The sequence below is a fragment of the Benincasa hispida genome, chromosome 8, assembly GCF_027475165.1.
Source record: "Benincasa hispida cultivar pf3 chromosome 8, pf3_genome.v1.1, whole genome shotgun sequence".
Taxonomy (NCBI): Eukaryota; Viridiplantae; Streptophyta; class Magnoliopsida; order Cucurbitales; family Cucurbitaceae; genus Benincasa; species Benincasa hispida.
The window spans coordinates 4,672,536-4,816,714 of NC_143485.1; the positions used below are offsets into that span (position 1 = coordinate 4,672,536).

Here is a 144,179-nt window from a genome sequence, read left to right on the forward strand (position 1 = left end):
CCATCTTAAGGGAGGAGTGCCCTATAATCCCTACTCAAGATGCATCACGATCAATTATAAATGCTCATGACCGCTGGACAAAGGCCAATGACAAGACTCGAGTCTACATCTTGGCAAATCTATCTGACGTTCTTAGCAAGAAGCACGAGGCCATGATCACTACACGTCAGATCATGGAGTCCCTCTATGAGATGTTTAGACAACCATCCTCTCAGATCCAGCATGAGGCCCTCAAGTACGTTTATAATGTGCGAATCAAGGAAGGCCAATAAGTGAGAGAACATGTTCTTGACCTGACGGTCCATTTCCATGTCGTCGAGATGAACAGCGTGGTCATCGATGAGCAAAGTTAGGTGTCCTTTATTCTGGAATCTCTTCCGAAGGGTTTCCTCCAATTCTGCAGCAATGCGTTTATGAATAAAATAGAGTACACCATAACTACCCTCCTGAATGAGTTACAGACTTATCAGTCTCTTATGAAAAGTAAAGGATCGGTAGAAGAAGAGGTAAATGTTGCCCATTCCAAAAAGTTACATAAGGGTCCATCCTCTAGAACTAAGCTTGTTCTCTCATTGTCTAGTTCTAAGAAGATCCAGAAGAAGAAATCAGGGAAAGGGCAAGGCCAAGGTGGCCAATAAGGGCAGGTGCTTTCACTGCAATGTGGATGGTCACTGGAAATGTAATTGTCTCAAGTACCTTGTTGAGAAAAAGAAAAGAAGAAAAGAAGGTAAACATGATTTACTGATTCTAGAAACTTGTTTAGTGGAAAATGACCATAATTCATGGATACTTGACTCGGGAGCCGCTGATCATGTATGTTCTTCTTTACAGAAAATTAGTTCCTTCTAGCAACTTGAGGAGGGTGAAATGACGCTCAAGGTTGGAATAGAAGACACCATTTCAGCTCTTTCACTAGGAGCTACGAAGTTGTTTTTTGGAAATAGGTATTCATTTTTAGAAAAATTATATATAGTTTCTAAAAATAAAAGGAACCTTGTATCTATTTCATGTCTAATTAAACAAATGTACTCAGTGTCTTTTTTCAATAATGAAGCGTTCATTATGAAAAATGGTGTACTTATTTATTCAGCTAAATTGGAAAACAACTTATATGTATTAAAATCAACTTAAGCAAGAACACTATTAAATCTTTAGGTGTTTAGAATTGTTAACACTCAAACAAAAAGGCAACAAATTTCTCCATGTAACAATAATAACTATCTTTTCATTTGAGAATACGTCACATAAATCTCGATAGGATCGAGAGATTGTAAAGAATGAACTTTCTTTGGTGCTAAAAATAGATGTCGTTAGTTCTATCTAATCCAAACAAATGAAATTTATAAAACTCAAACTACTATGTAGCAATAGTGGAATAAGAGCTCGATCCCAAGGGAATCTCTTTAAATTGGCCAAAAAAATGAACTTTAAATTCGAAAAGATAACAATTGGGGGGTTTGTTAGTAAATAAACTAACAGAAATCAAGGTAAAGTACAAGAATCGATAGGAAAATTTTTAGTAATGAAAGAAATGAGAGAGATTATATAATAAATTTCAATGGAAAAATGAATCTTGGGGATTTTATGTAGATTTAGCAATTTCTATCATGAACTTAATAAAATTCATGCAATTAAGTTGTTCCATAGTTCATTAAGGAAGTACCCTAATGCCCTAATTAGCCAATTAAACACTTAACTCTAATTTAGTTCTTAATTGCTTCCTAAAGACATTCCACAATTAGTCCCTAAATTGCATTAAACTCATGGGTTTTCTTAACCATGACAATTCTTGGAATCAAAAGACTGAAAATTCAAGATTGATTGTACGAATGTTCTAAATTAGTAGGTTCTTTCAAGAAAATAGGAAAAGAAGTCCAAGTTTTCTATCAAGATTACTAATTCTTACAACCTAATTACAATTTTGTTATAGAACCATGTGATTTTGCATACAAAAATTGATTAAATTTGACTTGTCAATTCACTTTTAATCAATTTTATTCAAAATCTCATAAAAAACATTCAAGAACAAGTAATTACATGAAGAAATTAAAAGAAAAATCTCAAGAAAATACTAATCTACATAATTCCCCAAGTTAAAGACTTACCTACTCATGGAGATATAAATTTTTGAAGAATTCCATTGAGAATTGCATGATTGGTACAATAAATGAAGTAATTTTGACAGAATCTCTCTAAACTTTACAAAAAATACGACTTTGCATACAAAAATATGAATGAAGCAACGTTGAAACCCTACGAATTTGGAGGTCCGACGTTGGCTTGTGCAAGCGAGCATGCATATTTTTATTTTTTCGTCATTCTCAAAAGCATTTCAATGCTGCGTAATGTGTTGCAATGCTGCATAGAGCATTATGACGTTGCCCTATTTTGCAGCAAAATGATGCATTCTGTCTTGTAGCGTTGGAGTAGCGTTGGAGAAGCATTGGGTTGTGTTGTTTTGGGAGCATTGCGACGCTCTAAACATTGTTGAAGTATGCTAATTTGCTTTAGCTGAGGGGTTAAATTGGTAATTTGGCTTTGATTTTCTTCTTAGGTGATTCTTTTGGTCTATTTTGGCTTGATTTAGCTCCAAATTCTTTGTGATGATTCCATTGATGTCGGGATTGGAATTTACCAATAAAATATACATTTTAAGCAAAGAATTGAAGTAGAATTGAGAGAATTAACATAGAAATCATGGTTCTTTTTAAGACCTAACAAAATACCCCCAACTTAGCTCTTGATTGTCCCGAGCAAGTTAAAAAGTAGAAATATGCATTCATTCAAGGAAAATATGGATTAGTTTATTGTGACTTTTCAAATTTTCATTCATTTATTTTCATTCACTCATTCTAATGGTTTATTCATTCAATTGATTCACACATTCATTTGACTCTCATCTCTTTTCTTAACAGACAAGAAAGTAACGATACAAATATCTAATTAGAAGTTTAAAATTTTGCTAACAAAGAGTTGAAACTTATTTGTGAAAAGAAAAGGTCTTTTTCTTGAAAAGTTATAAAAGAAAAGACTACTAAGTTTTAGTTTATTTAAAGGCCAAAACTAGTGGAAAGGTGACATCTATCTCTCAATTCCTTTTCGCCTTACAGTGGCTCGGTTATCGGTCTAAGATATACCTAAATTGCATTAGAGAAAGACAATTCTAAGACAAGGGTTCCCTTTTAAACTCACGCACACAAAACTTAATTGGCATTTATTCTAGATGGATAGCTTTCACACTCATACTATCGTGAACCTATCACTCTGTTCTCGTGGGTCCTAACAGAAACACGATAGAGTAGCTCTCTTTTCATCTCTATCCATGCACACACACACGTTAGTGAAAGTTATGTTATTTTGCAAGCTTGCTTAATTAACCCCTTTTTTTAGAAGGCACTATTTTATCTTCTTTGTCTAGACTTGCTACTCTAACAAGATGGTTGTTCTTAGACCAAAAGTTGTCCTATTCGGTTGACAAAGAAAATCGAGTAGATTGACATTTTTAAAAGTTTTAAGATTCTAAATAAATCTAAAAGTTAAGTATTCAATTTTTTTTTATGAAATTAAAAGGAAAGTAATTTTTCTTTTGAAAAAATGGTTTCAAAATTTTGTTTGAAAATTTTTAGAAGTCTAAAATTTTGTTTGTATCTTTACTTGAAAGAGTGCATCATCAAATTTTCATTGATAAGAATCAAGAGATTGTGTAAATCAAATGATACATAAAACAAAATGAATGAGATTCTTTTACTACGTTTTCATACATTCAATCATTCGTGCATTCAAAGCAAAATGGTCTTTTGGAGCATAAAAAAATCATGATTCAAAATCTCAAAGTCATTATCATAGAGCTGCAAACATATAGTCAAGATATCAAAATATCAAAATGACAAAATCTAAATCTAACCCGAGCTCAGATGCTTAAGGGTTTCAGACATGCATTTATATATGATTCTACATAGATCATCATAGAGCAAAAATTTTAGTAAGGCTCATTTTTTTAGAAAGTAAATCAAAGAATGCCAAAAACATGCAAAGTTTTCCACCCCCAACTTAAAGATTGAATATTGTCCTCAATGTTTAAAATATGCAAATGAGATCAAGAATAAAAAGAAAGGGATGTAGAGAGAAACTTCCTTGGTTTTTTGGGATTGATTATACTTTTATTGAGAGAATGAGAATTCCTTGTTTTTGTTTGAGCTTTCCTTTTTCTTCTTGGGATTACTACAAAGAAAAGAAAAAGAATCAATTGTTCTTTTTATTTGTCATCAGAATATGCAAGGAAATGCAAAAATAAGAAAGCAAGAAAGAAAAAAATGAAAAAGAAAAGAAAAAAAATTGTCATGTTTTTGCAAATTTTTAGCGTCGTTTGCTCGATGTTGGAGAAGAGGGGTATCAAGTGTATAAGGGATTAGTCAAACACAAGCCCAATTAGACTTGGTTTACATGCCCTTCATTGTAGATTTTAAGTCTATGCCCATTTACCTTGAGAGTCTTTCATGTTTCAAAACTTTTTATTTCAACTGCACTATAAGAGAAAACATTAATAATTTCGAAAGGACCTAGCCATTTGAACTTAAGTTTTCCAGGCATCAATTGTAATCTAGAATTGTAAAGCAAATTTTTTGTCCTATTTTGAAGTCGTTTCTTATCAAGCCTTTCTCATGAAGAATTTTGGTTTTTGAATTTTCATAAGTATCTTGTCTTAATTCTTTTAATTGTTGCAATTCTAAGAGTCTTTCCTTTCCGACTTAGGCTAGATTCAAGTTACATTATTTTACTGCCTAATACACTTTGTGTTCAACCTCTACTGGAAGATGGCATGCTTTGCCATATACAATTATGTACGGGGTTGTTCCTATGGATGTCTTAAAAGCGGTTCTATAAGCCCATAGTGTGTCATTAAGTTTGGAACTCCAATCTTTTCTCTTTAAGTTGATCGTCTTTTCTAGAATGTTTTTCACTTATTGGAAATTTCCGCTTGGCCATTTATTTGAGGATGATACAGGGGTGCAACATAGTGGTGTACTCCGTATTTCCTCAATAATGTCTCTATGGTCCTATTGCAAAAATGTGTTCGTTGGTCGGTTATAATGGCTCTAGGAATTCCAAATCCACAAAAGATGTGATTTTTGAGAAATTTTGAAACAATAGAAGAATCATTTGTTTTAGTGGGGATTGTCTCAACCCCTTGGAAACATAATCTACTCCAAGTAAAATGTACAGATTGCCAAACGAAGAAGGGAATGGACCCACAAAATCTAAGTCTCATACGTCAAATATTTCACAAACAAGAATGGAATTAAGTGGCATATTATTTCTTTTTTACAAAGATCCAGATTTTTGACATTTTTCACAAGACTTTCAATACGCATACAAATCGGCAAAAAGAGAATTCCAAAATAGTCTTGAGTCTAAAATTTTTATAGTAGTTTGTTTTGGACTAAAATGACCTCCACGTGCATGCTCATGACAAAAGACAAAACAAACTCAACTCTTTGTTAGGGACACATCCCCTAATTATTTGATATGAGAAAATTTTCTATAGATAAGGAGGATCCCATACAAAGTATTTAAAGTCACTTTTGAGTTAAGACCTTCTAGATGAAGACATGTCAAAGGGAAACTTACCAATCACAAGGTAATTTACCATGTTGGCGTACCATGGTAGGAAAGCAAATACCTTAAAAAGGTGTTCATCAGGAAAGTCTTCTCTAATTGGAATTAACTCTTCGTCTTACATGATTTGGCTTGGGTGGTCGGCCACTGCATTCTAAGATCCTTTTCTGTCTTTGATGGTTAAGTTGAACTCTTGCAAAAGAAGGATCCATCTTACAAGTCTGGGCTTGGATTTTTACTTCATCATGAGGTACCTAAGAGTGGCGTGGTTAATGTAAACAATTATTGGAAAATCGAGAATGTAAGATCTAAATTTATCTAAAACAAAAATAATGGAAACAAATTCCTTTTCTGTGGTTGAATAATTAATTTCAGATGAAATGAGAGTTCTAGATGCGAAAAAAATCACATGGCACTTCTTGTCAACTCTTTGTCCTAATATTGCCCCAACTACTAGGTTACTAGCATCGCACATGATCTCGAAAGGCAAGTCCCATCAGGGTGGTTGAAGGTTAGAGTTGAATTCAACTTCTCTTTAAGCTTGTCTAAAGCTTCCTTGCATTCATCATTGAAATAAAATGTGGCATCTTTTTGAAGTAGGCTAGACAAAGGAAGTGCAGTTTTTGAAAACTCTTTAATGAACCTCCTGTAGAATCCTGCATTACCAAGAAACGAGCGCACTTCGCTAATGTTTTTAGGATAGAGAAGGTTAGCAATGAAATTTATTTTTCCTTTATCTACTTCTATGCCTCTAGAAGATACAATGTGTCCTAAAACAATTCTATGAGAAGCCATGAAGTGACATTTTTCATAATTCAAAACTAAATTTGTTTCTATGCATCTTTTTAAAATAAAACTCAAATTGTGTAAACAATCTTCAAAAGAATTACCATACACAGTGAAGTCATCCTTGAAAATTTGTATGCACTTTTCTACATAGTCGGAAAAAATACTCATCATATATCGTTGAAACGTACCCGGGGTGTTACATAGCCCAAATGACATTTTTCTAAATGCATATGTACCGTAAGTGCATGTAAGAGTAGTCGTTTCTTTATCTTCCTATGCTATTGGTATTTGATAAAATCCAAAGAAACCATAAAAAAAAAAAAAAAAAAATATGGTTTCCCGGTGAGCCGTTCAACCATTTGGTCAATGAAAGGTATAGGAAAGTGATATTTTTTGTTACCTTGTTAAGTTTTCTAAAATCTATACACATTCTCCAACCATTTTGTACTCTCATTGGAATCATCTCACCTTCTTCATTTTTTACAATGGTTATTCCAGTTTTCTTCAGTACCACATGTATCGAACTTACCCATTGGCTATCTGGGACTGGGTATATTATTCCGGCTTCAAGGAGCTTGAGGATTTCCTTGTGAACAATTTATTTCATCGTTGGATTTAGTCTTCTTTGAGGTTGAACGGTTGCCTTGGCTCCATCCTCTAGAAAAATTTTGTGCATGCAAAGGGAATGGCTTATTCCTTTGTTATTATCCAAAATCCAACCAATTGTTTTCTTGTATTTCTTCAATGTTTCCACTTTTGTGCATTCTTGAGAAGTCGTGAGTTCTATAGATATGATCACTGGAAAGGTTTTCTCTTATCCTAGGAAAACATACTTGAGGTGTGAAGGGAGAGCCTTAAGCTCGATCCCTTGTACCTGAGATGCAATAACATCATTATTAGAAGAATTATCATTCAAATCAAAATCATTAGAATTAAACAAAGAGTCAATTGAAGAGTCGTCATCATCAAGATCAATGGAGAGGGTAACCAAACAATCCAAATTTTCATCAATAGAAAACAACAATTCATCAAACATATCACATGTATCTATGGTGCAAAGAGACAAATACTCCTATGAAAATTTCATGGCATCATATATATTGAACGACTTTACCTCACCATCAAATTCTACTGATAAAGACCTCTTTTCTACATCAATTCTAGTTTTTGTTATTTTCATGAAAGGTCTACCAAGTAAAATATTAGAAAAAGAAGTAAAGTATGGTTCATCCATTTTCAAAATATAAAAATCAATCGGAAAGATTAATTCACCAACTCTTAACAACTACTATGCCTAGGGGTTGAATATAAGACCTATCGGCTAGTTGTACGCAAACATTCATTTTTTGTAGGCCATTCTGATTTAGGTCTTAATAAACATGAAAAGGCATGACATTTATTGAAGTACTAGATCTAGCGTAGCATAAGTAATAATCCTTTCTCTTATCTTGCAAGGTAAAGTAAACATTCCAGGGTCTCTACAATTTTAAGCATGTCCTTTTTCAATAAAGCAGACACATTGTTACTCACAGTGACTCTTTCTTCCTGTTTCCCTTTTCTTTTCTTTGTACACAAATCTTTAAAGAATTTTGCATATCTAGGAATTTGTTGTATGGCATTCAGTAAAGGGATATTGATACCTTCTTAAACATTTGAATTAGTTCTAAATCGACATCTTCTCCTTTAGGTTTAACTAGTCTACTGGGGAAGGGGCCTTAGGTACCTATGGTTCTACCTTAGGGGGAGAATAGTTACATACCTCTGGAAAGATGGAAATTTTCTCTGATTCATTTAACTTGTTTTCATGCTCATTTACCTTTTCTGGCTTCTTGAGAGGAGATTGAACTGGGTTAGCACCTTAAGAGGAGGAAGGAATTTCCTTACCGCTTCTAAAAGGGATTTTACTTACATTTGCATGCTTTGGTTGAGCGGGGAACTTGTCGGATGATTTACTCTCAAGTTTGCTTACCACAGTTGCAAGTTGCATGATTTGTGTGCCCAAGTTTGAGAAGCATTATCTAGTCTCCTGTTGAAAGGATTTGGTGTCTTGTTGAAGTTGGATATTGTCCTTTTGCAAATTGTGGAGTTTATGTTGAAACTTTAAGGAGTGGTCAGCAAGGGATTTCACTACGTCCTCTAGAGACATACCTGAGGAGCTTGAAGAAGATTGGTTCTGGTTCTCGTATTTCCCTTGAGATCCCTATTTGAAATTGGAATGATCTCACCACCCTTGGTTATAAGTTTGCCCGTAGGGATCATACTTCCTCTGAAATCCTCCAATGGCATTGACTTGGGCTTGCCTCAGATGTATGTCTGGCTAATCCACATGCTCTAGATGCTTTGACTTAAGGAAGGCTTCCTTGGGCAACATGAGTAAAAACGGAAACTAGATTAGATACTTGCGTCCTTAGCTCACTTACTTCACTAGATTGAGAAACGGTGTTATCAAGAATCCTTGTCCCAAAATTCTGAAAGTTCTTCGCCATGGTTGATATGAGTTGGCTTGCTTCGGTCGGTGTTTTGTCCGCCAAAGCTCCACCGGTGGCCGCATCACTATTGCTCCTGAGTGAAAATATTGGATTAAATATTATTCAGATATTTGGTGATGTGGAAAAGAAGCACACAATTGTTTGTATCTTTTCCAGTATTCATACAAATATTCCCCTACACTTTGCTTAATTCCATATATTTCTTTTCTTATGTTATGAGCTTTAGCTGCCGGGAGGAATTTTTCTAAAAGTTTCTTCTTCAAACTGCTTCAAGTAGTGATGGATCCCGCTGGCAAGTAGTACAACCAATATTTGGCCACATCCTTCAAGGAGAAGGGAAAGGCCCTAAGATTAAGTTGTTCTTGGGTTACCCCATGTGGGTGTATTCCATCACATACTAGATGAAACTCCTTCATATGTTTGTGTGGGTCTTCGCGGATTGCCCTCTGGAAGTAGGTAGGAGATGAACAATCCCTGGTTTGAGCTTAAATAGGATGGTCATCTCCGGATACACGATGCACAAAGGTTGTTGATAATAGTTCAGCTCTGCTAGTTCTCGCAAGGTTTGTTCCCTTGCTTCGCCCAAGTTGTTTGGTTGAGGTTGTTCTTCTTCTTGATGTTGGTTCAACTCATCAAGTTCTTCGCATTCTCTTGTTGCTCTTTCCCTTCATAATCTCCTCTCCTCAAGGTTTATATCTACAAAAAAAATCACAAAGAAGACTCCCAGAGGAGCGGGTCATGCACAAAAAGGAAATAAAATCACACAAACTACTTTTGAGTCTATATTTCTTATTCTTTTAATTATTATTATTTTTCTTAAAAGGACTTCAAGATTCTAAAAGGCCAATTGCACGGTTCCCCGACAGCAGCACCAATTTTTTTGGTGCTAAAAATAGGTCTTGTTAGTTCTATCTAACCCAAACAAATGAAATTTATAAGACTCAAACTACGACTAAAACTACTATGTAACAATAGTGGAATAAGAGGTCGATCCCAAGGAAACCTCTTTAAATTGGCCAAAAATGAACTTTGAATTCGAAAAGATAACAATTGAGGGATTTGTTTATAAAGAAACTAACAAAAATCAAGATAAAGTACAAGAATTGATAGGAAAATTTTTAGTAATGAGAGAAATGAGAGAGATTATATAATAAATTTCAATGGAAAAATGAATCTAGGGGATTTTATGTAGATTTAACAATTTCTATCATGGACCTTAATAAAATTCATGCAATTAAGTTGTTTCGTAGTTCATTAAGGAAGTAGCCTAATGCCCTAATTAGCCAATTAAACAATTAACGTCAATTTAGTTCTTAATTGCTTCCTAAAGACATTCCACAATTAGTCGATAAATTGCATTAAACTCATGGGTTTTCTTAACTATGACAATTCTTAAATTAAAAGATTGAAAATTCAAGATTGTATGAATGTTCTAAATTAGTAGGTTCTTTCAAGAAAATAGGAAAAGAAGTATAGCATTCTTCTGTGTCGTCTCATATACCACCATAATGTAAGAATATATACTTCTCTATCTTTCAAGAAGAACAATATAGAAAGTGAGCAATTAGGAAAATAAGTAACTGTTAAATATTCGCTATACTCACTACTCGATGCTCGATGCTCGTCACTCGATACTCAGTATTCTCAACTTGATGTTTACTGTTTCATAGCTCTCTCCCCTCATCCTCGCTCCACTAGAAGCTACTTGCATGTATCAGTGCACACTCACAAACTCACACTCACTCATTCTCTTTACTACGTTTGTATGTCTCACACATCATCAGAAAAGTAAAAAAACTGAGCAGGAAAAAAAGCATATTTACTTACTTGAGATATGAGACAATATAGTGAAATGATCTCAATGCCTTTATAACTTAATCTTCGTCGAGAAAAACAAGTTTTGTGAGGTGGATTTTTTAAGGGAAAGTGATCCAGATTTTCTCTTTTGTGTTTCAGTTCTGTTTGTTCTTAGTTAATAAAAAAGAATTACTTCACATTTCAAGAAATTGATTTGAAAGAATCATATATATTGTCAGAAAATTCCCCAATCTGTGTATGTTCGTACATGACCATTAACTACAGAGTAGGGAGTATGACGTGGATATAATCGAGTATACACGTGTTGATTGCAGCCGTATCAAGTGACCATGAAGTCGATTATCGAGTGACCGTGAATCGAGGAACATGTGACGAGCCATCGGGTATCGAGTGACAAGCCATCGAGGATCGAATAAATTCACATGCTTATGATGTAAGCAGAATGCCACTTTCCATTACTTTATCTACATGTGGCCAGTTTTCATTTGGGTCTCCCAAATGAGATCATCCGTACAAAAACCACAGTTTAATGAATATGAAGGAACACGTGTCATGGCAATCTAGTGATCCCAAAGGAACATCAATCATAGCAATAGTGGTGATCCATTAGACACGTCAAATCAATCATAAATTGTGAACCTGAGGGTTCATAAACATAAAATGTATATTGCCGATAGGAATGCTAACAATCACTATCAATCCAACATGCAACATACAACATCCAAATTTTTCATAAACCATAAACATGTTATCATGATATTATTAGCATAATTCATAGGTTTCCAGAACACCCTCAAAAGATCATCCATTAGCAAATCAGCCCATCACCATAATATCAAGTTTTCATGAGTATACACAATCTTCACATCAACTTAGTTAGGGTACTTGGTTTGAGGGCGAACAAGTAGTACACCACTTACCTTGAATTAAATCCAGACAACGTATTGAAGCAAAACAACCTCTAACTATAATTCAAAGTTAAAACCTACACATAAATCAAATTTTTAGCCTAAATCTCTAGGACTAACTCCATTCCCAGATTTATCCAAAGACTCAAATTAACTTTGCCTAAAATGTTGTCTGATAAGAAATCGCTTCCAATCTTTCCCACAACACGATTCTAAGGCAGACATTAAAATTTGAGAGTTAGAACCAAAAATTAAATCATCATAAATGAATTCAGGCATCCTTGAAAACTTTATAATCTTAAATATTTACCAAAACCTCAAAAATTGACTTTTGACTCCGTTGGACGACACGCTTCCGATTACAAAACCCCTCTAAAACTTGAATCTAACACCGCAAGCCTATAAACAAAAATAAATTAAACCATGAGTTAGTGGGTTTTCAAGCCCATATAAAACCCACGTAAAAGCAACGATATCTTACCCTAAAATACGTCAAAATCGCCAAGCTAGATAGCACCTCAACTCCCTTAAAAACCACATTCTACCATTCAAATTCAATGGATAACAACCAATTAGTGCAAAAAAAAAAAAAAAAATTAATGGGTATTCAAGATATTTCAAGAGAACCCACAAAATACCCATTGTCTTACCCAAAACCTCAACATTCCAGTGGCGGTGCATGACGGAGGCGGTAGCGACGAACGGAATAGCGAGCGATGCAGAGGTCGTCGACGGTCGACGACGGACATCAGTGGCGGAACTCAGACCGACGATGATGGCATTCTGAATAGCCTAGCGGCGAATGCCTTTCGGAACAGAAGCAATCGGCTGCTGGTGGTGACTGACGGCGGATGTGAGGTGACAGACGGAACACAGCCGGCGATGCTAAGAAGGTGAGTGTGAGAGGGAGAGATATGAAGAGAGGTTCAACCTACTGCAACCCACGAAGAGGAAAGGCTTCTTCTTCTTTTTTCTTTTATGCACACATCCCAAAGCTTAAAAATATATATGTATGTATACATACATATATATAAATTCAACTGTCTTCATCACTTAATTAACTGTCTTAACCCAATAAGTAAATTTTAGCCTAAAAATTCAAATCAACTCCCAAATAATTTAAAATAATTAAATTAAAATTATCTAAAAAAATTCGGAATATTAAAAAAAATCATTAAAATATTTCAAAAAAGAAATAAGAAAAATTTGTCAATTGAAAATTTTGGTAAGATGCTCAAAGATAGATGTTACCTACTCAAGTATTTATCTTTTTTTTTTTGGAGCCATGGCCAGATGAAAAAAACTTCCCTCTCTTTGTAAAAAATCCTATTCCTTGGCACCAACACCATTTTGTACCTACGTACCATAGTTATAAATGAAGGAAAGTGCAACACCCTCCCGCTATCTAGTCTTTAATCATCCTTCAGTGTTATTTTTTTCTTTCTTTTATATGTACACACTTTTTAAATAGATGGAAAACTGTTTCCTTAATCTGTTTTTTTGTTATTCCAGATGAAGATTCGAATTAACACATCTATTTTGGTGATAAAAAATTTAAAAAGATAGGTAGTAAAAAGTTATTTCTTTTTCACCCACCCAACTTTGGAAGCTCTTGTGCAAGTATTTATATATATACCCATTTGCCAAGCCTAAATCTTTCAATGTGGGACAACTTCTACCTTTTTTCTCTCAAAACTACTTTTTCCTTTTGTTATGGGTCAAAAGCTCAAAGTCATTCTCAACAATCCCCACAAATAAATTGTATAGCAAACAAAGCAAAACAGCAAAAAGATTTTGAAAACCAATTTCTGAGCTAAGAAAGAAGAATAAACTTAAACATCAATATCTTACTATTTGAATTGATGCATAGTGAAGTAGGACAACAACCTTATTAGAGAAAGTGAGTTTACCTCTTGTACTTTCACTAATTATGGTTGAGACCCTACAACACGTTTTTACTCCTTAAATCTTTCTTGATTCTACAATATAAAGTGTGTTATATAAGGCCATGCACATGGGTTCACCATGAAAGTTCTAGAAAGAGACTCTTAAACTCCTTCATAGAAGGTGGCCACATCTTCACATTCACGTTTATTGCTTCATCAAGTCTACCACAAGAGACTACTCAAAATTGAGCCATGAAGAATTCACATTTAATCCATACCTTGATCAACTTCATTAAGTTTGTCAAAAGACAACCCATTCAAAACAAAGCTATGAAGATTTTTGCAATTATCCATCAAGTCCATACCAAAACCACTCAAAGAAAGGGCTATGGATCTTTAAGGTTTGAGTTATCTCTATCAAGTTTATATTAGAACCCCCCAAAGCAAGGGCTATGGAGTTTTTATGGGTTTAAGTCTCATGCACAATGAAAATTCCTAAATTATTCTCCTTGTTAGGCCTTTGATTAGAGGATGCGCTAAGTTTCTCTCCAACCTCACAAAATCCAAGGAGATAATTCCTCCTTTTAACAACTATTTTCCAGCACCTTGTCTGAGACATATATGCCTCCTTTTACCAATTCCTATGACAGCCTGTGAGCCAAGTATAAAGAGACCGGTACTGATGCCCTCACAATGGTACATCTCTCAAATAAGCTACTCAACCTCTTGTCTTGCTAATTCTAAAGCAATAAACTCTAACTCCATAGTGGACCTAGCTATACAAGTCTGTTTTGCGGATTTCTATGATATGGCTCCCCCTCCTAGTAAGAACACATATCCACTAGTGGAGATTACTTTATTGTTGTCTATTATCCAGTTTGCATCACGATACCCTTCTAATATAACAGGAAATTTATTAAAATGCAAACAATAATCTATAGTGCCCTTAAGGTACCTTAACAAACGATGAAGCACAATCTAGTAATCTTTATCAAGATTATGCTTATATCTACTCAATCTACTCACAGCATATGCAATATCAGGTCTAGTGTAGTTCATTAAAAATATAACACTTCCTATAATCTTCACATATTCAAATTGAGAAACACTATCTCCTTATTTTTCTTAAGACTCATAATAGTATCATAAGGTGTTCTTACAGAAGTGTCACCAAACTATCAAATCCCTTTAACAATTTTCAATGTATGATCGACATAAAGACAATCCATTTTTAGTAACACTAAACATCATATTAGCCTCACATAAATCTTTCATTTCAAATTGTGAGGACATAAATAACTTAGTATCATTACTTACAACTATATTTGTACCAGAGATTAGTATGTCATTAACATACAAAAAAAATGGTCACATAGCCAAATCAAACAAATTTGAGTAAACACATGTATCAAAAGATATTTACTAATATATTGTTAAAGTTCTCACACCATTATTTGGTAGTTTATCCACTTAAAGTATTATTCAAATGCTATCTAAAGTATTATAGTAGTTATTTCAAATATTTAGTCATATGAGAATATGCATCAAAATATTTGAAGATCCATTAAAACCTAAATTGATTTATTTCATTTAAAAATTCTATTAAATTCATAAAGATCAATTTTCAATATCCTCAATAAAATAAGGACTTTATATTTTCAATAAATTGAAATTATATATATACACACACATGTGTAACCATTGCCATATCCTTATTTAACCAATGTGAGAATTTGGTCGCATACCCAACAATCCTCTCCTCGAACAAAGGACCAATTGAACATCCCTTAAAGTAGCCACTATTCGATAGAGCTTAGTCATGGATCACACTATGACTACTTACGAGGTTCCACTACATCTTTGTTCAATACCTGAAAATTATATCATGGCTAAAGTAGGGACACGACTCTAATACCACTAATTAGGGACAACAACTCTTCAAATATCTTCACAATAGTATGCTATTGTATCTACTTTCGACATAAGCCCTCATGCCTTATAAAAATATCACATATTTTATAGATTAGGCAATATCTCAAATTACTAACACATTCTGCAAGCTTCCTAACTAATAAATTTGCATGTTTTCGTGCTACCAAAAAATAATGTTACATGGCCAAACTAAATTAAAAGTAATTACAATACTTTTCAACTTCAAGAAAATTAATGGTCAAGCATAATATTCTTTTTAATCATGAATCATGCATAAACTTTGTAAAAATAACACATAAAACATTATTTAGACTTGATCACAATAGCATTTCATTTAAGGTATTAAAAGCAATACAATGACTATAAACTAATATGCTTGCCAACTAAATATTCAAATATATATTGAATATCATTCTCAAATATAGAATGAAATAGAATTACTAAATTCATATGTCATATTTGTAAAGATTTGAGATATCATTAAGCTTAAAAAGAAAATAAAATGTCTCTCTATTACAGACACATATGACAATCACCATAATCAGTCCACTAATTTACTCATCACAAAGTGGAAATTCAATATGTTGAATTATCTCCAAAATTCTCAAATCATGCCTTCAATTGGATGACTTAGTCAACACACCATAAAGAAAATGTTCAATATAAAATTCATTCGTGATGATTAATGTAATTATTATCACATTCTAAAAATTCATGAGGTTTTAAGAGATTCATTCTAAAAATCTCCTGTTCAAGCAATTCTGAAGACAAAATCATCTAGAGAAAGCTTAATAGTTTTATGTATATTTATGTAACAAATTACCAATCAAAATATTTTCTTTGAAATTTTGGATTTTGATTTAAATTTGAATCAAATGAAGAAAACCAAAGTACCCTCAGTCACTAGCATACATAACAATTAATTTGGGTCATTATTCCCTTAATTTATTATACCAAAAATATCTTTCCTAAACATAACTAAATTTAAAAACAATAATCTTCAAATGCATAGAAAATTCACAGACAAACATTGTATAAATTATTTTCAAATCAATACCAACAAAAATCCAAAGTAACTCGCCTCTGGACATGTTATTTAGTTGATTCCCATAATTATTTGTGTAAATGAATTCTGCTCAATTATGTTTTCAAGCTATATGTATATTAATAAATTGTATTAAGAAAATAAAATTAGTACCTTGTCAACACCAGTACGCATGGTGAGAAGTCTAGAAAGAAACCATCTCAAGTACCTTTGGTCAATCATGGAATGCAAAGATGTAATGGTCAACCCCATTTATTTTATTCTAAAGATTCATCAAGGTTTAAGTATGCCTTCACTAAATCTTCAATACTCAATTCTCCAATGTTCTTTTCCATTTGCCCTCTTTCTCAACAAGGTATAAATTGGAAATCAAATTTCCAATGGCAATTATTAAAATGAACTTATTTTTCATAACAGAACAAGTCCACAAATGATAAACTAAGTAGACTTACAACAGATTTGAAAGGAAAAGCAGATATGAGCAAACCCACTGATGGAGTTGAAGTACAAACCCACTGATGGCGAGTACACCCTAAGTGTCGGTGTTAAACCATGAGACCAGGTGGTGAATCACAAACGACAAATCTTGAACTAAAGCACATCTAAGTTGAGCTCGAAGCTCAAAAATTGGAACATATCTAAGCAAAGATTGGCCTTGAAGAATAGCGGAAGGACTAACAGATTGTTGTTGGTTGACATCTAAAACGTAGGATGAGTAAAAGAAGTTTCTTGTATTGTAATTAACACATTTATTTTATAAAAGTTTTAAAAAGATAGGTAGTAAAAAGTTGGTTTTTTTTGCAAGTTACCCGAATCCATCTGTCCGACCGACGGTGCGAGTGTGTGGTGAAAAGGTATTCAAAGTGGAATAAGTGGGTTTATCCACTTTCATAAACTTCCAATTTCTCAATTCAAAAAATTGAATTATTTGAAATATGTAAAACTAAATTTCAAATTAAATTTAAATTAAATAAATTTCATAAATCTAATTTTATATTTATGAATTAATAAATCCAAAAAATAATAATAATAATTCAACTTTGAATTACATAAATTCAAAAATTAATGATTACTAAATTGGAAAAATAATTAAACTAATTTAATTAATTTAGTATCAAATATTAAATTAATATAACATCTCATTAAATATTTAAATCATACTTAAATATTGTCAATACTCTAAAATCGTAATGTTTAATTCGATAATTAAACATCAATTATATCAAATATAATAATCCAAACCCTAAACCGAGTTTGAACATTTTAAGTTCTCTCAACACGCTATTCTAAGGTTTAATCCTTTTACGAGCTAATAGAGGGACCTAATGGACCTACAGATCATGAGCTCCAACGATTTGAGATTAATTAGCTAAACTCTTTAAACCGAATTAATCAATATTCGTTAACTACTGAGACATACCACTATAGCTCAGTAGTTACACTCTCCTCACTATAGATACATTTCTATCCATTTGATTTAACCATAATCAGTAAGTCAATCCTTCAAAGGTCATACGTATTAACAGCTAGGTCAAAAATACCATTTTACCCTTGTAATACATCTTGCTCCTTAAGTCTCCACCGATCCTCTAATGTGTTGGGAATGTCCTAAAACTCGTAGTTTGTAAACATTAAACATATTATATTCATTCAATAAAGGTGTTATTGAATTGCATTCATTCATAAATCCAATAAAAGAACCCATGGCTATAACATGAATACTTAAACTTTATGTAGAGACATAAAAGAAAATCAAGTTTTAGTATATAGCCAAAAAGGTCTACAAGTATATAGATGATGTTGGGTACCTTATCTTGGAGACACTATAGATGTGACTCACTTTGTATATTGATATAAATGATGTGATCCCAAAGTCGTTCATGTGGAGATATGCGAGTGAGGGCATCCTATGCAAAAGACGCTTGCATAAGACCGGACCACAAAATAGTCATTTTTCTTTATAACAATCATTTACTATTAAAATTGACTATTTCAAATTGATGACCTAAGGTAACTTGATCTTAATCCTGAGCTAATTGTAAACTCCTATTTATTCGGGATTATCCTTTAATCTGCATAGATGAGAGTGGTTCAACATCACCACTCAATAAACCTCTCATTTTAGGGGTAAGATCAGATAGATAGCTGAGTGAAGGAGTAATATAACACGCAACAGAAGAATTCATAATCAATAAGCACTTAAACTATATTTAATTTGAGTTTTAAATATGCTACTCATGAAGTTTTCAAAAAGAGGGTTTGAATATGACAATACCTTTGTAGTTCTCTTCACGATTTCAGTAGAATCTCAACAAGTTTGAGCTGAATTCTTCAGATAGACCACTAACAAGATCTTTTCAACTATGCTCAAGAAGAAATGTGTGGTGGAAACACTCTAATCAAGCTTAATTGAAGATGAACTAGTGAGGGTGTAGTAGGGTTTCGGTTTTACAACAGTTTGGATAAAGAACTCTGTTTTCTTCTCAATTTCCATGCATGAAGCTTTATTATATAGCCTTAATTCATGCATTAGAAGATGGTTGCATGTAGGACAGCTCTTACTTTGTATTAATTGAAGAACTCATGGTGGGTTTTGCTGATAAAACACCATAAATGATGTTAGTGGATTTTTCCAATTTTTTGAAAAAATCCACTAACTCAAAAACAATTTCAATTTTTTTTTTCATTTAAATAAAACTATTTATTTAAATTTTAGTTTTATATAATTAATTTAAATAAAACTAATTTAATTAATTTAATATCTTAATATTAAATTAATAAAACATCAATTCCACCATTATGATTCAAAATTCAATATGTAAATCATAATTTAAATATTAATTGATTCTCTAATCTCGTTTTAATTTCGATTAAATTAAATGTTTTTAATTGCATCGTATACAATCAATTGAAAAACCCTAAAACTGAATTTGAACATTTCAAATTCATAACCCTAAATTCAAAATTCATCCAATCATTTACTTAATTCATTGTTCCAATTTATGAGCTAGTAGAGGGACCTATTGGACCTACAGATCATGAGCTCTAATGATTTGTAATTAATTGGTTAAATTCTTTAAACCGATTTTTTTACTTTTCGTTAAGTATCAAGACATACCACTATAGCTCGATAGTTGCACTCTCCTCACTGTAGATGTATTTCTGTCCATGTAAATCATAATTAGTAAGTCGATCCTTCACAGGTCGTTTGTATTTACAACTGGGTCAAAATTACTGTTTTACCTCTACAAATACATCTTGTTCCTTAAGCTCCCATTGACCCTCTAATGAACAACTGATTCATAATACCACTTATGAATCATGTTCCTCTCTATCATAGAAGGCGGGGCCCCGATTGTTCAAGACCTGAAATCAATACTTAAGAGAACAACCTATCTGTTAACCCTAATACGGGTAAGAGTGAATTCCATCTCGCAAGACTATGTCCCTAGCTATCTATCCGGTCTTATCCCTAAAATGGAAGGCTTATTGAGCAGTGTTGTTGGACTACTCTCACCCATGCGGATCAAAGGACAATCTCGAATAAACAGGAGTTCATAGCTAGCTCATGATTAAGATCGAGTTATCTTAGGTTACTTTAGTATGAAATAGTCAGTTTTAATAGTAAATGGTTGTTATAAAGAAAAGTGACTATTTCGTGGTCTAGTCTTTATGCAAACTCATTGCATAGTATACCCCCACTCGCATGTCTCTACATGAATGATCTATGGATCACATCATTTGTATTACCTATATAAAATGGGTCGCATCTAATAGTGTTACTAGGAGGAGATACCCAATTTCATCCATATATTTATAGACCATTTTAGGCTATATACTATTAACTTTATCTTGTTTATGTCACTACATAAAGTTAAAGTATTCATACTATAGCCATGGATATGTTTATTGGATTTTCATAATGGAATGCAATATCAACAACTTTATCGAATAAGATACTCAATAATATTTTATTGATAAATAGAATGTTTAACACGAATTTTACGAACTTCAAGTTCTAGGACATTCCAACACTGAGAACATAGTCTTGCAAGATAAAACTCACTTCTACCTGTCTTAGGGTTAGCAGATAAGTTGTTTCCTTAAGTACTGACTCCTGGTCTTGAACAAAGAGCCCCCACCCTCTTGTGACAAAGAGGGATCGGTTTATTGGTTAGACCATAAATCAATTGTTCAATAGAGAATCAATGGAGACTTAAGAAGCAAGATGTATTACATGGGTAAAACGGTATTTTTGACCTAGCTATAAATATGAACGGCCTATGAAGGATCGACTTACTGATTATGGTTAAATCAAGTGGACAAAAATAGATCTACAGTAGGGAGAGTGCAACTATTGAGCTATAGTGTTGTGTCTTGGTGGTTAACAAATAATGATTAATTTGGTTTAAAGAATTTAGCCAATTAATCTCAGATTGTTGGAGCTCATGATCCGTAACTTCATTAAGTCCCTCTACTAGCTCGTAAAAGGATTAAACCTTAGACTAGAATATTGAGTGAATTTGAAATGTTCAAATTCAAATTAGGGTTTGTATAATTATATTCGATATAATTAACCTTTAAATTTATTTAAATTAAACGTATTTGGAGAGTTCAATATATTTAAATATTGATTACATGAATAAGGATTCATGTTTTAATTAGATGTTTTATTAATTTAATATTTGATATTAAATCATTATTATTTAATTAATTAAATTTGTTTAATTAATTATTGAATGAATCAATAAAACAATTTCAATTTTAAAATTCAATTTCAGAAATTGAATTTAGAAATCAAATTGAAATAGTTAGTTTTAACGGTAAACGATTATTACAAAGAAAAGTGACTATTTTGTGGTCCGGTCTTATGCAAACATCTTTTACATAGGATGCCCCTACTCATATGTTTCCATATTAACATCTTTGAGATCACATCATTTGTATCAATATACAAAGCAGACCACATCCATAGTATCTCCAGGATAAGGTACCCAACCTTATCCATATACATATAGACCTTTTTGGCTTTATACTAAAACTTGATCCTCTGTTATGTCTCTACATAATAACATCTTTATTGAAAGAAATTTCAATAATATCTTTATTGTGAATAAAATATGTTTAATGTTTACAAACTGCGAATTTTAGGACATTCCTAACATAAAATAATTTTGTTGAATATGTACAACAATATTCGGTGCAATATAATTTACAAGATTTAGGTTCAATGTGTGAGCGACGTGTTATAAGTGTAAAAGATGGCGTTCAACAGACAAGTAGACTTGATGCTATTGGCACTGATAGAAGACGTGTTCGTCATAGACGCCAACGACACCAGGCTAAGAATATTCCAAAGCAACATGTTAACCTAGAACCTGATATACCTAATGATCTGATTCTACCTTCTCCTAAACACTTACTATGAGATCAAAGAGACAATGCACGATGTTCGGGTCGTCAACACGAATAATATGCACCTGATGAGTTCCTTCTATTGTTACACAACAAGATATTGATGATATAATTCATCATCAACAACACTTTGAGGTTCCTATATCTCGTCGTGGCACGCATGAGAGAAGATGGTCACCGTGTGGCACATGAGTTTTTGTTGGCTTATAATTGATAGTTTTGACTTTATATGTATTTTCTGAAATATAATTTGATTAATCAATTTTCTTATTGTTGTATCAAACTACATATTTTCAATGTTTTATAAACATACAAAAAAAAAAAAAAAATTGAACTCTATAAGCAACATTATAAAATTTAAATTTTTTTAAAAAAGCTTAATCGTGGATCGGGTCCACGAGTATGTGTTGTGGCACATGATTGGATGATGACATGGTTGAATAGTTTGACCAAATTTCAATTGAAGAAAGTTAATGTAATCATGGACCTTGTATACAATTTTTTTACCTATTTTTGTTAATACTTTTCATCTAACCCTAAATGGAATATTTGTTTTCATTACCACATTACTTTTAGAAATAATTTTCACACGACTCTGCTTTTGCCATTTTTTTTAGAAAGCTATTTTATTTGTGAAATTAACTCAACAATATGTTCAAAGCTATGAAACGATACAATTAGAGTTGGATTTTTTTGTGTGGATGACCCAGAATTTATGCCCCAAAACAAATCTGTCCCGCTTTTTAAAACTACGTTTTTTTTGACATTTTGTTTACATCATATCATCGTGAAATTACCACAACGTCCATTGTGCACGTGGCTTGAGATCTCATATCGCTACCTTGGTTCCTTAAAGTTTAGATTCTTCTCACTTTTATCTCTCTCTTTTTTTATTACTAAATGTTACGATCTGAATGCAACTCGTTCTCACTCTTGCTCTTTGTTCTTTGCTATTGTTCTTGGCTCTTCCAACATGCGTGCACAATAAAGTTGTTTTAGTACTTTCTATCAATGATGATACAAAACAAAAGGTAAAAAACGTAAAGTAACTTTTATTTTGGCCTCAAATTTGGGTCAAGAGTACAATTATAGTGGAGATATACAAAATTTAAAATGTCGATGTCGATGGAAAGATCGAGGTCTTTATTTTATGAAAATTTCAACGGAAATATCGATAAATGGATATTTATGAAAAAATTAGAAAAACCAAAAATTCAAAAAAAAATATTTAACTTAGTAAATAGATATCTTATGATTTTCAAATAAATTGATACGTCTGTTATTTATATTATATCTATATCAATAATATTTGAGGTTTATTTTTTTTGTATTTCGTAAATTTTTGTATGATATAATAAAGTTATTGATGATGTCGATTTCAAATACATTAAAAGGTAAAATATTGGTGGAAATACCGATTTAATATTACGGAGATATGTTCACTTACTATGTACTAGCAAAAGTATGGACCAAATTAAGTCTTAGAGTACCATTTTGTATATTAAGCTTTGGTATTATTACAAGAATGGTAACTCGAGGCCGTCGGTCGCCGACTGTCGCCGCTGAAATCAGTCAAGATTCGAGAGTTCCCTAAAGTCTACGAAACAGCAGATAAATCAGACGAACATTTCTGGTTCGAAACAGATTGATTGTAGTTTTGATCTCTGTAGATTCAACAGATCGAATTTCGTTGGGAGTGTCATCGCATCAAATGTGCGGCACAGGGTGGTATGAACTTGTGAACCTGATGTGAAATGCAGCCAAACCTGTTTCCATTTGGTAGTGTTCTCGGAAACCCTTTGGCGTTCGATGGTGATTTGAGCGAAGGATTCGAGACTTCCAGGTTTCTCTTCTTTGTTCCGTTTCTTCTGCTGCAAGGAGGTGGAATGGACTTGTCCAAGGTTGGGGAGAAGATTTTGAGCTCCGTGAGGTCAGCTAGATCGCTTGGACTTCTTCCTACCACTTCTGATCGGCCGGAGGTAACCGATGGCACTATTGGCGTAGTTTTGGATGATTTTTGGTAGCTGTTGTGTAGTTGGATTAGATTAAGTTGATGCTTACTGGTTCTGAGAAGTGCTTTTAAATTCAATTGAAGCATCCTTTAGCTACATTATTTTACCTTGGCTAATTAATGGCATTGATTTTGTTATAGAGATAATCAATAGTTTATGTATGACATTTGATGAATTGGGTTCCTGAGGATGAAGGCTTTTACAATTGAATTAGGTAGCCTGTAATTGAGATGTGTACATGGGATTAGAGAGACAGATAATTTCACGAATCCAGAAGAGCTGGCTACAAAAGAGAGGGTAAGAGATGGATATCTCTCTTTGGAACCCCTGGTCAAAGGGGATTGTAGAATATATCCCCAATTTATTTAGTTAAGAATAGAAGTTACAGAAACCACAATGAAAAGCTCTCCAAGGGGAACTAGTTTGTTTTGTAACATTAAAAAACTGTGATCCTAAAGATACCTGCATTTGCTTGATTGAAGGAAAAGAAGGTGCGGGTCAATGATTTTAGAGCTATTAGCTTGGTGAATGTGACTAAAAATTATTGCAAAAGTTATTGAGGAAAGGACAAAAAGATTATTATGTTTTGAGTATGTTGCTTCCAATATCCTTGATTGGATATCAACAAATTATGGATTATATTCTTACTGCAAATGAAATTTTGGAAGACTTGAGGGAAGAAATAGGCAAATGGGTGGGGTTTTGAAACAGATCTTGAAAGCACATGTTTTTTTTTTTTTTTTTTTTGGGATAAGAAAAAACATATGATATAGTGAGATTTTGGCAAGAGGTGGATACGTCCTGTTTAATCTCTTACTTTGCGGTTAGTCTTTCTTTTTTCCTGAGTGGTATACACCATGACATATTAGGGCAAATAAAGTGAGGGGGCTGTTTTCAAATATAGGAAAATGAACCAAAATATTTACAAATGATAGCAAAATATCACAGTCTACCTGTGATAGATTGCGATGGACAGCGATAGACTACTATCTGTCTATCATGACACAGATAGACACGTCTATCGCGGTCTATCACAGATAGATTATGAGATTTTGCTATTAGTTGTAAATATTTTTAGCAGTTTTGTCATTTAAACAAAAATTGTTATGGAAAATTCTGGTGGTTAATCTTGTTTTTTTGATCTTATACCCACAATGGTGCATTCTTGTAAAAAAAGATTGAATCTCAAGCATATCTTCTCTGCTTGCCCTTTTGATTAGGATTTTCTTTTGAAAGATATAGCTTCCTCTTTCAATTGGTCTGTTAGTAAAAAATGCTCCTTTCATATTCTTTTTAGAGACACCCTCTCAAGAAATGAAGGAACTCTTATGGATGCATATGCATTTGATGTAGGCCTTCTTTTGGTCTATGCAAATGTAAAACAACCAAGTTCCAGATAAAGCTAAGAACCCTACTCGATGACCACTTATAAGGATGAGGATCGAATTTGCTAAGAATGATCCTATGCCAAAGAGAGTTGGATTCAAGGGGAAAACGCCAAGACCATTTAGCTAACAACTCCTTGTTGCGAGCCTTTAAGTTCCCAACTTCTAACCCCCCAAGGCCTCTCAATAATCTCCCAGCTAACGAGATGTGCTCCTTTTCCTCTCCTCTCATCCATCTCCTCCCATAAGAGTCTGGTACATTAAATGCTCCGTTAGCAATCTCTGAGAAACTATTTAATCATAATGCCATTGAAGAAAGATGTTCTCACCTCTTGAGTTTCTTGATGCAGGACCTAATTGGTTGGATTCTCAACTTTCTTCAGTGAAAATTATTCTCAACTAGTCATGGTTTCGACACATTCTTCACTGAATAATAGTTCGTCACAAAGTAATGCAAAACAATAGCAAGTAGACAGGTTGACTTGAAGCTATTAATGATGAATAGTTTAAAGATGTGCTCAATACCTTCTTTTTCATTAATTTTTAAGAGGAAACCTAATGCCATATATTCACAAAAATGGAGAAGAAAAACACATCCAAGTTCGTAAGCCTGATTTGAAGGATTAACAACAAAAGACCTCTGAGCTAATTTAATCCGATAAAGCTGTATATTACAAAAAGAATTGTGCAGAGCACTTCACGAAGAAGCTGATAATTGGACATTTTCATAAAAAGTCGCAAGAGGAGGATTTACCATATTTCTCACAAAAGTGGGAAGGAAAAGATTGTATCACGTACTATAGTTATATTTGTAAGACTGAGGGGAAATGTTCTCATCCTGTAAGGTGGGAAATGTTGTCTAAGCTAGGTTTTAGGTGGGGTCAGGCTTGGGTAACGTAATTGTGGGGAATAAAACCCTTATGGCTAAATGGCTTTAGTGATTCTGTCATGATTCTGGCACTTTATGGCATAAGGTTATTGTAGCAAGCATGAACCTCATCCTTTTGAATGGGTGGTTGGTGGGGTTAAAGGCAATTCTAAAAAACCAGTGGAAAGATATGATTGGATAGGTACTTACTTTTAGGATGATAAGTGGTTAGGATATAGACCTTTATGCTCCTTATAATCCCAGTTATATTAGTTGTCCTTGTTGAAGTACTAGCAACTTCAACTGTTTCTCTTTCTGAGAACTTGTCTTCTCCTTTAGATAGTGTTTGAGACGCTGAGTTGAGTTTATGAAGTTTGGAGTTAGGAAATTTGTGTTTGTGGTGTAGAGTTGTGAAGATGGAGTTCATCGATAAATGTACAAAAGAGAGAAAAAGGGGAAAATGGAGTTTCTTGATAAATGTGCAAATTTCAATAGTGAACACTCTGCCAAAGCGAGCATAGCTCAACTGACATCGGAGATGTGTTAGCGACCAAAAGGTCCATAGTTCAGATCCATCTACCAATTGACTAAAAAAAAATAAAACTATTGAAGTTTGTGGAGTTGAGTAATTTAACACTGACTTATATAGAACTTCTTTTAATTAACAAAAGAACTCTTAAGAGAATTTGGTTCTTTTCAGGAAATGGAGAAGAAAAATGCTCTCTCCTCTCTCCTCCCTTTTCAAGCCCTTCGGTGATCACCCTCCCTTCCCGACTACCCTCTCCTAGTCCCAGTCCCCTCCCCTCCCCTCCGGCCGGTCCCTCCTCCTTTCTTTCCCTCCTCTTCCCCTCGTATCCCCTCCTTTGCCTCTAGAACCCTTCACCTCCGTTTTAGCTAAACCCCTCCTCTGCATTAGAGCCGACCTCTGTTTTTGCAACACTATGGAACTAAAAAGCTGTTGTATTTCAGATCATTATTTTTGTATGTGGAAGGAAAAGAATGGTTTCTGGCTGGAAAATTTGAAGTGCAGTAAAAAATCCTTCCTCTCTTCAGATGCAACACGTTGGTTGAATGTTAGCCCAGGAAGACTTTTGAATGGGCCAACCTTCGAATTCTTCCTCCTTAAGGAAAGAGTTGATTAGGGCTTCATCCGGCTAGCAAAGTTTCGAAGCAAGAATCAATGGTTCATTGAATGTGTAGTCTGGCCTTCTTCAGGAGGCAGAACAAACGTCCATATTCCTTATGGTGATGGTGTGACAGGGTGGCATGAGTTTAAGGAAATGGTGAGTCACTCTACTTCAGACCATTCATCTTCTGGTATCATCTCTGTTAACCTTCAAGCATCTTCAACAAAAAGTTTCTCATATGTGGTGAAAGGTAAAAATCCCTCCATCGATTCACTACCAGACCATTCTATTCAAACATCCTTCAGACCGCTTCTCCAGCCCTCTGCTCCAAGTAAGAAGAATCAGAGTAAGCCCTGCTTCTGGGTAAAAAAGGACTATGATGTCTTCCAAGAAGACTTCCATAACCTATGGTTAGTATCAAGGCTTTTTGTTCACAATGAATGGAAGGAAATAGCAAGTGTTTTGAGAGGCTCCTTCAACTCCAAAGTTACTCTAAATCCCCTGCATGTAGATATGGCTTTAATCAGAATTGAACAAGGGGACCTCGGTGAATTTTTTTTTTTTGAAAAGGAAACAACCTTTATTAATCAATATAATTAGTACAAGAGATGAGTACTTTGATAATAAAGGCAAATACAAGGAAATCAATCAGGAAACCGAAGGATTAGTAGGTGCACCTGGGCATCTCAACTAGGTTGACACCCCCATAGCACCCTCATCATATCCAACAAATTGAGAATGCCAACAAAGGCTAAAATAAGAGTAGTTTAATGAAGCAATACAATCTGAATGTTGCAACCGAACAAAATATAGAACTAGGCTATAGAAATCTAAATTACATCAAGAAGCTAAGACAAATAAGAGTACTAAAGAAAGCGAAGCTGCTGTCTCTATTTCTGATGCTTCGATTAATCTTCCAATTGACAAAAAGATTGCCAATTTAAACTTATGTCTTGCAAGGAGTAGGCTTCAAAGCAATTAGAAATGGAGCACCAAAGCGAGGCATTGAGCTTTGCTGCCTCAAAGCGATTATACCAAGGAGTTTCAATCCCATTGAACATTCTTTGATTTCTTTCAAACCAGATTTCAACCAGCATTGCTTTTACTCTATTAGTCCATAGTAAATTGGAGTATTTCTTCAGAATAGGACCTGAAAGTAGCTGCTGAACATTGCATCTAAAGGAAAAATCAAAAACCCAAGAAGTGTTGAAGCACTTAAGGAATTTCTTCCAGCAGTTGAAGGCAAAACAACAGTCAAAAAATAAATGTTGGAGGTCTTCTTCGGCTGATTTACAAAGGACACACCAATTGGGGGAAATAGAAAAGCAAGGCAGTTTTTTTTGCAGCACCGATAAACAATTTAGGGTTCCAAACAGCATTATCCAAACAGTTATATTAACCCTTCGAGGGCTGTTAGACTTCCATAGACCCTTGTGAAGGCTGGTTGATAATGGGGTGGTCTCGGAAAGATGGTTAAACAGGGATTTTACTGAGAAAGAGCCATGTTTTTTCAAGGGACCAAATGCGAATGTCTTCCTTATTGGATAATCTTTGCTCAGCCAATAATGCTAGTAAGGCTTGGAACTCTAAAATCTCATCATCTTTTAGGTCTCTTCTGAAGTTTAGAGTCCATGTGATAGTCCCAATACTGTGATAATGAACCATTTGGAAGCAATGTTAGACTGAAAAGAGAAGGAAATCTGTCTTTTAATTGAAAAGAGTCCAGCCAAGGGTCATGCCAAAATGCAATTCTGGTTCCATTCCCTACTTTAAAGACTGCCAACTTCTCAATAATCAACCAAGATCTTGAAATACTTATCCAAGGGCTTCGAAGGCTACAATGAACCTTGCCGGAAGTATGCCAACCAAAAAGACTGCTACCATGTATACTCAAAATAACTTGGCTCCAAAGGGAAGGTTGCTCTTTTAGGAATCTCCAATCCCATTTGGCTAATAAGGCCACATTTTTAGCTTTTAAACCTCCAATTTCGAGTCCCCCATCAACTTGATTCTTAGAAACTAGCTCCCATTTTGCTAGATGATTTATCTTTCCCCTTTTAAAACCTTCCCAAAAGAAGTTTCTGATAATTTTTTCAATGGTTGAAATCACTTTTTTAGGCATCAAGAAGGAGGACATATAGTAAGTTGGGAGGTTGGCAAGGACTGAGTTGCATAAGGTAGTTCTTCCCCCTCTTGATAAGTTGTATCTTCTCTACTTGTCAAGTTTTTTGTGAACTTTATCAATGACCGGTTGCGAAAACAATAATTTCTTTGGGTGCCCCCCAAGAGGAAGGCCTAAATATACGAAAGGTAGGTGTGTTAATTAGCAACACAGTCTTGAAGCCACTGCCCTTAACTTAGAATCTTCAATATTTATCCCACAAATGGCAGATTTTTCCCAATTAACTTTCTGCCCCGAACACCACTCAAACAAAGTAATAGATTTTTTGAGATTGTCTAGCATGTCATCATCATACTTGCAAAAGAGTAAAGTGTCATTAGCAAACTGGAGAATAGAGAGATGTACCTTGTTTTTTCCAACCACAAAGCCTTCAAACAGCCATTTTTCATGAATTCTGTCAACCAAAACACTAAGCAAGTCACTTACCAAGAGGAAGAGGAAGGAGGATAGGGCGTCCCCTTGCCTAATTCCCCTTGTAGCCTTAATCCTTCCTTTTGGTCTTCCATTAATGAAGATGGAGAACATTGGGTTAGTGATGCAGCCCAAAATCCAAGTTATCCACTTGGGGTGGAAGTTCCTTTCCTTAAGGGTTTTTTTCAAGAAAATCCCAATCCACTCTATCAAAAGCCTTTTCAAGATCAAGCTTTAAAATCCAACCCTTCTTCTTCTTAATTCTGTAGTGTTCTACGACCTCATTAGCTATTAAGACCGGATCAAAGATTTGTCTCCCTTCAATGAAAGCACTTTGAGTTTGACTTGTAAGGCTAGGCATTACTTTCTTGAGCATTTTTGCAAGTGCTTTAGCTATAATCTTATAGATTATTGTAGATAGGCTAATGGGTCTGAAATCTTTCACTAAAACTGCCTCTGATTTTTTCTGAATTAAGCAAATAAAATTTTCTTTGATGCAAGAATTGAGCTTCCCATTTCGGTAGAAATCATCAAAAATACTCTTTATATTGTCCTTTAGAAGCTCCCAAAATTTTAGTATGAATTCAATTGTGAAGCCATCCGGTCCTCGAGCTTTGTTTCTTCCCAACATCTTTACTGCTTCTTTAATTTCTGTCAAATTAAATCTGGAAATCAGCCCCAAATTCTGATCTGAAGAGACCCTTGGCCAGCTCAGATTCTGAGGTATATATCTCAATCCTTGACTTTTTGAGTATAGATTACTGTAAAAATCAATAATTAGGGATTCCACTTCTCTGAAATTCTTTGTAGCTTCCCCTTGGTCATTGATTAACTCCGTTATTAGGTTTTTCCTTTTCTTGGCAGCAAGAAAAAGGTGGAAGAAGGCTGTATTTTCATCACCCAATTGTAACCAATTCAGTTTGCTTTTTTGAATATGGTTTCTTTCCTCTGTTTGGTAGATGGAAACTAATTATGCTTTTAGAGAGGTTCTTAAATCTTCCTCAAGAGAGGGTTCCTCATGAGACTCCATAATTAAATCTCTTCTTCGAATTTCTTCTAGTAGTGTTTCTTCATTAGCTTTCAGCTGCTTGGTTTTTTCAGCATACCATCTTTTGAGGGCTTGTTTCAACTTTCTTAGTCTGACTGAGAAATTAAAACCAGCCCACCCTTGCTGAATTTCCAGACTTAGAGAACGTTCAATAATTCTGCAACATTCCTTATCAAGTAGTCAACTATTGTAAAATCTAAAAGGGAAGGAGCCCCATTCAACAGCTCCAGCTTCAAACAAGAGAAGGAAGTGATCAAAAATTGGTCTAGTTTGTCTTGAGACTCTTGAGTTTTCGAACAAATCATCCCAACTACTTGTGATGAAGAATCTGTCAATCAGTGATCTTGATACTGTTTCTCCTTCTTGTGACCAAGAGAATCTTCCATTTGACATGGGGATTTCAAGTAGATTCGTATTTCTAATGAAATTATTAATTGTCTGATTTCTCTAGTTGCTCTTCCTACTGGAAATCTTTCTTGTCTTCTTCGAATACAGTTAAAGTCCCTACCAATACACCAAGCACTATCACATCTTTCTGCTAATGAGGTTAATTCAATCCACAAATTTCTTCTTTCACTAGGGCTGTTTGGTCCGTATACATTGGAAATCCAGCATAATTTCTTACAAATGGTACTGCACTTTAATGTTAATGAGAATTCTACCTTGAAGACCTCCAAAACTACAATTTTGCTTTCATCCCAAAGAGAAAGAATACCCCCTGATCTGCCTTATGCTTCTACAAAAGCCCAACCCACCTCTTTAGAACTCCAAATGCTTTTTATGAAAGGGAGATCAAAGCTGTCCTTTTTTGATTCTTGAAGTAGAACAACATCCGGATTTATTTTCCTCAGAAGCTTTTTTATAACTAATCTTTTAGATTTATCTCCAAGTCCCCTAATATTCCATGAGATAATCTTCATTTGCTGATTATGCCAGGGTAATGTCACAAATATTTAAGAAAGAATTGAGCTCTTGAGGTAGTTCAATGTGGGATGGAGGGATTAAGACTGCTGAATCTTGTACCTCCTCTTCATGGAAAAGCAAATTCAAGTTTAGTATGGCATCTTTTTGATCTTCTAAGCCTTTGAATTTCAAGTTATGATCCTCAAAGTCTAAGTCTTCACTGCTGACACTAGCTATTGAGGCTTCATCATACTCTTGTGGTAGCTTTTTAGAGTCAAAGACAGAAATGGGAGACCCTTGCACATAAATGAAAGATGGATCTAAGTTTTCACCCAACTGAGGAGTGGTTGAAGAAGGAAAAGTGGGAGGAATTACTGACCTTTCTGCCTTATCAATAGGTATTTGTACCCGAGCGCAACAATCTTCCAATAAGTCTGAGTTTGCAAGTAAGGACCACGTTTTAACAGTGGAGCTTTTCCTTCTTTCAAAGTATTTAGGGAATGGCTTGAGAAGATGTGAGCTTCGGCTAAAGAGGGACACTGAGTTTTCTTCTAGATATTTCAATGAATTATCAAATGCCGGAGGGGTAAATTGGATAGGGGATTGAACAGGGGAGGACTCTTCCTCTTTAGCATTTAACGTATGTGTCTCCTCGGTATCCTTTGGCCAGCCACAACTTTTTAATCGAATATGATACATCAACTTCCTTGTCTCTTCAGTGGGGAGTTCATTTACTGCCCCGCAACAGGATAATTTGTTTTTCTCTCGAGATGCTGATGGTTTATTTATTGTGGGGCCATGTAGAACTGAAGATGAAGGGTTTATCTCTTTCAAAATAATTGGCTGTTCTTCCAAGGAATCTGAAACGTCAGTTCTTTGGTTTTTTTCCAGAAGAGATATTTTAGTAGGGCTTATAAATGAGGTGTTTTTAGAAGTAAATAGAGTGGTGACTGTTGGAGTTCTTGAAGGAGTGGCTGTTGGGCTTCCCTTGACTTCCTTCTCTTTTCTTAATGAGATTTCTTCATTCTCTTTCCACATGTTCACACCTAACCGGTTCTGGACTTCGGGTAGAGTGGTTTCTGATTGGCCAACCAATTGCTCCGGCAAGCTACCTTCCTCTTTTTCCGGCAAAGATGTCTCCTGTTCTGATTTTTCCGGCGAGCTGACATTGACTTCTTTTGAAAACAGAGGATTCCTTGCAAATTTTTTTTGATTTACTGCTTTATCAAGGAAAGACCACTCTTCAGCTGAATTTGGATGGCTTAATCCTTCATCGATCTTAACCTGATTTAGTCTAGCTATGTCAACCGGATTGTGGAGTTCATTTCCTTCCAAAATTCTCATATCTTTTCTTGGAGGATCCAAAAACTCTTTGAGGGGACCTTGGTGAATTGATGGAGTCTATTGGAAAGTGGCAACAATTTGGTCCTTTTCATCTTCGTTTTGAAAAATGGAATTTGAAAAAGCATGGAAGACCAACAGTCATGAAAGGTTTTGGGGGTTGGTTGAGCATAAAAAATCTTCCCTTGGATTTTTGGTGCAGAAGTACTTTTGAAGCTATTGGTGCCTATTTTGGTGGTCTGGCCTCAATCTCATTGATTGTCAAGAAGCCAAAATCAGAGTTAAAAGGAATTTATGTGGTTACATCCCGACAACTATCGAAGTTAAACATGTAAGCCTTGGTAGTATTTTCTTGAATTTTGGGGATATACAGTGCTCAGACTCCCCTGTTATTAATCCCAGTGAAATTTCTATTGATGAGTTCTCAAATCCTTTAGATATATTGCGTTTAAATCAAGTTTTGAAGGATGAAGGGGTCGATTCCCTGATCCTACATTCAGATTGGTCCTTTTTAGCTTCCTACCAGTTGGTTCCAAGCTGCTCGAGGAACCCTAATACTCCAATGGAAAATGTACAACAGTCGACAGTCAAACCGGAGAGACTTTTCCGGCCAAACAGAGCAGACGAAGGGGAAAGGTCGCCAGATGTTAGTTGGAAAAGAAGAGGAAATGTCACAGAAGAAACCGAAGAGTTGTCTTTAATGAGGAAAGAGAAGATTCCAGCCGGTCAACTTTTAAATAATGTTGTCTCCAGCAAGTTATCTAATAAAGAGGAAGAAGGGGAAAGGTCACGACTCTTTACCAGCCCTTCAGCCGACCTCTCTTCCCCCCAAAACGTTTTTAACACGTCAGAAATGCAGCAGGAAGGTCAGGATAGAAATTTGAAAGATTCAGGTTATTTATTCTCCAAAATATCAGGAGTATCTGAAAGGTCTCAAAACGAAGGCCAGGTCAACAGTTTTTTTAATCTAGTCTTCAATAATATTACCTGCCACTTTGGAAATCCCCCAGGTTGCCATTCTCCAGTCCAAAACCAATCAAACACTTGGGCTCACTTCTCTAATGTCTTCACCTGGAGAAAAACCTCCTTAAAAAATAAATGGACAGGACTTCATGACTGGTGCTTAACGGCAGCAAGTGTGGCTTCGGACCCTTCCATTTTAGTGCATAGCGATAGCAATCCAAACTTGTTAGAGGTAAGTTGCACAAAAATCCAACTCCCCTCTCCAACTTTAAATAAAGCCTTCCCCAGCCCTTCAAACTCTGCATTTCAATCACTCCAGTTTCAACATTCCAGAGTCAAGCAACACCTTCATTAGGGGATTACCCTGCTCCCCTCCTAAGCCAAGAAGTTTAGAAATTTTGGAGTTGGACTCACCTTTCAGTGTAAGCAGTGCTGAATTGGATTTTTGCCCTGTTTCGAATCAATTTGAAAGGCTCCAAGACTCTGCCCTTGGAATAGACCTCCAGGCATTATTCTCTATTGAAGAAAAGGATATCTCTTTGGAGCATTGCACCCTTTGTCCCCCCTCAGTTCAGCCTCTAGAAATTCTAGAGCACCTGTCATCAATAGTTAAGGACTGCAGCTTCATATTGGCCTGAAAATCCCCTCTCCTGATAGCCTCCCACACTCCAGTTACTGAAGATCCTTTCATGGAATACAAGGGGTCTTAAAGACTTAAATAAGAGAATTCACTTAGAAGGCTGTTCAAAAGTTTACATCCAGATGTAGTACTTATTCAGGAGTCAAAAAAAGAGAGTTTCGATGCTGCCTTCATCAAATCTATTTGGAGTTCTAAAGAAATTGGTTGGGAATCAGTGGATTCTTTTGGAAAGTCTGGTGGATTATTAACAATGTGGGATAACAGCAAAATTGAAGTTTTAGAATCCCTTAAAGGGGGATATTCACTGACAATCAAATGTCGTACCCTATGCAAGAAAGTCTGCTGGGTCACCAATGTTTATGGGCCGGTTGATTATAAGGAGAGAAGATATATATGGCTGGAGCTCTCTGTCATTGCAGGGTATTGCCCTGTTGCTTGGTGCTTAGGAGGGGATCAGCTGGAAGATATACCAAAGGCATGAAGCTTTTTAATGAATTCATTGATTTAGCCAACCTGCTAGAGATTCCTTTATCAAATGGGAAATTTACTTGGTCTAAGGGAGAAAATTCCAACTCTAAATCTTTGTTGGATAGATTTTTTATTAACAAGGAATGGGACGAATTGTTTACTAATTCAAAGGTGAACCACCAGGTAAGACTTCTTTCTGATCATTTCCCTTTACTCCTAAGTGCAGGAACTATTATTTGGGGCCCCTCTCCATTCAGATTTTGTAACAGCTGGTTACACAACAAAGAGTGTGTCTCTTCCATTGAAAAATCCTGGAAAAACAGCAACATAAAGGGATGGCCTGGCTATGTCATCAATGCAAACTTAAGGCTGGTCAAAGAAGCACTAAAAACCTGGTTAGCTGAATATCAAAAAGCACAAAACAGAGAGGAAATGACCTTGTTAAAGGAAATAGCCGAAAAAGAAGTTCAGATTGATTCTTTGGGTTGGGATTCAGTGTTAGCAGCCAACATATCCAAGCTAAAAACAGAATTGCTAAGCATCTATCTGCTGAAAGAAAGGGATCTAATACAGAAATGTAAGTTGAATTGGATAAAATTGGGAGATGAAAACTCTAGTTTCTTTCACCGGTTTTTGGCAACAAGGAAAAGGAAGAATCAGATCATTGAGCTTCTTAACGACCAAGGGGTGCCTACAAACTCTTTCAAGGAAGTTGAAGGAATTATTCTAAACTTTTATGACTCCCTCTACTCTAAAATCCCAGGTGTCAGGTATTTACCAGCTCCTTTAAATTGGCCCCAAGTCACACAAATCCAGAATGCTATGCTCACTATAAGTTTCATGGAAGCAGAAATTGTTTTGGCCATCAAATCTTTGGGGAAAAATAAAACCCCTGGTCCAGATGGCTTTACTTCAAAGTTTCTCTTGAGATTTTGGCCTTTAGTCAAGGATAATTTTACTAAGCTCTTCGAGGACTTTCACTCTAGTGGCAAATTGAACGTGTGTGTAAGAGAAAATTTCATTTGCCTTATCCAAAAAAAAGAAGATGCAGTCTCCATCAAGGATTTCAGACCAATCAGCCTTACTACCCTACCTTACAAAGTAGTGGCAAAGGTTCTTGCAGAAAGATTGAAAAAAGTGATGAATTCTATTACCGGCCCATCACAGAATGCTTTCATTGATGGAAGACAAATTCTTGATGCTGTCTTGATTGCTAATGAAGTGGTGGAAGATTACAGAGCAAAAAAGAAAAAGGGTTGGATATTAAAACTCGATATGGAGATGGCCTTCGACCGGGTGGATTGATCATTTCTAGAGAAGATTTTAATCGCAAAAAATTTTGACTCCCGGTGGATTTCATGGATTTTGGGCTGCATTAAAGACCCTAAATACTCAATCATCATCAATGGTAGACCTCGAGGTCGTATTCTAGGTTCAAGAGGTATTAGACAAGGAGATCCCTTGTCACCTTTCCTCTTTATCTTATTAAGTGAAGTGCTCAGTTCTATCATTGAAAAGCTGTACGTTAATGGAGTATATGAGGGCTTTGTGGTTGGAAAGGAGAGGATCCATGTTCTATTGCTTCAGTTTGCTGATAATACCCTTATATTTTGCAAATATGAGAACGAAATGCTTCTAAAGCTAAAAGAAGCAATCAGTCTCTTTGAATGGTGTTCTGGTCAAAAGATTAACTGGGAAAAGTTAGCCCTCAGTGGAGTTAATATAGCAGAAAGTGATCTATCAAATATGGCTGGTCTTCTTAATTGCAGGGCCGAAGCCCTCCCCATCTCTTACCTTGGTTTTCCCCTTGGAGGCTATCCTAAGCAATGCTCCTTTTGGCAGCCTGTGGTAGAAAAGGTCCATCAGAAACTAGATAAATGGAAGCGATTTAATCTCTCAAGAGGTGGAAGGGCAACGCTTTGTTCTTCAGTTCTATCCAACCTCCCAATATACTATATGTCTATCTTCTCAATGTCGGACTCAGTGGTTTGCTCCTTGATTAATCTGAAACTTCTTTTGGGAAGGCCATAAAGGAAGCAAAATCAATCACCTGGCTAAATGGAGTTTAGTCTCTCAATCTATTTTAAATGGAGGTCTTGGTTTGGGTGGACTTAAAGCCAAAAACACGGCTTTGCTTGCCAAATGGGGCTGGCGGTACATGATGGAGGGGAATTCCTACTGGAGAAGGATCATTACTAGCATCCACGGCAAAGGGCCCTTTGATTGGCACACATCTGGAAAGTATGGGAATAGTTTGAGAAGGCCATGGATAAACATTTCAAAAAGCTGGTCCAAGGTAGAAGATTTAGCTCCCTTTACTGTTGGAGAGGGAAATAGAGTAAGCTTTTGGTCAGATCCTTGGCTTTTCCCTTCTGCATTGTCGGCTCATTTTCTATCTCTGTTTAGGATTTTCTTATTACTAAGGGGCTCCATAGCTGAACATTGGGATCACTCTTTAAACTCTTGGTCCATCACCTTTCGAAGGTTGCTAAAGGATGAGGAGATTGCTCACTTTCAAGCATTGCTGCTTGCCTTATAAGAAAAGGCAGTATCATCTAACCCGGACAGTCGTCATTGGTCCTTGGAAGCCTCAGGTTCTTTCATAGTCAAGTCCTTCTCGGTCCACCTCTCTTCCAAGCGTCCATTGGAGATCTCCCTTTTCAAAGCTCTTTGGAAATCTAAAAGTCCAAGTAGAGTGAACATTCAGATATGGATTATGCTTTTTGGCCTTTTGAATTGCTCTATGGTTCTGCAAAGAAAACTTCAATCAGTCACCCTACTGCCCTCTATGTAATTCGGCAAGTGAAGATTTACAGCTCCTTTTCTTCTCATGTGCATTTGCAAAAAAGTGTTAGTGGTCTTTCTTTCAGTTGTTTAACTTTGTAGGAGTTTTTGGTGATAGTCTCAAAGGCACCCTAAACTATCTTCTCTCGAGTCCCTGTCTACCAAAAAAGCCTCGGCTGCTATGGATCAACATGGTCAAGGCTATACTTTCTGATATTTGGTTCGAAAGAAATCAGAGAATTTTCCATGATGCGGAAAAAAGTTGGGAGTTTTGCTTTGATTCAGCTAAAAGGAATACTTCGGCTTGGTGCTATTTGAACACAGAATTTGATAGTTTCTCAATCCGAGACATTTTTCTGAATTGACAGGCTTTTATTTTCCCAGCACTGTAACTTTTTCCAGTTTCTGTCTCGGGGATCTCTTCATTCTCTAAAGATGTATTCGTATTTCTTTTCAAGTAGGCTCGGGCTTTTACTTGTTGTTTGCTCTTTATGCTTTTTGTATAAATCTCTTGTACTTTGAAGCATTAGTCTCTTTTTATAATGCAATAATAAAGAGACCCGTATCCTTTTTAAAAAAAAAACACCGACTTATATAGTCGGTGGGCCGAACATTCCCTTAAGTTTTTGTTGTTTGTTGACCAATAGGGAAACAACAAATTTGCTGACTTTGTTATCTTTGTTGGGGGACTTTTACTTTGTCCCCGATAGGAGGGATGCCCACTTTTAGAGTCCTAGTCCACCAAAAGGTTTTTCTTTTTTTCTTTTTTCTTTTGAAAAAAATCTCTTTTCACAAGAGAGTTCAATCATCCAAAATAGCTCAAAGGCAGTGATTTAAATCCAAAATAGCTAAAAGCTTTTCTCATGCCGCTTGTTAAGATTGTTTAGTCTTTTTCTCCGGCTTTTTGTTATTTCCTTCTCCCTGTATTTATTTGAAGTTGTACTTTTGTAAGGACATGATGAAGGCGCTAAGGGGGTGTCAACCTAGTTGAGATGCCCGGGTGCGCTTCCTGATCTTTTTCTTATTTAGTAGTCCCGTGTTGTTTTCCTTTGTTTTCTCTTCATGCTCTTTGTATAACTCTTTTGTACTTTGAGCATTAGTCTCTTTTTATATAATTATAATAAAGAGGCTCGTATCCATTTTCTAAAAGCTTTTGCCAAGATGGCGTCCTAGTTTTTTCAATCTATTTTGTTAATTTTGTCACACTCCTGTAGTTGGTTCCTCTGGATTGTTGTTATTTTTTAGGCTCTGCAAACTTTGGTGTTCTACTTCTTTTGTTTCTTTGGATTTTTTTTTTCTTCTGTTTTTCACTTCCTTAGAGTTTGTACCCTTGAACATTTTTCTTCTTTTTCATCTATTACCGAAAAGTTTGATTCTTGTTGAAAGAAAATTAAACACCTTTTTGCATTTTTGTTTATCTGGAAAAAATGAATGACTGGGAATTCAATCACTTGTTTTCTACCTTACTGAGCAGGTTCCAGCACGTGCTGTGGCTGCAGCAGCTGTTGCCCGTGTGCTTGCAGGATTGCCTCCTCACCAGAGATTTAGTCTCTCATCTAGCTCGGAAGAACTGAGCTCAATATATGGCAGTAGAAATCATGGCCACGAAGTAGAGGAACTAGAGGAAGTTTTCTATGAAGAGGTGCTACTTGCTACTGTTACTATCATTTACTTGGGATCATTCATTTACAGGCACGATCCTTGTAAATACTGTGTTACATTTTTAAAATTATAAAACCTCTCGTTAATTCACCTCATGTATTTTAGATTACGTTATAAATTTAGTTCATCAGCTTTCAAACACTTAAGAAAATGTCTAATAAGACTTGTACATATTTTTTAAAACAACATTTATTAAGAGAAAAAAAAAAGAAAGAATATAAGGGCATACAATAAGACACGTCCTCAAAAGTAGGTCGTATTGAAGAAAAGGGATTCAATTGTACAAAATAGAACTATCGAACACCAAAAGGCTTTTGTTACTTTGTGCCAAATGGTGGGTCCTTAGTTCTCTCTCTCTCTCTCACTCCACCCTTCAGTTTCTCTCTTGCTACTGCCTAGAATCAAAGACTTCAATCTCTACTACTTCTTCTCTTTAACCCACTAATCTCCAGATTTCTTCAGGTATAAAATCCGGGCTTTTTTCTTTCTGTAATTTTGATGTCTCCACCACTACTCGATGTTGGGGAGGTGGAGGAAAGTCGCAGCAATGTCACTCTGTTGGCTTCCTCAAACTCGATGGAGAGTGTCGGCCCAAACAATTTGGCATTTGAAGAGCGTAATTAATGGGATTATCCGATTCCTCTTTAGAGGATAGCTGTATGACTACCACAAAGTCTGATGGGAACAAACCCTCGCTGAATCTCAAGGCTACAGAATTGGGACTAAGTCTCCTTGGATTTGAATCCCCCGAGAGAGATCCAGATATCAGCTTGCATAGCTCTTCTCAACTCGATGAAAAACCACTATTTCCTTTGCACCCATCAAGTGATGGTCACTACTCTTCCCCACATAAGACTGTCGTCTCAGGCAACAAGAGGGGGTTTTCTGATGCTATGAATGAATTCTCAGAGGAAAAATATCACGCTAACATAGGTTTGAAAGCTGGTTCTTTGCTAGAGAACCTTGGAAGTTAAATGGGGAAAGTGAAAGAGCCAACCACACCAAAGGCTGTAGAAGAGAGGCCTCAGGAAAATAGTGAAACTAGGCCATCTTATAATGAGACTGCAAATAACAACACCAACGCACCTGTTTCCATGGCACAGGTTGTGGGTTGGCCGCCCATAACATCTTTCAGGAAGAACACATTGGCTACAACTTCAAAGAACAATGATGAAGTTGTTGGAAAGGCAATGCCTGGGGCACTCTTTATCAAAGTCAGCATGGATGGTGCTCCATCTTAGGAAGGTCGATATGAGGAACTACTCTGCATATCAGGAGCTGTCTTCTGCCCTTGAGAAGATGTTCAGCTGTTTTACTATAGGTCAATATGGAGCTCATGGAGCTCTGGGCATGGAGAAAATGAGTGAGAGCAAGCTAAAAGATCTTCTTCATGGCTCAGAATATGTTCTAACATACGAGGATAAGGATGGTGATTGGATGCTCGTTGGTGATGTCCCCTGGGAGATGTTCATCGACTCTTGTAAGAGGCTGAGGATTATGAAGAGCTCAGATGCAATTGGACTGGCTCCTAGGGCGGTGGAGAAGTGCCGTAACAGGAGCTAGCTAATAAGTACAATACCACGGTTGATGCTATTCATCCAAATGTTGGAACAAGATTGATCTAAACTAAAATTACCTTATATGTGGCTCTGGAAGGTGGTTCGAGGAATGATGGAGTGTTGGATGGGATAGGTTGTTGTGTACATTTCCCTTTGTTACCTTATGTTTTTTTTCTTCTTTCTTCTTCTTCTTCTTCTTCTTCTTCTTCCTCTTCCTCTTCCTCTTCCTCTTCCTTTATTATGTTTATGTTACTTTGATGGTGTCTAATTGTACAAAATAGAACTTATAGAGTAATTACAAGAGCTCTATGAAGTTGAAGCCCAAAGAGAAACATGAAATCTAACAAGAGACTAAACATCTGAAGGATCTCTCTCCAAACCTCTAAACATTCTATTTTTCCTCTCTCCCGAAAGGTTCCACAAATAACACACTCCGTCAAGCCATAAAAATCGGCTATTTCATGAAAAGACGGATGCAAGAGGATTTCCCTGATCATATCACTAGTATCCTTATGACATTGATGGAACTCCAACCCGCTTATCCCTTTCAATCTTATATCTATCTTTCCAAGCCTCTTCCTCTCCTAAAAATAGCGTTCAAGTTTGGATGCCCCACTGATTGGTTAACCAGGAATGAGAGAAAAGAATCATTGTCTGAGTAGTTAACAGTCAAAGGAACAAACCTAGATGCGTCGTCTTCATGATAGGTCCTTGTAATCTCTTTTTTTAGAAAAGGATACGAGACTTTTCATTAAGTAAATAAAAGGAGACCAATGCTCAAATACATCACAATAAAGGCAAAGCAAAGTAAGGGTCTTAGAACAAATAAAGAAATAAATTGAACCAAGAAAAAAACAAATGAAAGCATTCCAAAACCAAGAGAAATCTTGATAATTGGGTGGGTGGGTGGGGGAGGGGAGGGATACACATTTCTGGGAGATCACTGGAGGGGGAGAGACCTCTATGTGCCTTATTTCTTAGACTTTTTCATTTGTCTTCTCTCAAAAGTCACTTTGTGGCCAATTTCCTTGTCTAGTCCGGGAGCTCATGTTCCTTTTTCATTGGGGTTCCGCCGCTCTCCATCCTATAGGGAAGCATTGGATGTGGCCTCTCTTCTGTCTTTACTAGAGGGTCACTCTTTTAGGCATGGGGGAAGAGATGTGTGAGTTTGGAGACCCAGTTCTTTCGAGGGTTTTTCGTGTTAGTCTTTTCTTCATAGTCTAATTGATTATTCTTCCTTAAGAGATTCGGTCTTTATGGTTCTTTGAAGGATTAATATTCCTAAGAAAGTGAGGTTCTTTACTTAGCAAGTTTTACATAGCTATGCTAATACAATGGACCGACTTTTATTTTTCCAGCACATTAGTTATAGTATAGCATTCGTTTTTGTCTTGGCATTGTAATGGAGGACATATTTCTAATATTATCATTGTATTTCCATTTGGTGATGTGTATTGGAGATGATGATGGTGCGAAGAGGGTGTCAACCTAGTTGAGATTCCCGGGTGCTCCTCCTGATCCCTAGGATTATTCTGGTTATTGGTTGTTGTTCTAGTTTTTCTCTCGATGTATGTTTTTTCATTATATAATCAAAAGCATTGTTTCCTTTTCCAAAAAAAAAGAAAACGATGGATCGACTTGTGAGAAAGTTACATTCGCTCATTGGGCCATTCTGTTGTATTCTTTGTTGGGAGGCGGGGAAAGATCTGGATCATTTCCTTTGCTATTGTGAGTTTGCAAGTTCTGTTTCAGAGCTATGTTATAGACGTTTAGCATTTCGTGTGTTCAACATAGGGATACTAGTAGTATAATCGAGGAGTTCCTCCTCAATTCTCCTTTTGGGGAGAAGAGCCATTTCTTAAGGCTTGTTGGAATGTGCGCGATTTTATGGTCTTTGTGGGTGGGTGGAATTGTAGGACATTTAGAGGGAGGGAGAGGGAGCCTCGGGCTTCAATCTCAAATATCTTTTGTTATTCTATAGTCTACAGGCATTGTTTGCATAGTTGGAGTCCCTTCCTGGAAAGGGATTATTTCAGGGCTTGGTTTTTTTGTATGTCCATGTATTCTTTCATTTATTCTCAATGAAAATTCTTGTTTCTATAAAAAAAAAAGGAAAAAGAAATATTGATAAGAAAATCCACCGAAAAGCTCTGATAATGATCACCAAAAAGAAGCTCTCAGAAGTGTATAGAAAATTCTTTTAAAAAATGTTGAATATGTAGCTCACCAATTGGAACACAGAGTGAAAATTTTGATGTATGATATTCTTGACTTTCTGACTTTTGCTGCATTCCGATTTGCTCTTGGACCTTAGTGGATTCTTTCACCTAATTGTGCCCGCCTTTATTTTACTGGTGGTAAAGAGTGCTGAATTAATTCTTAATTCTTTCTGCAGGACTTTGACCCAGTTAGGCATGTGTTAGAGCATGTTCCATCAGAAGAAAATGATCTGGAATATTTGGAGAAACAGGTAGCTTTTTATACTCAATATAACCCTACAAGTGTACACAATATCTGCTTCATTTATTAGAAGCCATATATCAGTTATTCTAATTGCACCTGCAATACTTCATTCTTGATATTTGGGAAAATTACTGATAAGCTATATGGAATAGAGGTATTGTCACAGCTTAATTTTATGAAGGATTATAATATAAAATGCTATTTCAAATTTAGAAGTATATTTTCTATTTATCATGATAAAATGGGAATAGAAGAGAATAATTCTATGACATATCGACAATGATTACAGAGGTCTAACTTAGTAGAAGAAAGATCTAAAACATAAAATGAAAGAATCTTACTCAAATAACACATTCTAATTACAGATAATATATATAATAAAGGGAATATTGGAACACATAAACGAGGGACTATTGAATTGAAAGGAAAGATCAATGGGGAAGAAGTGCTCATTTTAATAGATTTTGGAGCTACTCACAATTTTATATCATCCCAGATGGTTGAGAAGCTCAATCTGTCGTCAATAATAACAAACTGTGGAGTAGTAATGGGTATCGGAGTGACAGAGGGTGAGGGATTTATTAAGGAGTGGTTGTCACGTTGATGTAAAATAGTAAGGAAGATTTGCTTCCTTTGGAGCTGGGAGGGTTGGATCTCATCTTGGGGATGTAATGGCTGCAAGTTAAAGATGACATTATTTTTCGGGGAAAGAAGAACCATGCTGAAAGGAGACCTGACATTGACTTAAAAGAGGCAATGCCACGAATGATGACACAAATATGGTCATAGGAAGATCAAGGGTTCTCAGTTGTTGAGTTGCAGAGTTGAATGTAGCAGAGATTGTAATTGACAAAGTACAACCAAAGGTTTAGCGTGGGTCTAGATTCTGTTGGATGAAGTTCAATCCATTTTTCAGATACTTGTGGGGCTACCACCTGGGAATGTGTGCTGCTCATGTGCAGGAGGCAGATATTAAGATGGTTAAAGTGGGGATCATTTGAAACAGTGTAAGTTTGTATTCAAGCCTCATCCTCCTTGTAAAGAAGAAGGATGAAAGTTAGTGATTCTGTGTGGATTACATGGCGTTGAACAAAGCTACTATACCTGACAAATTCCTTATTCCAGATGAGTTGTTGGATGTGTTAAATTCGTCAAGAATATACTCTAAAATTGTTATGAGGTCCGGTTACCATTAGATAAGAATGAATGAGACAGACATTTCCCAGATAGCTTTTCGAACACATTAGGGTCACCATGAATTTCTCGTGATGTCTTTTGGCCTAATGAATGAACTATCGATGTTTCAATCGCTCATGAAGAATGTTACAAGGTCTTAGTTAACACATTAACAATTTGTTCGATTGTTACAAACAAAGAAGAATGTTACAAACTCTTATCAAACTATTGTAATTTTTTTAAGGAGGAAACAGTTGAGGTTTCACTGATGAGTGAAATGTATAAAAGAAAGGGTAGGACCTAGCCACCAAAAGTAGATTACAAAAAATGCTCCAACTAGTGACTATGGCAGAGAGACATAATCTTTGAAGGGGATCATTTCCACCAATAAAAAGCATTACAAAGCCCAATTTCCATAAAACTATCAAAAGAAGAGATTAGCTCCGGGTAAATGTTAAATATGTTATAGCAGACATATGGGAAAAATGAACTGTATTGTATTTATTAGGAATTTTTTGGCTTCTCACATCTTTAAAGTTGCTTCTTAATCCTTTCATTATTTTCACTTTGTCATTTTGAGTTCTTGTCTTTTTTTGTTTCTCTGTCTAACTAAACTAATCTCCAATATAATTGCAGACTACGGTAGCAATAGTCACCTCCTGCTTTACTTCTTCTTTAACTATTCTTCTACTAATTTATACATTTCCGAATGGCCTGATTGTAGTAATGGTCCTTGCATTCAGTTTCATGATCCAACATCGACTTTCATCTCTCTCCCCATGAATAAATTTTTGAAAAAATTTCTTTGAAGGCTACTAAGAGATTAGCTCAACTTGATAAAGTGGCTGAACGTTTATCTCACCATGTAATGGAGCATCATGAAGTGATGGGTACGGCTTTCTTTTTCCTTTTGCTCCCTAGTTCCCTTCTCCAAGGGGCGTAGTTTTGGTCTTGTTCTTTTTATATGGGCTGGTTGGAGGGTTGATGGTTCTATTTTGTTATTGAAGCTGCTTCTCTCGCATCATTCTTTAATTTAGGCTTCTCTATATGAAGTAGAGTACAGTGAAAAAATTAATGTTTAAGCATATTCATTTGGTAGTTCAGCCTTTTCTTGGTTGGATTTGGGTGTATCTGTTTAGTTTGATTTAAAAGGGGAAAAAAGGGATTTTTTTTTTTTTTTTTTTAAATTTTAAATTAATATTTCCTATTCTCTCCTCTATTACAAAGTTAATTTTGCATCTGTGCTGTATTTTCCTTTATTTGTTAACTTTTGTTCTTGCATGTTTGTGAGGCACAGTTCTAGGGATCTTTTTATATTTCTTGATAAGAAACGTGAAATAGACTATGCACAGAAGGCCAAAAATTTAGCTTAAAAGGCTAGGGGTAAAGAACTAGTTCATTGATAGATTGTTCTATTCAAAATTTGTTTTTTTTGGATCGCTTTTATTTTCCCATTATTCTTTTTTTTTTTTCAAATTTCATTGATAGATGAAATAAAGGAGTGAAACTCCAAACGTTCGATAGGTAAATTACACAAATGGTCTCCAATTGGACATTAAAAAAGAAGAGCCATAAAGAGTAAAAGGATGCTTATTCTTGCACCAGAAAAAGCAGTAAAGTGTAGGAAACCTTCCTAAAGAGACTACCATTCCTAGCATACCAAAGAGTCTAGAAAAAAGCACGACTGAAATTGAAAGCAAACTAAAGGACCTCTTTTCTGCCACAAAAAGGATGACCCACCAAAACTGAAAGGAGTTGTTGGGAAAAGATAATGACCAATGAAAAGTCCCCAACATGGTAGCTGAAAAACGATAACTATAAGCAAACAAACAATGCATGAAAAGATCGCATGAAGCATGAAGTTGCCACATCAGATACACACATAATACACCAAGAATGCACCAAGGAGGTAAAGCCATATAAAACATTTGCCTTTGTAATCAATCAACTCTATTAATAGCCCCAAGGCTGAACTCCCAAAGAAGAAAGGATACTTATCCTTCCAAATGTATTATAAAGGTCCTTTGAAAGAGGATCAGTAGTACCCACCAAATCTTCCATGAGGGATTTAATGGTATAAGATCCTAAAGATGCAAGTGGCCAAGTCCAAATTTCAGGAAAATTTTGGAGCTGAACAATGGACAGAAGATGGGCAAGAGTTGCCCATTCAATCATCTCTCTATCATTAAGATTCGCGTGAATAGAAAACATTCTCAAGAATGCCACAACTTAACCAATAGTCCTTCCAGAACAAAGTAGAATGACTATTGCTAAGCCTACAATGGGTACGACTAGCAATCAAATCCACTTTGGGGGATTTATAGGAACCAGACATAATGAGGCAAGACCACCTAACCAGAGTATTTAGTGTCAATGAGTTTCCTCCATAATGTTTGAGGCTCCTGAAGATAGCGTCAAGTCCATTTGGTCACTAAAGCCAAGTTTTGATGCTGAAAATTATCAATACCAAGGCCACCCTTCAATTTCAAAGGTGAGTAGTTCCAATTAACATTATGCATACTTTCATCCCTATGAGATCTTTCCAACTATAATTTCTTTGTATTGCCAATATGTTATTTTTCATTTTTTCCCTGCGATGATTGTAGTTTTGAGCATTAGTCTCGTTTCATTAGTTTAAGTAAAAAAGAGTCTAGATAAGCAAAGTACTACCCAAGATTTTCTTTCTTGATCATTTTGTGCCTATTTTTTTTATTTTATGATCTTGAGCATTAGTCTTGTTTCATTAGTTCCACCCCTACGAGTCACCCCATGCTCCTTTGCTCTTCCATTCGAGTTTTCTTTGCCATCTTTTCTAACTTGCCTGCTTTTGGCTTTCTTTTCCTCCATCTCGTCTTGCTTCCCACCGTCTTTCATTGCTTCTCATCTCCTTTTGACCTTTCACCCACTCGTGATCTTTTAGAATTATGCTTTTTCCGTTAGCATGCCACATCCTCTCGACCCGTACCCTTTGTTTTTCTCGTTTGTGTTAAGTCACCTCAGCAGTTTGCTCTTCATCAGCCCTTACCTTCTTTTGTTTGCTATTTCGTCTGGTTGTCAACCATCAGCTCACTTCTCCATCTATTAGCAAGTTTACTGTCAGTCAGTACAAGGTTTTCACTGTCCGTTATCTTGTTTTGTTCTCATTTTTAATGGATCATAGTAGTGTTGTATCGGCGCGAGTTATTATTTAAAAAGATTAAAAGATTAATGCAAGTGTTGTACCAGCTCACTTCTCCATCTATTAGGAAGTGAAACATAATTACTTTTATTTTGTTGAAGATATAGATTTTAAGTCCCTCATCCCTCTTTCATTTTCTCATCTGTGATGGTTTGAGAAATTCTGGGTTGAAATGATGCTTTGCCCCATGTCTCAAATTTCTTCCAAGCAAGATGAGGATGAGTTTGGAACTACCAGAATTCAAAAACTTCGGTTTTCTTCAAGATTGATTACTGGTTGTATTTTGTGGCCAAACTCCAGTGTTTGGAAAATGATTACTATCCCTTGTGATGTTTTTGAAGTGTGGTTAACTCACTTCTTGGAATATGTTGAGAGATTTTATCTTGAAATTTGAGAAGCTAATGGCTTGAAAGATCAGTGTATGGCTCAACCTTTGAAGCGCAGTCCTAATCCTATTCGGATATTGTGAAATCTTTTATCCAACCTTCTCCTCCTCTACTAGATTGCTTTTCATCCTTTGCAAATTTGTTTTGTCCAAATGTCTCCATCGCCGAATCCTCTTACTGGGTAAAAGAAAAAATGGTCGTTTTGATTGGAATACTTTGTTTGTAGTTTCTCATTTGAATGCTCATGATGATTGGAAGGATATCTGGAGGGCCACTGAAACCCATATGGAAATCAATTTTTCGATTAATCCTTTTGTGGATTCTAAAGTTTTACTTCAAATGGAAGATTCTAATCTTTTAGATGGTTTTGGTCCAATAGATAAATGGTTAAATGTTGGTCCTTTCCATTTGAAGCATGAAAGTTGAGACTTTAGCAAGTACAATAATCTAGCATTCATCAAAGTTTATAGGGCTTGGATTACAACAATCTAGAAGCCATCCTTGAGTTCTGCCATCCCAAACCTTTACTGGACATCCAGGGATATAAATATAACCGTGGCCTCCGTTTGGGACAACACTTCAAGGTCTTGGTATCTTTCCTTTAGGAGGAATTTGAAAGAAGAGAAAATTGGAGAATAGGGCTGTTTTCTTGGGAACCAACTTAACTTATGACAGTGGCCTCTAAGACTTCATTTCTTGTAAGTCTCTCTGACATTTCTAGGCTACAAATAATCTCTTCGTCCATCATGATTATCAAAGCTGTCTGGAAAGATAAATACCTAAGAGAGTTAAGGGCCTGTTTAACAAGGGATTCAAAGAAAATAGAATTGTATTTCATGTTTTTAGATATGTGTTTGGTAGCAGATTCAGAAATTAAATTCCAATTTTAAATAAATTTTTCAACATGTGTTTGAAAATATATTTAGTTAGTCACTATATACTAGGTTGAATATAAACCATTACTAATTAATTTATGAACTTGTTTTATGTTAAAATATTTGTATAATTATTATTTTCTAATATCATATAATATATAATATGTAATATATTACATATTTTAATTTAACAAAAATAATTGAGTTTATAACATGAAATAATATATTTGTTATTGTTTTTTTTATTTATCATTTTTAATATAATTTTGCATTTTAAAATCTTGAATTCAAAATCTGTATACACTAAAAACATAAAAAAATTGTTTTCATAATTTGCACTGCTTGGATCATGGAATTCGGAAACAGTTTCCGAAAACAAAATTTTATCAACCAAACACATTTTCCCTGAACTTAGTGAATCTGAAAACATAAAACAAAATTTGAGTTGCCTACCAAACAAGCCCTAAAATATTTCGGTGGGAGGTGATCATGGGCAAGATAAACAACCACTACGAAACTATATGTAAAAAAGAAGCCTTTCTACTGCTCTTTCTCCTAATATGTGCAGCTTAGACTATCACTTTCCCTCTGTATTCTGGGATTGTACTACGTAGTTTTTTGATTGGAATTGCCTCCACTGTTGGTTGTTCACCCCTTTAATGGCAATCTAAATACTGTAGTTGAACTTGATCGAAAGTTTCCATTGGATAACTTGCTTTGAAAGGAACGACAGAAATTTCAATGGGAAGGAGAGGAGCTATACTTAACCTTTTTTCTTACCTAATTTTGTATATAGCACCCACGTGGTGCAAGCTAGAGAGTGTCTTTTTTGTAATTACTCCATCAGTAAGATCTTTGCTCATTGGAAGGGATTTGTGTAACCTCCATAAGCTTTTTGTATATTTCATCACATTAATCAAACAAGTTTCTCTTCAAAGAAAAATTGAAAAAAGAAATTGAAAGAAAGTAATAAGATAACAAATAAAAAATCTCTTTGAAGTAAAATGGCAATGTGAATATTGTTCAGGATACCGTTGTGAATTTTCTAATAGCTTTCTACTGCACCTTGATGAACGTCCTTTAATTTTAGTATTGGTCTCCAATGGATGTTGTACACTTTTTGTTATTTGTGGTGGTGGTTCCAAATCGCTGTTTAATGCTGGAAGCCTGTTCTCTCGTTTTCTTGATTATCTTAAGGGCTATCTAGATTGCAAAAGGCTTAATTTTGGAATTGAATGCTAGTTAAATGAGATGTCGGTTTTTTACTTTTGATCAGTGAAGGGGATGCATTTGGTCAGGGAGTTGGAAAAAGACTTGAAAATTGCGAATGTCATCTGCAGGGTAAATCAAAGTCTTATTTATTATGTTATATTCGGCTAAGAAATAGAACACAGTCACAATCTATTTACTCGCATTATAAAAGTTTTCCTGCTAGGTCGTTCTGGTATAACATTAATTCTGATGTTTGTAGAATGGGAAGAGACACCTAAATTCGTCAATGCTCGAAGTCTCTAGAGATCTTATTGTAAACTCTAACTCCAAGAAGAAACAAGCACTTCTGGTACATTTTTTATGCTATAAGAAAATTTTCAATATGATGAAATCCAGTCTTTATTTTTTCTTCTCATGTGGATGAGAATGCAGAGATATTAATCACTATTATTTTCAGCAATTATACTTGTCTTACGGAAGGTGAGAGAGGTTTGAGGGTAAATACTACATAATATTTCAGTCACTAGTCATATGTAAATAGATAGGATGAGAGCCCAATACTTATTTAATGTAAAATTTCAAGAAGGGGAATGCCCCTAATGGGTTCCCATAACTGATATTCTTGGATGATTAAATTGCAAAATAGATACATGCTATAACATTTCTCTTCAAGCTGGAGTTGGAGCATATATGTTGATCGTTCCTTGTATGTTACAATGATAGTTTATTCATGCTCAACATATTAACTTTGTACAGATATTCTTTTTTTTTTTTTTTTTTCGAAAAGGAAACGACCTTTATTAATCATTAAGATTTAGTACAAGAGATGTGTACTTGGAAATAAAGGCGAATACAAATAACCAAGAAAGAAACCAAAGGATCAGTAGGTGCACCCGGGCATCTCAACTAGGTTGACACCCCATAGCACCCTCATCATATCCAACAAAATTGATGAGCCTTTAAAGCTAGCAAAAAGTTAATACTAATGAGAAAAAGACAAGTAAAAGCTTCACAAACTGAAGCTGCAAAGAACTAAGAATACAACAAGGAAATTAAAACAATTGAGATTACAAAAGAAAAATTAAATCTGCTGCCACATCCAACGGATCTTCAACTAAGCTTCCATTTGTAAGAACGCCTGCCAATTTGAGCTTATGTCTTGTAAGGAGTAGGCTTCAAAACATTTAGAAAGGGAGCACCAAAGAGAAGCGTTGAGCTTTGCCGCCTCAAAACGAGCAAACCAAGGAGTTTCCTTACCATCGAACACTCTTTGGTTTCTTTCAAACCAAATTTCAACCAGCACTGCTTTTATCCCATTAATCCAAAATAAATTAGAGTATTTCTTGAGAGATGGACCAGAAAGTAGTTGTTGCACATTGCTTCTAAATGAATTATCGAAGACCCAAGAGGTGTTGAAGCAATTGAGGAAATCTCTCCAGCAATTAAAGGCAAAAATACAGTTGAAGAATAGGTGTTGAAGGTCTTCTTCAGCTGATTTGCAAAGGACACACCAATTGGGGGAAATAATGAAAAGTACTAAATGAAAAGTTTCGTATAGATGAAAAGTACTTAATGTACAGATATTCTTTTAATTACTACTTAATGAAAAGTTTCGTATCCTTTTGAAAAATAACACTACTCTCCAATTTTCATGGATTCCAAAGATAGCAAAATATGTTGCATCTTCTCATTTTCGAAATGACAGTAACTCAATATAGTTTTAGACGCCATATGAAGGGTAACTTGATCACAACACCAAGGCTGAAGCTTAGTTAAAAGCTGAATCACTACACACACAAACTGTCATAGGGGAGTTGGAAGATAGAAGAAGAAGCAGAATATGTGCTCAAAAGAGTACTAGGAAGATCAGTGGTAAGCTTTTCTTGTTTAAAAAGGAGCAATGGCCACCGTCTTGAATCTAAGGCTGAAGAGCCATCTACCATTGACATATGCCTAGAGATGGTTGTTTGGAATAGATTCGAGTCATAGGTGGATGAATGGAAATTGATGTTGAAGTAGAATAATTAGAAGATGACATCTCCCAACTAAGTAGATAAGTGGAAGACATCTTTTGGCTAGAATAAACAACTAAATCTGAAGGTGGGAGGTTTACCTTAGCCCAATTGGAGTTCAGTCGTCTATCTATTTACTATTTCTTCCTGGTAAAGGCTCTCCTAGAGTTATTATTGAAAAATTGATGAGGGACTTCATTTGGAGTTGTTGGGCAACTTAAACACCGCAATCTTCTAGTTTGGTGGAGTTGGACTTCTATCCCAACTCAATGGGGAGGGATTTGAGTAAGTTCTCTCAAACGTATCCTCCACAATGTCTAGAAAACATGGTGTAATTAGTTAGATTTGTGAAGTTAAAAGCTTCTCAATGGTGCTCTCTTTTCCATCTTTTTTCAGCTCTCTTTGCAAGATATTTGTATGAATTGGGAAGTTCTTATTTCTTATTAATTCTATTTCTTTATCTTTTCTTTACCCTTTTAGGGTTTGTATTTTTAAGCATTAGATGCTTGTTATTATTTGAATAAAGATAGCTGCTTCTTGGTGGTAGTGTACAACATGCTTCTAGGTGGTGCTCTGAACATAAGAATAACTGGAAAGCTCTCCTTTTGACCAGCCGGCGACCCAAGTCCACAAAGCTTACTCCCACCAAGCCGTAACAATCTGCTGTCTGAAAGAAAATAACATCCAGAAACCATTTTCGAAAAGTGTGCTAATATCCCTTTTTCACAGGACTCCCCAAATAACCATTCGGCTGCCAATTCTTGATTTAAAGAAACAAACTACTCCTCATTGATACTACTAACACAATTATCAGAGATAACATAAAATCTTTCAACTCCCAAAGAGCAATTATTTTTTTAAACGGAAACAACACTTTTTATTGATGAAATAAAAAGAGACTAATGCTTGAATTACAAAGACACAATCAAAATATTAAGAACTAGAACTAAGGATCAACACGTGTATACGGCTATCTCAACTAGGTTGACACACCCATACCACCCTCATTACATCCCAAAACAAAATATGACAATTACAATAGACAATTAAATGTCATAACGACATGATTACATAAACTGAATGAAAGCATACCAATTAAGACAAAGGGAAATTATTTTAAATGACAAAACTGCTAAAAATATTTACAACTAATAGCAAAATATCACAGTCTATCTGTGATAGACCGCGGTCGACAGTAATAGACTACTATCTGTGTCTATCATTATGATCTTTTGCTATTAATTGTAAATATTTTAGTTCATTTTCCTATTTGAAAACAGCCCTATGACAAATATCTTGAACTGAATAATCAGAGATCTTGGAGAGGGAGCAGCAAGAAGTTTTGACTTGAGCAATCTCAAAAAGATCAAACCATTGAAGCGATTTGTCTTGAAAAATATGCTGAATTTCTCTCAAACTAAATTTCCGACAAAACTGCATTGACTGCATTAATCCACAATAGAAGTGTTTGAGCTTTTAAAGGACCAATTACAATCTGAGTCACATTCTTCTTCAAACCATTGCTAAAAAAACCCATTGTAGATTAAATGTTGCAAACAACTTCCTCCACATTTTCAAAGAATATTGGCAATCAAAGAATAAATGCTGGCTGTCTTCAGAATTTTGCATACACGGGGCAAATTGATGGCAAGAGAGAATGAGTTGGCAGCTTCCTTTGAATAGTAAGTGAACAATTGAGAGATCCAAAAATCATTACCCAGATTATAATATTGATTCTCCTTGGGCAGCTTGAATGCCATAAGTTTTTGTGCAACTTACCATCCATTGGGGAAGAAGAGTTCAAATGTCTGAATCCGACCTTACCAAAAACACACCAGAAGCATCTAAAGGCCAAGATCTACTGTCATGTCTCTCAACTATTCTCTTCCCTTATACTCCCAAAGAGCATCTACTACTTTTTTTGTTGACTCAATCATTCTGAAAGATAGAGAAATATGCACCCTTGAGTCTGATGGTTTCCGAATGCTTCAAAACTGAATGGATTTGTGACCCTTCGAATTCCAGCTGACTTCAAGCAAAATTTCTCATTAAAGGCACAATTCAAATTTTGGAGGAACCTTCGAATGATCTTCTATTTCATTAAGGAAGCTTCTACCCGTCCCCTAAGTTGGTCAACCCTTAATACATTTCACTGTTATTGAAAAAAAAAAGTACGTACAAACCTTACAATCCATAGAATGTAAAACAAGTTTCTCAAAAAAGAACAAAAAGGAATGTAAAACAAGAATAACGACTAATTAAAATGAAGAATAAGAAAATATCCATCGGTATGCTAAATACTAAATAGTATATACTTCCAGCTTGATTTATTTAGTTAATTTTCCGTTCTTTTCTTTTCAAGTAATAAACTTTTCATTGACAAAGTAATGCAAATAGGACATGCTTCCAGTTTTGAGTGAGCTTCGTCATGCTGTGGACATGCAATCAATGCTCGAGACCCTTGTTGAAGAGGGAAATTATTATAAGGTGGGTTTCATGATTTGCTTCTTATTAGTCCCTTTTTTTTTAAACTGAACTGTGAGTAGCCGACTATTGAACATTTCAATGGGGTAATGATGTCTGCTTATTAACTTTTCTAGCTGTGCTGCCGAACATGGCTGCTATACAGGCGTTTCAGGTCTTATCTGAGTATTTGCAGCTATTGGATAGTTTTTCAGAGCTTTCAGTAATTCAGGAGATGAGCCGTGGCGTTGAGGTGAGTATTTTCAATGATAGTGAGCCTTATAGTTGCAAAAATTTATATATTTTCTCCTATGGAAACCTTCTAAAGAGTATAATAACTGATTTATGATGATTTATATCTCTTTTACAAAATATTGTAGATTTGGCTTGGAAGAACCCTGCAAAAGTTGGATTCACTTTTGATAGAAGTCTGCCAGGAGTTCAAGAAGGAGGCCTATTTAACCGTGAGGATTGTTTTATTGTGATAGAAATTAGTTTTTTTCTTTTTCCTTGCCCCAATTGTTCATTCTTTACGCATTCAATTTCTGTTTTGAAACTTTTCTATATTTTATTATGCATTTGACTAACAAATCCCAAAAGTATATAAGGAAAATAAAACCTAACAATACAAGGAAAATAATCTATCCTAAACCTTATAATGTAAGTAAAATAAAATCTTAAATAAATACAAAATAAAAAGGAAAATTATTTTAAATGACAAAACTGCTAAAAAAATAATTTCAAATATAGCAAAATATCATAGTCTATTAGTGTTTATTAGTGTCTTTCACTGATAGATAATGCCATTTTTCTATATTTGTAAATATTTTGGTTCATTTTACTATATTTGAAAACAGCTCAAATAAAAACTTAAAATTAAAATTGCAAAACTACCCTAACTTTAATGAAACACAATAAGTTACATGTTTTTAATGAAATGAGACAATCGCTCAGAGTAAAATACTTAGATACAAAAGAGAACAAAACAAAAGAAACAACTATGATAACAACCCCATATCACCCTCAGAAAATCCTGATGAGATCAACAAAAAAACAGCCAACAAAACAAATTCAACAACAATACATGCATAATCGGCCAAGAATACAATCCAAGAAAAGATTATTCTGGACAAATTAGGGTTCTCCAGTTCAAGTAGAGATTTGGCTGTGAGGCTAGCACTGTCAAAACGATCCCTTCAAGCCATAGGCTTAGTGAGAGACGCACTGATTCCTTTCAAACCAAAAATCCTGAGCATTGAAAGCAGACGATTACTACTCAACCTTGAGCATTGAAAAATCCTTTCATATTTTATTTGAATTGAGGGTCCTGTACTATCTCCTTGAGGGCTGTGGATGAACTTTTCTATGTTGAACTTTTCCATCAACATTTTATTTCCTTTTATTTTTGAAAAGGATAAAACAGTTTCCATTACAAAAATGAAAAGAGACTTGCGGTTAAAAATACGAAATCAAGGAAATTAAGAAACAAAAGTTACAAAAAGAAATAAGAAACCAAAAGTAAAGTTGCAAGGCAATCTTTATAGGCAAATGAAACACAATTAGATCTTACTTTGTGGTGATTGATATGTAATTTCTTTCACTTGTAGTCCGAAAATCTCAATAAAGGAATGACATTTAGGAGGAATTGGAGGGTACTAACTACTGATATTGTTGATTGCAATACTTCAACTGAACTCCTTCTATCATTTACTGAAAAAGGACTTTCAAATGCTTCTGCAAAAGAGTCATAAACCAAATATTTCATAAGGTCAAAAACAACCCTGAAAGTAGAGGCAATTGCAAAAGCAACACATATATCCCCTACAACATCAACACAATCAACCTTTTTTTGGCAGACAGCATTTTTATTTGAAAAGGAAACAAAACTTAGAGTCTTGCTCAAAATACAATGACACAAAAATGAAAAGAATAAAAACATAACTTTAGCAAAACCTAAGACCTATGCTGAAAAAATAAATGCGACTCAGTTTAAACACAAGTCTTGAATAGAAAAGTGATACAATGAAAACGCTTTTGCTATTTTGAAAACCTTTTGGAAGAAAGTCTTCAGTTGAGTGCAAGTGCACACTGTCGATAAGTAATAAAAAATTGGAAAAATTCCAAGTCGTCTCCCAAGGGAACGGGTTTTCAACAAAATTCTTAAAACAACATAAAATTTCCTCAAAATTGCAACTTAGTAAGCAAGTAACCACACAAATTGTTTTAATGGGTCTTGAAATTGTAAAAACAAAAATTAAAAGATAAAAAATTCAATTATGAGAAAAAGGGAAGTTTAAATACGATCATGCCTTACTTTAAGGAGTTATGGCCTAATATGCAAATATAATTTGAACTTAATCACCCAATGCTCAAGGTAAATCAGATTCTACACCTATTTGACCTTCTATGAAGTATCTTTAAGAGGCTAAGTCATTGAACCTATATTTCTATGGCTAATGTAACTTAGTTTATTTAACACACAACCCTTTGATTTTATAGGTCTCACCCTATGTCTACGGTCGAAGGCGAGGTCTTATGTCTAAGCTCCTCTCCTATATTGCTTTTATTTGTTCCAAACCTAATCTAACCCTTTGAGTATTAGACAAGATTTTAAGTATATTAATTTAGGTGATCAATCTCAAATAATAATAAATTTATAAATCAATAAAAACAAACCTGACATTGAAAAATTAAATTTTAATGAGACTTTTACATATTAGGATTTTATTTCTATATTATTGACAATCACATATTTAAACTCCCACAATTAAAATTAGTTCATAATTAAAATGATAAAACACAAAATTAAATTGGAGAAGATGGACATAATGTTAAATAAAAAAAAATTATAAGGAAGGTAATGACACTAAAATCTAAATGGTAAAATGACAAGGAAACAATTTTAATGGTAGCCAAACTTAAAAAAGGAAAGTGCAATGAATATTTATGAAATATTAGTAGGAAAAGGCACCAAAATTCAACCAAAACAGTGAATTAAGTTGCTGGAAATTAGTGAAAGATCACCAAAAAAAAAAATGTGCAGAAAATTAATTAGTGCGAAAACTAGAAAAGATTCACACATATTCCCCTCAATCGGTCTTGGATTTAAACTTTTTCAAGTGAAAATCTGGCCCTAACATTCCAACTTTCGTATGGAATGGATTGATAAAAGGAGATGATGTGAACAAAAATTAAAAAAAAAAAAGGAAAAGAAATTTGAACTCGCAACATTAATCTAAAAGGAAAACAAAGGAGCCACAAGATGAATTAAAATTTATTTTATTACGATAATTTCGATAAAATGAAATGAAATTACAAAAAATAAGCTACTGGAAACATAAGATTGAAATTAAGACAAGACTTGAAAAAATAAAAGCTCTAAAAAAATTACAAAAAAGAAACTTGAAGAATAAAGCTGTGAATCTAATTCAATCTTACTCAATTCAACCCTTTTCAAGGAGAATTGGGTAATTTACAGCCCAAGACTTTCAAATGGGACTGGATCGACACAAATACATTAGCTTGTGACTTCAAGAATCGACTACAAACGGTAAAATAAACAAAGAGAAATGTGCAGAATTTTTTTCTGTGTAGAAAAAGGAAGAATGTAGACTCTTGGATAATTGAATGCCTCTTTGGAGAGCTTTTGAGGCCTTTTTACAGAGTCCCAAGGATGGAGGCTGCTGAAGATTATGGGAGACTCATGGTTGTCCTAATTTGCAAGGATTGGAGGCGAGAATCCCTTAATTTTAGCCTCGAGATTGAATATGAAATTAATTTTCTGCTGTGGCCGATTGCTGCAGCAATTTGCTTTTCTGGAATCCTGTCAGCAATTTTGGAATCAGCAAATTTTCTGCAAAAATACACCAGAATTAAAGAGAATCTTGCTAAATTCACTCTTTTTTCACATTTAAGGTTAAACATGCCATCTATGAATTATTTGCTATTTTTAAACTGGATTCTTCTATGAAAAGGATTAAATGTATGCAATTTCCATCAAAATCCTTAGGTTTAAAAGCTAAATAATTCTCAAAAATGATAATTATCCAAAAGTATACAAAAAAAACTTGGAACATCAAGAAGAAGCTTTAATCCGAGCTACTTCAAAACAATCAGACCACGAAGAAGGCTTGACTTGAAAGACCCGTCTATTACGTTCAAACCAAATTCATCAAGGATAGCTTTCAGCACATTAGACTGGAAAAGATGAGAATTTGGCTTCAAATGATGACCAACCAAAATCTGAATAACATTAGCCTTAAAGCAGTCACCAAAACCCACTGAATGCGAAAAATGGAGAACAAACGCCAAGATCTGGAAAAACAGCACTGAAAAAATAGATGGTGCAACCCTTCACTATCATGTAGACAAAGAGGACCAATACAAGGAGATAAACAATAAGAAGGGAGCTTCCTTTGTAGAGTGAAGGAGAAGTTTAACGACCCAAAATTATTACCCACACAAGAATATTCACTTAACTAGGGCATTTAAACTTCCACTAGGCTTTAATAACGAGCTTATCCATGGTAATACCGACTGTCAAATGCTTGGAGAGAGAGTTTACTATAAATCTCCCGAAAGAATCTAAGCTCCAACTTCGACAGTCAGGCTGAGAACTCACTCTTTTATCTGATAAGAAGACAATCAAAACTGGAAGTCACTAATTACCTCTTCTTCCAGCAACCTTCTGAATGAAACGAACCAAGACAAGTGGCATGTTCACTCTTTGTAATTGTAGAACAATTGCAAATGATTTAATCATTGAACTTATTTTTCTCTTCAATGAAGCTTTGTTTAAAGTTATCTGGTTTTTGTCACTATGAACAGGTGGTTGATGCCTATGCACTAATAGGGGATGTCTCCGGTCTCGCTGAAAAGATACAAAGCTTTTTTATGCAGGAAGTTATATCAGAAACCCATTCTGCCTTGAAAGACATTGTGCAAGAGGTCCGTTTGTGTAATTCAAGTTGAGGAACTGGTTTATGTGAATAGTTCAAAATCGCTTTCTACTTGGCATATTTGCACTATCTAAAGTTGGTCTCCATTGAAATATAAGTGGAATACAAATTAACGCAGAAAGCTACGTGGAAAAGATTTTTGTTTTTTTTTTTTTTCCTTTTGATAGGTAGCATTTAGTTTAAAACCCACCTGCTGGACTTGAGGTTGCTTTTTCTCATGTCATACATTCCACTTTTAATAATCTACATTTTTAATAATAAATGCATACATTGAGTTAAATGGATATGAAGACTCTATTAACCATACTGATAAAAATAGTAAGTTGGAACAAAAGATCAACTTGAGTTTTTTTTTTTTTTTTTTTACCCTTCTCAATTGAGATTCTACATAATTTCCTTGATACGTAATTAAAGAAGTATTCAAAGATGGTTTTTTTCTCTTTGCAGGATCAGGATGTACATATACAAAATAGTAGGTAAAGTTCTTGAAATTGCTGAGTCTTTCATTCAGTATGTGAAATAAGGACGTTTAACTTGTTTTATCCAATTGCAGGCTTACATACAGTGATCTATGCTTTCGGATACCTGAATCGAAGTTTAGGCTGTGTTTATTAAAAACACTAGCTGTTTTATTTACCTTGATGTGCTCATATTATCAAATCTTAAGCTTCCAACTGGATACCAAGGTCTATTACCATATCTACTATTGCTCATTTTTTCCACTTAAATCATATGGTTTGGAATACATATCTTGTTGGGTTGATTTTTTCAGGAGAGCTTTTTTATGTCAGTGGCCAACTCTAGCACTTGGTTACTTGAGATTTCCTGAAGGCCCTACATATATTGTAGGGTCTCACAATAGAAGAAACTACAAGAATAATAGATGATGATAATTTCAATTTACTACAACTCATCTGTAATGATACAGACAAGTTGCTTTGTCTTTATATTGTGGGGTCTCATGTCTTGAGACTTACAAGATTCTTCAAGCAAAAGGTTTTGGGTAAAGGTGGAGAGAGTGGATTCTCTATTGTCTCAGGTGGATTAGATCACGTCATACTGAATCAGCCAATTGACGAGAATTTTTTCTTTTTATGTTCTCAGTCTACACTTAGCAGTCTTCTTTGGATGGATGTTTCCACTTTCTTGTTTCTTTTCAATTTATCGATGAAAAGTATAATTCTAGAATAAGAAAGGAGTGATCATCGGTTGGGTGGCGTCGGTTTTGGGTTGAGACCAACGCTGGCCACCGATATCTTCGGTGTTCGCCGATTTTTTACGAATATGGCAATGCCGAGTGACCGACTGCTTGGTCGGCCAGTTGATTTTCTCGATTCCATGTCTCCGCCGAGCTAGCTAGAAAGAGAAAAACGAAGAGAAGATCAAAAGCTTGAATGCAGAAAAGAGTTAAAAGAAGAATGAAGAAGAAGAAAACTACAAAAGAAGGAAGAAAAGAAAAGTGAGAAAAGAAGAGGAAAAGAAGAAAGAAGAGAGGGAGATGAAGGAGATGAAGGAGATTGGCCAAAGATAGGTGAGAAAAAATAAAAATGAGGAAGAGAGAAACTAAAAAGAAGATGAAACAATAAAATAAAAAAAGAATAAAAATATATTTTTAAAATAGGTAATGATACCTAAACAGGTAATGATTACCTATAAAGTGAAACCATGGATGGTTTTTAAAACCTTCCATGGTTTCACATTTTTTATATGCATTTTTTCAATTTTCTATGGCTGTACAGAGAGACGTTGGGCAGCGCGCTAAGGTTTTTTTTTTTTTCCTGTCAAATATGTATACACGGTCTATCTGGTTGGTCTGAGATTCTTTAGGCTCGTAGGTCGCTGACTGGTCGGTTTTGTTATGTGCAAAACCGTCCGCCGACCACCCCTACTCCAAATCCGCCCGCCCGCCTTCAATTCGGCTGATGCTTGGTTTTTCAGTCTTCCTTGCTTACCCCTAATTAATAACTAAGCCAGACAAATGGAAATAGAATTTAGAAAAGGATTTGATCAAATCTTTAATAATCATTCGTGAAGATTCCCCTTTCTTGAAATTCCTAGTTGAGTCATGGTGGAAAATGAAAAAAAAAAAAAGAATTTCGTAAGTTGAATATTTTATCGTGGGTAGTTAGTTATTCAAGGCGAATTAACCCATAGGACCCCTAGTGTCGAAAAAGGGCCAATAAAGGAAATGAACCCCATGGGTTGGGCTAGCTGCCTATTGACCTAGTGGGTTATTTTTGGTTTATGTTGTTTATTTATTATTTGTTTTTTTGGTACTACTATTGTTGTTTGAAGTGCTCGTAGTTAGAAGCATATTTCATCATTGCCCGCTTTTCTTCATTAGGTGGCTTTTCAGTTGAGCACTTAAAATTTTTATCTTATAAAGCTTGTTTTTCATCCAGGATTCAATTGAACAAACTCGTAGCATGAAGCAACCAGAAGATAATCATGACATTAATTTAGGAGATACTGAGGAATTGACAATCAATGTCTCTTCAATGGGGAGTACAGGAATTACAAATTCTGTTTACATGGATGGGGGTGATTCCAATAGGGAGTCCCGGACGGATAGCAGTACAGCATCAACCAGTGGTTCTCCCTGGTATCATCTGAGAAAAGATGCTATACATTTTGTTTCCCAAACCCTACAAAGAGGCCGTAAGAACCTTTGGCAACTAACTACTAGTCGCGTGTCGGTACTTCTTTCTTCTGCTGCTGTTTGTTCGACGAGCATTCATCAATTCTTGAAAAACTACGAAGATCTCAATGTCTTCATATTGGCTGGAGAAGCCTTCTGTGGAGTTGAAGCAGTTGAATTTAGGCAAAAGTTGAAGACTGTATGTGAAAACTATTATGTTGCTTTCCATAAGCAGAGTATGCACGTAAGTTAACCTTCTTGCTCAATTTTGCATGGTTTCGGTCTACAATTGTTTATACATGCAGTGTCATGGTTATCATGGTAGCTAAATGCTGCAATATTTCTAAAATCTCAGCAATTTTCCCTGTGCCAGCTAACTTTAACGAGACAATGAATATTTTAATGATCTCTTAACTAGTGATTAATATAGAAAGAACTGCTGATTTTCTTGCTTAACATTCTTCCCCTTCTTGCCGTTCCTATTGGTTTGGTAGTTTTGACTTGGAACTTCCACAAATTGCTCTGGCTTACCAAACCAGAGTTCTTGTGACAATTAGGAATCCTTCAGTTCAGTTGTAGTTATTGAAAATTTCTTATGTCTTGTGTCTAAAAGGGGATATGATTAATGGTCAGCATGACTTGGAAATCTTGTAGTTACTGTAAATTTCTTATGTCTTATGTCTAAACCGGGATATGATTAATCGTTAGCATGACTTGGAAATCTTAATTTACTTGAGTAGACTGTCTCAGCGACATTTCTACTACTTGGTCAAATTTAGCAATTTCTTAAGTTTGAATGTGAAAATTCACTAGTACTTCGTGCAATGATTTTACTCTTCATGTTTTTAGGCTCTAAAGATGGTTATGGAAAAAGAGAATTGGCTTACACTGCCATCAGATACGGTTCAAGTTGTTAGTTTTGCTGGACTTCTTGGTGATGGGGCACCTTTGTTTGTTACATCTGAGGGTAACTCATCTAATGGCAAGGTCCCACGTTCAGATAAGTCAACAAGCTCAATCAGTACAGGCATGGATAGAAGTGGTTTTTTGCAGTGGCTCAAAAGTGGAAATCCATTTTTACTTAAACTAATGCATACTTGTAAGGAAGGCACACCAAATGGTATCCATTATGGAGAAGTGGATGGAAGTGTAGGTGAAAGTCCTCATAGGAGTAATGCCTCTCCAACTAAATATCCAGACAATCTTGCAAATGGTGCTAATACTGTTTCTGAAGATGAAGATGAAGATCTTTTAGCTGACTTTATTGATGAAGATAGTCAACTCCCAAGCAGAATTTCGAAACCCAAACTTTCACGAAACCACTCTTCTAACCATAGTAATGATGATATTACAGCACAAACAGGATCATCTCTATGCCTTTTAAGGTGAAGCATCTCTAGTGATATTGAGAAGTGTGAAAGAGAATCTTTTATTTTTTTTTTTTACTTTGGAATGTTGATATTTTTGAACTCCCAAATTCCAGGTCCATGGACAAATATGCAAGGCTTATGCAGAAACTAGAGATTGTGAATGTTGAGTTTTTCAAGGTATCCCCTATTAATGGTTAGCTTATTAAATGTCATCAACCTTTTCCTGCCCGAAATATTTCTGATTAGATTATTTTAAGCAGGGAATGTGCCAGTTGTTTGAAGTGTTCTTCTATTTTGTATACGAGACTTTTGGCCAGCCTAGCACTTCTTCTGGTGGAAAAGGCTTTCCAGACTCCCTCAATTGTATACACTCTTCTTTTTCCCCTTTTTGGGTTTATCCCTGACCAGTTTTTGGAAGTCTATGTTGTCTTATTCTCAAAGTTAAATATATCAGATACTTGATGACGCCATTTTACTTTCTTGAATTTTGATTTATGTGGTTTGTCTTCCTGGGATATAGATAAGTTGAAGACAGCCTTGTCAAGAGCTGCACAGGATTGTGAGCAGTGGATAAGACCCCATTCATCTTCCCCATCAGCTTCGAGTTCGACATTTTCTTTCAACGAAGTTACCCCAAGCCCTCCTGGCACTAGCTTAGGTTACTTGCATGGAACGTCTTTTGGTCTCAAGGTGCAAGTTTATCATATAAGGCTACAACTATAGAAATGTTTCATTTTTCATTTATTTTGATTGCTTTATATGTATGTACGTATTTATACGTATCTTTTTCACCCTTTTTTTTCATTTTTTTCTCGCTGTTAAGCTTTCTTTGGTTTTTGAGAAACATATATCGATTTGATTTTAGTTACAATTTTAGAATTTTGAGGCACGTTGATATTAGAAGAATGGGGTTAATTGGTAAGTGATAATATTCTAGGTTTTTTACCCCGCTTGTAATAAAACTTCATAAATAGGAGTCTTCCCTTGTATGAAACAATTATTATCACTTAAATAAAAGGTGCACAAGATTGATTCTTGGATGATTATTTCTTAAGAATACTTAGGCTACATCAATTTGGTATGAAAGCAACCGCTTGGGCCAAAGTGGACTGCCGCCAGTGGAAAACTGGGAAACTCTTGGCAATGCCGGTCATAAGAGGGAGCTTTAAGTGTTGTGCTCGTTGCCAAACAACCTACATATATTTAGGGGGAACCCTTTAAAATTCAAATCAAGAAAGAAGAAAATTAAAGAATCATCAAGAATGGATTTTTAAAACCCAATAATAACGTTTAAAGCTTGAAATTACTCTTTTGGTCTTGGAACACGACAAAGAAAGGTTGATTCCTATTCAAGAAAATCAAAGAATCAGCTCTATACCTATTATGAGATGGAAACGTACTCAAGAATCCAACAAAATGACTACTTCGATCCAGTAGCATTGGAGAATATAAAGAAAATAACAAAAGAACTCCAATGAATTGGGAAAAATGTCTCAAAGTATAAATCAATTATCAATTCATTTACAAGAGTTCAAGAATGGATTGATTCCATATACGGAAGAAAAAACAAAGGAATCCTGGTTGGAAACTTTTCAAATAGAAAATCTTGAAGATACAATTGGAGAAAATCTTGTTGAGACCTATGTAGTTAACGAAAGTGATTGAGTTAGAAATCATGCGAATGAAGTAGAAGAAAAAGAAGAATTTGAAGATGTTGATTCGAGAGTAGTCTTGAGTGAAGAAAAATCCAACATAGAAGATGGAAAAGAGACATCGAACATTTAAACTCTAAACATCGAGGCAAAAATAAAAAAATTGAGAAAGAACAACACACTGATTGCATTGTAAATCGATTACCACAATGTCAAAGAACTTGAAGCAAATGATGAAGAAGATGTGATTCTTGAAGGGTTCTCTTCAGAAGCTAATTCTTTTGTGATTGGTCTATGATTACGGTTTTGAATGAGCTTGATGGAAACGTCTTTTTTGAGTTTATGGCCGATGAAGAAGTTCATCTTTTGGTGGCAATATTGGATTTTTTGTCTCGGATTTACTTCTTTAATCGGAATAATTTTGTTCAAGACGTAGGAGATTGGTTTGACCATATGTCACTGAACGAGTTTATTTTATTCCTTGATTATTTAATTTTTTTTTTTAACTCGAGGACGAGTTTTCTTTTTGGAGGAGTAGAATGATGTAAGAAAAATGTGGTTAATTGGGTATTTGGGTAATATTCTAAGTAATTCCCCTTTTACCCTCATTTGTAATAAAATTCTATAAATAGGAGGCTTCCCCTCTTGTATGAAACATTATTATCATTTCAATAAAATATGCACAAGATTGATTCTTGGAAAATTATTCCTTGAGAATACTTGGGCTACATCAAATTAGCAACTGTGATATATTAGATTGATGGATTAAAATAATAAAGAAAATCACCTAAATACAACTACTTTAGAAGACTTTCCGTAACATTCCTATAGGCTATTTTGCTGAGTTGAAGTTACTTTTTTTTCAGAAGGAGCTCCCATCTTTTGTGAACTTATTTTTTGTATGTCTTTGTATTCTTTTATTTTTTCTTAATGAAAGTTATTTTTATAAAGAAAAAAACCTACTTTATTATTATACTCTATATTAAAGAAACAAAATAATTAGCGTAAAAAGAATTCACACCTTTCTTAGCTGATTTGTACTCTACCCTCTCATACTAGATTAAGCATATCACATTCTCAGTGAAGAATTGGTTGTAGATTTTAGTTCGGGTTGCTATTTGGTAAAAAGGCCAGCCTATTGATTACATCTTTAAACAAGGCGCCCAAACCAGACCTTCCATGTTTGTTTATTTTTGTTTATCTTTTGATTTTTTCACGAAGTTTTGATCCAATTTCAGTTGCACCTGCTTGTGTCACTTTTGTTGGTGCAAAGTATGAGTTTCATTGTGTAATCATGGATCACAGAGGGGAGGATAGAATAAATCTCCAGGTCGGATGATTTCTCCCTGGCTTTCTTTCAGCATAACTGGAACAGCTTGATGAATGATCTGGAGAGGGCCTTCAAGGAGTTTCATAACGATGAATTTTAAGTAGCTCTATGTCTGAAACCTTTGTTTGTTGCTTCCCTAAAAAGGAAAAGGTGAATACAATTAAGGATTTCAAACCTATTAGCCTCATTACATGAGTCTATAAGATCATTCCCGAGGTTTTGGCTAACATATTAAAAAAGATCCTTCCCTGACCAAGCTCTAAGAGCTAATGAAGAAGCTATTAAAGATTATAAATGAGGAAGAAGGATTGTGATCTTTAAGGTTGATATTTAAAAGCCCTACAATTTTCTTGATAATGTCCTGCTCAAAAAAGGATTTGGTTGTAAAGGGATGATGTAGATTTGGAATTGTGTGAATTTGGTCCTCTTTCCTCATTAATGGGAGGTCAAAGGGCAGGGTTAGGGCTTCTAAAGATTTAAGACAGGGGTGACCCTTACCCCTCTTTCAATTTCTTCCTTGTTGCTAATGTTCCTAGGAGAATCGGCTCCAAGTGTGTTGAAGGTGAAATGGTAGAGCCGATGCGCAAGTTTGAATATCATCCCTTTGAGTGGCTGTCAAGCAGGTTTAAAAAGCCCACATAGAAATATGCAGAAGGATACTTATTTTGAGCTTCCTTATTTTTCTTTTCTTGTCTATTGCATTGAGGGAGAGGGAAAGGAAATGTGTTTTTGGAGGATTAGTGGGTGAGGAGTAGATCCCTCTATAGTCTATACTACTTGTATCGTCTTTATCATCTTTCCTCCTTAAAAAATCGTTTGGTGGTTAACATCTTAGATTTGCTCGGGAGCTCCCCGACCTCGCGACGCCTTACCTGAGCAGGATCTGTTCTAAAAGTTATACAACCGTGTCTTTGAGTTCTAAAGCTCCATGTACTCTGTGTCGGGTTTTGTTGTCCTTTGACCCATTAGGGAAACAATAGGTGTTACAATTCTCTTGTCTTTCATTGGGGATGTTAATTTTAGGAACGATAGGAAGGATTAGGGGTGATCATCGGTCGAGTGGCGTTGGTTTTGGGCTCAAACTGACACTGACCACCGACTTATCGATTTAAATAAGTCGGTGGTCATTGGTGGTGGGAGGGCCTACAAAACCAATTGACTAGCCACCCAAACCGTCGGTTGGTTTTGGGATGAAACCTTAACAAAGAAACGAGAAGAAATCCGAGTTCACTCAACTCTGGTTAAAGAGCTTTCAATTGTGGAAAAAAAATTTTAGAGACTTGAGGAGAAAAGATAAGAGATGATAGAAGAAAGAGAGAAGGAGAAAAAAAGGTTGGTTTGTGAGCTGCGATAGTGGCATTGCTCAGTGCAAATCCAACGAAGATAGCTTGAAAGAAAACTGTTTAGAAGATCACAAAAAGAGAAGAATGAAAGAGAAAATGAAAATATGAGGAAGAAGATAAAACGAGGGGAAGAAAACCAAATGAAGAAAGAGATGGAAAAAAAAAAAAAAGTAGATAATAATGACCTGGGTAAGTCATCATTACCTATGTAGTTAGGTAATTCTTACATATGTAGGTAATTATCAATGATTTTACCTTTACTTTTAAAAGAAGCAAATAGTGTTTTTTGAGTGTGCATTACGATTCTACAAGCTTTTTTTCCCCCTAAAGGCGGTTGATTGGTCGGAATTAGCCTTTTTTAGGCTTATCAACGGGCTGATGGTCGGTTTTTTTAGTATTGAAAACCGAATGCCAACCACGACTAGAGTTGGTTCGGTCGGTTTTGGTTGGTCAGCTAGGATTTTCGGTTTAGTTTGCTCACCCCTATGAGGGATGACCGGATTTGGAGCCATAACCCTTTGGGGGATTTTCCTACCGTTCCTTCTTTTGTCGTCTTTTGGACCTTTTTCCTATTAGAGACTGTTCAGCCAGTTATTCATGGTTGTGTGAACACTCTGGATCGACTCTCGAGAAAGTGACCTTCATTGATGGGCTCATTTTGTTGTATCCTTTGTTTGAAGGTGGAGGAACTTGGATCATCTCCTTTGGAGTTAGCGACTTTATGCGTTCGGTATGGATCTATTTTTTTTTTTTTTTTTTTGAGGCAGTTGGTTTTCAACTGACCTGCCATAGAGACTTGGTGAGATAATCAAGGAATTCCTTCTCCATCCATCTTTTCGGAAGAATGGTCGTTTCTTGTGGCTTGTTGGAGTGTGTGTTATGGTGGGATCTTTGGGTGGGGAAGAATAATAGAGCATTTACAGGCTTGAAAAGGGACCTGAGTGATGCGTAGGCCCTTATTAGTTTTCTTGTTTGTCTCTAGGCTTCTTAACTAGTTTTCTTGTTTGTCTCTAGGCTTTGGTTAAGAAGTACATTTTGTAATTATTCGATAGGTGTCATTTTATAGGATTTGATGCCATTTCTGTAGAGGTGCTCCCACTTAGGGGCCCACGTACCCATGTGTTATATTCTCAATGAATGGTTGTTTCCTAATTAAGAAAAAAAAAAGAAAAGAAAAAAGGAGGCAGGATGGGATAATTTGAATCCCCTGAAAGAGATTTGATATTCTTCTTTTTGATACATTTGTAAAGTTGGTCAAAAAATAAAAAGGATGTGTCATGTGTTTTCCCCTAAACTACGATCATTTAACTGCAGGAAAGGAGTGCAGGTGCTGACTCATTATCACTTGTGGCGAGAATAATGCATAGGTCGAAAGCTCATATTCAGTCCATGCTTCTGCAAACTAATGTGGCTGTAATTGAAGACTTTTACGTACATCTGGTAATATTTTCATTCTTAGTATGTTGTCGATCATAATGTTTCATTCTTAGTGCAGCTTAGGCAGGTTTGAATCAGTTCTACGTCTAGCCTAATCGTGGTTACAGAGCTTGTTACATTTGAAATTTTGATTATGTCCTTATAGTCTTATCTTCTAATGAATTGTCCCAAGAAAAGAAATTATCTTATGAAGAAGCATAATTATTTATTTTTTTCTCTCAACTGAAAGAACTCTAATCAATGTCAAAGTTCAGATTACTGCATCACAGTTGCGATAATATTATTTCAGACTTTGGAAAATAAAATCACATAATATCATGTATTTGATGGAGATATTTTAGGAACAAGGCTCTTTTGTCCCCAGGAGAAATTGTTTGTCCTAATTAATTAATTTTTTTTGTTCCTTTACTTTTTTTTTTTTAAATGGAAATGAAACTTTTAATTAAATAAATGAAAAGAGACTGTTGCTCAAAGTACAAGGAAACAATAATATAATGAAATGAGACTAGTGCTTAAAGTAAAAAGACAATAGCAAGACAGAGAAAACTTAGACCAATGTGCATAAGAACTAAATAGAAAACAATGACATTCCAGATTAAACATAAATCTTGAGTAGACAATTTTGCATAGGACTTAGATGGAGAACACCAAGAAAAGGCCTAAACCGAGCAAGCTCAAACCAATTAAATCGAGTAGTAGATGATGACCCACCGAACAAACTTTGACCTAAGAAACCTCGGACTGAACCAAATAATATGCTGGTGCCACTAACAGCATATTTTACCCGATAGAAGAATGACTTCATGTAGATTAGTTCCATGAAACTCCCTAAGAAGCCCCAGAGCACTTGAAGCAGAGAATGAAAATTCTTGATTCCAGGAAGAAACTCTGCTAAAATGTGTTACACTACTCGGTGGATGAATTGAATAACTTTGGATTGGGTAACTTCGTTGAAAGAAAATGGAATGGATGCATTGAATAACTTTGGATCACTTGATGCAACCCACAGTTATTCAATGCATCCACTGCTCATGGATCTATTAAAGCAACCCAAAGTTATTCAATGACCCAGAGCACTTGATGCAACGACACCAGGATCATCATGGATGCATTGAATAACTTTGGGTTGCTTTAATAGATTCCATCCAATGGAATTATTGTTCCTTTACTTTTTATAATCAATATTTTGTTTTCCTCTACTTTTCAGTTTTGATTTGTTTCCCTTCTTTCCATTTTTTTTCCTGACTTGTTTCCCTAATGTAGTTTATTTATTTTCTTTATTTTCAGGACTTAAACTAATGCGGTAATAAATTATTACTGTCCATTTGAGTATTCTAGAAGTACTAGATTCATTATCCATTTATTTCTTACCCGAGCTTTTTTTTTTTTTTTTTTTTTTTTTTTTTTTAAATTTTAAATTTTATTTTTAAGGAAACAATCACTTTTCATTGATATGATGAAAAAAATTAATGCTAAAAAGTATAAGAACCCAAAAAGGGATACAAAAACATAATATAGAGTGAAATAAACAACAAAGCAAAAAATATTGTGGAGAATCACAGTCCTGCTTTGTTAGCTGTTTTATGGTTTAGAAAGAATTCAAAGATCAACTCCACGGCTGGACCGGTTTTGTGATAGCAAGACTTGAAGCTTCATGTTGGTGCGCCTTTTCCAAGATCTTTGTATACTTCTCGGTTCAAGACCCAAGTTTTAATTGGAGGGCATTCATATTACGAGCCTACTAGTCCTAGTTCTTCTAGTGATCCTTTTTGTATTAGTTTGTTTTGTTTTATGCTTCGTTCCCCCGTAGCTTCGATGAATGGTGTTCTTGGCTTTTGTGTATTGTTCTTGGAGTGTTTGTTCCAATTTTTAGTCCACTTGGATAGATTGTAGGATATGATGAGGGTGCTATAGGGATGTCAACTTAGTTGAGATGTCCGGGTGCACCTGTTGATCCTTAATTCTAGTTCTAGTTCTTGTTGCTTTTTGTTTCTAGATATTGTACTTTGAGCATTAGTCTCATTTCATTAGTTTAATGAAGAGGCTTATTTCCGTTTCAAAAAATCAAAAAAATAAACAACAAAGCAACAAAATATAATAGAATTATGAGAGCAACATAAAAGCTTTTAGAAAGAGAGCACAACGAAGCGACCTTCAGATGAGAAGAACCAAATGCATCATCCCAAGAAAGATGCTTGTTATGAAAAACCCTTCGATTTCATTCAAACCACAACTTAGATAACAAAGCCTTCACTACATTAGATCATAAGATTTTTGACTTTGGAGTTACAACTGGAGCAATCTGTAAATGAAGATGTTTTCCTTAAAAGAATTAAAGGAAACACACTAGATGTTGAAAAATGAGAAAATCTCCCACCAACAATTGCTTAATGTGACAATAGAAGAATAAGTGAAGGAAGGCTTCACTATTCCTCATGCATAGTGGACATATAATAGGTGAAAACGTAAGACCCCTAGTTATGGTTGTAGTAGGAATATTAGTATGATTAGTAGTATTGGGTATTCTAGTAATTAGATTTGAAGTTTGTTGGGTCTTTTGGGTTATAAATAAGAGGTGAGAGTAAGGCTAGAGGTGTGGAAAATTTGGGTGAATATAGGCTCTTTGGGAAAGGATCCTCAACCCTCTCAAATGTGTTGGGTTTGTTCATTGTGCTTGGTATTCCTATATTTTCCTTTGTGCTTTTCATCTTGTAATCGTTGAGGACTTCTGTGAGTAAATGTATAACTTAGGGAGACTTGTCCTGTGATTTCCTGATTTTTGGTACTTGTTGGGATTTTCTGTTTGCTAGAATGGATAGGGAGCTTTCTTTGAAGAACCTCGGAATAAATCTGAATAAAAGAAATAGGAGAGGATGAATAAGCCTCCTTACAAATATTGATTATTTTGGGAGTTTAAACTGCCATAAAGCTGAATAAGCCTCCTTACAAATAGGAGAAGATGCTGTCAAATGCTTTCTCAAAGATTTTGCAGAGAATTTGACAGATGAATCAAGAGACCAACGACAAGAATCTGGATTATCATTAATTTTTCTTCTTGCTACAACACCAAGCAACTGTTGGAAATCGATAATCTCATCATCTTTGAGAAGTCTTCGAAACAAAAATATTCCATGAACAAGAAGTTTCATCCCAATGATCAAAGATTGACCCATTTGGAAGCAATCCTGTATAAACGGGGAAATAAATCAAAGGAGAATTAGCAGCCCAAGTATCCTTCCAGAAAAAAAAAAAAGAATAAAAAAAAACAAAAGACAAAAAAAAAGTATCTATCCAGAAACTAATTCTTCTTCCTCAGCCAAGGTTGAATTAGTTTCTGGATAATTACTTTTTTTTGGGATAAAGCAAACTGGACAAATAGAAGAGATACAACCTCTCAAGAGGAGATCTGTTATTTCTCTTCTCCCAAATGTCCCTCCACTCCTTTAAAAGCTCTGTTATTCCTCTTCTCCCAAATGTCCCACAAAATAGCGCACGCCCCAGCTATCCATAGAAAATGACCTTTCTCCTTGAAAGGTGGATGGACAAGGAACTCCTTGATCGACTCCTGCATATCTTTGGTGAGCTAACTTGAATCCAAACTTTTGGAAGAAATGATTCCACACAGATCTTGCAAACTAACAACTCCAGAGAATGTGATCCAGGTCTTGCTCTGCCTTTCGACAGAGAATACAACAAAAAGGTCCCATAATCGAAGACTTCCTCAAAGGTTCATCAGCAGTGTTCACACGGCCAAGCAAAACTTGCCAAGTAAAGAACTTAACATTCTTAGGTATCTTGATCCTCCAAAGCCCATAAGAAACCGACTCTTTACTGGGGGAGGGATCCAACAACAACTAAGAGGATCTACTAGAAAAACCCTCCTGAGGATTCTGAGGATTAAAACTATCCTTTGGGAGGTTATCTGTAACGCCCTAGATCTAGGACTCTGACTAGGATTCGTAATTTGGATTCGACACCTAGTGACCTTGGCATTCCTTTGCATCCCCTACGATCTGGCAATGTCATCTTTGCTCGTCTTGAACTGCTTCTAAGAGTGAATACTATCCTTACACCAACACAGGTCCTTTTAGCAGGTTTTGTTCTCACTCACATGTTTCCTAAAAATTTTTTTATGAGGTCACCCAACATAGGATTGTTTCAAGCTAAGCATGCTTAACTTTGGAGTTTCTGTGATTGAGCCACTGAAAAGGAAGGTGTACTTTGTTGGTATAGGTAGTAACTTTAAATTCTTTTAAGCCTTTTTAAACCACCCAGATCGAGACCACCGGCTTTTGGAGATTTGGAAGTCAACTTAAATTCGCATTAATACTGTAAATAGCTGATTTCTTCCCATTAACCTTATGACGTGAGCACCATTCAAAGAGTTCAATCGTATGTAACAGATTTTCCAACATACCATCATCATGTTTGCAAAAGAGCAAAGTGTAATATGCTAATTGAAGGAGCAGAATATGAATTTTGTCTTTTCCCACAAAAAGCCTTCATACAAACCAGCACCATAAACTTTATCCACTAGAGCACTCAAAACATCACTGACAAGAAGAAAAAGGAAAGGGGAAAGTGGACCCCTTGCCTTAATACCCCCAGACAATAAGATTCTCCCACAAGGTCTTCCATTTTAAAAAACAAAGTATTTCAGATTTCTAACAAAACCGTTAAACGTTAATCCACTGAATCCTCTTTGCTCTAAAACTCTTTAGTTTCAAAACTTCCTCGAGAAAGTTCCAATTGACATTATTGAAGGCTTTTTCCAAGTCTCTCTTTTCTCTACTAAGTTCTCATTCTTTCTGTCATACATCAATGTGGGTGGGTGGGTTTATTGTATTTCATGGCTCATATGGTGTGTTTTGGAGGTCTATAATTATACTATCAGGATGGATATAAACAAGAATCCGTGATAAATACAAACTGTTCAGTGATAATGGTTGTTTTATTGTGGACCGGATGACTGCTGAATACCTTGGTAAAAATAAAATAATTCCTACTTAAAAATTTCAGCGACTGTTATCCATGCCAATGGAATATTTTTTCCTGCTTATTGATATTGATAGTTCAGTAAAATTTCTACTAGTTTCTTGTTTATGGTATGTGAATGGTTGTGATAGTCTTCTCTGTTTTTATGTCTGCAAATTTATTATTTTATTATTTTTTTATTCTTATAGGCATTGAGTTTACACTGAATTTATCTGCTTTTGATCAGTTGGATGCCGTCCCATATCTCATTGAGCATATACATAAGAACACTGCAAGACTACTTCTTCATGTCAGTGGGTAAGAAGATTTAAATGGACACAGTATAATTTTGTTACAGTTTTAGGTGTTGGAGATTCTTCTTCTTCTTCTTCCTTTATTTCTTTCTTTCTTTCTTTCTTTCCTTCTTTCTTTCTTTTCTTTTCTTATCTGTTCTGTTTTTTCTTTTCTTTTTCTGTGAGCTGCACATGCTATGTGGATATAAGATATGAAAGTGCCCACGACCAACATGTGTAATACAAGTTGAGTGAGAATCAGTCTGACAAAGTGTCTGCCAATCTTCACTTTCCAATACTGAAAATAAATTTGGTGTCTTGCTAATGCTGGCCAATAACTAAAAGGAAAAGAATCTAAACCTACTAAAATCTAGAATAAAATATGCTGTTGTGGTACCAGTTAGCACTTTCAGAACAAGTTAAAAAATTATTTGCAAAAACAGGTTTATTCTAAGCTTAAACTGAGACGATGGAAATTTACTTTAGTGAAGTCATTAACGTTCTTATAGAAGCATTTTTGTTTCAACAAGATATGAATTTTTAATTGATTGATGAAAAGAAACAAAGTTGGGTTACCAACTTCAATAAGGAGTGAAAGAAGAATGAAAACAAAACATCCTATGGGTGGGTTATAAAAGAACCTCAATTAAACGTTCTTATAGAAGAATTAGGAGAAGACGAAGAAGACAAATGGAAAGAAAGAGCCTAAAGCTTTTTTCTGTCTTCAGCTTCGTCTTCCACTCTACCCAACAGCTCACCCCCACAATCCCAAGAAGTTTGCCCTAATTTAGGTTGCCTTTCTCTACATGGGCTTTCAAAGCCTACTTGTGGGACAGCAGGTGACTTTGTTTAGCTAATAACTAAGAAAAAAGAAAAACCAATGATGATCAAAGAGTTTAAAGCTCCAGAATGGCCAAATAAGACTAAAAATGCAACATTTTGTAATAGGGTCTATATCCAAAGAGAGAAGAAAACTCCCGCAATAATCAATTCAATTGTTTTTTTTTTTTTTTTTGGGAAAAAAAAGAGCAAACAAACTTGTCATTGATGTAATGAAAAATACCAAAGCTCAAAAGAATACAAGAGATAAAATAGAAAATAAATAAACGGGTTGTATTGTTATTTTGGGATATGATGAGGGTGCTAAGGATGTATTAACTTAGTTGAGATATCCGGGTGTGCTCACAGACCCCTCGTTCTTATTTGCCACTATTGTTGTTTGAGCATTAGTCTCTTTTCATTATATCAATGTAAAGTTTTGTTTCTATTTAAAAAAAAAAGAAAAAAAAAAAAGAAAAGATAAGAAAAAAAAGAAAAAAAGCAAATAAATAAGCAAGTTCCAAAAGTAAAACTACGGTATTCCAATTTAATCATAAATCTTGGGACAAATAATCTACACAAAATTTAGAAGGAGACCACCAAGAAGTCTTGAGACGAGCTGAATCAAAACATTCTGATCATGCACGAGACTTGTATTGAAATGAGCTTTGATTTCTTTTCAACCATAACTCAGATAGAAGAGGTTTTACTACCTTAATCCATTATAGTTGTGCTGTCTTTATTGATGCTGAATAGAGCCTTGCATTCTATTTATTTTGTACTTTATTTCCTACTTTATTTTTGGTATTGTATTTATTATCTGTTACTAGTACTTCACTCCCTTGTGGAGTTTGTTTCCCTTGAGCATTAGTCTCTTTTCATTTCATCAATGAAAAGTTTTTTTTTGTTTTGATGAAAAATAGAGTAGGGAAAGAAAAATAGCACACCAAGATTTTACGTGGAAAACCCTAATTAGGGAGAAACCACGGGATAAATAAATTCTTATTAGAAAACTGATACAAAGAAATACAACAGACCACCAGCTTAAATAGAGAGGGGAAACCGTAGGGTATAATGAAAAAGACAAAAATGCCCCTAGAGTGCAAAATCCTAATTTCAACACCCCCTCAAGTTGGGGCGTAGATGTCAATAAGACCCAACTTGCTCACACATGCGTCAAACAGTTGTCTGAATAGTCCCTTTGTTAGGATATCTGCAATCTGTTGATTGGAAGGAATATAAGGAACACAAATGTTGCCACTATCAAGTCTTTCCTTGATAAAATGCCGATCAATCTCCATATGCTTTGTTCTGTCATGTTGAACTGGGTTATTTGCTATGCTTATGGCTGCTTTATTATCACAATAGAGTTTCATTGGACCGGTATGCTCTTGATCAAGGTCTTTCAAAACATTTTCAAGCCAAATCTCTTCACAGATTCCCAGACTCATAGCCCTGTATTCTGCCTCGGCACTACTTCTGGCAATGACACCTTGTTTTTTGCTTTTCCTTCTAACAAGATTGCCCCACACCTTGTTTTATGCATCGCCTTTCAGTTTTCCTGAACATCAAGCCTTTCCCTGGAGAGGTTTTCAGATATCTCAAAATACACTCTACTGCCCTCATGTGTTCTTCATATGGAGACTGCATGAACTGACTTACCATACTTACTGCATAAGAGATGTCGGATCTAGTATGAGAGAGAGATTAATTTCCCAACAAGTCGCTGATATCTTTCTTTGCTCACTGGAACACCTTTACTCATATTACTTAACTTTGCATTTGCTTATATAGGGGTATCAACTGGTTTGCAACCCGTCATACCTGTTTCCTTAAGCAAGTCCAGAGTATACTTCCATTGGGAAACTGAAATTTCTTCTTTCGATCGAGCTACTTTCATTCCAAGGAAGTATCTTAGTTTTCCAAGGTCCTTGATTTCGAATTCGTTAGCCATCTTTGCCTTCAATCGGTCAATCTCTGAGGTATCATTGCTTGAAATAACAATGTCATCAACATAAACAATTAAAACTGTAATTTTCCTGGATACTGACCTTTTAGTAAACAGAGTATGATCAGAATGACCCTGTTTATATCCTTGCGATTTTACAAACATAGTAAACCTGCCAAACCAAGCCCTTGGTGACTGTTTTAGCCTATATAAGGACTTTCTTAATCTGCAAACTCGGTGATTAAACTTTTTCTCGAATCCTGGGGAGGACTCATATAGACTTCTTCCTCTAACTCTCCGTTAAGAAAGGCATTCTTCACATCAAGCTGGTGAAGGGGCCAATCCTTATTAACTGCAACAGAAAGGAGGACCTGAACTGTGTTTAGCTTTGCAACCAGCGAAAAAGTCTCAGAATAATCAACCCCAAAAGTCTGAGTAAAACCCCTGGCAACTAATCTGGCTTTGTATCTATCAACTGTTCCATCGGGCCTATACTTTATTGTGAACACTCATTTACATCCGACTGTTTTATGACCACTTGGAAGATTGACTTGATCCCACGTATGATTTTTCTCGAGAGCTCTCATTTCTTCCATAACTACGACTTTCCATTCAGGACTTTCCAACGCTATATGTATACTGTTTGGTATCACCACTGTGTCTAGGTTTGTAGTGAGGGTCTTTGAACTCAGGAGACAAATTACTAAAGGACAAGTAACTCTGCAACGGATATTTAATACATGATCTAGTACCTTTCCTTAGGGCAATCGGAAGATCAAGGGATTCATCTTTGTCTTTACTTTCTTCTGACATACTGCACTCACCCTCTGGTTCTGTTATTTTCCCACTCAACAATTTTTTCAGCAGGAATAAGAGACGCTTCTTTTCCAGGTTCTACCATGTTCTCAAAAGTCACACAATCATCTGTCTCTGCACCATCATCGACCTCAATCACATCTTTGCTGTCATTATCTTCCCTGCTTTTGCTCTCAACATTTTCAACAAAAGCATCAGTTTTATCACATTTATTATCATGATCAGGGATAGGACTACTAGTACCTAGAACTGATCTCTGTTCAGACTCGTGAACTGGAGCCGGAGAGATAACAGGCGGCGCTATTTCCTTCTTGAGATTCTTCTTATAGTATGTGATCCAAGGGACTTGTTTGGTTGGGAGGATAGGTGCATTGGTACTGATGCTGATATCAAGGATGAGTTCAGGTTCAGGTAAGGTAGAAAGGCTGGGACCCCAATTGGTTTCTTCACTAGAATGCTCCCCCTGAAGAGAACCATTGGGAAAGAATGGATGATCTTCAAAGAATGTCACATCCATAGAAACAAAGTATTTTCTGAAAGGAGGATGATAACGCTTGTACCCACGCTGATGTAGAGGTACCCTACAAAAACGTATTTTTGTGCCCAAGGGGTAGACTTGGTACGGTTAGATTTGTGTGTATGGACGAACACCACACAGCCAAAGACACGAAGGGGTACATCAGAAAGAAGTCTGGAGTTTGGGTAAGACTCTTTGAAGAAATCTAAGGGGATTTGGAATTTTAGGTCCCGAGATGACATGCGGTTTATTAGATGGGCTACTGTCAAGATAGCATCACCTCACAAATAAGAAGGAAGGGAAGTTGACAAAATAAGTGATCGGGGTACATAAGTGACGGTTTTTCCGTTCGGCCACTCCACTTTGTCGAGGAGTGTACGTACAGGAACTCTGATGAACAACACCTTTGGAGACTAGGAATTCACGTAAGGCATTACTAAGGTACTCTCGACCATTATCACTTTGGAGAATAGCGATTTTGGCATTGAACTGGGTTTCTATAGAATTGTAAAATTGTTGGAAAACTGAAGTAACTTTTGATTTATCTGTCAGAAGGAAAACCCAGGTTAGTCGAGTATGATCGTCAATAAAGGTTACAAACCAACGCTTTCCAGTTATGGTAGTGAATGGTGACGGACCCCAGACATCGCTGTGGAACAGAGTAAACGATTTAGAGGGGTTATAAGGCTGAGAAGAGAAAGAAACACGAGGCTGTTTGGCCTGGACATACACGTCTCATTTCAATTTAGAAATATTAACGTTGCGAAAAAGATGAGGAAACAAATAATTCATATACTGGAAATTAGGATGGCCTAGGCGATAATGCCATAACATATAAACAGTTTCAGAAACAGAAAAATGGGAAGAAAACAAACTAGTCCTATCACATATTCTAAAGGAGGCTTATTCAGTGAGGAAATAGAGTCCCCTGTCATGCCGGGCAGTGCCAATCGTCATCCCCGAGCTCAGATCCTGAAAAACATCATCATCAGGTGAGAAGATAACACGACACTTCAAATCTCTTGTAAGTTTACTAATAGATAACAGATTGTAAGACACTTTTGGTACATGCAACACATCTTGGAGGATTAAGCCTGCAAGGGGTGACACCCGTCATTTTCCAGCAACAGGGGCAAAGGACCCATCTCCAATTCTGATTCTTTCATTTCTAGCTCTAGGTTGATAAGACAAAAATTGATCAGAGGAGCCAGTTAAGTGAGATGTGGCTCCTGAGTCTAATATCCACGGTTTATTACCAGTTATACTTACAAGGCCAAAGGAGTGGAAAGTACCTGAATGGGCAATTGCACTTACACCCACTATAGTAGTAGTGCTCTGAGTGGTTTCCTGATTCTGAGGCTGAGTATCTCCAGTAACAGATTCACCTACAAGAGCCTGGCTTGGCTGTCGTTTCTTACCATTTGGCGGTCGGCCGTGAAGTTTTCAGCACTGATCTTTCGTGTATCAGGGTTTTTTGCAATGTTCACACACTGGGGGCGGGTTACTGTTCTGTTTATCTTGGACAGTGCCTGAAGTTTTGAAAGCAGCGGAATCTGTTGGTGTTACAGGTGTACTGTTCATGGCCTTCGACCTATCTTTCTCCAAGCGTACTTCAGAACAGACTTCCATTAGGGATGGTATATGTTTGGACCCCAATATACGACTTCGCACTGTATCAAATTTAGAGTTGAGTCCTGCAAGAAAGTCATACACGCAATCCATTTTTTTAGACTGATAATGTAACACTCCTCCACAAGGACAATTCCAAATCATTTCACGGCACAAATCCATCTCTTGCCATAAGAGAAACAACTTGTTAAAGTAAGCAGTAACGTCCATTGTTCCCTGTTTGCATTCGTGGACCTGCTTACGTAGGGTATATAAACGAGGGACATTCTGTCTCCTGGATTAGAGTTTTTGGGTTGCCTCCCAAATATCACGGGCTGTAGCTGCATACAATAAAGGTTTTCCAACCTGAGGTTCCATACTTCCAATCAAAATCGATCTCAACAAAGAATCCTCTGCTTTCCACATTCGCTCTTGGGGATCACCGATCCTTGGTTTTGGTATTTCACCTGTCAAGTATCCAAATTTGTGATGGCCCTCGAGGGCTATTTTAATAGATTGGGACCAAGAAAAGTTATTATCACCATTCAACTTTTCTCCTATAATAAAGCTAGAAGAATTGCCTATAGCTCTATAACATAAATTTGAGGGGGTAAGTAGGGAACAAACTTACCGAGTTTTCAGGATATGGGTTTAGATCTGGTTGGATCTTGGATGTCGATCCCAGGGCGTCCCCAATAGCAGCTAGCTGTTGCTGAAACATCTCGTTCTGTCGTTTAATCTGCAACTGCAACTGGGTAACTTGGTCTTGGATTATACTTCCTTGGTTCTGGTGGTATGATGAAGAATCTCCCCCTCCAAACTCACCCATGATCGGCGAAAACTATCCCATTCGGTTGCTCATACTAGGTTGGAAAACACCCACACTTCTTCCATCTTTCTTGTGGTGCGGCATTGGCTGAGATGAGACACCGATTTGAGAGGAGAAGGCCGGCGGCAACGGAAATAGACGGGAACTGCTGGGCACGGACTGGTCGGTGCTGGGCATCACAGATCTGGACCGGTCGGCGCTGGGCATCGCAGATCTGGACCGGTCAGCACTGGGCATCGCAGATCTGGGCTGGTCAGCTTCGTTCGACTGTGTCTGAGAGCGACCAGACAGATCTTGGCTTCGTTCGGCCGGTCGCTGGTCGTCTTCGTCTGAGCACGACCGAACCAGATGGGTAGCTGCAGGGTCACTGGTCATTGGTTGCCGTCGCTGGTCGTCTGGTCGCTGGTGGCTAGTCGTTCCGTCTTCGAAGGAGTCGGCCGGCGGTTGGTAGGGCGGCGGCGGTTGGTCTTCATGAAAGTGGGGAAGAAGAGATTGAAAGTACTTGTCAGTGGCTTTTTGGATAATACTTGTTATATCTGGGTTATTGGTTTGGGATTCTCCTGTTGGATTTTCCTCAATGGTGGCCAGAGTTTCGTCTCCATGCTCTGATACCATGATGAAAAATAGGGTAGGGAAAGAAAAATAACACACCAAGATTTTACGTGGAAAACCCTAATTAGGGAGAAAAACCATGGGATAAAGGAATTCTTATTATAAAACTGATACAAAGAAATACAACAGACCACCAGCTTAAACAGAGAAAGAAGAAACTCTAGGGTATAATGAAAAAGACAAAAATGCCCCTAGAGTGCAAAACCCTAATTTCAACATGTTTAAAAAAAAAACATTATAATTTTGTTAGGAGATAGGGGTAGACCAAACAACACCCGGAAGAGAAAACATTTTATCTGAAGGACTTGAAGAGTACTTGGTAGAGATTGGAAAATGTGAATAGTTTGTCCCCAACACTGTCGAGAATAATGACACCAAACAAATATATGCTGAATAGAATCTACATCAGACGATCAAAGTAGTATGGAAAACAGATCTATGGAGAAATAATATGCTTAGGGAGCTTCCATTAAAGAGCTTTTGAACAATTCAAGGTGCCATTCAACTGTCTTTTTTTTAAAAAAAAAAAATTGGAAACAACTTTCATTAAAAAAAAAAAAAAAGAAAGAATACAAGGGAATACAAAAAAACTAAGTCCACAAAAAGGGGAGCTCCCTCTACAGAAAAAAGACTCCAATTATAAATAACTCCTAGAGAATAGTTTCAAAAGATCTTCAAAATTAAAGCCCACAGAGAAAAATGGAAGCGAATGAGGGACCGAACCTCACTCGAGTCTCTTTCCATTCCTCTAAAAATCTTACTATTACGCTCACCCCAAAACCCATAACATCGCGCACACCCCTGCAAGCCATAAAAAGTTGGGTAAACTTACTTATCCTCAGTTCGCCTCATGGGGAGAAGGGTCACTTTTTGTCAAAAGTTGGCTTAGATGGTTGCTTTGGTACTGAAATTGTGGGTCTTCTTACAAGTGACAGCTTTTATGGTTGCCTTGGCTGGTACACTTTCTGGAGAAATTGCTTTGGTTGTGATTTGTAAAGCTGTTAATCCAATTTCTTATGGTCAGTTCTTGCATCCTGTTTTGGGCATCAATCTAATGTTCAAGAATTTTTTGCAGTTTTCAGAACAAGTCTGAACCATATTTCCATTTCAAAAGTTTCCTTTCTTTTTTACTTCTATCTTTATTTTAATGTTCAAACTCGAGGATGAGTTTTTTTTTTTAATTTTTTATTTTGTGTGGATTGAATGATGTGAGAAGGATAGGGTTAATATTTAGTGATTTTCTAGGTTAATTTCCTTTTTATCCCGATTTGTAATAGATTCTATAAATAGGTGATCCCCCATGTATTCAAGAGACAACTTTGATTCTATCAATATTCTAGATTTCGAGTTTGGGAGGAATTCTCTCGTTTGGGTCCTTTAGGCTACATCACAAGGACTCCTCATGCTCAAAGCCTTGTTACCTGCTGTGTGCCAATCATGGGGTTTATAACCATGAATGCTCATGAGACATGATGACTTTGGATCAAAGAGAATCATTTTCATTCAGAAACCTTCAACCCCATTTTGCAAGAGCTGCAATTTGGAGATCCACCAATACAAAGGCTACCTTCTTATTGGGCTTTTGAAGCCAAAATCCTCATACCAAATGGTTGATATTGCTCTGCTTATTTCTTTCCCCAAAAAAGAAAAAAAATGATTTCATCAGGCTTTTCACAATCTTGCTAACACTAGGAGGCCTTAGAAAAAGAAACAAATAGTATAAAAGAATCTTTTATAAAGCTAAGTTGTAAACCGTTAATCTCCCACCTCATGGCTAATCAAATCTCCTCCAGCGATCAAGTTTCTTTTGTTTTTTGTCTATAACCAGCTCCTGAAAAGGTAGTCTTTGGATGACCCCCAAACAGAAGACCAAGGTACATGAATGATAAAGGTTCCACTTTGCAATGAAAATGGGAAGAAACTTGTTTAATCCTTGACTCGGCCATGTTTAAACAACATACCCTTGATTTTTCCAAATTTATTTATGCTCTGAGCACCATTCAAAGCCATGTTAAATGTATGTTTAAAGCCTTGTGGCCATCTGTTTATAAGGTTTTCTATAATTACATTGGAGCTGTTTTTGTGTAGCTAGTTAGGTTGCTTTTTTCATGGCTCTTTTTTGTTGGGTTGTTCTTCGTATGCCCTTTTATAATCTTTCAAAAGCCATTTTTTCATAGAAATAAATAAATAAAGTAGCCTCGTGAGGTATCTTTAGCCCCTGGCAAAGCCTGAAAACTTATCAGTTCACTGCTCAATCCTTTGTAATTAGTTGAACTTCTCTATTCATTAGTATAACATGTTGTGGTTTACTTAATAGTATTGAAGTGGGAACAGTAAGATGCAGTACATGGCCAGGATCAAAGTAAATTGAAATCATTGAACATTTTAGATAGAAGATATGCATAGGAATCCAATCTGCTCGCAAAGTTATACATATTGGGAGTTTCCAAGATGCTGAATCCCTTGAGAGAATATGAAGCCATCCACTGTCGTGATCAATTGGCCTTTGATGCATGCTACTTCTGCGTCAGCCCCACAATAATGTCTGGTAGATTTTCTAGCACAGCACTTCTTTGCTATCTGTAGGGAGAACCAACAAGGAATATTAGTGACAGGCTGACAGCTATGGGTAGTTTGATGGAGGCCTTCTGGATAAGATCATCATTGTTATCATCCAAGGTGGTTGCCAAACTGTGCATTTCAGTATCCTAAATTAGGGGTATCTGCAACACTTGCTGATTCTAGGCAAAAGAATTTGGTGCGTTTTTGTTACTCAGCTTAGTTTTGCTCCATTTCCTACGATTTCCAGAAGAACTCCTCCATGGCAGCTCGCAGTGGGCAACTCTCCATGCATTAGATAACATGAGGTTCCATCTTAAGACCAATTGGCAACGAGAGTAGTCTATCTATCTTATAAAGTGTATGATATCTCTTGGGTGGGATCCTCAATATGGTGCTGGGTTCATAATTCTTGGATTAAATCCCAATTTTTTTTGGGGACCGAATACCCGTTGGCCGTTTGGGGTTTATGAGCTCTGATACCATTTAAGTTTGAATGGAATTAAATATTTGTAATCAATAATTTAAGTGATACATAGCCTTCTTATATAGGAAAGACAATCATAATAGGAATAAAATAAAATCATTGATGATTTTACAGCTAATTAACATATTTACAACCTACACCATGCCTGTAGATTACCATTACGTGGGGGAGTACCTGAGCATATAATTTCAAGAAGGAACTGAGGCAAACTTTTAGTGATCGCCAGAGTATACTAGGAGGTTGACTCCAAACACATAAGCTAGCTACTAGGCTCCTGGCGGCCATCACCTAGCTTAACAACTTCCTGCATAATAATGAATTACCATAGTGATGGAAAAGTACCTATTTGTCATTTGAAGCAGGCAGACTGCGTCAAAAAGGATAAAGACAATGCTAACAACTTGATTATTTAACTATGAATCATATATGTTGGTATAACACAAAGTAGGTAGTAATTTCCTTATCATACCTGAAACTTCTGCTCTCCTTGATTATATCTAGAAGTTATATGGTTCAATGTCAATAGCAGCAAGTTTGCTTTCCACAGGCTAAAAAAGTAAAATTCTTTTATTGAATTCTGCAACTATGTGATGCAGTAGGATTAGGGTATTATGGTCAAATCCTTAATTGATTAGGATAGGGATTAGTTTCCATGATTGATCAGGATTAGGATTAATTTCCTTGGTTTATTAGGATTAGAATTAGATTGTTTGATTAATTAGGAATAGAATTAGTTTGCTTTCCAATTCTCTATAAAAAGAGAGATTTTCTTCTTGTATTGACAACTTTTGATTCATTTGAATAAAATTCTCTCTTGATATTCATTACTATGATTTTCGAAGATGGTACTAATTTTTAATGATAAACTTCTCTATTTACAGTTATGTTGATCGGATAGCCAATGCAAAATGGGAAGTAAAAGAGCTTGGACTAGAGCATAATGGGTTTGTTCCCTCGGATACCCACTTTTTTTTACATTAGAGTTCTAAGTTAATATTATATAATATATATACATATACATAGACATACATATAAATGTATTTTCCAAACTATGGTGAAAGGTTGACCTGCTACTTTTATATCAAGTGAAAGTACTTTAAATGGGAGCTACTACATCTCAAGCTATTAAGTATTAATCTGAATTTGTTAAATGATGTTTGAATCACATCATATCTGCGTGTTTGAAATTTTTTTGTTAAAAGATAGAAAATAGAGAACACTAGGTTTACGTGGAAAACCCTAGAAGAGGGAGAAAAAACCACGATAGAGAGTCTCTTTTATTATTTTTAACACACAATGAAAGTTACAATAGAAGTCATATTTATAAGCTCTAGCAAGCCCTAAAAGAAAAAAGGAAATAAACGTAGGGTAAAGTAAAATACTAAAATACCTTTGAGGTTATAAACTATCAACAAAGCCCCTTATTTCCAACACTCCCCGTCAAGTTGGGGCATAAATGTCAATTAGACCCAACTTTCCAACACATAAGTCACAACTTTACCTGAGTAACCCTTTAGTGAGAATATCAACAACTTGTTGACTAGATGGAATATACGGAATATAGATACTGCCATTGTCCAGTTTCTCTTTTATAAAGTGTCTGTCAATCCCCACATGTTTCGTTCTATCATGTTACATAGCCACTTTATTATCACAATAGAGCTTTATAGGTAGAACACTGTCTTGGTGTTAATCAAACCAAACTTTCTTCAACCAGATTTCTTCATAGATTCCCAAACCCATAGCTCTGTATTCAGCTTCAGCACTGCTTCTTGCAACAACGCTTTGCTTCTTACTTCTCCAAGTAACTAGGTTACCTCACACAAAAGTACAATATCCAGAGGTGGACTTTCTGTCAATAATTGATCCTGCCTAATCAAAGTCGATATAAGCTTTAATGCATTTCCTATCCGTTTTTCTGAACATTACACCTTTACGTGGTGAGCTTTTCAAATATCTCAGAATCCGATTCACAGCTTTCATATGTTCTTCGTAAGGTGTCTGCATAAACTGACTAGCAACACTGATAGCATAGGAAATATCTGGTCTAGTGTGAGATAAGTAAATCAATTTTCCTACTAGACGCTGATACCTCTCTTTATCAACAAGAACATTGTCAATAGAATCTCCCAGTTTCACATTGAATTCAATAGGAGTGTCAGCAGGTCTATATCCAGTCATACTTGTATCTTTTAATAGGTCAAGAGTGTATTTCCGTTGTGAGACAGATACCACTTCCCGTAGATCTTGCCACCTCCATTCCAAGGAAATACTTTAAATTTCCTTGGTCTTTGACCTTAAACTCATCAGCCATTTTCTTTTTCATCTTGGTGATCTCAACAACATCATCTCTTGACAGAACAATATCATCAACATATACAATTAGCACAATACTTTTCCCAGATACTGGCCTTTTTGTAAATAACATGTGATCAAAATGTCCCTGAGTGAAACCTTGGGACTTAACAAAGGTAGTAAACCTGTCGAACCACGCTCTCGGGGACTGTTTCAAACCATACAAAGACTTCCCGAGTTTACAAACTTGATGATCAAACTGAGCTTCAAAACCGAGAAGGAGGAGGAGGAGGAGAGGCCAGTCTTTATTAATTGCAACAGAAAGAAGGACTCGGACCGTGTTTAACTTCGCTACAGGAAAGAAAGTCTCAGAATAATCTATCCCATAAGTTTGAGTAAACCCTTTTGCTATAAGTCTAGCTTTGTACCTGTCTAGAGTTTCATCTAATTATCCTCAAGGAATTTACATCCATGGATTTGAAGTATTTCCAAGAAGGGTGGAAGCATTTATAACCTCGTTGGTGAAGGGGATACCCAACGAAGACACATTTCTAAGCACGAGGGGTAAACTTAGTTTGGTTAGGGCCATGACTATGAACTGTTATAATTTTATAATTAGGATTTTCCATTCTTGTAAATATTTTGTGATATTTTCCTTTTCTATGCTTTGTACACTTGTATATATTCATATCTTTGGTGAATGAATAGAGCATTCTGATTCTTTCTCAAACCTAAGAGTTTTACATGGTATCAGAGCTCTCTAAATAAACTTAAGGTTTTTGTGAACCCTAGGGTTTGAGAATTTAGAACCCATTTGTGATACGTTTAGGGTTTTGTGGAAAGGTGAGTTTACACTTTTGCTCACAGTCACCGTCTTCGGTTCGTTCACCGTCGTTAGCCGCCGCCGCCGTAGCCGGAAAAAAGAAAAAAAAAAATGAAGTTTTTTTCGACGCCGCCCAGTCCAAAGAGGAGTCCAGCCGCTGATCTACAAAACCTTAAAGTCCGGTTGCCATCTGACTAGCGCGTGAGGCTGACGCGCCGATTGTTCTTCTTGCCGTCCATCCACGCGCCGGCGCGTGTAGGCGCGTGCGCCGTCCTTTTTTGTTCGTTTTCTGTGAGTTTCTTCAGTGTGGTTGACTCTTCTTGGTGGTGTGTTTGTTTGGGATATATAGATATTCTCACTGCTTGTAAAGACATCTCTTCGGTAAATTAGGGTTTAATTCTTTGCTGTCCGGTGTCTATTGTTTTTTGAGGTAATGGCTGATAAGAAATCAGTAGTCATGCCTGAGTTTGTTCCTATGGTATCAAAAGTAACTGAACACAAGTTGAATGAATCTAACTACTATTCATGGAGATCAAATGTCCGCCACTTTATTAGGAGCATGGAGATAGATGATCACATCACAGAAGAGCCACTGATTGATGCTAATAAGAAGATTTGGTGGTGGGACGATTCAAGGATGCTTCTACAAATCAAGAATTCTATTGACCGTGAAATTGTTGAACTAGTAAATCACTGCGAATCAGTCAAGGAACTATTGGAATATCTGGATTTCCTTTATTCAGGGAAAGAAAATATTAATAGAGTGTTTGATGTTTGTAAGACTCTATATCAACCTGATCAAGGAGAAAAATCTCTTACAAGCTACTTTATGGAGGTTAAAAATACATGCGCGGAATTCAATGCCTTGATGCCAATTAGCACGGATCCAAAAGTTCTAATGGCTCAACGTGAAAAGTTGTTTACCATGAGCTTTTTAGTAGGTCTTGCACCTAAATATGAGATGGCCAAAGATCAAGTGTTGTCAAGCTCAAATATCTCCTCGTTGGAAGAAGCTTACACTCGAATACTTCGTACTGAAAAGACACAAGCAGTTACATCATCTGATTCTAGCAGTGCTTTGATTGGGCGCACAAATGATTATAGAGGTAATAAGGGGGTTGAATCAAATAGCTTCAAAGGTCATCCAAATAACCAAAGATCAAAATCAGGAGGTATAGTTTGCTATTATTGTCATAAACCTGACCATACGAAGCGTGAATGCAGAAAATTGCTGAATAAGGGTCAGAGGATACCATCACCCTCTGCACATGTCGCCTCTACTCTTGATAATCTTGACAAGTCAATTACGATTTCTGCAGAGGAGTTTGCTAAATTTCAGCAGTATCAAGAGTCAATGAGGGCATCATCTTCTACTCCCATTACGGCCATCGCAGAGACAGGTAAGATTTCTAAATGCCTTCTTTCCTCCACGTCAAAATGAGTCATTGACTATGGCGCTACAGACCATATGACAGGTAACCCCAGTTTATTCTCTAACCTTTGTACATCTACCTCTTCACCTAATGTCACTATAGCTGATGGAACCTCCACTCTTGTTTTAGGATCAGGAACCGTCCAACCTCCACTCTTGTTTTAGGATCAGGAACCGTCCATCTTACTGAATCAATTTCTTTGTCATCAGTTTTAAATTTACCACATTTCTCGTTTAATTTGATTTCGGTCAGTAAACTCACTCGTGATCTTCATTGTTGTGTCTCCTTTTTTCCCTGTTATTGCTTATTTCAGGATCTTATGACGAAACAAACTATTGGTAAAGAGCGTGAATTTGGAGGTCTTTACATCTTTGAACCACAAACACCTACAGCCATCACATGCTCAAGTGTGTCATCTCCCATTGAAGAGCATTGTCATTTGGGCCATCCGTCTATCTCTGTGTTGAAGAGTCTTCGTCCACAACTTCAACATTTGTCTTCTTTAGATTGTGAGTCATGTCAGTTTGCTAAATTTCATTGTTTGAGTTTGTATCTTCGAGTCAATAAACGAGCTAGTGCTCCTTTTGAATTAGTCCATTCTGATGTTTGGGTCCTTGTCCTGTTGAGTCCAAAGGAGGGTTTCGGTATTTTGTTACATTTGTCGATGTCTATTCTTGTGTTACGTGGTTATATTTAATGAAAAGTCGTTCTGAGTTACTTTCTCATTTTCGTAACTTCCATGCTGAAATCCAAACTCAGTTTAGTGGTGCTCTTAAAATTCTACGGAGTGATAATGCCAAGGAATATTTCTCTCATACACTCAAGTCTTATTTAGATGCCCATGGCATTCTTCATCAATGTTCTTGTGTCGATACTCCATCCCAAAATGGGGTTGCAGAACGAAAGAATCATCATCTCCTTGAGACAGCCAGAGCTTTGATGTTTCAGATGCATGTTCCAAAATCCTTTTGGGTTGATGCTGCTTCCACAGCTTGTTTCTTATTAAATCACATGCCTTCTTCCATTCTTAAGGGTGAGATACCTTTTCGTACTTTATGCCCCAAGCAAAATTTGTTTCCCATTCCACCCAAAATATTTGGTTGTACCTGCTTTGTTCGGGATGTTCGGCCTCAGCATACCAAGCTGGATCCAAAGTCCTTAAAATGTGTATTCCTTGGTTATTCCTGTGTCCAAAAAGGGTATCGGTGTTATTGTCCTAGTCTAAATAAATATTTCGTCTCTCCTGATATCACGTTTTTTGAACATACCCCATTTTTTTCATCAGCATCATTCTCTTCGAATAAGAGTCAAGGGGAGCATAAGAAAGTAGAGGATGATTTCCTTGTCTACACAGTTACTTCTCCCTCCGATCCTCTTCTTGATTCATCTCTACCTGTGGCTACCTCTACTCTTCCACCCATTGTTAAGGTCTATACTCGACGACAACCTCCTTCAGTTCCATGCCCTGTACTAGAGTCTTCTTCGTCAGTGGATCTAGAAACGAGTGATGATCTCCCTATTGCTCTTCGTAAAGATAAACATACATGTGCTCATCCTATTTCCTCTTTTGTTTCATATAACCATTTGTCGCCTTCCACATGTTCATTCATTGCATCTTTAGAGTCTGTATCCATCCCTAAAACTATTCATGAGGCTTTGTCTCATCCTAGTTGGTGTGCCGCAATGGTGGAGGAGATGACTGCCTTGATGATAATTGTACTTGGGATTTAGTTTCTCTCCCTGCAGGAAAGAAGGCTATCGGTTGCAAATGGGTGTTTACGGTTAAAGTCAATCCTGATGGTTCTGTTGCTCGGTTAAAAGCGCACCTTGTAGCGGAAGGCTATGCACAAACTTATGGCATTGACTATGTTGATACTTTTTCTCCTATAGCAAAAATGGCATCTGTGCGGTTGTTTATTTCATTAGCTTCAATCAATCATTGGCCTTTACATCAGCTTGATATTAAAAATGCATTTCTTCATGGTGATCTTCAAGAAGAGGTGTATATGGAGCAACCACTAGGGTTTGTTGCTCAGGGGGAGAATGGAATGGTGTGTCACCTTCGTAAATCCTTGTATGGGTTAAAGCAGAACCCACGAGCTTGGTTTGGTAAATTTAGTCAGGTGATTGAAAGCTTTGGAATGCGGAAGAGTATGTTAGATCATTCAGTCTTTTTTAAGAGATCTGAGGGTGGTGTCATCTTGTTAGTCGTATATGTGGATGATATTGTGATTACTGGTGATGATGCTTTAAGTATCTAGTCTCTAAAGACATTTCTTCATAGTCAATTCCACAAAAGATTTGGGCATGTTGAAATACTTCTTAGGAATTGAGGTAATAAGAAGCAAGGAAGGAATTCTATTATCACATAGAAAATATATACTTTATTTGTTGACTGAAACAGGAAAGCTATGGGCCAAGTCATGTAGTACCTCAATGATGCCCAACTTACTGCTCACAAAAGATGGAGAATTGCTAAAAGATCCTGAAAGATATAAGAGGTTAGTGGGAAAACTTAATTACCTTATAGTGACTCGACCCGACATAGCCTATTCAGTAAATATTGTGAGTCAGTACATGTCATGCCCTACAGTTGATCATTGGGCTGCATTGGAATAGATTCTTTGTTATTTGAAGCCTACTCCCGAGCGTGGTTTATTATATAAGGATTATGGTCATACTAATATTGAATGTTTCTCAGACGCCGATTGGGCAGGATCCAAAGAAGATAGAAGATCAACTTCAGGGTATTGTGTTTTTGTTGGTGGTAATTTGATTTCTTGGAAGAGTAAGAAGCAAAATGTGGTGTCACGTTCAAGTGCTGAATTAGAATATAGAGCAATGGCACAATTTGTGTGTGAATTGATATGGATATATGAACTTCTTGTTGAGTTGGGATTTGAAATCACCACACTGACAAAGTTATGGTGTGATAATCAAGCAGCACTTCATATTCCGTCTAATCCAGTATTTCATGAAAGAACTAAACATATTGAAGTTGCTTGCCATTTTGTACGTGAGAAAATTCAACAAGGGTTGGTATCTATAGGATATGTGAAGACTGGAGAACAATTAGGAGATATCTTCACGAAAGCATTGGATGGAAGACGTATAGATTATCTATGTAACAAGTTGGGCATGATTAACATATATGCTCCTACTTGAGGGGGAGTGTTATAATTCTATAATTAGGATTTTCCATTCTTGTAAATATTTTATGATATTTTCCTTTTCTATGCTTTGTACACTTGTATATATTCATATCTTTGGTGAATGAATAGAGCATTCTGATTCTTTTTCAAACCTAAGAGTTTTACAAAGGCAGTGCATCCAAAAACTTGAAGAGGAACATCGGGAATAAGCTGTGTGGTAGGGTATGACTCCTTGAGGCATTCAAGAGGGGTTTGGAGTTGGAAGACACGGGAAGACATTTAATTAATAAGATGAGCTGCAGTTAGAACTGCATCCCCCCCCATAAGTAAGATGGAAATGAAGTAGACAGCATGAGAGATCGTGCAACCTCAAGAAGGTGACAATTTTTCCTTTCAGCCATCCCATTCTGTTGAGGTGTATAGGCACACGAGCTTTGGTGGACAATGTCTTCAGAAGACAGAAAATCACGAAGAGTGTTATTAAGGAACTCACGACCATTATCACTACGAGGAATAACAATTTTGGTGTTGAACTGAGTCTCAAGAGTAGTGTAAAATTGTTGAAACATACAACGACAGTTTCCCTATCTGAGGTTCCATACTATTAATCAGTCGTGATCGAAGCAAAGAGTCTTCTCCTTTCCAAATGTGCTCTTGAGGATCCCCTGGCCTAGGTCTTGGTATCTCACAGACTTGTTACGCCCTCAAGAGTCATTTTAATGGACTAAGACCAAGAGAAATAATTCTCACCATTCAACTTTTCTCCTGCATTTAACCTTATGAAATTTTCCATAGATCTAGACAAATAGTTTGTAGTAGTTAAAGCAAAGAAAGAGGTTATTGGATTCTTTGGATACATCGGTAGACCGGAAAGAATATCAAAATTCACTGTACTAGAATTTAGGTTTGTGGAAGCACCTAGGGCTATCCCAAAAGCAGCAATTTATTGCTGAAAACTTGCCTGAAGATTAGCTAGCTGTTGTTGGACCATATCTGGAGATAAACCAATCGAACCTTAATGTTCATAACTAGGTGATTCATGATGAGGAAGCCCAATGGCTGCAGATAGGTTGCTTGCGGCTGAAAGGGAAAGAAGCCGGGGATTTCTGACGTTGCCGAAACAGGGGATTTACCTCTGTGGTAGGCGGACGACTCACCAATCTCGGCTTCAAGGTGTAGGTTTCGGCTACTGGCACTGAGATTGGAGGGATAGACAGCGACAACTCTTGAAAACAAGGGAGGAACACCGGTGGCATTGTGAAAAAGGGCGGCGACGCTAGGGTTTCCATCAAAGGGTTGCGGTGGCGCTAGAGTTGGATGGATATGCAAGGATTGAAGGTGCCGATTAACCACGGCTTGCACAGCAGTAATAGCGACGATATTGGCGGCGACAGAATCGATGGCGACGACGACAGTAGCATCGGTGGTCAGAATCGACAATAGCAGGGCTGGTGCAAAACTAAGATTATCTTGCACCAGTTAGTTTTCGTCGATGGCAGCTAGGGTTTCGTCACCACGCTCTACCATGTTGGAAGATAGAAAATAGAGAACGTAAGGTTTACGTGGAAAACCCTAAAACAGGGAAAAAAAAAAACCATGATAGAGTCTCTTTTATTATTTTTAACACACAATGAAAGTTACAATAGAAGTCATATTTATAGGCTCTAGTAAGTCCTAAAATAAAAAAAAGGAAATAAACCTAGGATAAAATAAAATGATAAAATAAAATACTAAAATATCCTTGGAGCTATAAACTATCAACAAAGCCCCTTATTTCCCACAAATTTTAATGTGAAAAAGACCACCTGTAGCAAGAATGGAGTATATTTTTCTGTGTATGAAAAGACTGTTTTAGTTCGTTCCTTATGTTTGGGTATTTTTTTAAAATTTAATCCTTTTTGTTTAAAAGGTTTTCAATTTAGTTTCTTATTTTTCTAGCAATTCTCCCTTTGGTTCCTTGCTGTTGAGGAATGTTAAAATTGGTCGATGATGTACTTACACAATTGTGAATTGGCAGGAACTCAGAGGAGAAAAGAAGTCATCTAAGAGAAAAAAATTCAAAATTTCCATCCATTTCTTATAAATTTGGAAGAGGAAGCAGAAACTTTCCATTTGACTTCTTTTTCACCTCTAAATTTTTATTCATTTTTTTTCAATTAGTTTTAACCTCCACACCACTACGGGCTAAATTAAGAAATAATAGAACATAAGGGACTACGTTGATAAGTCTTGTACCATATGGACTAAAGTTCTCTAAATTTCTTAACATGAGGTAGGGGTGGTCATTCAAACCACAAAAACTGAGCCGTTTCTAAAAACCGAACCGAAAACTCAATGAAACCGAAAAATTCGGTTCGGTTCGGTTTCACTTTCGAAAACCGAATTTGAAACCGAATCGAACCGTTTTTAACTAATATATATATATACATTTATTTATATATTTAAAAAAAGAGTAAAACCAAATTTAAAACCGAACCGCTTTTAATTTAAAGAACAAAACCGAATTTAAAACCGAACCGAACCGAACCGTTTTTAATTAAAAAAAGAATATAATATGGATTTTTTAAAAATGCCAAAACCGAATTTGAAACCGAACCGAACCGCATATGCGGTTCGGTTTGAACCAATAAATCGGTTCGGTTCGATTTGACCACAAAACCGAACCAAACCGAACCGTTTCCACCCCTAACATGAGGGACAAACACATTAGCAATACAAAGAATTCTTCTGTTTGAATTGTTTACTTCATTGTTGTCTTCCTTTCTTCTCGCTCTGCATGGAATTTGAGCTCCAACTCTATATACCAGAGAGATTTTTTGGTTGCTCACATAATGGTCTATTTATTTATGTTGAATACAGAACTTTTCTTATATTTCTTATGATAATTTTACAAGAGGGAGCATCCCTTATATATACACCTATGATAGCTAATTAAGGAAAACATTATAATATTAAAAAAATGTACATATGGAAAGAATAAAAGTAAACCCAAATTATAGGGAATAAAATCATATGTATAAGGTAAGAGGTGATTTCCCATATTCAACACTCCCCCTCAAGTTTTGCAATATATTTTGTTAGTATGTCAGCAATTTGCCTCTTGGTAGGTATGTAGTTGAGTGAGATGCTTTTGTTTTCAATTTTTTCTTTAATAAAGTGCCGATCAATGTCCACATATTTTATGCGATCATGATGGACTAGGTCTTTGGCGATACTGATGGTAGCTTGATTATCACAATGTACCTCTATTGGTTCTTCTGATTTGATTTTACGTTCAGATAGAATGCTTTTGAGCCACATTCCTTCACATATTCCTTGAGCTAGAGCTCTTAGTTCTGCTTCGGCACTGCTTTTGGATACTACAGATTGTTTCTTGCTTCGCCAGGTGACTAAATTTCCCCAAACAAATGTGCAATATCTGGAAGTTGACCTTCTGTCTATTTTTGAGCTTGCCCAATCGGCATCTGTGAAGATTTCGATGTTTCTTCTCTTAGATTTCTTGAAGTATAATCCCTCTCCTGGAGTTCCTTTCAAGTACCTCAGTATTCTGTATACAGCTTGCATGTTGTCTTCTGTTGGACTATTCATAAATTGACTTACAAAGCTAACTGCAAAACAGATATCAGGTCTTGTGTGAGTTAGGTAAATCAATTTTCCAACTAGTCTTTGATACTTATCTTTGTTAACCAGTTTGTGATTGTTTTATTTGATTATGTGATTGTTAGTGTCAATTGGAGTATTAGTAGGCTTGCATCCAAGCATTCCAGTTTCCTTTAACAGGTCAAGGACATATTTTCTTTGAGAAATGCTCAAGCCTGTTTTTGAGCGGCTACTTCTATTCCTAGGAAGTATTTAAGGTTGCTTAAGTCCTTTAATTCGAATTCCTTGGATAAGAAAAGTTTTAGATTTCTTATTTCTTCTTCATGGTCTCCAGTAAGGATAATGTCATCTACATAGACAATGATAATTGCTATTTTACTTATGCAAGAATGTCTGACGAAGAGAGTATGGTCAGATTGACATTGTGAGTACCCGTTTTCCTTTATCACTCTTGAGAATTTATCAAACCACGCCCTAGGGGATTGTTTTAGGCCATATAGGGATTTTTTGAGTTTGCATACCTTATTTATGGTTTGAGTAGATTCTACACCGGCCGATATATCCATATACACTTCTTCTTTTAAGTCTTCATTAAGGAAGGCATTCTTTATGTCTAATTGGTGAAGAATCCAATCATTATTCACAGCCAGGGAAAACAGGACACGAATAGTATTTAATTTTGCTACTGGGGCAAATGTTTCTTGATAGTCAATGCCATAGGACTGGGTGAATCCTTTGGCGACGAGTCTAGCTTTGAACCTATCTATTTCTCCATTAGCCTTGTACTTGATGGTGAAGATCCATTTGCGTCCTACTGTTTTCTTTCCTGGAGGAAGGTCTATTATTTCCCATGTGTGGTTCTTTTCCAAGACCTTTATTTCATCTAATACAACTTGCTTCCAATTAATGTCATTGAGGGCTTCATAGACATTGTTCGGAATGTAAACTTGGGATAGTGTGGTTGTGAATGCTTTAAACTTGGGAGAGAGGTTTTTGTAGGATAGGTAGTTTTGGATGGGATGCATCGTACAGGTTCTTATCCCTTTCCGTTTTGCAATTGGAAGATCAATGTTTTCATTAAGTGTTTCGGCTGTGGAGTTGGAGACATGATTTTCCTGTATTTCGGTTAGGTTTTGATTGAGTATTGGTGCATGTTCAAGGGTGTTCTTCCTTCTAGTATAGACTATAGGGTCTTTCCTACTTTCTGGTGGGCCTTGATTGGGAATATCTATTTCATGTATATAAGGAACATATGGAGCACTCTCTTCAAAAGGATCTAGTTTTTGGGTTTCTTCGCTTTCCAGAAGTTTTCCGTTTTCTATGAAGGTGGAAGGTTCAATGGTGTCTTGTTTTTTGAAGTAAGGTTGGGTTTCAAAGAAGGTTACATCCATGGATGTATAGAACCTTTTTTTAGTTGGTGAGTAGCATTTGTATCCCTTTTGGCTTGGAGCATAACCGAGAAAGATGCATTTTATTGCCTTAGGATCTAACTTACTCCTATTGGGTCTATGATCTTGGACAAAGACTGTGCAACCAAATATTTTTAAAAGGACTTGAGAAAATAGTCTATCGTGTGGAAATACTTCCTTAAGTTTTTGTAAGGGAGTTTTGAAGCCTAATATTCGAGAGGGCATTCTATTAATAAGGTAGGTGGCTATTAGAACCGCTTCTCCCCAAAAAAGGTGGGGGTGTTAGCGTGACATATTAAAGCTCTAGAAACTTCTAGGAGGTGTCTGTTTTTTCTCTTTGCAATTCCATTTTGCTGGGGAGTGTTTGGACATGTACTCAGGTGGGTAATACCTTTTTCATTTAGAAAATTTTTCAAGTGTTAAAATAATCCTTAGCATTGTCAGTGTGAAGAATTTGGATTTTGGTGTTAAAGAGATTGAAAATCATGGCAAACAGATTCTGGAATATGGAAGTAACTTCAGATTTTTCTTTCATTAGAAATACCCAAGTAAGTCTAGTGTGATCATCAATAAATGAAACAAACCATTTAGCTCCTATTACATTTTGAACTCTACTAGGTTCCCAAACATCACTATGCATCATAGAAAAGGGATAAGAGGGTTTATATGCGCTTACCGGATATGAGGATCGAGCCAACTTTGCCATTTCACAAGACTCACATTGAAACACCTAAGAAACACATTTCCAGTTCCCATTATTTTAGAATAGGTACCATCGGCAAATCTTTACAGTAATTTGACTGTTACAGTGTGTGTAGTTAGTTAAAAGTGAGATGTCACCTGTCATGTGATCTGATGCACCAGAGTCAATAATCCAAGTACTACAATTTTCTTTGGTTGCATTAAGAGCCCAAAGAAAGTTACCTGATTGTACCATTGTTGCTACGCTGGTTTCTGATGTTTTTTTAGTAGGTTTCGGTTGACCGAATAGTTTTTGGAGAAGGTCCAACTGCTCCTTAGTAAACACATTATATTCAGGATTGACGTTACCTTCTGATGATGTACTTGCTTGATAGGTCTTTCCACGTCTGTCTTCTGTACCTTTGTTGGGCTTTCAATTTGGAGGTTTTCCATGAATATCCCAACACACTTCTTTAGTGTGTCCTGGTTTTTTACGGTGTTCACACCATGGTCTTGGTTTTCGTTGCCGATTCTCAGTTCCTGTGTAGTTCTGGTTTCGATTGTAACGGTTATCATGAGTATTTGTACATACCTCATTACCAAGGTTTTGAGCAAGTAAGACTGATCCTTCAGGTTTTGAACTGGTAGTCACTCCTAACATTAGGTTCTTTCTGCTTTCTTCTCTTCTTACTTCTGCAAAAACTTCTCTGATGTTAGGTAATGGTTTAATAGCTAGATTCTACCACGTAGCTCATCGAGTTCTTTATTAAGGCCAAGCAGAAATTTGAACACTCGTTTCTTTTCAACTATCTTTTTTAATGTAACTTCATCTGCAGCGCATTCCCACTTATGGCTTTCAAATACGTCCAGTTGCTGCCAAAGTCAAGATAGTTGAGTAAAATAGTGAGTGACTTGTATATCCCCTTGTTGTAGCTCATGAATTTTGCCTTCAATTTCAAATGACTCTACAGTATTTTTTTGGTCAGAATAAGTTTCACGAGCTGCTTCCTAGATTTCGCTTACAGTTGAGAAGAGTAAAAAACCTTCACCAATCTCTGTCGTCATGGAGTTGATTAGCCATGACATAACCATATTATTTTCCGCTTTCCATGTCTTGTATCTTTGATCAGTTTGGTCTGGGATAGGATTTTTGCTTGACAGGTAATCTTCCTTTCCTTTTCCACATATGAACATCATAACTGATTGTGACCAATGTAGGCAATTCCTTCCATTTAATTTGTGATTAGTAATGGGAAATACGATCCCTTCAGTATTGTTAGAATTTATGGATGCCATAAAAGATTGTTGATTGGCAAAATAATTAATTAAGCAGGAAATAGGAAAAAGGAAAAAAAAACGATGAAAAACTGATAAAAAATTGTCCAGACTCGGTTCACGCTCCAGACCTGAGATTTCACCCGATCCGACCCAGAAGACTCTGACTCGATTCGACCTGACTTCGTTCAGATGACCCGTGCAGTTTCTAACCCGTTCACTTGCGGTTCCGTCAACCCGATCCGACCCAGGAGAAGCTGACCCGGTTTCGACCCGACTTTGTTCGTGCGACCCGACTCAACTTAACCCGTTCCCTCGAGATTTCGTCGATGATGCTGCCGCGATTTTGTTTTCGACGATCTCCACCCACAATCCGTGACTACCACGATCGGAGACGAGACTTTCAGGAATCGGCACCCACGGTCGATGACTTCCGGTTGATGAACATGTTCGTGGTCGTCGGATGAACGTTTTTGCTTTAGAGAATATGTTTCGGCTGTGAATCGTTGGTCGAAGACTTTGTTCTTCAGATTTTCGGATTGTTGGCTGGGTTTAATGTGTTTTTCTTCGGACGTGAAACTTCACGCAAGGAATCGATGGAGCTACTAGGTATGTTTGAGGTTTTCTGTTTTCTTTTTTAGGGTTTCGGATGTGAAACCTATAGAAAAGATTCATAGGGTTGGCTCTGATACCATGTTGAATACAAAACTTTTCTTATATTTCTTATGATAATTTTACAAGAGGGAGCATCCCTTATATATACACCTATGATAGCTAATTAAGGAAAATATCATAACAGTAAAAGAATGTACATATGGAAAGAATAAAAGTAAACCCAAATTACAGGGAATAAAATCATATGTATAAAGTGAGAGGTGATTTCCCATATTCAACAATTTATTGTGTGTGTGTGTGTAAAGAAGGAATCATTTATTGCCTATGGCTTATCAAATGCACTATCGAACTGTGAAGAAATTTGCGGGAATTTTTATTTTTCATTATTGTAGCATATTCAGAACAGACAACAAACCATGAATTCAAGCCTCCTAGGATGCTGTAATGTTGTTATTCATATTAACTTATGAGTTCATGACTATTATAAGCACATTGTTTAATTGAACTGTATGAATAGGTATGTTGACTTGTTATTGGGAGAATTCAAGCATTATAAAACAAGGCTGGCTCATAGTGGAGTTCGTAAGGAGGTAATGAATCTGGCAGAACTACATTAGTTCCAGCATGTTAAATTAGTTATAAATTGTAGAACTACAAGATAGATTATTATTTTTTTCCCTTCTCTCTCTCTTACAAATTCTCAGTTGATACACTGTTTTCATCATCTTTATAGCTACCGGTTTGTTGGTCCTTGTGTTCTCTGCGGTGTATTTAACATTCGTTGAGTGATAGATCATTGACTAGGATGCTTTGCAAGAAATATTCTTTATATCCAACTTATGGCCCATAATTCAAATTCATTCGTTATTATTTAAATTTTGTATATGTTTTTCTCTATAAAATATTATTTAAACTATTCTGAGTTTATATTATGTTTTCTTTAATTTCTTGTGAGTTTATATATATGTTTTCTTTAATTTCTTGTGTAACATTTTCCTCTCAGCCCATGAATTTAAAAAGTATCTTATTTATAATTTTCTGATGTTTTCTGCTTCTATGTAATTACTGATATATTTTTTTCCCATTCAGTTCATGTAGGAATAGCCATCTCAGCTAACGATTCTAAATTTATTATTATTATTTTCTAAAAAATAATCTGTCTATTTTACATATGTTTTTTTTTTTTTTTTTCTAAACTTGAGATGTTACTTGCATATATCTTTACATATGTTTTTTGGATTGTGCACTCAATGACCTGGACTAATAATATTAGTGTGTTAAGATAGCAAGGCTACTTATTTGGACTTGAGAGTAATATTGTTTTTCTTTTGCAGTTTTGAACACAAATGATGTTTATCTTAGAAGGAAAAGCGTTTTTGTGATAACAGTTTTGCTTCTCCCCATCATTAATATTAGGTTGGACCAGACAAAAGAAAAGGCAAAAAAATAAAAACATAGGCCTAGGCTCAGCTTAGGCTAAGTGAGTGGAATATTCTACTTATGTCTCGATCATGTAGGCCTAGGCTCTAAAAGTTGAGTTATAATTAGTTTGTAAGTTTGGCTCAATAGATCAAAGTTTGGATTTGATATCACTTTTTAGATTTCTTCCATGGTGTAGTCACTTAATTGAAAATTCATTTATAAAATAAATTTATACTTATTAGATTATGTTTTTTATTAAATTTTATATTTTAAAGTTCCCTCCTAAATTTTGTTTCTGATAAGTTTATTAAAACTTACAAATCACTTTTATTTTTTTCTAGAATAATATATAAATACTATAAAATTAATACTTTTTTATTTATAATATAGATTATGCATTCATACATAGAATATATATATTTATATATCATGGGTCTCGATCATTTTCAAGATGAGTAATGTTATCCAATTCGAAGAATTGATAAGGTTGGGTTGGACGGTTCCAAAATCTGATTTTTGTTAAACTGGGTTTTGAATGGCTACCGATCAGCCTTTGAGACTTAGGCTGCTTGATTGGCTTGTTTCACAATCATGGTATCCTGTGAAATAGAAGACAGATGGACTAAATATTCTGTGGTTTGATTATTTGGCCCTGTAGTAAACAAAGAGAAAAATTTTCTAATTGAAGTTCAAGTTCTCTGGTTAATTTAGAGATGTTCCGAGTACGGACCTTAGCTTTCAAACTATCATCGATAATTATTCTCTCCATTAGTGTAATTGGTTTTGAAACTCGGTATGCTTTACATTTGTAGGTTCAAGACCTCCTCTTGGAGTATGGACTGGATATTGTTGCAGAAACCCTTATCGAAGGTATATCACGAGTAAAGAGATGTTCAGATGAAGGACGCGCTCTCATGTCATTAGATCTTCAGGTATCTATGAGCCATCCTACAGATTGCTTCTTGCTTACTGCATTATTTATTGGTTCCTTTGTCTTCATCTCATTATGCTGTTTAATGATATACTCATTTTCATTCTTTTTCAGGTGTTAATCAATGGCTTGCAACATTTTGTTTCTGCGAACGTGAGGCCTAAGTTACAAATGGTTGAGACCTTTATTAAGGTAAGCCTGATCTTCAAATTATCGTTAATTGAAGAGAACGAACTTCTGTGGCCTGCTTCAAACTTGATTGACTAGCATCATGTACTGTTTGAACTGTTCATGAAGTCTGTAATTTAACTTACTAATGATGCATCATCAAACAGGCATACTACCTTCCAGAAACTGAATACGTACACTGGGCACGAGCTCACCCGGTAAGAAACTTACCTTGAACTGAGAAAAGTTGGAATATTCATGACTTGTGTTATAGTGCTAATATTAAGGTTATTTTATTATTGTAAATATCTTAGTTATCCCGTCCGTTATGGTCTTTTTACGTTCTTTTACTTAAGTCACTCTTGTTCACTTGTATATATATATCTTTTTAGTGAATGCTTGCAAAATATTAAGGTTCCCATTGGAATGCCAATGTTTTAGAGTTCAACATCAATACAAAGTTTAATCTTTTTTAAGTTCAACAATTTGTGAAGTTGGAATCAGACCATCAACCTTTACAGTGGTAATTGGTACCTCATACATTGAGCTAGTTCGGATTGACAATTTAATTAATATATATCACTGATGTGTATCCATATACGAATACTGATTTGGAACTTTGGATAGCATGAAATGTTTGTTTTTAATGAACGTAGTTTTATGAATGTTTTAATCAGGGACTAACATTTCTGATACTACCATTGTGACGAAGTATCTATGTTGACATCAATATTTAAATCTTTGTTCATGGCTTGGAGAATTGTCCTGTTTTTGCAGGAATACAGTAAGAGCCAAGTTATTGGTCTGGTTAACTTGGTTGCATCGATGAAAGGGTGGAAGAGGAAAACCCGGTTGGAAATATTGGAGAAGATTGAGTGAACCAATTATATTTTTGGATAATTATGTACGAACAAAGCATTTGAGTCACTCCACTTTCTTTTATTTTTCTCCCATTGGTGTTCATTATAGGAAGAAATAATGTATGTTCAAAGTATTGTCTACCATCTTTGTTCTCCAGTTTGTATAGTTATTAAAATCTCATTTTAATATCATAATTCTGCTATCAAAGATTTAAAATGTAAATTCTGCAGAAGAGTTGTTTATGGTTGTAAAACAAGCATATAATGCTAGTTTTATATCTTATTTGTCACTTCAAATGCTATGCGGTGGAATACAACATTTGATTTATCCCTTCCTGCATGTACATGTAATCTTCTGCTTCCCTTTTTTGGGGTTAAATTTCAAGTTTAGTTTCTTTGTTAATCTTATTTATTTTAGATTAGTTTAGATTTAGTTGAGTTAATTGGAAATATTGCTTAAAATCTTGTTAACTAGATTTAAATAGGTTAATTTGACCTAATTGAATTTTTGAATTTTTTATCAGAGTTTTTCAAAATAAATCTCAAATTCATACTTTTCAGAAATTAATATTTTTATTTTAGATTTTAGTTCAAGTTTCAAATTTTACTTTTTAAGTATTTACCAAAGTGATAAGTGTGAGAGGTTGAATTTTTCCAAGGCTAGAGGCCTTTCTAGGATTTTTGCAAACACTTATAAATGGGGTAAACTTAACGTATGATTCTAATTAAGAGTTTAACTAGAAGGATAAGTAACTCTTATATTAAACTTAGAATCAATTATGATCACTCTTAGATCCTAATATAATTCATTCTAAAATTAACTTGATCAAATCTAATTTAATGGATCGGCTTGATTAGTAAAATTAATTTGAGTTTTCAAGAGCGTTACATGTCATTTTAAAGGTCAAATAGATATTCAGAAGTCTAAAACTCAAGTAATTTCAAAGTAAATAAATGATAATTATACATAAGACCTAGAAACTTGAAACTCAATTGGACATCAATCAAAAAGGCAAAATGCAAAATTAAAAATGTCAAATTGCTTTAAATTGTCTAAAATATCTCCTATAGAAGGTGCTAAGCTTGATGAGCACGTTTGACAGGATTGACATCACAAATTCTCAAGTGCTAAGCTTGATGAGTACGTTTGACAGGATTGACATCACAAATTCTCAAGTGGGTGCAATCTTGATAGCTCATATTCACAATCTTTATGTCTAACTTGTTTTGTCTCCCATGTTATCTACCAAACTATATGACTTTTTTCATGTCATCTTGCATTCAATCTTTTCTTGATCCGAACTAACATTATAAATAAATATGGATTAAAAAATTTGTCTCTTATTGTACATTAACTAGCCTATGAAGAAATAATATGAAAGTTTATTGAATCTTCTTTATTTTGCTTCTTGTAATAGCTTATAAAGATATATGTGACGGATCAAAAGTTGAGTTTGTATTAAAATCTTTTGGAATTTAATTAGAGTTATAACTTGTAAGTAGGTTTTGAAACATGAAAATTAACGGGAAGAAAATAAAAAATGTCCAACTCTTTTTGGAATTTAATTAGAGGCTATATAAGTAGCTTTTGAAACTTGACAATGGAGGGGGAGAAAATAGGAAATGTGAACTAACCCTTCTGCTGAGTTAACTGTACGGCTGACCCAAATTTGTTGTCCAAAATGAAATTTACACCAAAATTTGAAACTAATGTTGAATGCTCTTCTATTGACCTCTTCATAAAGTACAATTACTATAATGTCCTTTTAGAAGGAAGTTAATCTGATTCATTTCTCCTTTCCCTCACGTTCTTAGATTTCACTCTCTCTCTTCCAACCGTTTGAGCTCCCAAAAACCCAACTTTTACCATCCCTTGTCTGATGTCATCAATAATCTGACAAGGTTCATATACACGACCTACATTTGTGAACTTGTCCAATAACCAAAACACTTGCTTGCATAGGGTTGCGATTTAAAATCCTAATGTAATTTGCGTACACACTTACATATTTTGTAATTTTGAATATATCATCACAACCTTCAACTTGACTGCATGAAGCATCCACTTATAAGTATGAAGCGTCCTTGCTTGATTTATTAAATTGAAATTCAAAATTTTTATTCACACCCAAAACTGATAATCTCATTTTCAAGTTCTTTTTGCAAAAAAAATTTGGCCTACTTTCAAGTCCTTTATGCTTGCAAGTCATTTTCAAGTATTTTTTGCTTGATTGGGGAGGGGGGTTTGAAGCTTGAATGGAATGACCTAAGTTTAGAAAATATGTATTTATAATTTTACCGATAGTATCACAACATTGCCTTGATCTTCCCTATCAAGAGTGTCGTGATGCTATGCTTATGGATTGCAGTGTTGTGAAACATTTAGTTGACATTACGACATTGTCAGTAGAGGAAATATTATCTTTTCATGTCGTTCTTGTCTAAGTTGATTCTAGGCTTCAAAATACTCCAATTTAGCACGAATTGATGTTAAGTCTCATTCTACCTCTAAAATTCTTGATTCTTTAGGAATAAATTATTTAAACACATGATCCTTCTAATGTAGCTTAAAGCTGTTAAACATGCACTTTATGACATCTATCACACCCTCAAACTTGAATCTTTGCTTGTCCTCAAACAAACAAAATATAGAATAGATACTGAAAATGAATTAACAAGTTTAGTCATAAGTAAATGCATAGTAGATGACTTCCAGGAGAGGTCTCAAATCTTGGTGGTAGGCCTTAAGGCTCCCATTTTACAAGCTTTTATACATTTAATTTCATTTTTTGCTCGTGCTTAGGAAAGATCCTTAGTGTTACCTTTGCCTTCATTTCAGCTTGTTGACATGGGTGTCATGCGATGATTACAAACAAGGTTCATACTTGAGGTAAACACTCACTTCCTTCATTAACTGTGTTGCTACAAAAGAAAGCACGAGTGTCATGCTTGCTCCTGGCTACTTTGGTTAACTCAGAATGGAGATGTGTCATCCTAACTTTTTTTTTTTTTTCCATTTCATTCATTTTATTTTTCTCTCTTTTTTACTTCTTCAAGACCCAACACATTTACATAACATTTCATGCATGACATTTACCCAACTGATAATAAAAATTGAAGCGTATAAACTCTCCCCCAAACTTAAGGGAGGCAATATCCTCATTGACTAGAGTATGAGAAAGAGTACAAAAGCAAGGTAGTTACTTTGGCTTAATTACATAATAAAGGGCTAGACTCTCTTAGTGTGTTAGATTTTTTTAAACATGCAAAAGACTAGCCTAAAGAGGTTTTGCACATAAAGACAAATGATGTTGATTGAGCCTTAATAGGTATGATCAAATAATATTCCAGGTGCACTAATGATTCGGGTCTCATTTTGGATCAGGATAGCAATATTCTGTAGCCTAGCTCTATCCTTGGGGTGGGCTTTACACGATTTTGCGCATAACTTCACCTTGGAAAATCAATTGGACATTAAAAGGTTTGGCTTGATAGACTCAACACCTCCAAAAGTCTGAGATAAGTCTCGCGATGGAGAGCATGTCGATAGAAGGGGAAATTATTCTCCCAAGTTGGTTTCTCAAAAGATTATCCAATAAAAACAGAGTCAACCATGAACCCCAACTTGGGAGTGGGGACAAATGTTATGTGTGAAATTTTGCCAAATAGAATAAAGCCAAAAGTCAAGATAAGATAAAATAAAAATTAATATAAAATAAAAATTAAGATAAAATAAGATAGGATAAAATTTGATTCTAGTTTATCTGGATGAAACTCATATCTAATCCTAGTAGAGCTAAGATAAACCCTAGATGAAATCTCTTATAAATATATCCTTATGATTTCATGAGATATCTAAAAACTTATTTCTTCTATATTATTTAGTTCTTTTACTGACTTAGGTATCATGACACTTTTTCTTTGTTTTTCAGGTCCTCTTTTTTCTAAATTACAAATTTACAATTATTGTCATATTGAGGTCAAATGTATTTTTTTTTAAAACAAAATTTGGCATCAACAATAATCTTCAAACTTAAGAGAAAAAAAAAAAAGGCTTTTTAATATCATGTAGACCCATTATTTTTAACAGTAAAATCCATCTTACATTAACCAACCTATCGTTGTCCTCCAACCTTTAAAAAACGAAAATAAAAAAGATTGTTTGCCTGGGAATTAAAATATTTAAGTATGCTTTTATACTTACCAGTATTAACTATATTATTATTTAAATGACTATTAAATAAATTAAAATAAATGATAACAAATAAAAATTAAATTAAAAATGGTTAGGGGATATTGTTTGCTTGTGCTAATTCATTATATTTTATATTTCTAATGATGGAATATATATGCCAAAATTTATAATAAATTATTGTTTTAGATTAATAATGAGTAATTAAATGAAAATATAGTATTAAAATCATACAAATTAGAAAATACAAAAATAAAATAATCTAATTTGTATGATTTTAATACTGTATTTGCATTTGTATTTGCCTGTTAGACTGATATTGTATGCTTGCATGTGTTCTGGATGAGATGTAACTACAAGTGACTCCAAGTGTACAATTGTCAAAACTTTTCCTATCTTTAAACATAACTTAATTTATATATTCAAGAACTTAGCATTCACCGTGTGACATTGGATGCATCCTTATTTTATACTTTAAAGTCTAGCTAAACATATATAAAAGATGTTATACTATACGTGGCGAGATTGGTGAAGGATACTGGATAACTAGCTCAGCTGAAACTCAGAAGCAACCTAATGAAAAAAATATGTAATGACCCGACTCTCTAATACTTACTGAAGGGACATTACTACATGTTGGTTTGCACGTGCATAAACGATATATATATATATATATATATATATATATATATATATATATATTCAATAACAAAACAATAATAGACATTTAATATCAGACAACTACTTACAAAAAGTAGGTGAAAAACCGACATTAAAGATGATGTTCAATATCGGTTGAAATTTGACATTAAAGGTGGTATTCTATGTCAGTTGAAAAGAGATATTGAAGGTAGTTGGCATTGAATTATTGGTCATATATAATGTCGGTTTAAAACTGACATTAAAGAAACCGACATTGAAGATCTTTAATAACTTGATCTTCGATGTCGATTTCCAACCGACATTGTACCCCTATAATTTCAGCTTTAAACCGATGTTAAAGCCAAGTTTTGTAGTAGTGTTAGGGTCTATTAGCATAGTATAGATTTTTGTTGTCTCTTTGGTCTCAAATTGTTAAGATGGTTACATGTAAAAGACAAACTATCAATTTATAACTAAACATAGATCTTAAACAAATAAAGTATCAAATAAGTATATCAACGATAGGTTTTTATTATTGTCTATTAATGATAGAGATAAAATTAGTGGTAGGTTTCTATCATTGTCTATCACTCATAGACAATCATAGAAGTCTAGCACTAATAGAAGGTGATAGGAGCCTATCACTAAGTACCTATTCATTCTATCACTTCAATGGTTGGTAGACATTTATATGCTACTTAAAATCTATCAATAATAGTAGCAGATATAATTGAAATAACAAAAAGGTAAAAAAGTGAGACTTTTATATACATCTATCAAAATTTGTCAAAGTCTACCAGATATAAACAATCATATAATATATCAGAGTCAACCTCATCATCAGACCCAAAGCCCAAAACTTGATCCAAATCCAGCATAATCTAGCCCTTTCATAAATTGGATTGAATATAGGTTTATCCTTTTTAAATTGGATCGGCTCATGGGTAAGTCCATTTGAATCGTATTTGGATCGACCTGTCAGGCTGACCCAAAAGCCCAATCTAATATAACAATATATATTTTGTATATAATTATGAATAGTAATTAATAAATAGTAATTTTAAAATAAAAATTAATTCAACAGCCAACAAATTTCCTTCTACACATGCCTGGCGTTTCAAAGAAAAAAAAATGAAAGATTAGATTAAATGGTGTAGGATGTGTGAAAGTTGGAAAGTGAAAATCAATAAAGAATCATTTGGTTCTTGTTCCACATTGGAAAATTAAAGATGGGGGTTGCATAATTGATACGTGCAAACGCATGCATCAAGTAAGATTATAGTTAAAATGGTTTGGGTCGAGTATCATCCTCTGGGAAATTGGTTTGATACCTTTTAGCTACTAAGAGATTCTTTTAACTTTATGTAATAGACCGAACTATGATATATAATCTAAACTGAATCTAGGATAGTGAATAAATGATAACAACTGGGTAAAACGAGACCCTAGGATAATGACTTTGTTAATAAATTAACTAAATTAATTTTAAACCTTAAGATTAATTTTATGCTAACTATAGACCTAGAAGTCTTTTATCCCGGTATCCTCTTTTGAGCTTACCCTTTCTAATTCTTAACCATTAATTCATGCAATTAATTAATTACTTATAGCATTAAGACTCTTCATTGTTAATTTCTATTAATCTTCTATCACTTTCGTGCATAATTGATTAATAGTTTAGCATATTAGATCTAACCTAACGCTCTCTCTCTTGAGTAAGGCTTCAAGTAAGAATTATTCAAACAGTAGTCAATTGTTAAAAAAAATTAGAATTAAACATGTTAAAATACTTTATGTATAAATCAATTCCAAGAAATAGTTAACAACGTTTGCAACAATCCAAAAACTAGTTCATAAACCCTAAAAACTACGAACTCAACAACTCATGGCTACGATACAAACAAAGATAATCCACATCATATCGAAATATAAAGAAGCAAAAGACTAAAGAGAAAATGAGATGCAAGTCGGGCTCTTGACGACCATCTTCAAGCTCAAAATAACTCTCTAATGATCTACTCGATTACTCACTTCTTTGAAAGCTCTAAGATGTAGCCTCTGCACAAAATTCGGTCTCAACGAAGGCCCCCTCCGCCCCCCCAAAAAAAATCAATAATGAAACTTGTATTTCTAGAAAAATATATGACTTTGGAGCACCCTAAGCAGAGGTGCGGAGCTGTCTAAAAAAAATGAACCCCGCGCATAAAAATCTTCTGTAGCTCCAGACATTACCCTGTTTTGTTGTCTCTTGTGCACAACGCCATGGATGGCTCCACGCAGCAGTGCAATGTGTCGTCCATGCCCATTTTAGCCTTAATTCATTACTTTTTGACCACTTGCTTGCCCTAGGTCAAACTTTGATCTTTCTGAAGAGTATTTTCATCATTTCAAGTTCAAAAGAGTCTGTTCTGATCCAAATGCTCGATTCCTACAAATTAAACAAACTAGAGCATCAATGAATATAAATTATCAATAAAACCAATGAAATCCTAGGCCTAAGAAAGCACTTTCTGAATCCTTTCAATACTCTATAAATATTTTTTAAGGCTATTTTTAAATTTAAAATAAAAATTAATAATTTAATCGAAGGGCCAATTCGAGCCTAATTTAAATGGTCAGTCCAAGCCCCATTTAATTTCAGTCCATCGAACAAGGTCCATGAATTGGGCTATGGGATTACGCTTAAGAGGTTGGACTGCCCCAAGCCCGACCTAGTTAGTGTTTGAGGCTCGTAAGGTTTTGGTTTGGGCCAAATTTGGGTTTTTAATTATTTGGGTTAAGTCAGCTTGACCCTATCCAATGATGAGGATAATATCAGAGTCAATCATTCTATCAATAAAAGGGTCTAGCAGAAATATATTTATTATTCTATAAGTTACATACTTCTATATACTTCTATCAGGTTCTAATACAACTTAGTTAACCAAGATGAATTCCAAAATGGCATTACAATATCAATGGTACTTCTATATATTTCAATAAGAGTCTATCAACATATTGTAACTTTTGGTTGTCTCTTTGGCCTCAAATTATCAAGATGGTTACATGTAAAGATGACAATCAGTTTATCGCTAAATATAAATATCAAATAAATAAAGTATCAAATAATCAGTGATAGACTTTTATTACTATCTATTAGTGATAGAATTATAATAAGTGATAGACTTTTACCGTTGTTTATTATTGATCTGATAGATAGTGATAGAAGTTTGTCACACCCTCTCCGGATTACTCTCTGAATCCAAGAGGAGATATGAGGACAACAAATGACAACCCTCTTATGACATCTAACATCCAACTCACCTGCTCTGTCTTAAACTTAAACACAATATAATATACGTATACAACTTTGAAAATGTAAAGCTAACAAATTTGATTATACAAGACAACTTATAACAATCCTGAATGCAAGTTTATTTACAAACCAAGACCTTGACACCATCTCTACTAAGGTTAATGAATATATGTTGACTTGAAACAACAAAACTCATACTTGACCTATGTAATAATCTAAAATGGTGGCAGACTGACTCTTGCAGACCAAGCATCCTACAACCTAGGAATCCCTGGAACTCTCCTACTACTTAGAGGGAAAACAAAATATTTGGAAAACATGAGCTAGGGAGCCTAGTGAGTGGTATAATTTATAAGAATATAGGTTTTTACTTTGGAAATTCCTTTGGAAAACATTTATATAAAACAAGATCAATTAGTTAACCAGATTTTGAAGTAAACCTTTGAAACATGCTTAACATAGCCATTCTTAAGAATCCTTGAAAACATAAATAAATTAGAAAATTTCATGATTATAAGTCTTCTCAGTTAAACTAGAGAATAAATTTACATATAAAGTTCTAGTAAATCTAGGAAAATAACACAATAAATCTCGTCAATGAAACCAGAGTTTGAACTCATAGGACTTTCAGTAAATTAGGAAAATAACACAATAAATCTCATCAATGAAACCAAAGATTAAACTCATAGGACTTCCAATAAATCTAGAAAAATCCACACTTAACCCTGGATCCTATTTATCTCATCCACATTTGTACATGCTAACAATTCCCGCCAGACGTCCCTGAGGTATGCTAACACTCCCAGGTACCTAGCCAGTTGTTTGAAATCCATTTCCCTCAAATCCACATTAAAACATCATACATTTTTCTCATTGTTCGTGAAACCCTTTTAGAATCCATAGATAATTCATGCTTATCTAAATCATGTGTTCAAGGCATAAACCAAATCATACTTTGGGTACATAAACATACTTCTTTAAACCATATTGAAAATCATAGCATATTCTAAATCAACTTCCTTTGTAATCCTTAAATAAAACATAACATTAAATCGCTTTGAAAGCCATAGATAAAATAAATTTATCTAAATCATATTTTGAATTCATTCATAAAATATGCTTACTTTAAACATATCATAGATAGGCATATACTTTGAAATACTTTTGAAAGTAAGAAACCGCTCACCCTTGACCAACTCCTTTTTACCCTTAAAGTTTACTAATTTCCTTCCTCAAACCAAACAACCCTTATTTAAGCAATGATAGCCACAATCCAACATAAGGCTACTTTAGCCGCATGACAACCTAGGTTGGTGCATGCACACGACCAACCATTGAGTGTTGAGCGCTTGGCATATCGCAATATTGAGTGCAAACATCGAATATGAACGCTGGAACTTGCACACACTGCAGCTGATGTGCAATAGTCTACACATAGGGTAGGCATTGAGTGGGCGATGCACTGAGACTGCCAGGTACTCAACTAACCACACGACAAACTAGTGCTTGGCATTCAGGATGCTCGACGACCGTGAGGTTAGCGTGCACAAGGCATTATGCGTGCAACTTTGATGCCCACCGACAACCCAAACTCCCCGTACACCTTCTTCAACCTCCAGCCGATAGCCCCTCTTTCAAGCTTCCCATTTTCCATTATTTTTCCTTGTACTTAAAACATCATTTTCAGAATAAATTAAACCAAGATTTCTTCATAAAACTTGTTAGACATCATCTTAAGAAACTTACCTTCAATTTTGGGTTTCTAGTTTCTTCCCAAGAGCTCAAAATCTCTCAAAACCTTTAGCTTTCTCCGATTGCTCCAAAACTTAGACCTTCCTTGAGTTTTCTTCAATTTCGAGCATCCACTTGGCCAAATTCTTCCATGACAGCCTAGGGTCTCCTTTTCTACTGATTTATCTGAAGAATGGCTGAAGAAACACTCTTTTTGCTCGAGCAAATGATCAAACTGAGCATATCATTCAACCCTCTATTTATAGACTCGATTACATGGCTTCCTTGCTTTAAGAACATGATACCTCTACCCCCACTTGGTTTCCTTAACCACTGTAGGAACGGTATGGCAACCCTAGAGGGGGGTGAATAGGGTTTAATCAAACTAATTAAAAGAATTTCTCTAGTGTGAGCCTAATCAAACAAATTAACAAACTTTTTGTTAACAATAATTTAAACAACAAATTTATATAAATAATTTCACTTTGAATTAAACAAAAAATTAACCATCATACTTTAAAGCATAATTTTTAAATCTAATAAAAGGATTGGTAAAGGATATATAAATTTAAGAACTACCAATCAAAATAAACATATATGAGCAATTAAATTTAAGAACAAAAATTGCAAATAATTGCAAGCAATAAAAAAAAATTAAGAACAAATTAATTGCAAAATTAAATAGATAAGGGATAGAGAAATTGACACCGAGAATTTTATAGTGGTTCGACACAACTGGCCTACATCAACTTTCCAAGTTCCTCTTGGTTTGTCACTCAAACTTGACTCTCACTACGACTTAGAGTCGAACCATTATAATATTCTTTTTTCGGGCACAAGAACAAATCTGATCCTTTCCACGGTTGAAGATCAAATTATTACAACTCTTTTTGGGATCAAGAGAAACCCTTACAATGAATTTGAAATGAAGCACAATATGAGTAAAACTTCTCATAAAGTAGATTTCAACCTCACAACATAAAAAATCACTCTAAAAAGAAAAGGATGAAAAGAAGAAAATTGAAGCTTGGAGATAGCAACAATGGAAGTTTTGTATTTTTGGAGAGGATTAAAAATTATGAAAAAATTTTCTAAACATTTGGAGAAGAATATGAGTTTAAATAAAGAGGAAAAATTGTTGGAAACCACATTTAATTTGGACCATTGGATCTTGGAAAAGAAAATTAAATGGTGGAGATTTAAACACAATTAGCCGTTAGGCACAAACGTAATATATATATGAAAGAACTCTTATCAAAGAGAACCTATGAACGGAAGCAAGGTTGTTCCAAATTCATTGTGACAGAATTACAAGCATTCACAAACATACAAACTAGTTATGCATCTTCTAACAAATTATGACATGCTTTCATAAATAAATACAAAGAGAACGAGAGACTTACCTTTGAAGAACTTTTATTCTGCCTTTCTTCTGCTCTCGGGAACAACAACCTCTCGTTGTCTCTATGATCATCCACCCGATCGTCTGGTCAACCACGAACAAGTAACCTCTCGGACACCACCACTCAATACCCTTGGTATTCTCGGAGTGAGAATCCAGAAGGTGTGGGTTCTGTTGGATTTAGTAGAGGTTTGGAGGAAACAATGATCGAACTCAACGACCAAGCAAGTGGGAGTGTATAGTTTCTATCGTATAGACTTTGTGCTTGATCGTTTAGTAAAATTTCAGCAGGAACACGTTTGTTTAGGAAATCAGGTGTGATCGTTTACACAATCGTTTAGTGAAGCTCACTTGTCATGCGATTGTTTAGTAAAAAGCTACACGATCGTTTAGAGAATGGCGCGTGTACACGATCGTTTAGACAAATACTTGAAGCTGTTGTGTAGTCTTTCGTGAGCCAAACGATAAGCAGTGTGCTTAATTGAAGCGATTCTCTTCCAAAATGAAAACATATTTCATTTTATCCTTCAGTTATGAAAACTGAATACAACCTCCCACTTCACGCACGGTTAAGGAGAAACCGCCTATAATTATCTCATAATTGTTTTAATTATAAATAAATATAATAACTAACTTAACATATTATATTTATAACCTATAGTTTTAATATCACATCATATGTAACATTTAAACCATAGTCCTTTTCTCCTTTACTTGATATAAATCATATTTATATCCAATTCCTCCAATTAATGTATCTCATACATCATATCAACTATATCATATATAATTGAACTAGTTTAATCATATCATATATAATCAAACTCCCTCTTGTCAATTCGAACACTTCAAACTAATCCAAAAACTTATTCTCAACTTGAATCCATTGAGCTACCAAGAGGACCTTATGAATCTGTAGCTTGAAGCTCCAACGGTACGTAAATAGCTGACTAAACTCTTTAGTCACAAGATCTACCATCCGTTAGGACACTCCACTAAAGACCAACAACTGCACTCTTCTCACTACAAATATATTTCTGTGTCCATCGGATATAACTAGTCAATAGTACGATAACTCTTCACAAATGCTCGTAAATACAGTTGGGCCAATTTACCCTTTTGCCCCAGTAGCTACATCTAACTCCTTAAGTACCATCCCTCTAATGAACAATACATCATGGTCCTACTGTGATTGGACACCTCGTAGGCCTTGAGAAGGTATGTGACACTACATCGTTCAAGCCCGGAATCATCCCTTAAGGGAGCAATCTATCTATTTACCCCTGCTTCGGGGAGAGAGTGAATTCCATCTTGTTTACCTGAGTTTCCAGCTCCTTAATCAAACGAATCCCCAAAGTGGTAGGTTTGAGTTGGCAATCTGGCCACTTGCACCTATGCAAATCAAAGGATCACCTTCAAAGGCAGGAGTTCCAACTCACTTAGGATTGAGGTCATGCTACCTATGGTCATCTTAGTGAAGTGAGGTCTCTTTCATGAATGACGTTATATAACGAGACTAAACACTTCGTGGACCGGTCTTATACAAATTCTTTTGTATAGTACACCCCCGCTCCCATGTCTCCACATGAATGATCAGGATCAGACCATCTGTAGTATATCACAACACTTGTAACTATCAACAAAGTGAGCTGCATTTGTAGTGTCACCAGGATAAGGTTTCCTTCCTATGTCCATATACTACAAACCATTTTGGTTATCACTTAAGGCATGATCCACTTGTATGTCTCCACATACATGCTTAAGTTGCAACGACAACCAGGGATCTTAGTTTATTGGTTTGTGGTAAATGCAAATAAAAAATCTCATGTTTCATAGAAAATAGTGAAGAAAATATCTCATATTATTACATCACAAGCGTTTGTTCATACAAGTGTTTACAAACTACAGAACCCTACAGGAGTTTAGGGCATCAACCCCAACAATCTCTTACTTGTCCTAAAGCGAGTGGGTGTACAAAATAAAAACAAGTACAAAACAATAAACTAGGGCACTAAGGCCCAGTAAAAAAATCTCTCACTTGCCCTAGTCCAGTCGCGGGCGGTCCCATAGACCCATGCTCTGAAGATGACCCTAAAAAACTGTAGCCATGAGAGCCTTCATAAACGGGTCAACAATGTTGTGCTTCGAAGCGATTGTCGTGACTATCACGTCCCCTCGATGCACTATCTTGCGGATGAGATGATACTTTCGCTCTATATGTTTGTTGCGCTCGTGACTCCTAGGCTCCCTTAAGTTCGCCGCAACACCTCTATTATCACAATAAAAGGTGATGGGCCTAGACATGTCTAGAACAACTTCCAGATCAGTCAGGAACTTCTTGAGCCAAACAGCCTTCTTAGCAACTTTACAAGCCGCTACATACTCGACCTCCATCGTGTAGTCGGCGATGCATCTCTGCTTAGTGTTTCGCCATACTACAGCTTCATTAAGAGTGAACATTAAGCCTGAAGTGGATTTTCAAGAACCTTATCGTCTGAAAGTCAGAGTCCGTGTATCTAGTAAGGATCACATCCTTAGATCCATACATGAGCATGTAGTCCCTCATTCTTCAAAGATACTTGAGGATATTCTTGACGGTGGTCCAGTGACCCTGTCCTGGATTAGACTGATATCTACTGACAATCCCAATAGCGTAGCAGATGTCTGGTCTAGTACACAACACCGCATACATCAAACTGCCAACAACAGATGCATAAGGGACCTGTCTCATCTCCTCAACCTCTTGAGGTGTCTTAGGACACATTTCCTTAGACAATGTAACTCCATGCCTGAAAGGCAGTAGGCTCCTTTTAGAGTTCTGCATTTAGTTTTTGAGTAACACCTTGTCAATGTACGATGCCTGAGACAATGTTAGCACTTTGTTCTTCCGATCGCGAAAGATCTGAATACGAAGAACAAACTAAGCCTTTCCCAATTCTTTCATTAGGAATTGGGTCGCTAGTCAATTCTTAACTGATGTCAGTAGACCTACATCATTCCCAATGAGTAGGATATCGTCTACATACAACACTAGGAAAACTACTGAACTATTGATGATTTTCTTGTAGATACGAGGCTCATCAACGTTTTGGTCAAAGCTGTACAATTTGATCACAGTATCAAACTGAATATTCTAAGATTGAGACGCCTTTTTTAGCCTATAAATGGACCTATTCTTTTTGCAAACCTTTTTCTGTTGACCTTGGGCTATGAATCCCTCAGGCTACACCATATAAATGGTCTCCTCAAGATTACCATTCAGAAAGGCAGTCTTGACGTCTATGTGCCATATTTCATAGTCATAATATGAGGCAATGGACTAGAGGATGTGGATAGACTTCAACATGGCAACAGGCGAGAAAGTCTCCTCATAGTCAACTCCCTCCACCTAGGTATAACCCTTTGTCACAAGTCTAGCCTTGAAGGTTTGCACCTTTCTATTGACACCTCGTTTCCTCTTGTAAATCCATTTGCAACCTATAGGTTTTACCCCATCAGGTTGATCTACAAGATCCCATACTGAGTTGAAGTACATAGACTCCATCTTGAGATCCATGGCTTTGACCCATCATCCCGGTCAACATCCTCCATTGCCTTCTGATAAGACAACGGATCCTCAACCTCACCATCGACCACCATAGCCAAGATTTCAGCGAAACCCATATAGCGAACAGGTGGGTCCGTAACCCTCCCACTACGTCGAGGTTCCCTCAACTCTTGAGGTAGAATTAACCTACCATATGAACTTCCATCAGTCACTTTTGTTGACGGAGTAGACCCTTTAACAACTCTTGTTGAAGTTTCGGTAGTTTCATTGGAAAGTTCACTCAACAGATCTTACTACGTGGACTGTACTCCCTCATATGATCCTCCTCCAGGAAGGTAACGTCCATCGACACAAAAACTCTATTTTCCTTAGGATCATAAAAGTAACCTCCCAGTGTACCTTTGGGGTAGCTTACAAACAAGCACAGCCTCGAACGTGGTTCCAATTTCTTTAGATTGGCCTCAAACAAATGTGTTGGGCAATTCCATACATGGAAGTGACACAAACTAGCTTTACGCCCGTTCCATAACTCCAAAGGTGTCCTCGCAACACTCTTGGAAAGAACACAGTTGAGGTTATAAGCTACAGTCTCCATTGTAAAACCCGGAAACGAGTCTGGTAAGGAAGCGTAACTCATCATCGACCGAATCATGTCCAACAAGGTTCTATTTCTCCTCTCCGCTACACCATTCTGCTGAGGTGTACTCGACGCTGAGAGTTGGAAAACGATTCCATGTTCTATCATATAGTTCTGGAACTCCGAATCCAAAAACTCTCCACCCCGATTCGATCAAAGTGTTTTAATTCGTATATCTAATGCGTTTTCAACTTCAGCCTTGAACTCTCTGAACTTTTCAAAGGATTCAAACTTCATTTGCATCAAATAAACATACCCATACCAAGAGTAATCATTAGTAAAAGTGATGATATACTCATAGCCTCCCCTGACTAGCACATTCATCGGACCACAAAGGTGAGCATGCACTAACTCTAGAGGCTTTTTAGCTCGATAACCTTTTCCAGTAAAAGGTCTTTTAGTCATCTTGCCTTCAAGGCATGACTCGCACACAGGTAAAGAATTTTCTTCTAATTCACGTAGAAGTCCATTCTTCACCAACCTCTCAATCCTATTGAGATTGATGTGCCCTAATCGAAGGTGCCAACGATGGGCATTTTCCTTAGGAGAAACCTTAAGTCCTTTATTTTGAGTTATGGCAGTTTTAAACATCTCTATGTTATAGAGGGAATTTATTGCTAATGACCTTAGCACATCCAAATTGTTTTCTAGTTTTGCTAAACAAATCTCAACACCATCTTTATGAATAAACATTTTATTCAAATCAAAGTGAAGAGTATGTTTGCATTCTATCAGAAACTTTACAGAAATTAAGTTCTGCTTTAACTTAGAAACTACATACACATCATTCAAAATGATAAACTTCTTCTGTAAAGTCAACTGGAGTCCTCCCACTGCCATAATTGAGACGACGTGCCCGGTGCCTACTTACATCGACATCTCTTTAGCCTCAAGCTGTCATCAGGATCTAATCCCTTGAAAAGAAGAACAAACATGATTAGTGGCCTCATATTCAATAATCTAGGCAAAATCATCATTCTCCACTAAATAAGTTTCCAAAACTAGTAAATCACATTTAACTTGTTTTGCCTTGGCCTTAGCCTTCTTCTTTTCCTTTATCCAGCGAGGACAGTTCCGCTTCCAGTGCCCATCTTAGTTGCAATGGAAACACTTTTCTTTGTCAACTGGCGCTGGTCTCCTACACCATTGTGCGACAGGCTGTGGGTTAGCAAGTGTCTTATCCTTCCCCTTACCACACAGAAACACACGAATGTTCGTACAACACGACTTACACTGCATGATCACAACGAACTCGAACAAAGCGAACACCAAGGTCATGAACGCCCCGAAACTGCGAACGGCCTCCACAGAACCTTGACTGTGTCAAGTTGAGTATGACACCACCAATAAGGTTACCTCGGTATTCTTGGTGTGAGAATCTAGAGTGTGGGCTCTGTGTGGACTTTGTTAGAGGATGAGACTGGAGGAGGAATGATTGTGTAAACGATTGAGCAAGTGGGAGAAGATAAAGCCTATCGTATAGGTCGATGCCCAATCGTTTAACAAACGCTAAATGATCGTTTAGCTCATCATCTAGCTGAGTGTCTATCGTGTAAGAACACTCCACCATCGTCTAGTCTCTCCAAGCTCTAGTTTAGTAAATCTAATTTACTTGACAACTATTCTGTGAGTAATTTTCGAGATTGGAAAATCTCAAATCAACAACTTGAAAAATCTCACCAAAAATAGGAAAACATTTTTCTTTTTATCTCACGGTTACCATGAAACCACCAATAACCTCCCACTCAATTGGTTATTAGAGAAAAAAAGATAATTATCCAATAATTAATATTATTATAAATATAAATGATAACCAACTTATCAAACTATATTTATAACCTATAGTTTTAATATTTCATCTCATGAAACATACAAACCATAGCTCTTTTTCTATTTCATGACACTTAATGTAAATCTCATTTACATTAACCCTCCACTAGATGTATCTCATACATCATACCGATCATATCATATATAATCAGATTACCTCTTATCAATTTAAACATTTCAAATCAACACCAAGACCTGATCCTCAACTTGAATTTATTGAGCTACCAAGAGGACCTTATGGACCTGTAGCTCGAAGCTCCAATGGTACATGAATAACTGACAAAACTCTTTAGTCACGGGATCCACCATCTGTTAACTGCTAGACACTCCACTAAAGACCGACAACTGAACTCTCTTTACTATAGATATATTATGTGTCCATCTTAACCAATCAATAGTGCGACAGCCCTTCACAGATCGCTCGTAAGTATAGCTCGGCCAATAACTGTTATGCCTCTGTAGTAATATCTAACTCTTTAAGTACCACTGATCCCTCTAATGAACATAAGTGATAGTCCTACTATGACTGAGTCCTCTCTTCCAAAGTGAAGCTGTGGCCATTATGTTCAAGCCCCAGAATTAGCCCTTAAGGAAGCAATCTATCTACTTACCCCTGCTTCGGAGAAGGAGTGAATTCCATCTTGTGTATTGAGTTCTCAGCTCACAAATCAGACAAGTCCCCAAAAAGGTACGCATGTTGAATTGGCAATCTGGCCACTCTCACCCATGCTAATCAAAGGACTACCTTCAAAGGCAAGAGTTCCAAAAACACTCAGGATTGAGGTATGTCACCTATGGTCGTTTAGGTGAGATGTAAGTCTCCAGTATCAATGGTTTTATACAAAAAACCTAGTCATCTCGTGGTTTGGTCTTATACAAACTCTTTGTATAAGACACCTCCGCTTGCATGTCTTCATATGAATGGTTAGGATCTACCATCTGTAGTAGTTTACAACACTTGCAAACCCCTACAAAGCAAGACAAATCCGTAGTGTCACCAGGATCAAGAATTGCTCCTTAATCCTTATACTGTAGACCTATTTAGGTTATTACTTAAGGCATGATCCACTTGTATATCTCATATACATGCTTAAGTTTACATAAGATAACCATGGAACTTTGTTTCTTGGATATGAGTAAATGCGAGAATGAAATAACACTTATTTTATTCATAAATAATGTGTATAATTACAAACAACGAGACTCCGGGAGAATTAGTACATCAGTCCCAACAATCTTTCATTTGTTCTAATGCCTCGGGCGACTAATATACAATACAATAAAAAAAATACATGTAAAATATAAATAAACTATGGCATATCCTAGTATCATTCCCACTTGCTCTAGACAAGATGCCGCATGTGCCGCAGACCAAGACTCTCCAGTTGACCCTGGAACACGTTAGCCGTGAGAGCCTTTATAAAGGGATCATCAACGTTGTGCTCTGACGTGATCTTCGTGACTATCACATCACCGCGATGCACAATCTCCCTGATCAAGTGGTATTTTTGCTCTATATGCTTGCCACGACGATGACTCTGAGGCTCTTTTGAATTTTCCGCAGCCCCGCTGTTATCACAATAAAGAGTGATTGGCAAATCCATATTTGGAACAACTTCGAAATCTGTAAGAATTTCCTCAGCCAAACAGCCTTCTTATCTGCTTCACAAGCGGCTATGTATTCGGCTTCCATAGTGGAGTCCGTGATGCATCTTTTCTTGATTCTTCGCCACACTACAACCCCTCCATTCAGAGTGAACACTGACCCCGATGTCGATTTTCGAGAATCTCTATCAGTCTGAAAGTTAGAGTGTGTGTATCCTGTAAGGATCAGATCCTTTTCTTCATGCATGAGCTTGTAGTCCCTCGTTCTCTAAAGATACTTGAGGATCGTCTTGACCGTCGATCAGTGATCAAATCAAGGATTGGAATGATAGCGACTGACAATCCCTACTGCATAGTAAATGTCGGGTCTGGTACACAACATTGCATACATTAAGCTTCTTACAGCTGAAGTATAGGGAATCTATCTCATCTCCTTAACCTCTTGAGGTGTTTTAGGACATTGATCCTTAGACAAAACGATTCCATGCCTGAAGGGTAACAAACCCCTCTTGGAATCCTGGATCCTATACCTAATCAACATTTGATCGATGTACAATGCCTGAGACAGGACTAACCTCTTATTCTTACTGAGCCGTTAATGATTTTTTTGTAAGCACAAGGTTCATCAACGTTCTGATCAAAGCCAAACGACTTGACTGCAGTGTCAAATCTAATGTTCCATGATCGAGACGCTTGTTTCAGCCCATAAATGGACCTATTAAGCTTGCAAACCTTTTGCTCTTGTTCTGAAACGACGAACCCCTCTGGTTGAGTCATATAGATAGCCTTCTTAAGATTACCATTAAGAAAGGCAGTCTTGACGTCAATTTGCCATATCTCATAATCATAAAATGTGGCTATGGATAGGAGTATTCTGATAGACTTGAGCATGACAACAGGTGAGAAAGTTTCTAATCAACTCCCTCGACATGGGTATAATCCTTTGCCACGAGTCGAGCCAAAGGTTTGCACCTTTTCATCTACACCTCTCTTTTTCTTATAGATTCACTTACACCCAATAGGTCTTACCCCATCAGGCAGATCTACGAGCTCGCAGACGTTATTGAAGTATATAGGCTCCATTTCTTGGTTCATGGCTTTAATCCATTTATCCTTGTTAACATCCTCCATTGCTTTCTTAAAAGACAATAGATCCTCGACCCCATCATTAGAAATGCCATTCTGGGCTTCAATCTCAACTCTTGAGCTGGTTGACTAGATGCACCAATCTCAACAACTTTTGTTGATTTGTCGACCTGTTCAAAAACTCTTGTTGAACCCTCAGCAGTCTTAGTCTTACTAGAAATATCACGTAAAACGAGCTTACTTTGTGGTTTAAGATTCCTCATGTGGCTGTCTTCCAAGAAGATAGCATTTTTATAAACAAACACTTTGTTCTCACTCGAATCATAGAAGTATCCACCTCTCATTTCCTTGGGGTAGCTTACAAAGAGGCAAACCTTCGAACACGGTTCTAATTTATTCGGGTTAGTCATAAGCACATGTGTCGAACAGCCCTAAATCTTGAAGTGGTGTAAACTACCTTTACGGTCTCTCCACAACTCAAAAGGTGTTTCAGAAACACTTTTTGAGGGAAAGTTATTCAGGATATAATATGTCCAACAAGGTTCTGTTTCTGCTTTCTGATATATCATTCTGCTGAGGTGTACTTGGGGCTAAAAGTTGGGACGAAATCCCATGTTCTATCATATAGTTTTGGAATTAGAGTTCTATATACTCTTCACCACGATCAGATCGTAGTATTTTTATCTTCTTACCTAACAAGTATTCAAGTTCAGCCTTATTCTTCTTGAACTTGTCAAGGACTTCAGACTTATGTTGCATTAGGTAGAGATACCCATACCTTGAATAATTATCTATGAAAGAGATGAAATATTCCCATACCTTGAATAATTATCTATAAAAGAGATGAAATATTCATACCCACCTCGAGCCCTAACATTCACCGGACCATAGTTGTCAGAATGTACAAGTTCCAAGGTTTCCTTGGCTCTGTAACCTTTTCCAGTAAAAGGTCGTTTGGTCATCTTGCTTTCAAGGCATGATTCACACATCGACAAGAAGTTTTCTTCTAAACTCTTTAGAAGTCCACTTTTCACCAACTGCTCAATCCTATTGAGGTTGATGTAACCTAACCTTAGATGCCAAAGATGGGTGTTTTCCTTAAGAGAAACCTTTGGTCTTTTAGCTGTTGTTGTCGTATTGAACATTTCAGTATGAAACAAGGCTTTTATGACTAATGATCTTAGCACATACAAGTTACTTTCCATTGAAATAAAACCAATCTCCATTCCATTCTTGAAAATAAACACTTTATTCTCAGAAAAAGAGATGGTATAACCTTGTTCAATGAGACAAAAAATCGAGATTAAGTTTTGCTTAACATGAGGAACTACGAAAACATTATCTAGTAACAGATAACGTTTCTTGTCAATAAATAACTTCAGCCTGCCTAAACAACAGCTGAAACAACCTCACCAGTACCGACTCTAAGAGTCATCTCTCCCTGTGGCAACGTTTACTAGGAACTAAATCCTTGGTAAGAGAAACTGACATAGTTGGTAGCATCCGAATCTAGGATCTAGGCAGAATCATCATTCTCTACTAAACATGTCTCCAAGACCAATAAATCAGATTTACTGCCTTTCCTCCTCTTTTGGAGAGTAGTGGGATCAATGTCAGAACAACTGACACTACTAGTTTTGTCACCCATCCCTTTGTGCTCGAAAAGTAAGAACTGATGTTCAAACAAATCTTGCAACGAGTCCATGATCTCGCGTGCAATGACCATGTTCTCAGCCCATTTGGATAAAACATCAGGTATGCTAGCCAAAGTGTGAAGTCTGGCCAATGAATTAACCTTCATTCGCACCTCATATGTATTGTAAACACTTCGCGGTGCATCAAGGGTTGAGACTAGAGGATATTTCTCAACCATGACAAATTCGAGGTCATTTACGTAAAACCTTTACTTTGATACCAAGCTGTCACACCGCCTCCCAAGCCTTAATCCCCAAGACCGGGAAGGGAGCGTAAGGGTAACCAGTAGTATCTCAAGACAACACTCATATTCAATATTCCCCCATATTTCTTACAGACTTTAATAGGTGCGTAAAACCTGGGGAAAGGTTAAATATGAAAGTTGAGTCTAGCCTAGGCATAAATGGAAAAAAAGGAGGATAAGTTTAGAGCCACAACGGTCTCAGAAAAAGGCTTACCTAAGGTTGAAAAAGTCAAATAATAGAAGTTAGGATAGGTCAACACTTAAAAAAAAAAAAAAAAAAAAGATAGGTATGATAAACTATATTAGGAAAACCTAAAATAAAATCAGAAAGAGGATAGGAAAAAAGAAATAGTAGATGGACATAGGAAAACCTGAAAAGAAGGAGGAAGTGGGAATGACTAGTAAGTAATAACCTGAATAATGTCCACTGTAAGGAATGGATTTGAGCGGAAGAAATTGGTAGGGAAACGACTCCAGAATGCAAGAAAAGGCCCGCAATGGTAACCCAGGAGATAACCCTTAGAAATCTGAAGATAGCGTAAATAATAACACTATTACTTTGAACAATACGAATCTGTTGGTATCCCGAACTGATATAGAATGTCCACAATGTGGGAAAAACCATGGTGGAATGTGTTTAAAGGGAACTGGAATCTGTTATGGTTGTGGAAAAGTAGGCCATATCCACAAAAACTGTTACACTTTCCAGAAGAAATCGAGAGAAATGCAAGCGAGATATCAACGGGAATTGACTGGTGGTTCAAGTTCGAGAACTAACCACGTGTTGCCTGAACTAACTGTAGATCAGGAGTGGGCCCGTGCAGGGAAGAAAGATATCCCTCGACGAATTATGATATAATTCGAAGAATAATCAACTTATGACTTTCATGATGGGGAATCTTACAAATTCTATATCTTCTGCAAAGAATTAGGGCATGTCCAGGAGCGGTGCATTTGGAGGAATGAAAGAATACAACTGAACTTTGAGAAATTAGGACTATCCGGAAAATCTAGGGGAAAAAAAAACCTGCTAATGTAAATAAGAATAACATATAAATATAACTAATGTTCATAAATAAAATAGTATGTTGATGACATGTGTTTAACCTATATATGAATGATTGTAGACAAAATGCTGAGAAGTGGGGAACGTAGAACAGGGAAACCTTCCGGAAACGAGAGTGAAAGTGCCTCGAGCCAACCAAAAGAAAAATCCAGAGAGGAGGAACAAATGGACAAATTTACCCAAAGACTTCAGGCAAGCCTAGAAAATATACAACCTGATCCCGAGAAGAAATATGGGATAGAACGGTTAAAGGCTTTGAGAGCCACAAACTTTAAAGGAACCAAAGATCCCGCAGATGTAGAAGTATGAATGAACCAACTAGAAAAATGTTTTCAGGTGATGAGATGCCATGAAAATCGTAAGGTAAGTCTTGCCACATTCTTACTACAAAAACAGGTAGAAGATTGGTGGGAGCTACTGAAGAATAGAAGGGGCGAGCAGGAGGAGATATGTTGGGAAGAATTTCAAAAAACCTTTTTCGACAGATTTATCCCCGATCATTCAGGGATATGAAGCAAGATGAATTCCTACAGCTCATGCAGGGGAACATGACTATAGCGGAGTATGAATTAAAGTATACGGAATTATCCAAGTATGCTTTAAACATAGTAGTGGATGAGAAGGAATGTTGTCGAAGGTTTGAAACAAGATTGAAACAAGAAATTCGAACTTCTGTTACAGCAATCGCAGAATGGGGAGAGTTTTCAAAACTAATAGAAGCTGCAATGAGAGTAGAAAGAAGTTTAACGATGGAGGAAGTAGGATCGGAGAAAGAATCCTTAATGAGTCGGTGGCGGAAGGAAGAATCAAGAAATTTTGCCCCCAAGGTAGAAAGTAGAAGTGGGTGGAAAAGAAGGAGAGTCACCAACACTAAAGCAGATCCTGAGCGGGAGAGCCAGATAAAAGAATCAATGATGAGCGTTAACCAAAGACCAAGATGCCCGGTATGTAATAAATATCACCGGGGCAAATGTTGGGAGCAAACCCAAGAACGGTCACACACATGTTTCAAATGTGGCAGACCAAGAGACTTTAAACGAGAATGCCCTCAATTGATGGATACTGGAAATGTACAACCATCAAACAACCTAAGAGAAAAACCAATGACAAATGATGGGGGACGAACTATGGGAGGAAGAAGAGAGGAAACCGCGAAAATGACGTTGGGAAAACTATATGGGTTAACTCAAGAAAGAGAAGACAATATTTCAGTAATGGGAAAAGGGAAAGAAAAAATTTTAGAAGAATAGAGTAAAAGTTGTGGTATAATGAAACTGTAAATTATTAAATAAAAATTCTTTTGTAAATTAAGTTTCATTTAATTTCGAGGACGAAATTATTTTTAAAGGGGTGGTAAATGTAAGACCCTAACACCAAAACTAAAGTTAAATAGAGAAGGAAAAATACCAAGTAGGAAGAAACCACTCCAATTTCCCAAGGAAGAATAACCAAGGGACCAAACACTTAAGAAAGGCTTAAGGTATGGTGAACGCAAGAAAGAATAAAGGATGGAAGCAAGAAAGCTTGGGAAAATTTGTCTAAGGGTTGCATATCACCAAGCAAATGCATGTAGAAGCCATAAGGGCAAAATAAGCTAGCATGCATCGAGGCCAAGCGCACAAGCCGTGCGCCAAGCGCACAGGCCATGCGCTGAGGCCCAACGCACAGGCCATGTGGCAGGGATGCATGTAGGTCGTGCGTCAAGCACGCGCCTATGCATCGGAACTTACGCCTATGCGTCCGAGGGAGAACACGCGCCTATGAACCTATGCGATCGGGAGTGCAAGCCTATGCGTCGATAGGGGACATGCAGCCTACGCGTTGATGAGCGCTGGTCCATGTGTCGAGCGAGCAAGCACCCTATGTGCTGCCAAGTGACCATGCGTCGATGTACTAGTCCAAACACACGCCCACGCAGCCGAGAGGGCATATGCAACTAAACCTACCATGCGACCAACCGTGCAAACGCACCATGCATTGATGGTCCAACACATGCGTTTATTAAAGGTTACACGATGGTCCAACTAAACCTAAAGATTGCTACACGATGGAGACCTCCTGGCGGTTCAAGACCCGATTCGCCTATGAACCGATTTGTTCGATGACAAATGTAATAGATAGGGTTTTTCATTCTGATTCTTTTTTTATTAAAGGCTCATCTCGGTCCATTAACCTATTTGTTTAATACATGCGATGTATGTCTTATATGTCATATGGTATGCACATATAGTAAATCCCACCTTAGGTTATGCATTGATCATGCATCATCTCTTTATTGTAATTGTTATAATTTAGAGAAGTATGATTTTATTATGTAAGAGCATGCTCATGCATCATTAATATAAGAGTTATATTTATGCATGCATAAAAAGCATTAACATGCATCATCTTTATATTATAATTGTTATAGTATAAGGGTGAATAATAGCACGTTTGCTTGGTTATTACAAGTTATATAAAAGTTATATAGTAATGACCAGACATTGCATGAAGCATGACACATAGGTTACTTTATAATTGTCATAAATGCCTCGTTATGCACAATATTTTTTTTTTAGTTGTTTCTTTTTAAGAGTTAAAGAGAAATTAAAACTAAAAGAAATAAGAAAGACATGTATGCTCACTTAGGTTTAATTCATGTTTTAAAATGTTTAAAACTTGGACCACATAGACCTAAGATCATGGTTCTTAGCAACCCTAAGGCTTTAATCTTTTAATCAGTTTAATAGGATTAAATTGGCTAATAAAAGATTAAAGTGTAGCAAATCTATCTATAAGGGACCTTTTGTCAACCTGTCTAGGCTGGGGTATTTAAGTTGACGGAAACATAACACTCCTACCTGGGAACTTATCTGGAAAGGTGAATTAAATAGATTTGATGGATGCATGAAAGTTAAGGACAGTCCATTAAAGTGTTTAAATTTGACTACTTGAACTTGTTTATATTTCATAAACAAACGTTGTTTATAAGCAAACTTTAAAAAGACCACTTAGACTAAAATCAGTAGCTGGATTGTCTAGGTTAATGAATCCCTAGCTAGAACATTCAGTGGGAGGTACTTGGAGCATAAGATTCTTCACTTAAACCTTTCATTTTTCTCATAAAGTCCACACCGTAAGATCTATCCTCGGCCTCGCGGCACCTCTGGCGTGTCCCTCCAATGAATGGTGTTTGGGTAGGTCAATATCAAGGTGTATGGAGAGAATGTTCATAGTAAGTAGGAGCGGGAAGTGCGATAGCATATCCCTCTGTCTCCTTCATTAGGTTGAATAAAGTTACTGCGCATCGCCTCGAGGCAACCTGGGAGTGTCCCCTTCAAGGATGGCAGTTTTGCGCGTTTCTTTATTTGATCTCCTATAAGAGGATAAGGTTACTTAGTCACTTGTCCTAATCTATCTTTTTCCTACGGTAAGGGCATTAGGGCGGGACTCTAGCATCGAAAACGAGGGGTTACACTTACACGGAATAGTTAAATGTTAACATTTCTGGACCGAAAAATGGTGGTTGTTAGGTTTAATTCCAAGAGTTGGTTCTGCCTAATAGTTGAGAATGTCTCATCCCAGTGAAGGGGCAATTGATCACTCCATCGGTGGTGTTTGTTCTGACTCATTGGGGCATCATTGCAAAATAGAAGTCTATAACTTAGGGTACTTGAAATTGTTTTGCAAAACTAATTGGTTTAAAAGTGGTTTAGCAAAACTCATCAAGATTTGTTCATATTTTCAGCAAATTTTTAAAATGGCTACAACCACCTTATCTTTGTTAAGTGCCAAAAAATTGACTGGCGACAATTTTTCAACATGGAAACACATGATCACGACGATTCTAATCATCGAGGATCTGATGTTCGCTCTCACGGAGGCTTTCCTCTTATTCCAGCTCCAAATGTCACTCAAAATGTTTGGGAGGCATACGAGCGATGGACAAGGGCGAATGAGAAAGCCTGAGCTTATATCTTGACAAGTCTTTCTGATGTCTTGGCCAAAAAGCATAAGCCTATGGTCTCAGCCCATGAGATCATGGAGTCCCTGCGGGAGATGTTTGGACAACCGCCTGAATAGCTTATGCATGACGCTCTTAAATATGAATTCAACTCCAAAATGCAAGAAGGCACCTTTGTTCGTGAACATGTGCTAAACATGATGGTCCACTTCAATGTGGCGGAGTTGAATGGGTCTACCATCGATGAGGGTAGCCAGGTTAGCATAATTCTGCATTTGCCGGAGAGCTTTCTACACTTTGTTAGTAATGTGATTCTTAACAAAGTGAAATATAACCTTACAACTTTCCTCAACGAGTTGTAGACATACCAATCTTTACTGAAAAGTAAGAAGAGGCAGAATGGTGAGGCAAATGTTGTTTCATCCTCAAAGACGTTCCATAGAGGTTCGACCTTAGGAACGAAGTCTGCACCTTTTACTTCTAACTCTACAAAGAGGAAGCAGAAGAAGGGTGGTAAGGGAAAAGGGAAGGCACCTGCTAGCCCACCGCCTGTCGTCCCGATGAGGTGTCTACCAGTTGCTAAGGCAAAGTGTTTCTATTGTAACCAAGATGGACATTGGAAGAGGAACTATCCTCGGTATCTAAAGGAGAAGAAAGCAATCAAGGCTAAGGCCAAGGTGGATAAAGGTAAATATGATTTACTAGTGCTCGAAACTTGTTTAGTGGAGAATGATGATTCTGCCTGGATAATTGATTCAGGCGCCACTAACCATATTTTTTCTTCTTTTCAGAGGATTAGATCTTGGCGACAGTTGGAGGCTAGTGAGTTGACGATGCGAGTAGCACCGGGCACGTCATCTCAGCTGTGGCAGTGGGAGGGATCCAGTTGACTTTATAGAATAGGTTTCTAAATTTAAATGATGCATATATTGTTCCTGAACTAAAAGAGAATCTTATTTCTATAAAGTGCTTATTGCAATGTAAATACACTGTTTCTTTCAATTTGAGTAAAGCGTTTATTCATAAATATGGTGTTTTTATTTGCACAACAAATCTGGAATCAAATTTATATGTGCTAAGGCCGTTAGCCATTAATTCCCTTCATAATACTAAAATGTTCAGAACTGTCGTAACTCAATCAAAACGTCAACGAATTTCTCCAAAAGAAAATGCTCAAATTTGGCATCTACGTTTAGGGCACATCAATCTCAATAGGATTGAGAGATTAGTGAAGAATGGACTTCTAAGTGAGTTTGAAGAAAATTCTTTACCTGTGTGCGAATCTTGCCTTGAGTGTAAGATGACTAAACGACCTTTTACTGGAAAAGGTTTTAGAGCCAAAGAGCCTCTTGAGTTAGTACATTCTGCCATTTGTGGTCCTATGAATGTGCGAGCCTGAGGTGGCTATGAGTATTTTATCAGTTTTATTGATAATTACTCCAGGAATGATATGTTTATCTTTTGCAACGGAAGTTTGAATCCTTTGAAAAGTTCAAAGAATTCAAGGCTGAAGTTGAAAACGCATTGGATAGACGAATTAAAACACTTCGATCAGATCGAGGTGGAGAGTTTTTGGACTCCGCATTCTAGGACTATTTGATAGAACATGGAATCGTTTCCCAACTCTCAGCGCCGGGTACACCTCAGCAGAATGGTGTAACGGAGAGAAGAAATAGGACCTTGTTAGACATGGTTCATTCGATGATGAGTTATGCTTCCTTACCGGACTCGTTTTGGGGTTTTGCAGTGGAGACTGCGGTGCACATACTCAACTGTGTTCCCTCCAAGAGTATTACAAGAACACCTCTGGAGTTGTGGAATGAGCGTAAAGCTAGTTTACGTCATTTCCGCATTTGAGGTTACCCTGCACATGTGCTTGAGGCTAATCCCAAGAAATTGGAACCACGGTCGAGGTTATGCCTCTTTGTAGGCTACCCAAAGGTACATGAGGGGGTTATTTTTATGATCCGATGGAAAATAGGGTGTTTGTTTCAACAAACGCTACTTTTCTCGAGGAGGATCATATAAGGGAGCACAGTCCACGAAGCAAAGTCATGTTACGTGAGCTTTCCAATGAAACTATTGAAACTTCAACAAGAGTCGTTGAAGAATCTGCTACATTAACAAAAATTGTTGATGGGAGTTCACCTAGTAGGTCGGTTCCACCTCAAGAGTTGAGGGAACCTCGACGTAGTGGGAAGGTTGCGAGCCCACTCGTTCGCTATCTAGGTTTCATGGAAATCCTTGCTATGGTAGCAAATGGCGACGTTGAGGATCTGTTGTCTTATAAGAAGGCAATGGAGGATGTTGACCAGGATGAATGGGTCAAGGCTATGGATCTCGAGATGGAGTCGATGTACTTCAACTCAGTATGGGATCTTGTAGATCAGCCTGATGGGGTTTGCCCTATAGGTTGTAAGTGGATCTACCAGCGCAAACGAGGTGCTGATGGGAAGGTACAAACCTTCAAGACTCGATTTGTGACAAAGGGTTATACCCAGGTAGAGGGAGTCGACTATAAGGAGACTTTCTCGTCTGTTGCCATGTTAAAGTCGATCTGCATCCTCTTGTCCATTGCAGCTTATTATAATTATGAGATCTGGTAAATGGACGTCAAGACGGCCTTTCTGAATGGCAATCTTGAGGAGACCATTTATATGGTGCAGCCCGAGGGATTCATAGCCCAAGGTCAAGAGCAAAAGTTTTGCAAACTGAATCGGTCCATTTATGGACTGAAACAGGTGTCTCGATCTTGGAACATACAATTTGATGCTACAATCAAGTCATATGGCTTTGAGCAAAACGTTGATGAACCTTGTGTCTATAAGAAGATCATCAATGCTTTAGTAGTCTTCTTAGTGTTGTAGGTAGACGATATCCTACTCAGTAGGAATGATGTAGGTCTATTGACTGCAGTTAAGAACTGGATAGCAACCCAATTCCAAATGAAAGATTTGGGAGAGGCTCAGTTTGTTCTAGGTATCCAGATTTTTCAGGATCGTAAGAATAAAGTACTTGCACTGTCTCAGGCATCATACATTGACAAGATGTTGCTCAAGTACTCGATACAGGACTTCAAGAGGGGCTTACTGCCATTCAGGCATTGAGTCACTTTGTCTAAGGAAATGTGTTCTAAGACGCCTCAAGAGGTTGAGGAGATGAGAGGGGTCCTATATGCGTCTGTCGTTGGCAGTTTGATGTACGCGATGCTCTGTACTCGTCCAGATATCTGTTATGTTGTGATAGTTAGTAGGTATCAGTCTAACCCAGGGCAGGGTCACTGGACCGCAATGAAGAACATTCTCAAGTATCTTCGGAGAACGAGGGACTACATGCTCTGTATGGTTCTAGGGATTTGATCCTTATAGGATACATGGATTCTGACTTTCAGACTGATAAGGACTCTCGCAAGTCCACATCAGGGTCAATCTTCACTCTTAACGGAGGAGTTGTAGTGTTGCAAAGCACTAAGCAGGGGTGCATCGCCGACTCCACTATGGAGGCAGAGTACGTAGTGGCTTGCGAAGCTGCTAAGGAGGCCGTCTAGCTTAGGAAGTTCTTGACAGACCTGGAAGTTGTGCCAAATATGTCTAAACCCATTACCCTCTCTTGTGATAATAGTGAGGCAGTGGCAAACTCCAAGGGGCCAAGGAGTCACCAGCGCGATAAACACATAGAGCGGAAGTATCATCTGATCCGCGAGATAGTGCATCAAGGGGACATGATTGTCATGCAGATCACTTTAGAGCACAATGTTGCTGACCCGTTTACGAAGGCTCTAATGGCTACAGTGTTTAAGGGTCACCTACGGAGCATGGGTCTATAGGATCGCCCGCGGCTGAACTAGGGCAAGTGGGAGATTTTATTATACTGGGTTTTAATGTGCCCTAGTTTATTGTTTTGTACAAATTTTTTTTGTCCACCCCACTTCGCTTTAGGACAAGGGGGAGATTTTTGGGGTTAATGCCCTAAATTCTCGTGTCCTGTAGTTTGTAAACAGTATATATGAACACCTGTGATTGTTAATATATGATATTTACTTCACATCTTGTTGTTTTGCTCATTTACGTGTTTTATTTGCTTTACCACAAACCAATAAACATAAAATCCCTGGTTATCTGTATGTGACTCAAGCATGTATGTGGTGACATACAAGTGGATCATGTCTTAGTGATAACCAAAATGGTCTGTAGTATATGGATATAGGAGGAAAACCTTATCCTGGTAATGCTACGGATGCGACCCGCTTTGTGGAATGGTCACAAGTGTTGTGACTTGCCACAGACGATCTGATCCTGATCATCCGTGTTGAGGACATGCGAGTAGGGGCGTCCTATACAAAGAGTTTGTATAAGACCTGACCACGAAGTGCTAATGTCTCGTTATATAACACCGTTCATGACAGAGACTTCACTTTACTAGGATGACCTTAGGTAACATGACCTCAATCCTGAGTGAGTTGGGAACTCCTGCCATTGAGGGCAGTCTTTTGATTTGTACGGGTGCGAGTGGCCAAGTCGTCGATTCAAACCTACCATTTTGAGGATACGTCTGATTTGGGAGTTGGGAACTCAATACACAAGATGGAATTCACTTCTTCCCCGAGGCAGGGATAAGTAGATAGATGGCTCCCTTAAAGGCTGATTCCGGGGCTTGAACGATGTGGCGCCACATACCTTCTCTTGGCCTGAGAGGTGTTCACACATAGTTAAACTATGTTGTATTGTTTATTAGAGGAATCAGTGGTACTTAAGGAATGAGATGACTACAGGGACAAAACGATAAATTGGCCCAGCTGTACTTACAAGCATTTGTGAAGGGTCATTGTACTCATGATTGGTTATATCCAATGGACACAGAAATATATCTGTGGTAAGAAGAGTTCAGGTATTGGTCTTTAGTGGAATCACTGACAGTTAACGGATGGTGAATCTCGTGGCTAAAGAGTTTAATCAGCCATTCACGTACCGTTGGAGCTTCGAGCCACAGGTCCATTAGGTTACCTGGGTAGCTTGGATAACGTCGAGAACCAGTGTTTGGGTTAATTTGAAATGTTCAAATTGATAAGAGGAAGTTCAATTATATATGATATAATTGGACTGGTTAATTATATATGATATAATTGGCTAAATGTATGAGATACATTATTTTGGAGGAAATTAGATATAAATATGATTTATATCAAGTAAAGGAAAAATACTATAGTAGATATATGATATCAAGCTATAGGATATAAATATAATATGATTATATTTATTAAATAAATTAATTGATTAATTATTTAATAATTAACAAATTAATTCACGTATGAACGTGGGAACGTGGAGCCGCGAGGGTTAAGGTAACTGGCGGGTTAAAGATTGAAAATGGTTTTTCATTTTGAGAATTAATTGAATTTGTGCATTTGATATCCCGCGCCCCAAAAGAAACCGTGGAAGATCGATCGCCGAGAGCCTATATGATAGATTCTCTTTCGTCTAAACGATCGTCTAGCTCACACGTTCCCTAAACGATCGTATACCACATTCCTAAACAATCATCCAGTTTGTCCTAAATGATCATGTAGTTCTACTATACGATAAGCATCCCTGCTATACGATAGCAGAGTTCTTCTTGTGTGCGCTTGTCGTCTACATAATACCCTTTCCTCTGTCCTCTACCCAACTCACCAAAGCCCACACTTTGGGTTTTTGACGCGAGGATAGTTTCCCTGGTGGTGGTGTTGTCCCGGAATCTTTGTTTGTGTACATCCAGATCGTGCAGTAACAATCGAGAGACTCGCTGGGTGCTGGTAGATCGGTGGAATTTTCGCTGTTGTGGGTTCACACAAAAGAAGATCATATTCCTCTGGTATGAACCCCTTTCTCTATGTTTTATCGTATTCTGAGCATGCTATTGATGAGTTTAATATGCATAACTATTAGTATAGAATGTATATCGTTTATGTTTCGGTCACTGTGAAATCGGAGCGATCTAAGCCCGCCCATGGAACTCTCGTTTTGAGATCCTTCAATCTAATGTTGCTAAAAATAGAACAAACTTAATGAGTCTATGCAATACAACTTTTAACCACAATTTTAGTTTTAGCAAAATAGTTTCCAAGTGAAAAGACATCTATTTCACAATGATGCCCCAGTGAGGCAGGACAAAAGTCATTGTTGGGGTGATCAAATGCCTCTTCATTAGGATGAGACACTCTCAACCATTAGGCAGAAACAACTCTTGTAACTGACACTAACAGTCACCATTTTTGGGTCCAAAACTGTTATCTTTTAACAATTCCGCGTAAGTGTAACCCCTCAGTTTTTATCCTAGAGTCTCGCCCTAATGCTCCCATCGTCGAAAAAAAATAGATTAGGACAAGAGACTAAAGTGACCTTATCCTATACAGGAGATCAAATAAAGAGTCATGCAAAACTACCATCCTATAGGAGGACACTCCCAGGGTGCCTCGAGGCGATGCACAGAAAAAATCAAAAGTCCACCATGTGTCATTCCTCCCATGCTCCAAGTGACACCTTTCAATTGGTTCATTTAGATGGAAAAAATATGCCACATCATCAGCTCGGGATTTTTTCGTTAAGTTTGTTTGATCTATAACTTCTTCGTTTGAGCTCTGATTTGAGTGATTCAAATCGCGTTGGAATCTTTGTTCAGGGCTCTACGTAATAGACACTTCAAGACACTCAAACTACCAATAAATGAAAGTAGATTTGTTATCATCAAATTATTAATTAATTTGAGGTTAAGGGTAAAAAAGCCAACAATCTCTCCCTTTTTTATGCTGATAAACAAGTCAAGAAAAATGAAATCCAAACAGGTGTTGATATGCAATATGCTCTTGATGCATAATTAACACACATATAATTTCAATTCACTTGAACATAAAGAATATATTCAATAACAACATGCTTTCATTTTTCTTATTACCTCTCCCCCTTTTGGAATCAATCAAAAAATGATAATTAAGAAAAATAAACAATAACATGAAAATTCTCTGTAAAACAAGAACACGTAATTTGCATTTCTTCTCCTATCTACATGCCTTCTAAAAGAAATATAACAAGCAACAACATTGTAAATTTTAGAGGCATCATAAACAATCAATCAAGTTTAGGCTAATTCTAATTCTATTTAAGACTTGTTTAGAATTTTCTAAAACTCGCGGTTTGTAATTTTGGAAACATCTTCTATTTATCAATAAAAGCTTTATTGAAATTGCATTCTGTTATAAAATCCAATAAAAGAACCCAAAGTTGTAATATGAATACTTGAACTATATGTAGAGACATAAAAGAGGATCAAGTTATAGTATATAGCCTAAAAAGTCTATAAGTATATAGATGAGATTGGGTACCTCATCTTGGGGACACTATAGATGCGGCCCACTTTGTATACTAATACAAACGATGTGATCCCAAAATCGTTCATGTGGAGACATGCGAGTGGAGGTATTCTATGCAAAAGATGTTTGCATATGACCAGACCATGAAATAGTCACTTTTCTTTAAAACAACTGTTTACTGTTAAAACTGACTATTTCAATTCGATGATCTAAGGTTACTCGATCATAATCCTGAGCTAACTATGAACTCTTGTTTATTCGGGATTATCCTTTGATTTGTATAGGTGAGTGTAGTCCAACAACACTGCTCAATAAGCCTCCCATTTTGGGAATAAAACCAGATAGATAGCTGGAGATATAGTCCTATAAAAAGGAATTTACTCCTACCCATTTTAGGGTTAGCAAATAAGTTTTTCCCTTAAGTACTGATTTCTAGTCTTGAACAAATGGACACCACTCACTCATGGCCAAGAGGGACACGGTTTATTAGTTGAACTATAAACTAATTGTTTAATAGAGGATTGGTGGTGACTTAAGGAGCAAGATATATTTATAGGGGTAAAATGGTAATTTTGACCTAGCTGTAAATACGAACGACCTGTGAAGGATCGACTTATTGATTCTGGTTAAATCAAGTGAACAGAAATATATCTACAGTGAGAAGAGTGCAACTATCGAGCTATAGTGGTATGTCTTAGTAGTTAACGAATATTGATTATTTCGGATTTAAACTTAATCTCAAATCGTTGGAGCTCATGATCTGTAGGCCCATAAGGTCTCTCTACTAGCTCGTAAAAGATTAAAACTTGGATTAGAAGATTGAGTAAAATTGAAGTGTTCAAATTTCATTTTAGTGTTTAAATTTGAAATGTTCAATTTCAATTTAGTGTTTGGATAATTATATTCGATATAATTAACGTTTAATTTTGTTGAAATTAAACGCAATTGGAGAATTCAAAATATTTAAATATTGATTACATGAATAGAATTCATGATTGAATTAGGTGTTTTATTAATTTAATATTTGATATTAAATTATTATTATTTAATTAATTAAATTTGTTTAATTATTTATTTGTTATATCAATTTCAAATTAAGAAATTCAATTTTGGAAATTGAATCTTGGTTTAATTGAATTAAATTAGAAATTGAATTAAACATTACTTTATTTGAAATTGGTCTTAATGGGTTTATCCAACATTTTGATGTTGTTAGTGGATTAATCCACAAAATTACACCTAGCCCATTAACTAAATGCAATTGAAGTGTCAAATTACCGAGAGGCTTAGTGCTTGCATGTTTGAACTTGATAAATACTTTAGTTTTTAGAGAATTGAAGTTCAGGCATTCTGAATTTTGAATTTTTTTTTAGCAAAAACAGTTTTGCTCTTAAGCTCTCTCAAACTCATCTCAATCCCTCTCAGTTCTAAGTTTCTACCACTCAATCTAAGGCTGAGGATAGTAGAGAAGATTCTCTTGGAGGTTTACTGAAGAAATTGAAGGTCAATTTTATGGATTTAGCAAGGAGCAAGTGGAAATCTTCAAAGGTATATATGTTGAAACCCTCTTTGTGAATAACTTATGTTTTAACATGCTTTTGACTCAAATTAAGTGTAATTGGAGTGCTTAATGATTCTGTTAGCTTCCAATTTATGCATCTTTACTCTATCAAGACTAATTTCACAAATTTATCCCCCTTTCGAAATCAATTGAACACTCCCCTTTAATAAGGGACAAAAAGACATTAGCACATAATTCAATTTGAGGGTAGAAATATCAAATAAATTTTCAAAACATAATTTACTGAAAATACAATAACTCCCCCTAAAAGGATAAATAATAAGAATAAGAGAGACACATATCAATAAACTAATATAGGAATTATTTTCATTCCAACATGAAATTCATATATAAAAGCGTATAACTCTCCCCAAAAATCAAGCAATCTCCTTCTAATAGAAATATGTCAATAAAAACCAAGGAGATAGTGCCATCCTTCGGCTATGCCTTCCTTTACTCAGCTCACCAAGCGAGATTCCGGACATGCTTCACTCACCTTCCTTACTCACCCGTGCATAGGTCAACACAAACTCCTCCCAACGCATAGCTCTTCATTGCCTAACCTCCACTCCTTCGTGCCAAGGCTCACCTTCACCACGCAAGCCTACCTTCTTCAACTCTTTTCAAAGCCAATGCGTACAACCAAGTTTAACTTCTCTAAGTACCTTAAGCCTAACTTCTCTCAAACAACCTAAACTAAGGGAACAGTTTTAGGGCTCACAAATTCTACACTGAAACTAGGATTTTTGTGCCTCAAGCATTTTTTTTTTCCATCTTCAATGGATTTTTTTTAGACATCTTCTATGAGTTGAAGGTAAATTTTACTATATTTGCAACTAGTTTTAACTTTTTGTTATGTTTGTAATATTTTAGCCTCATTTTGCTATATGCAAGGAGCATCTATTTATTTCTTTATATTAATTCATTGAACTTAAAAAAAATATTGAATAATTCCAAACTTGAATATGAAATTGAAAGTTGAAGAGCTTATGAGACACAAAATTGAAAATTCATAAGATTTAGACATATTATACACAATATTAAAAATCTTGATATCAATTAGTGAAAAAATATATTAGACACATTCTTCAAGGTTAGAGAAAAACGATAAATTTGATCTAAAATTTTTAACACACACACAAATAGAGGAAGCTGCTAATATAACAATAAGACTGAAAGTATTAGCAAATATAGCACATGTAAAAAGTTTGCAAATATAGCAAAGTTTAGATCCAACTCTCATAGTCTTTCGGGTTGTTTTCAAATATAATTAAATGAACAAAGATATTTACAAATATAATAAAATATCATTGTCTATCAATGATAGATATTGATATACTACTATCATCTATCACTAATAGACACTGATAAATACTAATAAACTGTGACTTCTTGCTATATTTGAAAATATTTTCAATAATTTTCCTAGTCTATTAGTGATAGATCATATCACTAAGAAAAGTTTATCAACGATAGACTATATAACTAATCGGAATCTATCAGTGATAGAATTTATCACTGATATGTTTGGCTGTATTTGCAATTCTTTAGAAATATTGTGATACACTTAATTATTAATCCTAAAACGCTAACTATTGCAATTACTATATATATATAGATATAAATTAGAACCTCATAATAATTATTATAGAAATTAAATATTTACAAATAATAGTAAAATTTTACGGTCTATTTATGATAAACTGCGATAGACTAATATGTGTCTAGCAGATCAACCGTAAAATTTTACTAATATTTGTAAATATTTAGGTTAATTTTCCTATTTTTGAAAATAAATTTAATTATTAACTATTTTTAAATAAAATAAAATTTGAGAATTTAAGGGAAGTTTCTGTGCCTATATTTAAATGCGAATAGACTTTGACCAATTTGATGGATAATTGTATCTTGACTCAAATTTGGCCAAAAACAGAATTATTTATTTATTATTATTATTTTAATCTTATGTTGGAATAATCATGAGCGAAAATGATCACAACGATTTATTGTATATACGTATTGAACTCTCAAAATTTTTGATTCTCGTTTTTCACTCCTTCACTTTCAATCTTCTAACTCTTGTCATTCACTTTCTTTTAATACGAAGAGTAAAAACAAAGAGCGAGAAGGAGAACAAAAACGAGTTGATATAAAAAGAGTAGCAAGAATAAAAAATGATATCCAACATGAGTGCATTTTATGTTAATTTGACCTAAGCAAAAGGTAGACTTGAATATGATTTGCATTTACTTGACTAAAAAGAAATTAGGGGGAAGTTGTTTGAGTGTAAGAAAGTCTTCATTCTTTTGTGAGAAAACCCAAGCACAGTCCGGCGGCGGAAAAAGGGTGGGAAAATGGGAAAGCGAGACAAGAAGCAGAAGCATCACGATGGACATTCTCGTCGAAGGGATTTCAAGTTTACTTCAGAAGGAGAAGTTATGGAAGATGGTGATTTCAACAGCTATCCCCTTCCCTCACCTTCTGCCAGAGAACTAGAAGAAGACGAAGAAGAAGTTGAAGAGGAAGAGGAGGAACAAGAAACAACCAACGAGAGCTCATCAATGGGTATTCCTTCGAAGTTTCAACTCTATCAACAATCTGTTCAGGTTTGGCCCTTCTTCTTGCATTGCAACTCTAATTCCCTCATGGGTATATGAAAATCCTGTGAATCTTTGGAAGAAACCATCATTTTGTATTTTAATAACTTTAGGTATCGTGAATTTATGAATTTATTTTTTGAACTGATGAGTGCTGAGAGTGATCTGGCTGTTTACTGAAACATCTTTGTTCTCTCCAGTCGCCCAAAGGAGACATAAGCTATTTGCAGAAGTTCTTTCTAATGTACGTGGGTGGTAGGCAACCGATCCATTTACAAGAAGATTTTTGTGGCACTGCACTTTTAAGGTATACTACTGTTTTCTTGGTGAGATATATTAACTCGTGAATTTGAGGGGTTATTGAACAGGGCCAAATAGAATTTTGAGTGAATTCCATTTGGGGCCATTTATTCGTTGAGGGATGGTTGCAGATCATTGTAAATGTAGTAAGAAATGAAACACATTTTCGTGAACAATTGTTGTTATGAATATAGTTTTTCTATGTCTAGTTAATCAACAATTGTTATAATCATAATAATTCAATATATTGTTATCATCAATGATAATAGTTTATGATTAAGTTGCTAGCATGCATTCATGGTGTAATCCTATGACAGCCTGTTATCTTGATTCCATGCTTAGAATTTATTCGTGGGGGAAAAAAAAGGAACAGAGCAGGAGTATTTTTCATTGCAAGCTGCAGTTGAATCCTCAACGACAGGCCTTGTACTTTTGGACTAGACTTCCTTTTTGTTTAGCTTGTTTGGGGTTGGGGCTTCCCCTCTCGTGGGGCTGTTTTCTTTTATATGCCGGCAGTAAATTTTCGGGTTTTTTTTTTTTTTTTCTTTTTTTTGAAAAAAGAATAGTTCAACTTGACTTCATTATTATTTTCAGTTTCTATTTGTGAATAAGCTGCTGCCAATCTTTGCCTTGTGAGTCATTATGTTGGTACTGGTTGGATGGATAAGAAATCTGATACTTATTACTTCCTACAGTTTAGAGTGGCTTCGAAGTGATTCACGTAGGACTGCTGTGGGATTGGATCTTGACCTTGAGGCATTAGTCTGGTGCATGGAGAACAATTTTAATCGAACTGGGGCTGATGTATATTCCAGAATCTCTCTTTTTCATGGAAATGTATTGAATCCTTCTGAAGCCAGGCTTGTCAATCCTGAGCCTAGGGAGGATCTGATTGAAAATTTAACATTGGAAGATAGTAAAGATAATCCCAAAGCCAGTGCATCAGAATCCATTGTGAAAGAGGAATCTGCATCTTTTAACGATAATGAGTACTTGAAGAGGAACATTACATTGGATGCCAGAGATATTGTATGTGCATTTAACTACAGCTGTTGTTGTCTCCATTCACGTGCAGATCTTGTTACATATTTCAAGCATGCTCGTGCTAGCTTATCCAGAAAGGGTGGCATATTTGTCATGGATTTGTATGGTGGTACCTCGTCAGAACAGAAGTTGAAGCTTCAAAGGAAATTTGCTAATTTTAAGGTATAATTTTGTTGAGTTCAAACTTTAGAAATCTAATTATATTTATTCTGTTGGACACGTCCGTGTGCATTTTTTATGCAGTCTTTGATTCTCTTAAGAGGCCACAATTACTACAACAAAAATGAAAATTTATTTTATTTTGAGCATAGAGGATGGATATATTACGCTGACTTAATCTAATAAGTATTAAATTCTCTTCTGGATTGGCCTTAAAAGTAGAAGAAAGACTAAAATGTCAATAAGCATTTATTCTTGATTTATTCTTGATTTTTTTTTTTTTTTTTTTGTGTTTTTGTTTTGTTTTTTCCTTTTTGAGTACAACAATGGGGGTGGGGAAATTCAAACCCTTGGTCAAGAGTGTATGTCTTATGCCAGTTGAACTATG

At 36.0% G+C, this 144,179-nt stretch overlaps 3 protein-coding genes, 2 long non-coding RNA genes and 1 pseudogene across 8 annotated transcripts in view; 5 read left to right on the plus strand and 1 right to left on the minus strand.

The window, feature by feature from the left end:
• Positions 1 to 11,141: 11,141 nt before the first annotated feature.
• Positions 11,142 to 17,198, minus strand: LOC120082739 (uncharacterized). The gene is made up of 3 exons (XR_005483259.2): positions 12,271 to 17,198; positions 12,102 to 12,161; positions 11,142 to 12,019 (listed from the first exon to the last, which is right to left on the minus strand). It is a non-coding gene; the product is annotated as an uncharacterized LOC120082739 (long non-coding RNA).
• Positions 17,199 to 23,325: 6,127 nt separating this feature from the next.
• On the plus strand, positions 23,326 to 104,201 carry LOC120083748 (coiled-coil protein). Of its 3 annotated transcripts, XM_090316204.1 has the most exons (26): positions 23,429 to 23,877; positions 38,983 to 39,030; positions 39,505 to 39,672; positions 43,647 to 43,721; positions 45,702 to 45,780; positions 50,606 to 50,670; positions 50,801 to 50,890; positions 54,951 to 55,040; positions 55,183 to 55,269; positions 55,397 to 55,480; positions 59,844 to 59,963; positions 60,422 to 60,450; positions 60,528 to 60,660; positions 62,377 to 62,856; positions 63,462 to 63,997; positions 64,096 to 64,159; positions 64,243 to 64,345; positions 64,503 to 64,672; positions 69,622 to 69,747; positions 74,966 to 75,036; positions 86,088 to 86,150; positions 101,007 to 101,079; positions 102,724 to 102,843; positions 102,957 to 103,034; positions 103,178 to 103,228; positions 103,788 to 104,201. In XM_090316204.1, the coding sequence occupies exons 5-26, from the start codon at positions 45,759 to 45,761 to the stop codon at positions 103,887 to 103,889; spliced, it is 2,757 nt and encodes a 918-aa protein (XP_090172330.1). In that variant the 5' UTR covers positions 23,429 to 23,877; positions 38,983 to 39,030; positions 39,505 to 39,672; positions 43,647 to 43,721; positions 45,702 to 45,758; the 3' UTR covers positions 103,890 to 104,201. The 3 variants fall into 3 exon arrangements, with proteins under 3 accessions (XP_038895533.1, XP_090172330.1, XP_038895534.1); XM_039039605.2 differs by lacking the exon at positions 38,983 to 39,030 and having other exon boundaries at positions 23,326 to 23,877; XM_039039606.2 differs by lacking the exons at positions 23,429 to 23,877; positions 38,983 to 39,030; positions 39,505 to 39,672; positions 43,647 to 43,721; positions 45,702 to 45,780 and adding an exon at positions 47,270 to 47,381.
• LOC150034311 (uncharacterized) lies at positions 25,208 to 25,854 on the plus strand. Its single transcript, XR_016531177.1, has 2 exons — positions 25,208 to 25,550; positions 25,646 to 25,854. It is a non-coding gene; the product is annotated as an uncharacterized LOC150034311 (long non-coding RNA).
• On the plus strand, positions 40,191 to 40,666 carry LOC150034312 (auxin-responsive protein IAA9 pseudogene; annotated as a pseudogene).
• Positions 40,813 to 41,294, plus strand: LOC120083749 (auxin-responsive protein IAA8-like). Its single transcript, XM_090316206.1, has one exon. It carries the CDS (start codon positions 40,860 to 40,862, stop codon positions 41,253 to 41,255), a length of 396 nt encoding a protein of 131 aa, XP_090172332.1. The 5' UTR covers positions 40,813 to 40,859; the 3' UTR covers positions 41,256 to 41,294.
• A 37,360-nt stretch (positions 104,202 to 141,561) lies between the features above and the next one.
• The window catches only part of LOC120082447 (S-adenosyl-L-methionine-dependent methyltransferases superfamily protein), a 3,606-nt gene continuing 988 nt past the window's right edge, over positions 141,562 to 144,179 (plus strand). The window contains exons 1-3 of one of the 2 annotated variants that reach the window (XM_039037627.2): positions 141,562 to 142,297; positions 142,489 to 142,595; positions 143,284 to 143,794. In XM_039037627.2, the coding sequence (XP_038893555.1) occupies positions 142,046 to 142,297; positions 142,489 to 142,595; positions 143,284 to 143,794 (870 nt within the window). In that variant the 5' untranslated portion in view covers positions 141,562 to 142,045. The remainder of the gene's footprint in view (positions 142,298 to 142,488; positions 142,596 to 143,283; positions 143,795 to 144,179) is intronic. The other variant, XR_016531305.1, reaches the window with a different exon arrangement.

What these genes read in the sequence shown, in the direction of transcription:
- LOC120083748 (XM_039039605.2), top strand. Translation starts at nt 23,653, where the DNA reads ATGCAGCCAAACCTGTTTCCATTTGGTAGTGTTCTCGGAAACCCTTTG. An exon ending in GCTTCCAACTGGATACCAAG is followed by an intron (nt 60,661 to 62,376) that starts GTCTATTACCAT and finishes TTTTTCATCCAG; the next exon opens with GATTCAATTGAACAAACTCG. An exon ending in TGAATGTTGAGTTTTTCAAG is followed by an intron (nt 64,160 to 64,242) that starts GTATCCCCTATT and finishes TATTTTAAGCAG; the next exon opens with GGAATGTGCCAGTTGTTTGA.
- LOC120083749 (XM_090316206.1), top strand. Translation starts at nt 40,860, where the DNA reads ATGATGAAGTTGTTGGAAAGGCAATGCCTGGGGCACTCTTTATCAAAG.